This window comes from Pinus tabuliformis, chromosome 3_1, assembly GCF_031772625.1.
Source record: "Pinus tabuliformis cultivar Carrire ecotype Pingquan chromosome 3_1, CPIR1, whole genome shotgun sequence".
In the NCBI taxonomy this organism is placed as follows: domain Eukaryota; kingdom Viridiplantae; phylum Streptophyta; class Pinopsida; order Pinales; family Pinaceae; genus Pinus; species Pinus tabuliformis.
In genome coordinates, this window is record NC_142301.1 from 122,860,530 (window position 1) to 123,004,708 (window position 144,179).

Sequence of the window (144,179 nt, forward strand, 5' to 3'; positions counted from 1 at the left end):
TGGAAAAGCCTCGGACTGGTAGTACATGAACAAGTGGTAGATGTAAGATGAATACTTGAAAATGCCTTGCCTGTCTACTTTTAAAAGCTGCTCATGTATCTTGTTGGCTATTAATTTAGCAAAATTATATTTGTAGGCAGGAGGTTGGCCTGGGCTATAAGCAGCTAGTAGCACCAGCACTGTCTCATCAACAAACTCACTGGTTTTATAGCCCAACACATAAGCAATCATGTCCAGCAGAAGTTTGCCTACATCAGTAAAGTGGACATACAAGTAGGGAGGTGGCCTTGTGGGCTGGCAGTCAGGCCTCATAAATGTCTGGGTGATCTTCTGAATATCAGCAGTGGACATCTTGGCACCTGTATCCAGCAGATAGTTCATGGAGAAAGGAAACAACAGCTGAGTTTGTTTGAAGTTGAGCATTTGGTTGATGGACTCAGCATTAATGTGAAAGAGGATGCTCCCAAATGGAGACTTGACAGCTCTGTGATTTGCATCATAATTCTCAGCACATAGGCGGATAATCTCTGGAAAAATGTTGACAGATGGGAGGAAGTAATAAGGCAGTTTAGACTCCCATATCCCATATGTATCATTGTTGTTCAAATAGTCATCTCTCAATTCCCTGAAGGTTTGCAAATGGTTCCTATCACCCACAAAGTCTTGGATGAGGAAATCTCTGTCAGCAAGAGGCAGGGACTCCAGCTCCTTATTTGGTGGATTCATGGGGGCCACACTGAGAGCTGTGGGTGCAGGAGCAGCCATTATGTAATTTCTGAATGTTACAAGGTAAGTATAATAGCTTGCAAGGCTTTTCTAGAAGTCAATTGGCAGATTGAATGCAGGTGCTAGATATGTTCTTCAAAGAGGAATAGGCAGGCTAGGCAGGCTTGCCTCTGCTCTGCTTTGGAAAATTCACAGGAATTGTGAATAATGAAGATGAAATGCAGAGGGCGGGCAGGACTAAAATTGGTAAAATGCAGCTTTTTAAGCCTGCACCCGGCAAAAGGGAACAATGCCGGGTAGCTTGAGGATGAATTTGCAAATTAAGACCGCGAATTATTGTTTTAACATCAAATTTTGGAGCAGGGGACAATGCAGGTGTTCTAGTCCAGAATTGACTAAGAAACAATCTTTAATTTGGGAATTAGCAGGTGTTTTATGGACAATTTGCAGAGAAATGGCATAAATATGGTAAAACAGGTGAACTCTGGCAAATACCTGGATAAACGATGCCGAGGGTCTCCGGGTTGAACAGTGGATGAAGAACACACTTGATTTGGTGAGTGGCGGCGTCTGAAGCTATAAATTCGCGGCTTGGCGGAAATTTTTACAGTGAACAGATAAAACGACTCTTCTTTGTTTCCAACGAAAATGACATAAAACGGCCAAATAGCGCGTTTTTAACGATAAATTTGGAAAATATGGGTCATTGGCGCTTTTCTGCCGATGACGTCAGCATGACGTCATGGCGGGCCCAGGTACGGAAGGTGACGTGGGTGCTGAGCTGGAGGCCAGCATGTCAGGACATGGTGGCGGATGGTGTGGGGTGGCAAGGTGATGTGGAGGGCCACGAGGCGCGGGGGAGGGGGTCGGAGACATGACGTCAAGATGACGTGGGGATGATGCGACAGAGGAGGGGTAGTAAGCAGGAAGGCAGTAAGCGGTCTCCCGACACCGCTTTTGGGAGAAGGCAGTATCGGGGAGGGGGGCTCCGAACACCTCCGCCGGCTGCCATGCGTCCAGCGTACGGGGGCAAAACCACCCGCTCCCCGGACACTAAACCGCGGCACGTTCAAATCTCAAATCGCCCGCCCACCGTTGGATCAAGGGGGGCGGGAGATCAAGGGCTGGCGGGCGCCCCGACCCATCGTGCAAGTTAGGGGGCACCCGCCAGCCAATAAACTATTTATTTAATATTTCGGGGTTTCAAACTTTAGGTTATGGGGTTTTTTGTGGGTTTGGGGTATGCGGGTTAGACTGTCGGGTTTATAAAAACATATGAATTTTGGGTTTGAGAGGGGGAGAGGGGGTTTTTATGAATTTTTTCGGAAAAAAGGGAAAATGAGGGTTTAGTATAGGTTATTGCTCTAACCAGAGGTTAGAGTAATCCCAAAGCAGGGTTGACTATAGTCCCTGGTGGACTAATGTCTCCCTTAGAAGTGTTATTTAGCTATAATGCTAAAGGGGGGGATATTTATACATTGCTTGGGGTTTTATACACCATGGTGTTATAGTAATAGGGAAAGGGGAACATAGGGGATTTAGTGTAGATAGAGTTAGTAGTTAGTATTTGGAGGGGAATGTGAATGGGAAGTGATAGTTACTAAGCCCTTTTTTAGGAATCAAACTTAGCTAGGGAGTAGATCAAAATGAAAAGAATTTTTACACAAGAAATGTGGCTTCTCTTCAAAGAGAGAAGTCATTTCTGACATGAAATTTTTACAAATGTGGAGTATAAGGAGGACTGATCAGGCAGATCCTGCAGTGCTCATGGGGAGGTTAGTAAGAAACTTTTGAAGGGGATGGGGGGAAGTTAGTGATGGTTTAGTAGTTTGCCAAATAAGCCATTGCTCTCGCCTTTCTCCTGCTGGTGACATCATTGTGATTTTTTCCAAGTGATATGCTTAGATCTTTCTTTCGGCAACCTTCAACTGCCTACCCTGCCTAATATGCCTAACATTTTTTCTTCCTTTGGATGGGTGCACTTGGCCTTGCAAACCTTGATAATTCTCTTTTCTTTTTGCTGCCCTCCTATCTAAGTCTACCCTTATGACTTCCAAGGGCCCAGATTAAATAGTTGGGCTCCTTTCTTTCTCTATCTACCTAGTCATCTGTCAAGCTTGAACTGTTTGAACAGGTACTTCCTCTCTAGTCTACAACCTGCAATTTAAAACATGGTGAGGCCCAGCTTGAGCTGTTGGACCACCCATCAAAGTAGTAGTGGCAATTTGGACTAGTCACTTTCATGGTCTTTATTTGGGGTTCATTTCTTCTATTTTTTCTTTGACCAATTCATTTTCTTGCCCTTTGATTTTTCTTTTAAGGCATACCCTCTTTACATTTTTTAATTGTCTGCTTTCTTTCACAGAAATGGAACCTTAGTAGCATGGAAGGTGAGCATTTTTGGCACTTCCACTGTCAATCATGAGAGATGAATACCTATTGGTATAGGAGGCTAACATATTCCACAGGCATAACGGCCTCCTTACCATAGACTAACCGAAATGGTGTCTAGCCTGTCAACTTCTTGCACATGGTTCAGTATGCCCATAGTACAGTAGGGATGCGCAAGTCCCAGTCATTTCGCTACACATTACAGACCTTTTTTAATGCAGTCTCCAGAATTTTGTTGAATGCTTCAACGGTCCCATTCGCTTGTGGGTGATAAGGTGTACTCTATTGATGATATATCTGGAATTCCTCAGTGAGTGTTCTGATCGTTTCATTCAAAAAGTGCGTTCCCCAATCGCTCATGAGAATTTTGGGACATCTAAACCTTGTCAGCACGTTCTTGAACAAAAACTTCGCAGTTGTCGCAGCCGTACAGTCCTTGACCGGCTGTTCCTCTGCCCATCGAGTCAAATATTCTATCGCAGTGATGATATAGCGCACGCTCGTCTTCCCCTGTGGCGCGATAGGTCCCACGAATTTGATTTCCCACTTCTCGAATGGCTGTAGCATCATCTGTGGTTGGAGCAACATTTCATCCCTCCGCGATGGTTTCCCTGTCCGTTCACATACGTCGTAGGCTCAGCAGTATGCTTTTGAATCTTGATGCAGAGTGGGCCACCATAATCCTACATGAAGAATCTTCTGGGCTATGGCGTGACCCACATAATGTCCGCCAGCAACCCCCCCCATGTGCTTTGGCCAAGATCTGTCCTCGCTCGAACTCTAGGACATACCTATGTAATATTTCGTCATTGCCCATTTTGTAGAGGTTCCCTGCAATCACGGTAAAGTCTGCTGCACGTATCACTAATTCCTTCCTTTGCTGAACAGAAAATCCATGTGGCACGGTTCCTTTAGTTAAGAAATGGATTATATCCTCAAAGTGGCCATACACTATGCACACTGCATACAACTATGCATCCGGGAGTCCATCCTCTAAACTTGTGGGCTCTTCGCCGGTCTCAATTCAGGATAGGTGATCTGGGCCTATGTTTAGACGTCCCAGATTTATGAAGACCTTGCCAAGTCATATTCTTGGAATAACAGTAACCACCTAAAAATGAGCCCCCCCAGCATAGGCTTATTCACTAGGTACTTTAGCACCGAGTGATTAGTATACATCTTAAAGTGGCCTCCGAGCAGATAGTGGTGGTATTTTTGAAGTGTGTATACCATCGCTAATCCCTCTCTCTCAGTAGTGGAGTAATTCTTCTCTGATTTTGACAATTGGCGACTTGGGAATGCAATCGGGTGGTCAATTCCCTTCGCTCTTGGTTGAGTAAGTACTACCCCCAACGTGATACATGACACGTTGACATGCACATGAAATTCGATGTCCCATTTTGGAAAGACCAAAATAAGGGCAGATGCCATCTTTTCCTTCAGCATTTCCAGACTTTTGTTGCACTCCTCATTCCAGCAATAAGTAGCATCATTCTTCAACAACTTTTCCATTGGAGTTGTGATCTGGGAATAGCTTTTTATGAACTTCCGATAGTAGCTCGTGTGTCCCAATGTGGCGCGTAGTTTTTTGACACTCCGCGGCACTTGCAGATTGAGTATGACAATGATATTTGTCGGATCCACCATCAGACCTTGCTTATAAACCACATGGCCAAGCAGGTTCCTGAAAGGGATGAGGAAAGTACACTTCTTTAGGTTTAGCAGAATCTAGTGTCATTGGCAAGTATCCAGCATTAACCATAAGATTGCTACGTGTTTTTTCACCAGTCCGAAAATGGTCCAGTCATCAAGATAGACCTCTAAGAACTTGTGTGTAAATTACTTGAAGGTCATTACCACAATTCATGAGAATATTGTTGGCGCGTTCTTTAGTCCAAAGGGCATAACTGTATACTAAAAACAACCCCATTCAGTGGTGAACATTGTTTTACTCTTGTCCTCTAGCGTAATCTTGATCTGGTGGTATCCTGAGAACCCATCCATGAAGGAGTAGGCTTCTTGCCCACACACATTCTCCAGTACCTCATCTGTAAAGGGTGTTGGGAATGGATCGTTAACACAAGAATCATTAAGCTTCCTAAGATCCACGTAGATGTGAATCTCACCCTTTTGTTTCTTCTCCTGCACAACCATCGGACTTACCCAGTCAGATTCCTCGACTTGTTCAATGATTCCTGCTACCAACATCTTGTCCAGTTCTTCACGGACCTTTGCTTTGTATTTTGGATTTAATCGGTAGGGTCACTGCTTAATTGGCTTCGCATCTGGCTTCAACGTTATCTTCATCATCCCCAGCTCTCCTAGGATCCCTTTTAGCTCCGTGATTTTTGTTGGGAATAAATCTCGGTATTCCTGAAGCAATTTGATGACCTTTTACACTGTGGCATTGTCCCAGTAGTCTCCAAGCATTGCATACTTCGGCTCCTCTTCAGTTATGATATTTACTTGTTTCGTTTTCAACGACACCGTGATATCTGGATCTTTGACTTCGGGTCCATGCACCTCACGGCTCCCCTCTGATTCCAAAATATTGATGTTTCGCGGGTCGTCCTCATCATCTTCTACCTGGACATTGTAACATTTGAGGGCCTTGCTCAGCTATCGCGACCAGTCGAGCTGCACAGTTTCTTTTGGTTCCAGTGGCATTTTGAAAATGGTGGCTTTCACCAGCTGTAACGCATCGTCCATAAGATCCATCCATTGATCTTCAAAGAGGAATGTCAACAAAAACCCTTTGCGCAAGATATCCCACTCACCTGTGCCGTGTCGAAGCTCTGCTTCAATATACCAGTTTCTGGGAATGACATCCAGGGTGTGATAAAATAAGTTCACCCACTTTGGTTGGGTTTCCTCTCCGTAGGCTTTGATCCATCGAGTAAGGTGCATGCGCGGGTCATCACGACCATCGCATTTCTCCATTATTTGCAGTTCCATATTTCCAAATCTTATCTTCATCATGCACTTGCAGTCATGCCACTCTTCGAACATCCCTTCATGTGTGCCCCATCATCGTGTAGGTGTCGCGCACAACACCCATCTCAACGCATCAAACCGATGGTGCTTTGGTACCGCGATTTCAAATTTGGTCAATAATTCATCTATTATTGTTAGCCCATCGACAGTTCGCAATCTTGGGTCCTCACTTAGTACAGAGATTTGGTCACCATATTGCAGTGTAGCGTGGTTACTCCATTCAACCTATTATGCCACCGGTCATGTTCTTCATCTGAATCGGTGGTATAGGACTGTACATAGCCCCGTGATATTTTTTGATCCTCTGTTGACTTGACCCATCCTTACCTTTGTGCAGAAATTTTGTAGATACAATCTAATTCGTCATCACCTTCTTTGTTGCACACAGGTTCAATGTAGCATGGTCCTTCAGCGGGATCTAGTTGAACGACTACGTGGAGTGACTTCATTTCAAATATCATTGTCCACTTATTTAAATTAATAACCCCATTCATGTTGGTGGCCCAGACTATTCCTAACAATGCAGGATAAGGTGTACTTTCATGTTATGAAACCAACTCAAGAAAAGATAGAAAAGATAGATCAACGCCTTAGAATTCAGCCTCTTCGAGGGGGCAACCTCCTTTACATTACATAAATGAACAATTCTTGGATGATTCAAATGACAAAACCTCCTTTCTATATATAGGAGTCTAAGGAGTCACAATATAATCCAGCCGACCTAACAATAATAATATAAAGCCACAAAAATAACAATAGAGGGATTCTATGGGGCACAGTAAAAACAATATGGGGGCAATAGGGGCACAACAATATTAATAAGGGGTATAACTACAATAGTAATGGGGTAATCACTAGTATTATAGGGACCCAACATGCCCCTCTCCTTCAAAAAAGTGTTGTCCTCAACGCTTGAGTAGTTCTAGATACTTCCGCATAAAATTCTCATCCTCCCATGTGGAATCTTCAGCGGATAAGTTCTTCCACTTGATAAGATACTTTGAAATTGAACGATTTCGTAGCTGTCGAGTTCTTGTTTCTGTGACTGCTTTCGGTTCCAATATAATTTTTCCTTCCTCGTCAAGTTCTGGAAATATTGTTTGAACTGGGAGCTTGTCGCCTATAACCTTCTTTAAACATGAAACATGGAAAACTGGGTGCAATCGAGAAGTTGCAGGAAGATCCAATTTGTATGCCATAGTACCAATCTTTTGCAACACCTTGTACAGACCATAGTACTTTGGTGATAATTTATTATCCTTCTTAGCTTGCTTGAGGGACATTTGCTTATATGGTTGTAGCCGTAGGAATACCCAATCACCTACATCAAAACTTCTTTCACTGCGATGTTGATCTGCCTGTTGTTTCATTCTATTCTGTGCCAACACGAGGTTATCCTTTAAGAATTGGAGGACTTGTTGTTGATGTTCGATGTGATGTTCCACTGCCTGAACCTTAGAATTTTCTATTAATATGATGTCATGGATGGTGGTTAATACCCATAAAGTGCCATAAATGGGGTCATTTTTGTTGCTGTATGGAAGGAAGTGTTATACCACCATTCAGCCAGAGGCAACCATTTGAACCATTGTGTCTGTTTATCAGATACAAAGCAACGAAGATATCCTTCCAAACATTTGTTTACTATCTCAGTTTGCCCATGAAATTGAGGATGATAAGATGAGCTATGAGCTAACTGAGTAACAAGACAAGAAAATAATTCTGTCTTAAAATTTCCAGTGAAAATGGGATATCTGTCACTTACAATAATCTTTGGGTTTCCATGTAGCTTTTGAATTGTTTCCATAAATGCAGTAGAAACTGTACTGGCTTTAAATGGATGTGATAATGCACAAAAGTGTGCATACTTGGTAAGTCTGTCAACTACCACCATGATGACACTCTTTCCCTCAGACTTGGGTAAACCTGTGATAAAATCCATTGAAACCTCCTCCCAACGTTGGCTTGGAATGGATAAAGGTTGTAATAGACTCGATGTCTTAATTGCTTCAACTTTATTTTGTTGGCAAACCAAGCATTCAGCCACAAACTTTTGAATATCTGATTTAAGGCCATCCCAAAAAATTCCTTCTTAACCCTGTGGTAAGTTTTTAAAAATCCTGAGTGCCCTCCTAAGGGAGAAGTGTGCAATTCCATAAGAATCTTTTGTTTTAGCTGGGAATTCTTACAGAGGTATAAGTGATCTTTGTACCATAACGAATCATTTTTCCAGCTAAATGTACCAGACGTACTGGAATCTTGTTGTAACTTTCGAATAAGTGCCCACACTTCTTCGATATTCTTCCATTCCTCCCTTGCTTCATTTATCCAATTTGGTTGGATAATTGGCGCACAACAATGCTTCCACATCCTCATCCTTTCTTGAGAGTGCATCTGCCACCACATTTTGCTTCCCTTTTTTGTAGATGATTTCAAAGTCATAACCCAACATCTTTGTGACCCATTTTTGTTGCTCTTCAGAGGATAATCTTTGTTGTAAAAAGTATTTAAGGCTATCATGATCCATTTTTACCTTGAATTGTCTACCCATTAGGTAGGGTCGCCGTTTCTTAAGTGCATGGAGTATTGCCAACATTTCCTTCTCATAAATAGCTTTGCTTAAAAACTTTCCCTTAATTGGACGACTTTCAAAAGCAATGGGTCTTTCATCTTGCATTAGAATAGCATCAATTCCATTTCCTGAAGCATCACATTCCACAATAAAGGTTTTTGTGAAGTCCGGTGTAGCTAAGACCAGTGCTTGGCACATTGCCTCTTTAAGATGTTCAAAGGCCTTTGTTGCTTCCGGAGTCCATGAAAATGCATCTTTCTTCAATAATGTTGTTAGAGGTGCTGTTATTCTCGCATAATTCTTAACAAACTTGCGATAATACCCTGTCAACCCAAGAAATCCTCACATATGCTTTATGGATGTGGGGATTTTCCATTCCTTAATGGCTTTAATTTTGCTAGGGTCTACCTTAACTCCTTCATGAGATACAATATGACCCAAATATTCCACCTCCTGGACTCCAAAGAAACATTTGGATCTTTTTGCATATAATTGTTTCTCCTTCAATAGTTGTAGCACCTTGTCAACATGTTCAACATGATCCTTCCAAGACTTGCTGTAGATTAGTATATCATCAAAAAATACTAACACAAATTTTCTAAGGAATGGTTTGAAAATTGAATTCATCAAACCTTGAAATGTTGAAGGTGCATTGGTAAGGCCAAAAGGCATGACCAAAAATTCATAATGACCCTCATGAGTTCTAAATGCTATTTTCGGAATGCCTTCAGTCTTCATTCTGATTTGATGATATCCTGAACGAAGATCCAACTTGGAGAAGTAAATTGATCCATGCAATTCATCCAGTAATTCATCAATGATAGGAATGGGGAACTTATCTTTAATAGTGAGCTTGTTGAGCTCCCTATAATCCGGACACATGTGCCATGATCCATCCTTCTTGTGCACCAATACTATTGGAGCAGGGAAAGAAATTTGACTCGGTTGAATTATACCAGCCTCTAGCATTTCTGCAACCATACATTCAATTTCACTCTTTTGGACATAGGGATATCTATATGGCCTGATGTTTGGAGGAACACTTCCTGGAATCAGATGAATAGCATGATAATGATCACGCATAGGTGGGAGAACTTTGGGAGTCTCAAATACCTTGGAATGATTGTCCAGGACTTTTTGGAGATCTGGAGAAATAGATGATTCCGATGTGGAAACATCTAGCGAGCATAATTGTGCAATTACACCTCTTTGCTCCTTTTTAGAAGCTTTGTCATACTATTAGAGCTGATTATCTTTCCTGGTTTCCCTGCAATACCTCTTAATTCAACTTCCTTTCCTTCCATAGAAAATTTGATGAAAAGTTCTTGAAAATTAAAAGCTATCGTACCCAGGGATTGTAGCCATTGGACTCCTAGTACAACATCAGCACCTCCCATTGGAATGGAAAGCATTGGGCTAGTAAATACATATTCTCCCATGTATAGCTTGATATTATGGCACTTTCCAGAGCAATTTATTGTTCCTCCATTTGCAATCATCACTTGACACTCTGGTGCTGGATATAGGAAGCAATTCAATTATTTTCCTACCTTACAATGAATAAAATTGTGGGTGCTGCCTGAATCAATCAACACTATTACCTTTTTCTTATTGATTTGTCCTTCTATCTTGATGGTTTGAGGAGTGGTAATTCCCACCAATGCATTACAAGATATGGTCGGATTTATTTGTTCTTCATCTAGGCTTTGTTCTTGGAGTATATCCTCTTCTTTTGACCTTTCTTGCTCCTTTTCTTCTTCCTCTTCACAATCTATGTAGAATAATTTCTTCTCAGCACACTTATGACCTTTAGTGTATTTGCTATCACAACTGTAACAAAGCCCTTTTGCTATTTTTTCTTCCAATTATTGTGGTGTCAACCTTATAGGTTGTGGAAGACTAGGGGCAACAACACTTCTGTCTTTATAGTTGTGAGTGATATGCTTCCTGGTTGCCATAATTTTGCTTTCCATTTTTCTTGCTAACCTGAATGCCTTCTCTAATGAATCAGGTTCCCAAAGGCGAACATCATGTTGGATATTATCCTTTAAAGACCCTATGAACACATCAATGCTATGCTCCTCTGGAATATCTTTTACCCTTATGTTCAATTTTTGGAACTCCTCAATGTGCTCCATGATTGAACCCTTTTGTTTGAGACTTATCAATTGGCTAAAAAAAGTGTTGCTTTTTGTATCCTCATAATGTGCTATCATTTCTTCCGTAAAAATTGCCCAAGTGATAAATGGTTTACAAGAACAAAGCCATTGATACCATACAAACTGATTTGGTTCCAAATATAAAGTTTCCATACGTACCTTTTGTGTGTTTTGCACATTATTGAGATCAAAGAATTGCTCCATCTGTAATATCCATGTGGCAGGATCCTTGCCATCAAACTTCCTCATATCGATTTTTGGAATAAGGTGAGTCTTCGATCCAACATTAGCATCTATGGAATCATGATTAACATTTCTTTTGTTCTCATCATGAGTTTCCTTTAGTACCCTTTCACCCTTAGGGACCATTTCTTGTAGCAACTTATTCATATTTATCTTCAATTCGTCCATGTCTGTCTTCAAATCTATCTTCAAATCATCCATCTTAGCTTCCACGTCAATCATCTTAGCTTCTACGCCTTTCTTTAAACAGTCCATCTTAGCTTCTACATCTTTCTTTAAACCATCCATCTTAGCTTCTACATCTTTCTTTAAACCATCCATCTTAGATTCTGTTCCTTTTTGTGCAAGGGACAGTTGTTGCACTTGGTCTTGTAATTTTGATATATCATGTTGCATTTCTTCCTCTTCTTCATGAGTCATGCTAGAGCTTTCAGGTTTCTTACCAGGTGTTTGCATTTTCTTTCCTCGGGGCATCAGTTACTGATAATAATGCTCTACTATGCCCTTTGAATTCCTTCAAAATAAATTTTCAAACCAAGCTTAAGCAAAAATTTAAGAAAATCTACACACTTTTTTCACTTTGTAGGAGCTCGATATTGCCTTTGATGTATCTCTGTACTTTTCAATCATCTAGTTCTGAATTTGTGAGTTGTAGTAGCCCTCTGTGTCCTCTTTCCGATGCCACAAGTCTGACCCAAATTGGATTCTCCAAGGAAGAGTTATGTGAAATCTCCCACAGTGACTTGCTTATAGACTAGTTCAGTAGAGCGAACTTGTACGATGTGCCACGAGTCACTGTTTCGACCTTTGGATCTGAAACATGCATACAAGAAACTACATTCCGTCCCCTTTCTGTACCTTCTTACAAAATTTCAATCCGATCCCCAGAGAGAAATTTATGACGATTTTCCCCAGGTCACCTATTTTGAATGTAATTGAGGAGTCTGCAAAAAGACCAACTTCCTCAGATCATATCTCTGCACATATCATGCAAAAATATCTGAAATTCAGACTCAAGGTTCAGCGTGATTTCTTATCAAATGGGTTTGTTTTGCGACTTCTAAAACATCAGAGAAAAAAATTTATAGCGAAAATTCCACGATGACCTGTTTGGAGTAGCAAAACCCTAGAATCCAAAGCTCTGATACCAAATGTTATGAAACCAGCTCAAGAAAAGATAGAAAAGATAGATCAACGCCTTAGAATTTAGCCTCTTCAAGGGGGAAACCTCCTTTACATTACATAAATGAACAATTCTTGGATGATTCAAATGACAAAACCTCCTTTCTATATATAGGAGTCTAAGGAGTCACAATATAATCCAGCCGACCTAACAATAATAATATAAAGCCACAAAAATAACAATAGAGGGATTTTATGGGGCACAGTAAAAACAATATGGGGGCAATAGGGGCACAACAATATTAATAAGGGGTATAAATACAATAGTAATGGGGTAATCACTAGTATTATAGGGACCCAACATTTCATCCATGACTTCAATAACTTTAAATTCCGTCCGAGTACTTGCGCCGTCAATATCTACTGTAATTCCTTGCAACCTTCCCATGGGTAGGATCTTCTGCTGGTTTTCCATCTGCAATTGGATAGGGGACCATTGTAGTGTAGACTTACCCATGTGCTGCCAAGTCTGTTTAGGCAGAACGTTGGCATCTGAGCCCAGGTCCAGAATGAACTGATCCATCTCATAATCACCGATCTGTGCTGTTAATCGCATTTCCCGCCCGATCCGCAACACATGTCTTCCTAATTTCCGAACTACATGAGGTTCACTCCATCCTGCGCATCTATTAACCAATTCTTGTAATCCTTTAACTGCCCTGTTGTCACGTATCAATTTTATACATGTCTCTAAAAAGGTAGTTATGATCGAGGGATCCCTGTCTGGCTCAGGTTGATCCCTACTACTTGGGGTAGAGACCTTTTCGAAGCTCTCCCAAGCTTCTAGATATGTCTCCTTGCCAACCCCTACATCTTCCTTACTTAAGTTCCGTCTTTCTGCTCCTGTGGCCTTTCCACTTCTTAGTACCATGTTCACTTTGGGGTCTTCATCACGTGGTTCAGACCTCATCATCTGCATGTTCTAGGTCGTTGCTGGTTGCATTGCCCTTTTTTCCTGAATCTGGGCTATTAACATAGGGAAATCTATCAGCTCGTGATCGAATTTCTCACAGTAAGTGCATGAAATTCTAGTTGGGTTGGTACAATCCTACGCATAATGTCCTGGTCCTCCACAGTTGTAACAGATGAGCTGCCCGCGACCCCTTTCTGGCCCCATTCTGCCCCATCCTTGTCCACATCCCTAGAACCCACCGCGCACGATCACCATGGCTAGATCTTGACCTCGCACCTCAGTCTGCATTCTATAAGCAGGTGACTGGTACATTAATAATTAATAGCTACAATAGTCTCTTTCCTCATGGCTCACCGATCTGCAAAAGTTGCAAAATAACTGTTGGGGGGTCTGGTTGTATTTTGGTAGTAGATGATAGTTATTGGTGTTATGTTTTCCTCCCACCTGACAGATTGCGCACCAGAGCGGGGTTTTTGTGCTTGGCCCTACCTGTGCCTCTGGTCAGAATGGTGTGGGTCCCCCTGTTGCCACATAATTCACTGAGACTAGGTAGTGATATTTATCGTGCCCCTGGCTCCTGTACTTTATACACCATACTTCCTCCCGAACTTCTAGTCGCAGTGCCTATTCTTGTTTTAACTTCTTCATTTCCAAACACAAGTTTTGGATTTGTGCTTGGATTTGTTGAACTCCTAACCCCAGGTCTTGTAATAGAGTTTTGTGCAACATCATTGTTGTCTCCAATGCTTCAACTTGGGTTGAGATCTTCTGTTGCGACAAAGTCATCCTTAGATGTGGTGTTAAGGATTCCATAAACCAAGTTCAGTGCTATGCATTTGTCAATGTCATGTTAGCCTCGCGAATAGTACTTTTCAGTCTTTGGTCCAAATCCCATGGGGTTTCACCAGGCATCATCGCGATCTCCTTGAACCCTATGATCGACTGTGTTTGTGAATTTGGCTGGCTAAACTCTTTCTCTAGTTCGGTTTGGATTTCTTTCATCCCCACAGTTGAGTGATTGCTTGAGTACTTTATGTACCATGTCAGTGCCCGGTCCTGCAGCGTGCTAACTAAGGTAGCCTTTCTGATATTATCATCTACAATTTTATGTGCATTCCACACTAAGGTTAACATGAACCAAAATTGTTCTGGTTCTTCGCTTCCTACTCCTTTGAATATTGGTAGCTGGATCGCTCTTGTGGTTGTAAACTTTTCCACTGTACTATGTGCTACTACAGCTCCTGGTCCCTTTGATCCATCAATTCTTTTTCTATAGCATCCCCACATTCCACATCAGACACCCCTTAGGCAGATCTCGGTCCTGGCAACAGAACCATTTGTTGGCTTATATGGGCCTGACCCAGGTTCAGAATAATTAATTAGCCAAACAAATCCCGCAACTACCGGCCCTTTCAACAACAGCTCGCGGAGCGTGGACTGAGGTTTGACCCGAGGTAATAGGGAAGGGTGCTGGAACTAGGTTTTCACGGCCTTGGGATGTCTAGATATGTTCTAAAGGGTTCACGTGCTGTTCTACAACCTCATGCTGCTCTGCTTCCACGTAGATCTGGACCCGGGCTAATTTGTAATATTAATTGCTTGATGAGGTATTATAAATCACATCTACTTAAGAGAGTCTTTAAGCAAAAGTTTAATCAAGATAACCAGTGTGCACATTTTAATAGAGATATAGATTTGCATTAACCCAAAACATAAGCATGCACATAAAGAATCAATAAAAATACCAATCATAAATTAACCAAATCTGCAATAGCTTAGATTAACATAGAGTTTCCAAAATCAACTTATCTTTATTTCCATTTTATCACCGATGCATCCAAATCTACCCTGCACACTCAGTTGCGGACTCTACCAGGCCTCTGCGCATATAGCTACAGAGCCTATATCCACTACCCAATACCCTCAACTCAGACTTGCAGACGCTCGAAAAATCCTTAGCTCATGCACCCATTACAATTCAGATCATTCATCATCCAAAACCACTAACTGCCCCTAACCGTAGAGCCTCACTCTATTTATACCTTTCCATAGTCCGTGAACCATGGGTGGGCTGACTTAGTTTACATATCTTTACATTATTTTTGGGTGGACTACCCTTTGACTCAACTTATTACAAATCGCACTCCACGCATCCCATGGAGTCTTTACCCTATCTTTACCCAAAATTTCGGGCTTTGTACCCCATGACCATTACATGGGGCTTCTGCTACCCAATAGTCTAGCCTATGTGTTTTGGTTGGGTTATTCCTATGTTTTCCGATAAATTGAAGTTCCGGTTTAAAAAGGTAAGATTATGTATATTTCTATTAAAAGGGGGGTGTTATAGAAATAATGTGTGGAAAGGTTTTCGGGTTAAGGTTTATGCATAACCAAAGTTAAGGAAGTGTTTGTGGTTAGGTCCGATATTAACATTAATGAAGGTTATGAGGGATTTTAAAGTCCCGATAGGAAGAACTTAATGAAAGGCTTTAAGAAAGTCTTATGTGAAAGCTTAAGGGTTAATTGAGGTCCGATAAGTGAATATTACCTAAGGGTTAGACTATGTTGGTTAGTCTATGAATTATTACCATTGATGGTTGAATATTTGACTCCTTGGTGAGTTAAATTCCTAGGACAAATGTGCTTATGCATTTTACATGCATACTGTGGGTGTAAGTGGGGGTAATCCCCGACATCATTTGGTATTAGAGCAAAATTGTAATTGAAACAATTGGTGTCAAAACAGAACAAAGAAATTCTATGTGAAAGAATTGAGAACAAGTTATGAGTCAAAGATTTTTATGCATGCAAGTAAGGATCAAATTCTAATCTGACAAAAAGTAGGCACACAAAGGGGATGTGTAGCAGAACTTGTAGATGCGAGAAACGGAGGAAAATACATTCAAGGTATAGGTGTAATGGTGAAACAAGATCATGCTAAGATATTGAAGGTGAGGTGATATGTTCTGTTTTGATTTGAGAATGTGTGTTTGTACATTAATGCACAGATAAAGGTTAGAAGGTTGCAACAATCTAGAGTGAGGAGTGGAGGAAAGAACCAGAGAGATGCTAAAAGACTGAGCTTAAAGGAGAAACGCTTAGTGAAGCATATGTAACAAGAAGGAGACTTGTTACTGTAGAAGTATTGTTGCAGATCACAGAGGCAATTCCATAGAGGATGTGGGTAGAATTGCTAGGGGATGAAGGAAGCTGGTAAGACTTTCTAAGTGAAAGAAGAGGTAGTCAGAACCAAGTATTTCATTGTGATTGAAATACAAGAGGATAGTTATGTTCTTAAGAAGTGCAGATGAGTTGAATCCTATAAGGAGCAGAGAGAAGTGCTCAAAGGAGGTTCCAAAGATAGAGAACCAAGGGCTTGCCAAAAGATGAAGTACAAAGGAAAGCTTGATGAGGTAAGTTGCAACAAGGAGGACTTGTTGTTGTAGAGGCTCTAATGTAGCTCATAGTGAGTGAGTGAGGAGCTCATGAAGATAGAGAAGAAGAAGATGGCTACTGATAGTCATAGTAGAGGTTTTGAGGAAGACCACAACAGAAGAAAGATGAAGAAAGAGGATGCCAAGGCAAATGGCAAGAGGATGAGTCAAGAGGAAATTGACAAGGAGATTGCAGAGTTAAAAGAACAACTCAATGCATTAAGGAGAATACTTGAGGAAAGCCAAAGACTAGGTTGGGTCTTGAGGAAGAAGCCAGTGAAGTGGCATAAGTTGCAGAGAAGGCTACAACAGAGGCAAGTAAGGTGGCTGATGGAAGAACTCAAAGAAGCTGAGTTGGAAATGAAAATGGAAGTGTCCATTTGTGAAGCAGAACAAGGTGAAGTTCTGAGGGAAGATGAAGACTTGAAGGCTGAAACTTCAAGTGAGGCCAAAGGGTCACTTGGTTTTAAATCTAACAATTTGTGTATGTTTGCAGGTGAAACATGTAAAGAAGGACAATTTACTGATATTGTCATAAAGGAGGAAGAAGACAAGCAAAATCTAAATTTTGTTGTGGAATAAGATGAGATAGATAGGTCTCATATACAGTTGGGGAAAGATATCAAGAAACCAAGTGAAGGGCTTGAGGAGATTGAAGAGGAGACCATCGAAGAATTTCTGAGTCATAAAGAGAACTTGGAACAACAAGGAGATATGATGGCTGAAGCATCAAGTGAGACCACATGGTATTATGTTTTAAGAACTAATAGTTTGTGTATGATGGTAGGTATTGCAGGAGAAAAGCAACCTTTGAAGATATCTTCAGAGTAGATGAAGATCTAGAAGTAGAAGGTGACAAAGAAAACTTCTCAGAGGAAGAAGAATTTGACTGCATACAAAAGAAAAAGTCTATGGATGAGTATATAGAAGCCATCATAGAGATGAGGAATCAAAATCTTATTTTGATGAAGAATGATGGAATATTGTCTCAGAAAGGTAATCAAATGAGTTTGATTAATGTTATTGATGAAAAACAAATGCAGGAGAATATTAATGAAGATGATGAGACAAGGATAACTCTGGGAGAAGAGTTACAAAGGGACAGGAAGGAAAAATGTACTGAAGAAGAAGGACATCTACTAATAGATGTTAAGGAAAAATAAGTATATGCAAAAAACATAGCAAAGGGAAAAAGGACATCTAATGATCTATCAATAACAAAGGAAGGTATGGAAAATTGTGTGAAATTTCCAAATTCTACTCCAATTGAAATTATTGAGTTATATAGAAAATTAGACTTTCAAAGAAGGGAAATGGAAAAACAGAGGATAAATGTTCAAGATAGATTGCTAAAAAAGGAAGACAAAAAAATTGTCATGAATGACAATCATAAGAAAAAGGAGATGGTAATGAAAGTTTAGCAAATTGACACTGCAAAGGAAGGAGTTCATTACAGTGGACAAGAGTAGGAAGACATCATTAGAGCAGATGATGTGGGGGAGAGACTAGTTAACAATCTCATGAGTTCTTTTGAGAATTCAAAACAGCATACTGATGTGCTGACAGAGGAGAAAGAAACAGAGCAGCAAACTGAATTGTTGCCAAAGGAAGATAAGGCACAAAAGCCTTATGTTTTTTATTTTAACAAGTTTTTTGTGAGTACAAGTTTTGTTGCAGATGCTGAAGAAAATTTGGCATAGATGAGGAGCTAAGTAAAGATGAAAGAAGAAGATTCTGTGGAAAAATTCAATCCATGGAATAGAGATGCTCAATTGCTGGAGAGAATGTTGGAAAGTCATGATTCAGTATAGACAGAAATAATCATGAAAGAGGGTAAGGATGAAAGGGAGGCAGTAAGCATAGGAGACAAAACAAAAGTTGGAACAAGAGCAAAAGTAGAAGAAAAAGTAAACCAGCAACTACAAAGTAAAAGTAACCAACAACAGTTTGAAGAGTTAGTGGATAGCAACAACAACCTGAAACAAAGAGAAAGAGGTAGAAGTAAGAGGCAGAGTATGGACCAGTCCAAAGATGTGCTGGAAAAAGAAATTGAAGAATTGTGGCAGCTGATGATGAAACAGGCCATAGAGAGAAAGTTGATGACAGTAGGAAGGATGATCAATCAGAACTTGAACCTGATTGACAAGGAGAAGAAGATGGAGTAGAAGACAACAGAAGTACAACAGCAGCAAAAGAACAAAGCATTTGGGCAGCTACAAACTAAAGTTTGGGACCCTGGAGGTTTTTTCAATCAACTTATGAAGACACATGATCAAGAGATCATGAATATTTTCTACTTTGGGAGTCTGATGCAGGAGCATTCAACCCAAGGAAAATCATTGTATTTTAGTAGACATAGGGGGGTCATGTGTTTTAGGGAAATTGGTTTCCTAAGTGTTAAGTTAATGTAATATTTAGGATTTTAAGTGAGTAGGATAGGAATTAATTAGATGTGTGAGGATGTTTGTAAATTCTCTCAAATAAAGGAGAACATGAGTGGTTAATAATGACAAAAGCGTTAAAAGTCAATTATAACTCTTAAAGGTAGTTTCATGATTCAAGGGACTAGAGAGAGTTCTTGGGGATTAAATGAAGTTAGAAGTGAACATAGAAGACATTTAGGAGTTAGTTCAGTAGATCTAGGATTTGAACCAGAATTAGTTCAACATAACCTTTCTAGTATAAATGTAAGCCTACGGGCAGAGTGAAGAAGAGGAGGCCACTGATACTGAAGATCAGGCCTGTGAGAGACAGAGGGTCTCAATATGTAATCAATTGTTCATAATTATATATACAAAGGTTTATTCCATAGTTTTGTAAGTGTGTGGAACATATATTGAATGATTGAATTATATGTGAATTCGTAGCTTTTGTAATGGGGGTTGTAGGCAGAATTATATAGAATACATAGAGTAGAGAATGATTCAGAGGAATCATCATGGGTCTTTGAATCCAATTGGAAGATTAGAGTAAGCTCTGGAGATGTAGCGAAGTGAGAATTCGTAGAGGAAGTTAAGCTCAGAGGAAGCGGAAGAGCAAAAAACCCAAAACCCTGAAGAAAAACCCAAAACCATAAGGGAAAACACTGAAGGACGAAATAAAGTCAAAGGAAAGGAACGAGCGGAGAAGTGAAGAGGTGATGCATATGAATTTTTGGATCTCGAAGATCAATGGCGTAGGCATCAAAGAATGAGGACCATCGATCTCATAGATCAACAATCATTGCACGATAGAAAAGTGCAGGAAGTAACTATTGAAAAGGCAGGTTTATAAGAGAAATGGTATTTCGGGCAGCGAAGAAACCATAAGTGGTATCGAGCATTGAGCGCTTGATCCCATACATATCATGACACGTAGAAGTAAAGTGGAAAGAGGAAACTACTTTATCAGGTGGTTAAACCCCATGCTCGTTGTTTATCTAAAATAAATAACAATTTTCAGATACGATGGAGGAAGATCTACAGTGGAAAGTCATCATTCCATTCTGTTGATTGGGTGGAAATCCTACTGTCTGATTGAGTCTAGATCGATGGTCATAATTTGATCAGGGATCGATGAATGGAAAGTGACACACGATAATGTAAAGAGGTGATGAGCGGACCCGACGACAATTATGAATGTGGGTTTATAATGTTTGAAGTCTGGCCTATGTGTTTCAGTTGGGTTATTCCTGTGTTTTCCGATAAATCTAATTTCTTGATTAAAAAGGTAAGATTATGTATATTTCTTTTAAAAAGGGGATGTAATAGAAATAATGTGTGGAAAAGGTTTTTGGGTTAAGGTTTATGCATAACCAACATTAATGAAGGGTTTGTGGTTAGGTACGATATTAACATTAATGAAGGTTATGAGGGATTTTAAAGTTGCGAGGAAGAACTTAATGAAAGGCTTTAACAAAGTATTGTGTGAAAGCTTAAGGCTTAATTGAGGCCTGATAAATGAATATTACCTATGGGTTAGACTATGTTGGTTAGTCTATGAATTATTACCATTGATGGTTGAAGATTTGACTCCTTGGTGAGTTAAATTCCTGGGAAAAATATGATTATGAATTTTACATGCATACCGCGGGTGTAAGCAGGGGTAATCCCTAGCATCAGAGCATAATATTAATGATGTGCATATTTAAAATCAGAGCAGAGACTAAGCATGAAATAATTTTTTTTGGTATTTTTCGTTTTATTGTTAATTGCTCAACCTGTAATGGAACAAAGAAAAATAATCAAATATCCTATTCAAAAAATATATCAGAGCATCTAAATGCAATGACATTCAATCAGAAATGCAAAGCATAAAGAAATTAATTCAAAATGAAATACATCTAACTATTCTCACACATCTTCAGGGGACCCTCCTGACGAGTTCGAGTTATTGAAAACTCGGACCACATGAAGAAAATCACCAATAACAGTTATAGGAATGCCATAACAAAGATTTGTATTAACTGGAGTGTGCAAATAAATTTTTCTTCACAATAATAATTCCCTGTAACAACATCAAAATATGAACCGTGTTTTTCTTCCAAATGAAGTGTTTATATAGATTTTAAATTGTAACCACATTGACAATCATATGGTTGAGAATCAAAACTGAAATGATAGCTCATTGCCACAAATTTTTTGAAGCCTAACTCATTCCAACTTCGTTTTCTTGATTGGGCATTGATTGACACATTGGCTCACTGATTTCTCACGCAAGCGAGAAAATAGGGCTCCAAATAACCTATAAAATCTCCCAAATAGTAAATACTTTGAGGAAATTTCTCCTATGGAACCTAATTGGGCTTGTGCTAAATAAACCCATGTTTTCATTTTTCAAAATTCATTTCCATTGGATCCAAAAACTAGCTTGAAGTTGAATGGACAAAATTGCTGCAGTTTTCCTTTGATCTCTTGCTGCAAGTCCATACATGTGAGATGGGTGGAGTCTGACCAACAAAAATCCATATTGGAGCTTCTATAAACCACATCGAAGTGTCATATTTGCTTCTGGAGTGGTGCTACTACCTTAACCATGGATATAGCTACAAAAACATGATTGAGTTGCAAAAAGTTGTATTGGCAAAACTATCATTTGTAAACCATGCATAATTCTTCTTAATCTATTAAAAAATTAACCACTTAGGAATATAAAGTCACAACATGGTACTTTGTGAATAATTACAGTAAGAATGATGGTAAGTGAGTGGGATGGTGCATTGAATGGTTAGAAGTAATGGTTTAATGACTGAAAAAGATAGTGGGAATGATGACAAATCAGTGAGACAACACATGCCTCTTTTCTCCTTTCGTCATCTATAATTCCTTTAGTAGCTTCCTTCATTTATTGAGAGTGCTTCAATCATCTTTGACATGATGCATTCTTTTGTCATCTTACCATCATTATTTCAAATAATGAATCCCATCCAAAGTGTAATTCTCAACGAGACATTTGCTTCTCCCAAGAGATGAACCTTCCAATGAAGATTCTAGTTGAGGATATGGATTATCCTTACCGTGGATATTATCCTTCCCAATGATGTATGATGATTTCTATACTATATGGCTCACTTCTACCCATAAGTACTACTTATTCTTTTAATGAGGTTATCAAGAGATACTTCCTTCTAATAGTGACTGCCATAAACTTCAGTTATCTTTCAAGCTTCCCATGAGCTCTTACTTTTAATTATATATCATTATGATTCCATCTCGAAATTATGCATCTTATCATGCTTCTACCGCTTCCTACCATGATAGCTATATTTATACAAATTGAAAAGAACTAGGTGGAGAAGACTTATCTCAATCATAATAGAGATCTTTTACTTATTCCTTCATGGATTTCTTCTTTTCAACTTCTTCCACTTCTTCGGTGATATGGGATTTTTCCCTTCCTATTTTGTTGTCGTCCTTATTGAAATTAGGACAATCTCTCTTATAGTTCTCATATCCATAGCATTGAACCTTCTCCATATTCTTCTTCCTTTTTTCAGGACCAAATTTCCCAAGCTTTCCTTTCCTCTTCACCATGGAAGCATATGCTTGTGTTTGCTCATTTGATCCTACATCAATTTTTTCCTTCAACTTGGTTTCTTCACATTTTCGTAGTGACCACAACTCATTTAATGGAGTAGCTTCCTTCTTCCTATAAATTGTTCATGTAAAGTTACCCCATTCCTCTGGTACTACATTAATTACTATAATAGTTGTTTCCATGTCAGATGTTATCTCTCCCAACTGTTGCAGTTGGTTCCTTATTTCAGACACCCTCATAAAGTATCATTCCTTCTTCCTTTCATATCATCATCTTGTAGATCTTGGTTCTTAATGATATCACTTAACTTGCAGAACTTATGGAGAATAATTCCACCAATTTACCATAGATTTCTTTTCACCTTTCCAATTTTACTACATAAGGATTCTTTGATCCCTTATTTTCTTTTTCATGCATTCAACTAAAGCTTGAGCTTCTTCCTTTGTAGGTTTAGTGACATAACCTTAACATGCTTAGTGACTTCATTTTCTATGAGGATCAAATCTATCCTCTTCTTCCATGCAAGAAAGTTTGACAATCTAACCAATTTGTTTCTCTCCTTGCAAAAATAAGTCATTTTAATAGATTCAAATGTAGATATAAATATACTTATTTGTCAAGTGAAGATTCTCCTTGATGTTAATATATTCAACTTGATGCCTTCTTGATTTTGATGATAATATAATATGTCTTCTTGATGAATATGTATTCCTTCAATAGTGATCCTTCAACAAGAGGGAGATCACCTTGATTCCTTGATGATGATGATTACACTTCTTCCTACTTCTCTAGAATGTAGAGAATTTTATATGTTTCAATGTGTAGTTCTTCTATGGATGAGCTAGGGTTTTCAAGTCTTATTACAACTTCATATTTCAACCCTTCTTCATATTTTAGGCTTGTTGTTGCAGGGCTGCAATTTCAACTTCTCCTGTAAAACCCTAGGTTACACGTGTGACTGGAATATGGATAGACTTGCCTCCTTTTGAATTCACTTGACCTTGAATCCTTCTCTTGAAAATCCATAGTGCTAACCCAAACTTTGGCTCCTTTGAGTTACTGCAATTTTCAGCTTCTACTATTGTAGGATGATGCCTTAACCTTTACACGTGTGGAGGAGAATTAGCCCAAAACATAGCAGGAAATACTTTGCTCTTATTTATTCTTCCTTTTCTGGGTATAAGGTTTTTTTTTCATTATCAAACTCTTCTTGATTCTTCTTAGATGATTTTCTAGTGCTTCGTCCATTGAGTTTCCTTCTTTAAGCTGCCTTTCCTTGTCTTGAAACCTTACTTCTAATACCATTTTAAGAAATCTAGGGAATCTAGATTAGGTGATTTCTCTTACTTTCATAATTTGTTGTGATTCATTTTTAATTAACTTGATTAGCTTCTCTTATACTTTATTATTATTAGTGTTATTTATCATCAAACAACTACCAAACAATAAAATCAAAGAGACAATAGGATACAAGATGTAGGCGAACAATCAAGACCAAAACCTCTCTAACTGAAAGGAAAACCCACTAGAATTTTTTTCTTCTTATAAAAATTCAATTGATGAATTATAAAACCTATGAACCTTGGCCAAGACCCTCGAAGAGTAAGTCAAGCCTTGATTCCGGAAATTTCTGTAATTTTGACTTGTTGAATAGATTCTTCTGGAACTTCGACCTGCCCAACACATTCTTCTGCAACTTCAATATGCCTAGTAAACTCTTCTGCAATTTTGTCTTTCCGAGTGAATTCTTCTCTCCAGAAAATTCTTCTACCCAACAAATTCTTCTTCCTATTAAATTTAGAAACCATAACACGAGAGAGAGAGAGAGAGAGATAGTGATGATGGAGTAAAATTAAAATTTAATGATCATAAAAGAAGACGAAACATCAAAAAAGGAATTTTTTAGTCCAAGGAATATAATTATTGCGAAAGCAATGAAAGTATGTCTAATAATGAAAAAGGATAAATATTGTTCATAGCTATGAGTGATCCAATGTTGAAGAGAAATTGAAGCAGAGGTATACATTGAAGGAGAACATGTCAGTGCCATGGAAGAATTAAGACCTCTATGGAAGAAGATAGATAAACTAGAATAACAATTGAAAAAATACATGGATATAGACAACGATGAAGATTGTATCATCCTTCTAAAAATTGATAATAGAAAAAACAAAAAGGATAAAGGATATTTTGTTAAAGAAACTGAAAGAAAAATAAAAATATAGTGAAAATTTGAAAGAAGAGATTGTACTTTTAAGAGAAGAATTAGAGAAGGTATCAGATCAACTCAATTGAATTTTGAAGCTTATAAAAGGTTTCAAGTCACTAGGTCACATCCTTAGCCTTCATAGCTCTCCATTACTAAAGACATGTCTTGGGTATGAATAGAACCCAAAGAATAGCAAAGGGGATTCAAGTTCATTAATAACAGAAAAGGAAAGTAGGAAATCCCTCAACTATGTTGATTCCCTTAACAACAATGCAAGAAGGCAATAAAGCCATGACCCTTCCCTCATCAAATCAGGATTGAATCATCTAGAAAAGGCTAAGGAATATATAAACCAATCAACAAAATGAGGAAATGATAGCACAAATACAATTACGACTTAACAACATTTTGGCAAAGAAGGCAAGTAATATAGAATCAAAAAATAATTTTCTTACAATAGGAAATATTCATCCAAGTATCAATATTTCTTTTATGGATAGTGTTTCTCGTGCAATAATTTTGGTCATAAGGAAATTGACTACATATTCGATACAAGAAGGAACTTCGAAAAAATAAATTTTCTAAAGAACAACTATTTAACTAACAAATCAATTAGTATGTACAAAATAGTTCTAGAAGAGGCATTTCCTTTGCTCCTCCACGAAATTATGTTTATTAATGTGTGTGTGTGTGTGTGTGTGTGTGTGTGTATATATATATATATATATATATATATATATATATATATATATATATATATATATATATATATATATATATATATCTAGAGAGAGAGAGAGAGAGAGAGAGAGAGAGAGAGAGAGAGAGAGATCGTTGGAAACAATGTTAATACTGGGGGGTGAATCAGTATTAAGGCTAATTTAAAATGTTATTCCAATTTATCTGTACTTATTGAAACTTGGCATCCATTATATGAGAACAACCATTAAAAAACCATAAAATCATCCATATCAACCAATACAAGCATACACATAATGAGAAACAAACACATGAGACACAGAGGTTTAATGTGGAAACCATTCCGGGAAGAAACCACCAAATCTTGTTGTTATTTTTGATTTAAAAGTGAGAGAACCTACTTTAGTATATGAATTTGTTTGTGAGCCACCACTCATAGGAAGAACCAACTCCCTTTGATTTTTTTCTAGACCCCACTAGCAGGAAGCACCAACTCCCTCCTTTTGCAGACACTTGATCAACGTAACAAAAGAACCATCTGAAGCACCAACTTCATGGATTTGTTGCAAGTGCCAACTTGCAGCTCCTTGGATTTATCCAAGAACCAACTTGTAAGAGGCAGAAACCCCCAATCCTTCTTGGAAACTCACTAGAGATGGAAGCACAAACTTCTTGTATGCAAGCTCCAACCCACACTCAAAAGAAAACTTACTGCTCACTATAATTGGCAGCCTATCTACCTATTTTAAGCTAAGTTCTCCTTAGCAGCCTTTTGGCCAATGCATCACTCTATCCTCTGCACACTATGCTGCAACTTTTTGTTCTTCTCAACAACATTCACTAACACACAACCCACACAACGCTCTATTGTTCTCGGCCCTCTTCTATGAACAACATACATTCAACACTCAAACCCTTCTTTTCCACAGGCTCTCTCGAGGTCTCTTTCCTCTACATAGGCACTCTCAGTCTCTTCTTTTCAACACATGCTCACTTGGCCTCAAACAACAACACATACACATCCATTGAGCTCTCCACACGACTCACTATGAACATTGTTGCTTCCCCCCACATTGCTCAACTATAATCCTGGGTTTTGTTTCACTGAAACATAGTGATCGATGTTGTCTCTGCTAGCCATCATTCTTCCATTCACACTATCAGAGTGTACCTATGCATGGTTTCTCCATCCTATTCCTGTGTCTCATTTCTTTAATTATTTTGTTGTGATCAATGTTGTCTCTGTCAGCCATTACTCTGCCATTCACACTACTCGAGTGTACTCCTGCACTTGGCACTCCATCCTGTTGTTGTGCCTCTTACTTGAATTTTTCCATTGCGTTAAACATGAAAATGAGCACTTGAGTTTTCCCATGCTGAGGCATAAATACTTAGTCAACCTGTACACTCCAAAAAGGATCTTGTCCTTTCTTTAAATAAATCTCATGTACCTGAGGCTTTGATATTCATTCAATTTCTTGTAGCATAGAAGAAATATCAAGGATGGTTTGTCTTATCTCATGACAGACTCTTTTATATCATCCTATGAAATCATGGTCCTTGCTACCTTAACTCGATGATCTCTATAGTCACCATTACTCCTGCGACACCAACCTTACTATGCACATTTACTCAACTGTCGGCTCATACATCCTTGATACTCCTCTATGCTACAATTTTAGAGCCATACATCTCACAACATTATTACGGAGATGTTATGAAATCATGAGATTTCGAGATTGGCCTTTAGCCCCTTTTGCTCCGCCTCTTATTTTTTTCCCACCATAGGATTGGGTTCTATGATTGGTGACATAACACTTAGGTGTTAAACCCTTTAGGATATTGTCACAGGCCTATCTTCTTGTGTTATTTTATCTAAGCCATTCATTCTTTGGGCTTCCATGAACAAGCATCAACAACATTGGAGCTCCCTAGTATCGATAATTTCTTCAAATTAAAATTATAGAGGAGTAATGAAATTCGGACCTTTGAAATACTTCCCACGTGGCATCATCATAACATTTAGGTGTTAAGATATTCACTATTCCCTTGGTTATTTGGGCTTGCATGACCAAGTTCCAATCAACATTGGAGCTCCCTGTATCGGAAATTTCTCAAAAAACAATTACAACAAAGTTATGAAATCCCTGACCTCAGATATGCTTCTAGGATGACATCATGCTCTCATCATCAACCCAGTGTGGCATCTCCTTAGTGGTGATATGTGTCACCAAGATTTTCCCCATTAGACCACCCAATAATGTTGAAACTAATTTCCACATGTCCTCCATACAACTAGGTAATGTTGCTGTCATCTTCCACTGTTGTCTCTTGAGGATCAATAAAATCTTGCCATGTGCCCAGTCTGAGGAGAGAGAAAGGGTCCCCCGGTCCTTGATTTCACAAACTAATTCCTTTGTAAACCATATTCCCCACAACCCTTATAAGAAATTATGAAATCCCAAAATTCCGAGGTTCTGGTATTCCAAGGTTCTGAAATCCTGAAGTTCCAAAGTCTCAAAGTTCCGAAGTTTTGAGATCGGACCGCTTCCTTGGTTCCATGATATCTTAGGTTTCCTTTTAAATAAACCTCTAATATTCTAACCTTCTGACATTTTGGCCTTCCAATATTCTGACACTTCGGGGTCCTGAAATTCCGACCCTCCAATATTTCAACCTTTCGATATTTCGACTCTTTGACGTCCAAAAATTCCAACCCTCTGAAATTTGTCCTGCTTCTCTGGTTCTGAAATTAGGATTTCTCCTAAGATCTTCAAAACCCTTACATTAGCTATCAATAAATTTTGATCTTAAGATCCATTTATGGACTTCCTTATACCATTGGAAATATTTTTCAAAGAACTTTCTAGTGGAGAAGGTATGATGTAGTCCTTGAGCGCATTTTCTACCTGAAACTCTCTACCATTATTTTCACCTTGGCTCTTCTTCTTGTTCCTGGAATCCTAGGCTCCCCGACTAACACAATCATATTTTTATGGCTTTTCCAATAGGCATGCTACTATGGTGATTCTCTACCAAATACTGCAGCAACCATAAGACTCCCCCTGAGCTTGAAACATCAAGCATATGAATTCTATCATCTACTTCCATCAAAACTAGCCTAGTGGAAATCAATGCCAACACACTTACTGTCATTATCTAAACAGATAATGCCAATTTTCCAACACACACACACACACACACACACACACATGTATATAACAACTGTGGGCACAAGGAATGAGACTACAGGAGTAGACTAATCATACATAAAATCCAAGTCACAAAATAATTATCTCCTAGAAGTCCAACTATATGGAAGAAACAAAAAATTAGGAAGAGTGTGGTTTCATGTTGTATTACCAAAAACGGGAAAATAAATGGTATGCTAACAGTGGTTGTTCAGGACATATGATTGGAGATCAAAGTAATTGCATCAAAGTAAAGGAAGAGAACGGAGGAAAATTGCTTCTCGGTAACAATACATCTGCAAGAATTGTTGTAAAAGGGACAGTTAGCATTGATAATGGTAGAACTAAAGTTTAATTTTTTTTGTATGTGGAAGGATTAAAACAAAATCTCTTAAGTGTTAGTTAAATGAGTGATCAAGGGTATGATATTACATTTATTTCCAAGAGATGTGAAATTAGAAATGTTGGTACAGGAAAATTGGTGGAAAAGGCTAACAAAAATTCAAGTAATGTATACATTATTTATGGTACAAAAATAGAAAAATATTGTATGGGAAAGATATAAGAAAGTTGGTTGTGGAATAGAAGATTGGGACATATCATTTCCTACAATTTGGTAAAGGTTACAAAAGCACAAGCTATTAAGGACATGCTTAGAATATAAAAGCCTCACAATGTCGTATGCAAGGTATGTTAGTTCAGAAAACAAACCAAAGTCTTAAAAAAAAAAAGAATACTCCACTTCTAGGCCCTTGGAAATCATTCATACTAACATTTGTTGACTAGACAAAATCATAATTTGAAAGGTGAAAGGTATTTTATGTTGTTAATTAATGATTATATAAGGATGACTTAGGTTACTTTACTCAAAGAAAATATCTTTTGAAAATTTTAAAGCCTTTAAGGTTCTAATATAAAATTAAATAGATATAAATATCAAATTCTTGAGAACCGATAGAGGAGGACAGTTCACTTTGCATGAATTCAATGATTTATGTGAACATCATGGAATTAGAAGACAATTCACTATTGCAAAAAATCCACAATAAAATGGTGTGGCTAAAAGGAAAAATCAAATAGTATAAGAAATGGCCAATTCATGTTTTTTGAAGCTCAATTACTAAACCAATTTTGGGGAGAAGCAATGTATGCAACAACCTATATCTTGAATAGAGTTTAAATAAGAGTAAATGATACTAAAATTCCATATGAGCTATGGAAAGGTAGACTAGCCATAGTTAAACAATTCAGTGTTCTTGGAAGTAAATGCTACATCAAGGTAAATGAACATAATTTAGGGAAATTTGAATCGAGAGCTCATGAAGGAAATTTTCTTAGATATGCCTATAAAATCAAAGGATACAAATGTTGCAACAAAAGGACTCAAATTTTTATGAATTCATTGATGTAAAAATAGATGAAACGATGCCCCTATCCCAACCATAGCCAATTAACTTCTAATAATCACAATTATATGGGAATCAGAGTGAAGAGCATGATGAAGAATAGAAATAGAAAGATGAACCATTACATTCAAAATCACCATCTAGACATGCTCAAAAAAATCATCTAGACAATCAAATTTTGGGAGAGAGGGAGTTAGGAGTTCATACAAGAAGGAAATTTTCTAGCACATCAAACCAAGAGGACTTAGATCTATTATCCTATCAAGATGAACATTAGGTTAAAGCTATAAATGACAAACTAGATCAAATTGAGGAAAATAAGACATGAGAATATGTGCCAAGAACAAAAGATAAGAATGTGATTGGAACTAAGTGGGTCTATAGAAATAAAATTAAAGAGGATGGAAAGGTAGTAAGAAAAAATAAAAGACTAATATGTAAAGGATATACTAAAATTGAAGGGGTGGACTTCGAAGAGACCTTTTCTCTAGTAGCCAGACTTGAAGAAATCAAGATTTTCTTGGATTTTGCATGTTATTAAGGGTTCAAAGCTTCCCAAATGGATGTAAAATAAACATTTTTGAATGGATAATTCCAAGAAGAAGTTTATGTTGAGCAGGAAAAAGTATTTCAACTATCAAAAGACAACAATCATGTGTGCAGATTAAAAATGGCCATACAGGGTTTGAAATAGGTCCCTAGGGCTTGGCATTCTAGATTGGATAAGTATATTTAGTTGCAAGGTTTCAAAAGAGGTACAAAATATAGTAACCTTTACATCATGATAGAAAAATATAACATGCTAATTATTTTTTTCTATGTGGATGACATAATATTTGGAAGTGATGTTGATTCTATGGGAAAAAGATTTTGTAGTCAACATGCAAAAGGAGTATGAAATGTCTATGTTGGGGAATTTTTATTTCTTTCTTAGCTTGTAGGTTAATTAATAAAAAAAATATCTTCATCTCTCAAAGTAAGTACCTTAAGGATATATTGAATCAATTTGGTTATGGAAAATTATGCATGAGCGAGCACGCCTACGATAACAAGTTGAAAACTAAGGATGGTGAGTCTCCGGAAGTAAACCAAACCATGTATAGGTCTATGATCGGAAACTTATTTTAGTTAACAACATCAAGACTAGGTATCATGCAAACATTATGTTTTGTGGGCATATTTCAATCAAGCCCAAAAAACACTAATGTGAATGCAGTTAAAATAATATTCAAATATTTACAAGATACTATAGATTATGGTTTGTGGTACCCAAGAGAAACGAATATTACACTTAAATCATATAGAGATACAGATTGGGCTAGAAATGTTGATGATACAAGCAACACCATTGGAGGAGCTCTCTTTCTAGGAAGTTGTCTATTTTCCTAGCTTAAAAAGAAATAAACTTCAATTTCCCTATCCACTACTAAAGTAGAATATATAACACCAATAATTTGTTGTACCCAAGTTCTACGGATGAAGTAGAATCTGAAGGATATTCAAGAGAATGGTGATCATCGTGTTCATATTATGTGTGACAATATCAGTTCTATCAACATCTCAAAAAACCCTATTATGCACTCTATAATGAAGCACATTCCTATTGTGTATCATTTTCTTCGAGAACAAGTTGTTGATCAAACTATCATATTGGAATATATTATAACAAAAGAACAAATTGTAGATATATTTGCTAAACCTTTATCAAGATAAAGATTTAAACATATCAGATATAAAATGGAGGTAATTTCTTCCCCACTAGTAAGAATAGCTCACTATTCTCGATTGAGGAATATTTTTTTGAAAGGGGGAGCTAATATGCATATTACAAGAAAGAAACACTTTCTAAGGAGGAGAAATTCAGAGGAGGAGTTAGTTTGTAGAAAACATAGAAGGAAGCATCCACAGGGGGACTAGTTCAACAACTAGAAGTAGATTTAAAATGATAGTTGAGTAGTCTATCAAGGGAACAAAGTAGACATTTTTTCAGAAACCATCTACATTTGAATAGTGCCTAGTAATACTCTTTTCCATTCATTTAAAATGGAGATAGAAAGACAACATTGAATATCATCACGAAGCTTGATAGAGGGAGCCCATGTTATCAATGACCACAAATGTTTCGAGGTGTTGCCATCAATTCCAAAGGGTGAGATTGTTGAGAAAGTGTTTTTGTTGATGTCAAAAGTTAGTCGTTGATGTCATACCAAGGGATTTTTAAGTATGTTATTAGTTGTAGTTAGTTATGTTAAGTTCAAGGGGATCCTGGTAAGTTTTCTGATGTGTGTAGTTTCCTAGCGAAGGTCAAGGATACATGTAATATATTTGAGGGAATTCTATTGTATTCCTTAGCCCCAATGAGGAAACTACATTTTTAGTTGGATATCCCTCATCAAGACCTTTCCAATGGTATGTGGCGCTTCTCCTAACTCCCCACAATCAAGAAAAAAATGAATTTAAAGTAATGCAAGGTTCCAAAACTAGGAACATTTCCTCCCTCAAATAACATATCTAGTTCTCTTTAATATTTTATGTTTAGACCTCTCCAAGGTATTTTTGTCCTCAACAAATCTATTTGTTTTTCTAAGATATTTTTCCTTTACAACATGTTCAGGAATTTAGGTACTTTTCTGCAAATATTTATCCACTAAATACAAAATTTGCTTCTCCACATTTGGGCATCTAGGACTTTGGAGATGTGCAAAAGAACCACCTAACAAAATCACATGATTTTTAGATTTCTCCATTATCCAGTAAATGGAACCTATATTAGATGGAAGTATAGGTAGAATTACAAAAAGTGTAAGGTGGAAAAATATGGTGATATGGATCTATGAGTTTTGTACATGTGGCAAGAAGATTTGGACTTTTTTGGTGGCCAAGTGGCACAATTTTGGTTAACATGTGGTGGTGAAATGGAAAAATGTCACACATGGAAAGTTTTAATTGGTTCTTAAATATTCAACATGGTAGTCTAGGAACTCGCCAAGGACTATTTTGGGAAAGTTTTTTAGTGTATTTAGCTCTCGACCAAATTAGAGAAAAGCAAGGAAATTTTCCTCAAAATAGCCAAAGGCCTAAGTTGTAACACCCTCCTCCCACATCTACCAAAGAAACTGATCATCCAGGGTAAACATGCGACGAGAGGCCACTATGATATGATTCAACCTCCTAAGTCATGTTAAGGAAGTGGAATCGACAAAAACACACCATACAGAAATTAATCATCAACTACAAGATCCTCAAGAACCAATGTAATACTTTAGACAACTTGAATTGGGGTCCCACTAATATTTTGGACAATTTAAGGCTCAGTCGCTCCCATGCTATAGGCATAAGTGCAACTAGCAACCCAAAGTTGCTTTGACAGGCTTGCTTGCTAGCAACCAGAGACCAAAACTGTTAGTGCTATGCCAACGGCTTCGGGATTTGAGCCACTTTTTTGGGCTCTTGAGCCTAGGTCACTTCCTAGAATTGAACCATCTCTTTAGATCAGTAAAATAATAGGGAAAGGAAAATACAAAAGAAAATGATTGTTCAAGACCTTGACTGGACCCCTACTAGCCATGACAGGCATTTTGTCAAACATATTGCAAATGTGTAGTCTACATGTGTAATTAATAGTTATGAGCATAGGGGTCTCATAATTAGTTCAGAGTCGCTAATAACCATTGATGCCTCAACACATAAACTACCATTCCATCCATTCGGTCATAGATACATTGATCACTCAATTCACAAGTAAAAACATGATGAGAGCCACACATGGCTACTGTCATAAAATACATACATAACCAACATAATAGCAACATAAATGCTCATGAAAGTACACCCATATAGACCACATATAATCCATAAAAATTCTCATAGAAATACAAGGAGAAATACCCTTTCTTTAATGATGAAAAATACAAACCCGAGATGGGATTTCCATGTTCCACCCGACCATAGAATGGCAGAGCCAAATCTCTCTTCAGCCATTTACCCCTGTGCCATATTCTAAGAATGAATGTGGGATCTCATAGAACACATGAATAAAAAACTATCTAGGGCTTTGAGAGGCCATCCACCTCAACCCATCGAACAGTGATTACACCTCACGGTCAGACATCACAAAACCATCATCAGATCCGTGTCTATCCAAGCCTTCTAGCGCTCTAGAGAATTTTTCCAACCAAGGCTCCAGGACTAGTAACTCAACCCACATATTTTACCAGGTTCTAGAGCGTTTGTCCAACCAAGGATCAAGGACTAGTAATTCAACCCACCAAGGGCTCCAGAGTGTTTTTCCAACCAAGGCTCTAGGACTAGTAACTTAACTAAAGCTAAGGAAACATGAGAACCAACAAAAACACAACAATGAAAATAAACCCAAAATAACCATGGTTATCCAAGAAATGGCAAGGCTAGGAAATCTACTGTCAATCCCAACCATCCTCCATGCCAATGATAGATCAAAACCAAAGATCCACATGCATATGCCATGCATGCCAAAACTAGTGAAGGAAACATACATGCAACTTGATACCTGCAAGAAAATCTGATGTAGTTGTTGATCCCGACGCCTTCTTGCACTTTCTTGCTCTTCTTTTGCCTCCTTGCTCCAAGAATCCAAGTATGCCACACCCTCCAAGAATGCTCCAAGAATACACTAAGTATCCAAGAGTATGAGAGAGAGAGTAATGAGAGAGCTCCAAAAACTGAATTGGAAAAAGGTTACCAATTGATCCTCATAAGAATTTTATGAATCAGGCCTTTATTTTCTTCATTTTCCATTATTTTCCTTCAATTTCCTCCTCATATGCAACCTATGACCTTCACCTCGCTTTTCTCCTAATTTACATTATTTTCATAAATAAATGTGCCAAAAATGAAATTTTGCCTTTCCAAAGCCTTAACCATTGACTTTGCGAATTTCCTTAGCCATAACCAATCACAAGTGATCCCCATCACTAGGATTCTACCCAAAATTTAGCATGGAATAAGTGTCCCATTGACTGTGGTTATTGTTTTTAACTCTTATTAGATGGAATTTTCACTAGGGCTGTTACTTAAGTTTATGGCCATCCAACCATTTGGTAGTCTAGGGGTGCAAGCATCTTACACATATGCTTGATACCCAGATCCAAATATAATTATAAAATGTTGCTTGGTCAAAGTTCAAATAGTCATGGTTCCATATGTTGGTCATCCAAATATCCAACTATCTGGGAGTATTGAAGTTTACTGATGAATTTGGATCCATGATACAATATCAAGATTTTTAGACTATGGTTCCAACTCCTAGTCCTATGGGGTAAATAATTATTTTTCGTGCCAAAGTTTGTTATCTGGGTGTTTCGTTATTTTACACAAGGTCTCAGATCCAAATTTTCTAGAATAAATTCATATCATATTTTTTTGAGTCTAAGCCCCAAATATCCATTTACTGAAGTTATATTAAGGTCACACAGACCAAATAACCAAATAGGAAAAATAAAATAATAATATAGATTAGTTGGATGATTGTCAACCCTATCATGTTTGGTTAATCTAATAGAGTATAAATAAGTGAAAATAATTTGGATTTGTTGGGGTGGTTGTTGTTGATAATGCAACAAGATGATGGAGCTCACTGGAACGGAGTCGCCTTCACTAAGTGGGCCTGCAAGCAAATTATGGCGCAAAGTCTATTTTTAGACATATGGATCATGGTCTATGAGTTGCAGTATGTTGTTTATGGATGATTGGTCATGTTGGAAAAAATAGATGGACTTCTATTTCTGGTTCACAGCAGAGTGATCAAAGTCTATTTTTAGACTGCCAGGCTAAAAATAGAAAAGTCAAATATTATTGTCTCATAATAATATTTAGACTATAAACATTATCTTATCCTCTTGGAGAACTTCAGTTTGAGCTACAGATGTGGCACATGTAGATGTCAGAAGGAAATATGCTTTCTTTGTGGGTCAGTTGAGCTATTGCATGCAGGACATCAGTTAGAACTCATGTGGTTGAGTTCTGTGGAATTGGATGTGGAGTTGATGGAGTTGTGTTCAGTTTGTTAAACTAGTTGTAATTAGTCTAATTGCAAATAGACTAGTGATGAGTGATGTGAATTAATTGATTAAATTAATTCATTGATTATTAACTCATAATGCAACTGAAGAATACATCAGTTAACTTAGTGCATGTACAGTGCAGTGGAGACAGGTGTTAGAGGTTGAGATTGCTATCAGTTGTGACTATAGTTGTGCATGAGATATTGCAAAATCAATGGAATGAGTATGCCCATGAGGATTTCCCAGTATATGCCCAGTGAAATAGCCTGTGCTCATGTGATTTTCACTTGGTATTGTGCAATAGAGGCAAGCAAAGCAGCGGAGGAGATTTGAACCTGTGACTTGTTCGGATCTGAGCTAGTTTTGTGTGTAACAGGTGGAGATAGTGCTGGATACTTGACAGGAGTATTGTACTATGTATTGTTACATGTTATCAATCATTAATATACAGATAGTGTGGGGTTTTCAGCTGTAAGCTTTCCCCGGGTTACATACTGTGTTAATGTTTGCATGCGATTGATGTTACATTGTTTTTTGATGCTGCTAAATTGATGATCAACGTAGAGGAGATTATGTATTGTGCATGTATTCCAAAATAGTGTATAATCAGGATAATCTCTGTGAATAAGTTTTTATTATTCAAAATTTCTACATGGTATCAGAGTTGTTGATCATCAGATCTACTATTCAGGGAGTGTTTACATCTTATTTCTTCAGGCAGAGTCTGTAATCGGGCCAGGTAGCCTCTGGATTCATCCTTTCTTTGGAAGGTGAGATAGCTGGTAAAAGATCATACAGTCAATATCTATACGAGAAATACTTTGTTCTCGCAAATCTTAGATCAGATGCAGTTGAGTTTGGAGCTGGTGGAATTTGAATTTGCAGCAGTGTTTTCTTGGTATCAACGTGGCAACGTCTTTCAACGGATTGCGATTGGAGTATGCTCTTGAGGGCAGTGTAGAAATTTTTAATAATTTAACACATATTCAACAGAGATTATCTTGATCATGTACTATTGCAGAATACATACACAATACATAAGATCCTCTACGTTCATCATCAATATAGCAGCATCAATAACAATAAAACATCAAGAGCATTCACACATTAACACAGTATGTAACCCGGGGAAAGCATCTCGCTAAAAACCCCACACTATCTGTATATTAATGATTGAGAACATGTAACATTACAAAGTACAATGCTTATCACAAGCAATCCAGTACCAGCTCCACCTGTTACACATAATAAAACTCAAATCTGATCTCCAAATCTATTCCACTACTTGCTTGCCTCTCCAGCTCAATACCTGCTCAAGAACTGATGAGAATCGTTTACCAAACTCGTATTTCACCTGCAAAGAATCACTCACACTGTTTTGGACGTGAGCACAAGCTACAATTCTTGATATTGGCCAATTCACTGGCATACTCAATCCCTCTGATTGCAAATCATCATGCACAACTATAGTCACAACTGATAGCAATCTGATCCTCTAACACCTATCCCTGCTAAACTGAACATGCACTGACATGCAACTGAGTTAACTGATGTATTCTATAGTTGCATTATGAGTTAATAACTTGTGAATTAATTAATAACTAATTCACCCAACTCATCTCTAGTCTATTTGCCAGTTAGACTAAATACAACCAGTTTAACAAAGCTAAACTGAACACAACTCCATCAACTACACCTCCAGTCCACTAAACTCAACTCACTTGAGTTCTAACTGAAGTCCTGCATGAAAATATTAGTCATCCCATAAGTAACCACATATTTCCCTCTGGGATCTGCATGTACCACATCCATAGCTCATCCTGAAGTGCTCCAAGAGAATAAGATCATGTTTATAGTCCAAATATTATTATGAGACAATAATATTTGACTTTTCTATTTTTGACAGCCAGTCTAAAAATATACTTTGATCACTCACACTGTGAACACTCACACTGTGGTCACCCACACTGTGGTCACCCACACTGTGATCATCCCTGCTGGGATCAAAAATAGAACTTGCGCCATAATTTGCCTGCGGGCCCACTTAGTGAAGGCGACTCTTTTCACTAAGCTCCATCATCTTGTTGCAATCTCAACATTCCCTCTCGACAAGATATGGATTATCAGCAAACCCTATCCTACCTCGGTGGTACTCGAATTTGCTCCTGGTGAGAGCCTTCGTCAGAATATCAGCATCCTGATCCTCCATTGGAATGTATGAAAGCAACATGATCCTCCGCTGCACACAATCTCTGATATGATGGCACCTGATGTCAATATGCTTAGATCTATCATGAAATACAAGATTAGCCGAGAGTTTAATGCAACTCTGGTTATCACAGTAAATCATAGTAGGATCCAAATGAGAACCGAACAAACCAACCAGGATCTTCCTCATCCATATAGCCTCGCATGCAGCCAAACTTGCTGCCATATACTCGGCCTTCGCTGAACTGAGTGCCACGGATCTCTGCTTCCTATTGTACCAAGAAACTGCTGTCGATCCAATACTGAAGACTCCTCCCGATGTGCTCTTTCTGTCTGTTGGGCTCCCTGCCCAATCTGCATCCGTGAAGCCACATAGCTTCACCTCATCCTCCTGTCTATGCCATAAACCATATCCCGATGTGCCTCTCAAGTAGCGCAATACATGCTTGCTCGCCTTCTAGAAGAGCTTGGTAGGCTTAACCATATCTTGTGAAAGCTGGTTAACTGCATAGGATATATCAGGTCGTGTATTGACCAAATACATCAGCGACCCCACCAACCATCGATAAATAGTGAAATCCACTTCTTCTCCCGAAGTGGCATCCTCCTTCCTCCAACCTCCAGGAAGAGGAGTATCAATAGGCTTGCAGCCATGCATGTTGAACTTCTCCAGTATCTCCCGAACATACTTGCCCTGAGAAACAAACAGTCCACCACTGCGCTGCCATATTTCCAATCCTAGGAAATAGTGAAGGAGGCCCAAATCCTTCATCTTAAACTCTGTAGCAAGATCCTTCTTGCATGACAGTGTCAACAGCTCATCACCCGTTAGAATCATATCATCAACATACAGTACAATGATAAGCAACTTATCCTCCACCACAATCTGGTATAGGTTAGGATCCGCCTCGCTCTTGGAGAATCCAAGTCCTGTGAAATAGCTATCTATCCGTGTGTACCAAGCACGTGGTGCTTGCTTCAACCCATACAGCGCTCTCTTGAGCCTACACAAATGCGACTCGCAGCTGAAGACCTCAAAGCCTTCGGGTTGCTCAATGTACACCTCCTCCTCAATGACTCCGTTGAGGAACGCAGTCTTCACATCCATCTGATGAATGTGCCATCCCATCTGCGCTGAGAGAGCAAGAATCGTCCGTATGGAAGAATACCTTGCGACAGGTGCAAAGGTCTCCTCATAATCGATCCCCTCTATCTGTGAAAATCCTCGAGCAACAAATCTTGCCTTGTACTTCTCCACACTCCCGTCAGCTACCTGCTTAACTTTGTAGATCCATCTCGAACCCACCATTTATTTCCCTTCCGACGTAAGAACAATCTCCCATGCACTGTTTCTGACAATAGAATCATACTCTTCCACCATGGAGTCTACCCACGTGGGATCCTCCACAGCTTCCTCGAAAGAGGATGGCTCAGTCACAACACACTTGCTCATAAGAGCCATGTATCCAGTGTACCGATCAGGTGACTATCTCTGCCTGCGTTGGGCTGTAGGTGGTCCTACAACTTTCTCTGGATCTTGAGCCAGTCGCTCAGCTTCTGTCAAGCGCTTTCACCCTCTGATGGTTGGCGCTGCATGAGTGGTCTCTTCCACTCCATGAACGTCATCCTGTGGTTGATCCACGTCTTGAAGCTCATCCTTAGGAACTAATAACTCCTCATCTGCATGCAAGTGTAGCTCCCTCTCAAGCGAACACTTCATGGCTTTCTCCTCCTGAAATTTTATATCTCGTCGCACGACAGTTTTACCACTGTCTGGAAAATACACACGATAGTTGTGGGGCGTATCAGTGTACCCCACAAATATCCCAACCTCTGCGGTCGGCTCCAACTTCTTCCTGGCATCCTTCGTCACATGCATGTAAACATTACCACCAAAAATCCTCAAATGAGAAAGATCAGGCTTCTTACCAGAATAAGCCTCCTTGGGTGTACTCATGCCAAGTATCCTATGAGGACAACGGTTCTGCACATAAACTGATGTATTGCATGCTTCCGCCCACAAGTGAAGGGGTAGGCCCTGATCATGCAACATTGCCCATGCAGCACCCACAATCGTTCTGTTCTTCCGCTCAGCTACCCCGTTCTGCTGTGGGTTATGGGGAGCTATGAGCTTTCTACGAATCCCTTCTGCCTTGCAGAAATCCTTGAACTCGTCCGAGATGTATTCACCACCATTATCGCTCCTAAGAGCCTTCACCTTCTTCCCCGACTCCTTCTCGACCAGTGCTTTGAATTCACAGAACTTTGAATATGTCTCGCTCTTCTTCTGCATGAAGACTATCCAGCACTTACGAGAGAAATCACCAACAAAAATCACATAATACCTGTGTCTTGCTGTCGAATCAACTGAGAAAGATCCACACACGTCTGTGTGAATTCTCTCAAGGATCGTCGTGGCGCAACTATCCTTCTCGTGAAAGGTGGCTTTCACAAACTTCCCCAAAGTACACCCCTTGCACTGATCTGACTGCGCAAGTGTGCCTTTAGGAAGCCCTGTAGTGATCTACTGCAGTATCTTCAAGGCTCCATGGTGAAGGTGACCCAATCTCCTGTGCCACAACTCGCCATCATCCCGGCTCACCAATCCTTCTGCCTTGCCCACCATTGCTGCGCATCCATCTACATGCAACTGATAAAGGTTCCTCACTCGAACCCCTATCTTCCGGGTCTCACCAGTTGTCTTGCTACGCAGGAAAGCCTTTCCCTCGCTGAAAACAACATCATACCCCTTGTCTTCTAACATCGCCACTGAGATAAGATTCTTCTTCAATCCTGGAATATGCATGACTTCCTTCAATACGAAGGGTTTACCAGACTCCCTCTCAAAGGAAATGGTACCGATACCGGTCGCACTGTATCTACCATCATCGTGCATCTCGATGTGCACTCCAAGATCTTTGTCCTCCAAATCAGAGAACAAATCTCTATCTCCCGTCATGTGAAAATACACACCACTGTCCAAGAACCACACTGATCCCATCACACTTGAAACCAAGCATGCGATCAATGAAAAATAAAGCTCAAACTGTGAGGCTAGAGCCTCTCCTGCTAAAGATCCAGCAGCCTGCTTGTTCTTCTTCTTCTGCAGACAATTAGTGGCATAGTGTCTGTGCTGGTGACAGTGAAAACACTTCACCTTGGACATATCCTGCTTCTTGCCTTTCACACCAGACTGAGAAGCTTTCTTGCTCTTCCCTTTCTTTTCTTTGGTAGCCAAAGCACAATTCTCTTCATTAGCTCCCTTTCACGAAGATCCGTCCCTGGTACTCCGCCTGATCTCCTCCTGCACAAGATCTGACCATAGTCTTTCCCATCCTGGCAATTGCTCCCGACCATTGACAGAGTCCTGATAGGAATCCCAAATCTTTGGAATACCAAGGAGAGCCAAGCTCACCAAGTCCTCATCATCGACAGTAACCCCCACACTTCCCAGCTCATCTCAACACTGAGTGAACTTCATGAGATACTTGGGAATACTGTCACCCTTCTCACATTTGATGTTTTTGAGTTTATCTTTGAGCGCCAGCTTCCTCCAATCGCTCTTGCTTTGGAATAATTCTGTTAATGATTTCCACATCAAAATGGAGTAGCCTTTCCATTGAGGCTGGACACAATGTGATCCTTTAAGCCCTCCAACAGAATCCTTCGACATTTTGCGGTCTTCTTTTGCCAAACTTCCGCCTCAGCAGCATTAGTAGGTGTCATGCGGAAAGAGTCAATTTTGCGGACAAAACCGACCTCCCTAGAAGCTAAGGCTTTCTAGTGACAAACAAGACAATTAAACACTATCTTTCCCTAAATATGCATTTAGAATACAAGCAATCAGGTGTTTATAACATACCTTTAGTCCAACGCTTTGTAGCAATCCAGCCTCGCCGATCCAGATGAGCTCCTCCTTCTCTTCGAAACCTGCATTCACTAACAAGAAAACGATTACATAGCACCTGAATAACTCATAAAATAAAACATATTCATCATAAAGACCAAGGAGTATATGAAACAAATTATGTATAACAACTTCTTGAGAAAAATGAGCTTAATTGTATTAAGTGGAAACAAAAGAAACCATTACAACCATTGCCTTGGTGTTGTGCAAGTCCCTCCCAGGGTCCAACAAGAGTTCTCCTTTACTTTGATCAGCTCACCCACTTCCAAATGAACCTAAGAAAGGATGGGAATCTCTCCTCTCAAGCTCTATAAGGGAGTCCTAATTCCAGCAGCATCTACCCTTAGGAATGTTCGGCTTTCAACCTCCCCTCCCTCTGGCCCAATGCCTGTATTTATAGTGCTTTAGAGGAAGTTAATCAGGTCCACCATCAATGGGATAAGCCCCTCTTTCAATGGGATAGCTCCCCTCTTGATGGGATAAGTTCCTCTTTCATAGGGATACATGAACCATCTGGAGGCGCTCAATACACGTCAAACAAACTTCTAGAATGCTCTAGAATTGACCACAAGTAACATTTTTGAAGTAAAACTCGCGCCTTTTGACCTTTACAGGGGTACGCACCCACCCCTTTACAGACAGAGCGTACAAGTACGCATGGAATGTGAACTTGAGGTGCGTACACGCAGGTAAGGCTAAGAGAAACTGCGTACCCAGAGTTATATAGATTTTTAAAGACTTTCTCTCTTTCTTGGAGTTTGACATGAAGAGCAAAGGTATAAGACTTGCCAAGGAGGATAGTATGACAGTTGATGGAGCCATACTAACTGCAAATAGTCATGGTGACAAATTTTAGTGTAACAGATTGCCCCCTAAAGTGCAAAGCCTGTAATAGATTAGGGTTTCATATCATCTAGGAAGGGTGAAGTACTTTATCATTTCAAGGATTATCTTGTAGAGCCCAGTCAGAACCTGCAAATATTCAACACAAAATACATATATAAGATCATATCATCGCTGAGGTAGGCATTCCCATACTCAGATTGAAAACTTTAACTAACAAACTAACTACTGCTCTAATATAGGAATGATTTCACAGTACATCATAATCATAGACTCTTGTAGACACAGTATGGACGCAGCCATCTATTTATGATTAGTCTACTATATAATGAATACAAAACTCCTCGCAGCCTAGATGGTGGAAACTAGATCCAGGGTCTTCATTTCTATTTCCCGAAATGGTACGATTCTATCCATGCGAATTAATGAGTTGATGTCGAACATGGTAGAAACCACTTGATTACCAGTCGATGATGTAAACTGTTAACAAGTGTGAGAGAGACCACCAGTGATGTCAATGGTTCTCAAAGTACCCAGTACAATCCATGAGATGTGAATGAATGAGTTGATGTCGAACATTTCACGGAATCCTTCGATCGAAAGTCAATGATGTAAACCGTCATCAAAGGCGAGAAACCTTCCATTGATGCATGCAGATTTCAAGGTACTGACGATTTCTAGGTCATCTTTCTAGATAATGTGCTGATGTCGATAGAAAGCGACCCGTTGCAGGCAAGCCCACAACACGAAATCATAGATCAAGTTGAAGAAATGTAGCTGTAAGGACTGACTCAGGGATGGTCAAGATGGATGACAAGTATTTTGCAGATGAATGGTTTATTTGCAGTGACCTCTTGAACACATAACGACACAACAGATGGCTTGGTGACAATTGACCCAAATTTAATACCCAGAAACCGGCTGAAGATTTTCAATGTGGTTTGATCAACTGTTAGACAAAGGATTTCCCAACCCAGGTGAATGAAAAGTGTCGTGTTCAAGAGTGGTGATAAGGTTTTTCTAAGACAAAGGATAACAAATAGGCTCATTTTTCTCTCTTTTCCCCCACCATTTCTGGCAAGTACCTCTTTATTCTTTACAAGCTTGAGGAGGATAACATATGCTTGATTATAAGCTCATCCTTCGGATGAGTCCAACTTAGTTTAGATTCGAACCCTAAGAAGGAGTGGTCCGTTCCTGTTTGTAATCAAACAGGTCCTTTACTGTGAAATTTTAACGAGTCCAATATAGGAGAAACTCGGCGTTTTTCAATTTTAGAGAGTCTGAAAAAACTTAAGAAGACTCCAGGGTTGACCTTTTTTGTAAATTTGTGTCTCCCAAGCCTGAAAAAGTATAAAATAATACTTGAGAGAACCGCTTGATCTTTACGACCAAGGAGTACTTTCATGATTAGTGTCTCTGACCTGAAAAGTAAAAAGCGATCAAGGACACGTCATTTTATTTCCAATATCGAATTTGAAACGACAAAAATCCGGCAATCTTTTCATGTTTTTACGGTCAGAAAAGGGCTGTAAGAGGACTGTCTTTTAATTCCATTTTAACGAGTGTAAAAGAAATGCTCGGCAATCTTTTCATGTTTTAGGAGTCTGAAAAGGGCTTAAAAGAGAACTCCAAGGTTTCACTTTTTCGTAAGTTTTAACGCGTTCGAAAAAATGATAAAAATGTACTCATGGTTTTCATTTTTTCGTAAATTTTAATGAGTTCGAAAAAATGATAAAAATGTACTCATGGTTTTCATTTTTTCGTAAGTTTTAATGAGTTCGAAAAAATGATAAAAAATGTACTCATATGGCCGACTTTCAATTTAATTTACGAGTGGGAAAAGACGGAAAGAACTCGGCATTTTCATTTGTTTTACGAGAATTAAAAATAGCAAAATAATCTCGGGATTTTCATGGGTTTAACAAGTCTTGAAAATAACCGAAATTGACTCGAGATAGGTTTCATTTTTACAAAAGCTTGAAACAGAGAAAAACTATGCTTCAAAGTAGTTTCATTTTTTCACAAGCTTGAAACAGAGAGAAAATTGTGCTTGATGCCCCCTAAGCATAACTGCTAGAGCGCGTGCCCCCCAGCTTCATTTCATTCAATCAGTTGGATGAAATGAAGGTTCAGTTACGAGATCATTTGAAAGACCCGACCTAAAACTATAAGAAAATTACGCAAAAAACTGAAATAACTAACCTAAATATACAACTTAACATTTATGAGATCTAGTCAAACTCTCGACTCAATTAGAGGAGGATTTGTTTCATTTTTTAACGAGCTTGACACTGGAAAAGAACTATGATCGGATTCGGTTTCATGTTTACGCAAGCTTGAAATGAAAAACTATGCTTGTTATAGTTCACATGCCCCCAACATAATGATGCAAAACGAGGTACATGCCCCCCAAGCTTCATTGCATTCAATGAGGTGGATGGAATGAAGCTTTACTTTCAAGATCTTGTAAAGACTTGTGGGAGTTGTTTCATTTTTTAGTGAGGTTGACACAGGAAAAGAACCATCCTCAAAACCCTTGTTTCATTTTTTAAACGAGCTTGACACAAGATAAGGAACTATGCTCATAACTACTCTCTACAATCTACCTACTTAACCTACCCTTGTTTCATTTTTTAACGAGCTTGACACAAGACAAGGAACTATGCTCAAGACTCCTTGTTTCATTTTTTAACGAGCTTGACACAAGACAAGGAACTATGCTAAAAAATCCTTGATTCATTTTTTAACGAGCTTGACACAAGACAAGGAACTATGCTCATAAAATCCTTGATTCATTTTTTAATGAGCTTGACACAAGACAAGGAACTATGCTCATGACTACTCTCTACAATCTACCTACTTAACCTACCCTTGTTTCATTTTTTAACGAGCTTGACACAAGACAAGGAACTATGCTCAAACCTGATTCATTTTTTAACGAGGTTGACTCAGTAACAGGAACTTTCCTCTAACCAACTGATTCATTTTTTAACGAGGTCGACACAGTAAAAGGAACTATCCTCATGGCAGTCTATTTCATTTTTTAACGAGGTTGATACAGGAAAAAAATATCCTCGCACCTGATTCATTTTTTAACGAGGTTGACTCAGTAACAGGAACTATCCTCAAAACCCTTCTTTCTACAATCTACCTACATATCCTAAAATCTACCTGATTCATTTTTTAATGAGGTTGACTCAGTAAAAGAACTATCCTCATGCTAGCCTGTTTCATTTTTTAACGAGGTTGATACAGGAAAAAACTATCCTCGTACTCACTGATTCATTTTTTAACGAGGTTGACACAGTAAAAGGAACTATCCTCGCAACAACTGATTCATTTTTTAATGAGGTTGACACAGGAAAAGAACTGTCCTCATACTCACTGATTCATTTTTTAACGAGGTCGACACAGTAAAAGGAACTTTCCTCGTAGCAGCCTATTTCATTTTTTAACGAGGTTGATACAGGAAAAAACTATCCTCAAATCTACTGATCATGGCTTCCAACTGGAAGAAAAACATGTCAATGGACACACCTTGATCATGGCTTCCAAGAGGTCTTCATCAGAAGGAAGAATACTTCTCTAGAAGGAACACATATCAAGGGACTCAAAAGGGATAAGGACATCGTGTTCAAGTAATCCCATAGAGTTTTCCATGTCAATTACCGGATCTAAATCAAAGGAAGATGAGCAAACAGTGAGAGTCTCACTTACATCGGTAACTGAAAACATGGGACCAGTTGCCACATAATTAACCCGTGGCAGGGTAGATACCACTTTAGAATCAGGAACATTTAGGGGTGTCATATTATTGGTAGTTGAGACAATACTAGGGAACGAAAGCTAGTCTACAGTCACAATACTTCCATTGTGAGGGAAAGACATCACGCGAAAGAGTGTCGATACGACAGCTTTCATTGCATAAACATAGTCTCGCCCAAGGAGTAAATTGAAATCCAAGGGACCTCGAACTACCATAAGATCAATACAGACAGTTTTACCTTCCAAGGTAATAGAAAACTTAGGAAGGATCCCTAAAGGTTCACTAATGGTTCTGTTTAAAGCTTTCAGACTCTGCGCAATAGGCGCAAGCTGAGGGGAACCCAAAGCTTTCCAAACAGTTGAGGATAAAATACTAACAGAAGCACCTTCATCTACCTGAGTACGATGTATGTCCCTACCACCAGCCTTGACAATGATTTGGAAAGGGATGGAAGAAGGAAGACGAGGTTCTGTCAGTCTATTCCAATCAAAGGAAAAGACCTCAGTACTTGGAGGGGGTTCTGTAGAAACAGGTGAAATACCCCCCGGCGTAGAAGAATCTGATGTAACAAAAAGAACCTCAGCGGTATGAAATTCACTCTCTAAAGGGAAAGTAGGATTGACCGAATGTGAAATTGAATCGACCACTTGATCAACTAATGGATCATCAACCTGAGTGACATGAGTTTCACTCTCCAATGGAAGAGTGTGATCGACTGTACTTGAAATTAGATCAATCACTCCGTCAGTTGACGGTAGGTTGGGAGAAAGTTTACGGTAACCAGTTGGAAATTCTTGCTGTGGAACAGTAAGGTTTTCCAACAATGTTGAGGCTTCATCCATGTGAGGGCAAATGTGAGTTTAATGACTCGCTTTGCATAACTTACAAGGAAACCTAACTTTACCCTTTTTCCCAGGAACCTGACTATCACTGGTTGATGGATCAATGGAAAGTTGATGAGATTTTTCTGACCATACTTCCAAGACCTTTGGAATACCAGGACAATTAACAAGGAAGTGGTCACCCTTACATAGCCTGCAAGGGTATTTGGGTTTACGATGCATGTCGGAGTTTTCCTCAACACAACTAACACTTACAGTCATCATTGGTTGGTTGACTTCTTTCTTATCTTGCTTCTTCTTCTTCTTCTTCTTCTTCCCTTTCTTCTTCTTCTTAGCCTCCTGGTTACTAGCATCAAGGCTTTTACCAGGCGAAGAGGAAGAAATGGAGGAAGAAAAATTAGGCGAAGAAGGTAAAGGGTCAACAGAAGGTTAGTGATGTTGAGATGGTGAACTCCGTTGAGGTGAAGCATCCGGTTGAGGTGGAACAATTGGAGTACTTTGGGCCAACGAAGTTGAAAATAACCATATCGGTAATCCTATTATAAATCCAGGTAATGACAAAGTAGCCATATAAGGAGGACCAACATTTCCAAAGTAAGTAAAAGTACTAGGATTCTCATTAGGAGGGGTTCCTAGGTTGGTAAATTCCGGAACGTTTGCCATTATATTCAACTTCAGTGAATTTTATTAACAATTTATAACTAAAATTAACAATTCACAATTCACACCTAACAATTAAAATTCACAATTCACACCTATGGTCTCTAAAAGTAAAAACAAACAAATTAACACGCGCTATCAAATCTAGGAGTCAAACCATACACAAACAGTAACCTTCCGGACCGAAAACACTAGTTGGGGATGAAATCCAACATCGCAGAATTCAGTACAGAAGTGGCGGGTGGAACAGTTACCCTGGCAACCTGCTTAATGAATAGACTGGACCAAGTTCCTCCACTTTAATCATCTCGAGTGAAGTGAACCCCCCAGAAAATCCAAGTGAGTCTAGCCGACGTCTGCTCCAGGTACAGTGGGATCTTCCCTCCACCGTCACCTTGGGTAGAACCCTAAAGATAATAGTCACTAAGGTTACCAACAACAACAAATATACCTGGGGGAACAGTCTACGATCCAATAGCACGCAAGGGCAGAGTAACAAGCTCAATCCCCTTGCGGGCTCCTTGACAATAATCCAAGGTTTACAGACAAGTGACCCCAGGCTCCTCGATAATGGTTAATCCGAGGTTTACCGTTTGTAGTACGTGCATATCTGGCGTTGTTCCCAATGAAGGAGGATTGATCCCCTCACTGGTTCGGACATGATCTTGTGCTTCTCCTTTAAGAGGAGCTTTCCCAGAGTATAAATGTAACAGTTGGATTTATCCTACCGCAAGATGAGCTACTTGTTTGGTTTTACTGTCTTGGAGAGTTAATTACTCTCCTACTCCAAGACACTAGCCTAAGCTATGTTGGTGTATCAGAGCCCTAGAAATGTAAAAATTACTAGATGAATTTTAATTAAGCGCTGTGTTATAAAGGCTGTTATTACTCAAATGGGTAAATGGATACGAAACCAATGGTGTTATGACCCGACTCAACTGAATGCAATCGAATATGATAATGTAATCTTTTCAATTCGATGAATCCTAACTAAAGTAAGGAGAGAGTTTCCATTCACTTCCAACAATGCAAAAAATTGATCACTAAGAGAAAATATAACAAATTCTCTAATGCACTAATTTCATCAAGAAAAACTAATGCAAATCAATTCCAAAATAGTTTTTTTTTTTATTTTGTGTAAATTCAAATCAAAGAAAACTGATCTAAATCTACGATTTCTTTTTCAGAATGTAAACTATGCAATTGTAATCTATGCACAATTCACTTGAAAAGTATGCAAATGTAATCTATGCACATTTTTCATTCATATTCTGAAAATGAGAATTCTAATTATGCAAATGTGATCTATGCAAGAAAATTCTCAAACACAAGATGATTCTAATGTGATCTAAGAACCAATCAAGTGCAAGTCGAGAAAATTGGATGAGAGTTCCAAAGATCAAAAAATAAAAACACTCGAAGGTGATTAACACTCATACCCAATTTAGCCCCACCATCAATGGGATAAGCCCCTCTTTCAATGGGATAGCTCCCCTCTTGATGGGATAAGTTCCTCTTTCATAGGGATACATGAACCATCTGGAGGCGCTCAATACACGTCAAAAAAACTTCTAGAATGCTCTAGAATCGACCACAAGTAACTTTTTTGAAGTAAAACTCGCGCCTTTTGACCTTTACAGGGGTACGCACCCAGCCCTTTACAGACAGAGCGTACAAGTACGCATGGAATGTGAACTTGAGGTGCGTACACGCAGGTAAGGCTAAGAGAAACTGCGTACCCAGAGTTATATAGATTTTTAAAGACTTTCTCTCTTTCTTGGAGTTTGACATGAAGAGCAAAGGTATAAGACTTGCCAAGGAGGATAGTATGACAGTTGATGGAGCCATACTAACTGCAAATAGTCATGGTGACAAATTTTAGTGTAACAGTAGGCTTTGGGATATCCGTATCTATGAACTCCTTCAGCCCGTTATCATCCAATACTGCCTCCATCCTGTCCTTCCATGCAATATAGTTTGAGCTGCCCTCAAGAGCATACTCCAATCACAATCCGTTGAAAGACATTGTTGCGTTGTCACCAAGAAAACACTGCTGCAAATTCGAATTCCACCAGCAATGTTGTTGGGAAAAGTATCCAATACGGAATGACCCTATCCCACTCTAAGGGTGATAGTTCCTTAGCAACAATCAAAGCAAAGGTATCTAAGATTACTTCTTTATGAGATGTAAAAGAGGGGAGAAAGAGATCCACTAACCGATGTCTTTCGCTAATGGTTGATCCAATCTTCTCTCCTTGCTGCTTGCCCCCATCTCCTTGCTCCTTCACTGGCCCAGCTACACCAAGATCCTGCAAAAAGACAAGAGAGGGAAACTACAAGAAGCATACATTCATAATTGATTCAAGGATTAGAATAAATCAAATACACAAGTATAACAATACATCATTGAGACACATGTATATAGAAGAACCTCAAATGCTTTATTAATGGAAGAAGTAAGTTTCAGGAAGTGATACAACCATAAGAGGCCCAATCCAGCATCACCTTCCCAGCAGAAAGAAATCTCCTCTTCACCTCCTTCAAAGCAAATCACCCAATAGTTCTAAACTCAAACCAACAACAATTCTTTACCTTCACAAGATTCCAGCCTCCCTAGACCTCATGAGAGAGATCTATATATAGGAGTTTTGGAGAAAGGATGAGTTAGCTTGAGGCTGGCATGAAGCTGACTAGTGTCCTCTCCCACTTCAGTTCTTAAGTCCACTTGGAGGTTCTTGCTTCCACTTGGAGATTTAGAACCTCTTACTCATCACCAGTCGAATTCCCTGATCCAAGTGTCATTTTGGAAGCTTCCTGGGCATTGACACCTTGAGGAATGACTGTGCCACATGTCCAAACTCGCCCAGCGCAGGTAGCCTTCTTTGCAGTTGACATTCAACGCAGGTAGACAGTGGAGCAGTTGACATTCAGCGCAGATGCCTAGTGGAGCAGTTGACATGATCCAGAATTGCCTTGTTTTTGAGTGTTTTCAGGTGGAGAACTTTTGTTGAGTGCTGTGGTTTGCTGGCCTTGTTCCTCTAGGGGTAGGAACAACATGTTTAGGGACTTTGGATCCCTTAGATTATGGACATTTTATGCTTCATGCTGCAAGGCACAAAAATGTCTATAACAGTTGCCCCCTAAAGTATGAGGTCGTTTATCGGGTGAAATGCTTTATCAGGAGGATCCGAAGTTCATTCAATCGCTGAGAGGTGACCTGTAATAAGATACAATACAATACATTATTTTTCATACTACTTTCATGATCTAGCTGAGGCGGTCATTCCCATGCTCAGCTTTATAAATACATTTTTCTGTACATAGAACAGACAATCATCTGATGATAGACTGATAATTATCTGCTGAAATTATCATCATTTGAGTAGGATGATCATCTGCTGCACATGTCAATGTCTTTATTTCCTGAATATATATCGCAGCCCGGATGGATGAAACTAGATCCGGGGTCTTCAAACTCGTTCGATCTTCACTCTAAGTACAAGTTGATCCATGTGAGAATTTCTTGGAGTCGAACATGGAAAGACATCGCTTGATTACCAGTCAATGATGTAAACTGTTAACAAGCGCGAGAGGAATCACCGATAATGATGATGACCCTCAAGGTACGGCAATACAATTCACGTGGTGTGAATAAAGGACTTGGCGTCGAACACCACGCAAAATCTTTCGGTCGAAGGTCATTGATGTATACCTGTTGCCGGAAGTGAGAAACTTGCCATTGAGGCATGCAAGCTTCAAAGTACTGAGGGGGGTGTTCCTAGATCAACTTCTTGGATAATGAGCTGAAGTCGACAAGAAGAGATCCGTCAAAGGAGGGACTTAATGAATCCCACATCAGTGACACGGAACGGAGCTAATGATTGTGATGAAGGTGAAAACGATCTGTGAAATATGATTCAGGGTGGCGGTCATGAAAGGATGAAAGATGATGTATGGTAGTGGATGGGACACGGTTGACTCTTTCTGAACAACATCTCTTGAACATATAACGACACTGATGCGATGGATCGGTAGCATTACCCCAAATGTGGATGGTTTGGCGAGACCATGGTGATGAGACCGGTGAATGAAACAACCCAACCCGATGTGGTACGAAGGAAAAGTGTCATGTTCAGGAGCGACTTGCTACCATTAAAGCTTTGAGGTTCTCCCAATTTTTCCCCAGTCATTTCTGACCAGTACCTCTTTATTTTTGTCAAGCTTGAGGAGGATAACATATGCTTGTTCTATAACCTGCCCTTCGGGCAAGCCCATCACTATGTTTTAATGAGCCTAGCGATAGGGAAACTCGTTCTCGTCTAAAGATTTTAACGAGTCTAATGACAAGGAAAACTCGACCCTTTTCATTTTTAGAGAGTCTGAAAAGGTACATAAAGTCAACTCCAAAGGTCCTTTTTCGTCATCTAATCCCTTAAGTCCGAAAAAGTATAAAACAATACATAAGGGATGAATGTTCGATAGTTTTATCGAGCCGAACCAGACAAGCGCTCGATATTTTTGTGCAATAATCCCTCAGGTCCAAAAAGATTAAAATCTAGAGGAGGGATAGCTCTTCCGGTCATTTTAATGAGCTGGAAGGCCAAAACTTGGCAAACTTTTCATATTTTACGAGTCAGAAGAAAAGAGCTCAAAGAAGACTCGTATTTTGAGGAACGAGTGATAAACAGGGATAGCAGCAGATTCCAGGTACAGGTTGGAATTTTCCAATCACGGCAGTGTCACAAGGATGGCTAGGTGAAATCACTCTTCGCAGCTGTTCCTCAAAATAGGTAAACAATCAAGTGGATGTGAATGATCGGCCAAATGAAAAGTGGAGGTGACGGTGCAAACACGACCAAGGCTTTTATGGCTGATGAATTTACGGTCTCAAATGGTTATTTACCGGTACTGGGTTCATTTTTTAAAGAGCTTGAATGCGCCAAAACACTGCTCAATCTTATGTTTATTTTTTAACGAGCATGAACTATGTGCTAAAACTGCTTGGATCTTCGCTTTTCTATTTTTTAACGAGCATAAATTCCGCGGTAAAACTGCTCGAAATACCAGTCATATGATAAGAGTGTCTCATTGGAGATCACTATTTTTTATGGAGCTTCATCTCACCACACTTTGCTCCATATCCTTTCTTTATGCAAGCTTGGAAATGACTAATCCTACGAGTTTAAAGGGTTAGACCTACAGGTTTAAAGGGAAGGACCTAAAAATTTAAAAAAATAGTCGCCCCTTGCTTGCACTCCGAAAGGTTGCATGCCCCCAGGTATAAAATAAGATTTCAAGGTTGCCCCTCCTCCTTCTCACCTCTGCTTTTCTTTGGGTGTTCACAGCTACTTGTCGTCTTGCTAGTCCAATTTTAACGATACTTGTCTTCTCGTTAATTTTAAAGGGTCTATACGATACTTGTCTTCTCGTCAGCCCAACTTTTAACAGATTTTTCGCAAGATCGCAAGAGAACAGCTACTTGCGACAAGAGAGCAGCTACTTGCGACAAGAGAAGAACACTACTCAAAGACAAAACATTTGTGTTACTGAGGGAGGCTTACCTCTTTCTGGTTACCCAAAGATTGTCTCGTTAGCAGTTTAAACAAAACACTTCCTCGGCAATGCCTACTGAAATAGACAAAGGTGAATGACCCTGTTCCGTCAAACACATAACTTTGACAAAAAAATCTTATTCCAGAACAACCCCTCTTCCTAGAAGGACGGGGTACGGACTAGTCATATTCTCCCGCGGAAACCTACCCTATACCTGAGGTTTTCTCTGCCCGAAGCAGACCAGGACGCATGCCCCCTGGGTTCCAGTCCCATCTTTCCGAATCACTCGCACTCATCGGGAAGAAGGACTGGGGGTGGAGACATTCTTTGATTGAATAGACCATTCAGGGTTGGTATGTGACTATTTGCGATGCGTGATCCCGGAAATGAAAGTTGGTCTACGAGCTTGACCATTCTTCCTTTGTGGGGAAAACACATTACTCTAAAGAGTGAGGAGACTATTGCTCCCATGCAATATATATAGTCTCGTCCAAGGAGTAGGTTATAATCCAAGGGTCCTTGAACGACCATCACGTTCATTTGAACGGCCTTCCCTTTCAATGTAATGGGCACATTGGGGAGGATCCCTAATGGTCGACTGGTTCCTTTATCGAAACCCGAGAGATTTCTTATCTCAGGTAAAAGCGCTGGGGAACCCAGTGCTTTCCAAGCAACAGAGGAAAGGATACTCACAGATGCCCCTTCATCAATGATAGTGCCAGCCATTACCATTCTGTATATTTGGACTATGATTCTGAATGGTATACTGGCTGGCAACCGGGGTCTGCCTAGTTGGTTCCAATCAAAGGACACAACCAGGTTGCTTGGTGGTGGGACCGAATACACGGCTGGATATGACCCTGACGATGTTCCTTCCTGCGATAAAGGAATGGGCGCATTGCCCTGACGCTCGTCAGAGTCTGTGTTGATGAAAAGAATCTGGATGGTGTCATCCTTATTCTCTTCAGTGAGGGTGTCATTTGAAGATGAAACTTCTGAAGGGAGAACCGGGTCAACTACCGTTTCGACCTTTGGACTTTCGTCCGGTCTGGATTCAGTAGGTTCATTTTCAGTGACTGACGCTTCATCTGACCACTTGAGCGGGCCAGCTGTATTCTCAACCAACGAAGGACTTGGCACGAGTTTTTTATATCCAGGAGGAAGTCTCAACGGTGAAACCAGACGATCTTCCAAAACTCTCTTCGCTTCGTCTAAGAAGGGACAACGGTGGATGGCGTGATCGCCTTCACACAGTCTGCAGGGGGATCTTGCTCCCCCTCTTTGTCTTGAACCTTCACTTTCGCTGGTTGACGGTAAGCATTCAACATGGCTATCAGAGGTTGATGCTCCCGAACTGTGCAAACGAGGGGACCAGTCCCTTAGTATCCGGGGAATACAAGGACAATCCCTATGGAAGTGGTCTCCTCTACATATGACACATGGAGATTTAGGCCCGGCCTGTGCTGTGTGTGGATTTTTGTCAGATGTCTTTTGCTTGCCCCCAGTCGCCTTAGGCTCCTTCTTCTTCTTCTCTCTCTTCTTCTTCTCCTTCTTCTCCATGGGAGCTTGGCTTTTGCCAGCTCTACCTTGCGAAGATGAAGGATTGGAGGAAGAGTTATAGGAAGTAGAAGGCTGGTGGGCAGCTCTAGATTGATCCAACTGTTGACTCGACTGTTTAGGAACCATGGTGTTCTGAACTACATTGGTTGAGAATAGCCAGATTGGCAGGCCAATTGTCAGTCCTGGAAGCGACAATGTGGCCATGTGGGGCGCACCAACTTCTCCCCAAGAGGAGAAAGGACTAGGATTTCCATCATGGGGAATTCCTTGGTTGGTGTGTTCCATGTTCTCAACCTACAGATCAACGCAGGAATAGGAGGTGATTATGTTCCGTTTTAAAATAAATTTTATAACGACGCTTTAGACACAACTTGCTTTTTCACTTTTTAAGAGTCGAGAAAAAGCTAAAGATGACTCTAGTCTCCTTCGATGTTTTAACGAGCCCGAAGTGACAAATGCTCGGATGGACTTTTTCAGTTATAGAGTTTGAAAAAGGCCAAAAGAAACTACTCTGGAGTTCTAGGCAGAGGGTGTGCCAAACTTTTCGCAAAACCACAGAATACGTTTTACGGTACGGGTGGTCAATCTTCGTGAATGTTGTGTTCACTGCATTGCGATCAGTAGGGCGGCCGACACGGCTTCCTATGGATAAAGGCTTTGTTCCTATAGGGGTCTCCCAATATATACGCGACGGTACGTGGGAGCACAAGTCCGTATTGATACTTATCGCTTCACCATGGAGGAATCACCGAACCACTCAACGCTAAGATATCACGTTTAACGACGCTGAAACACGTCTCTAGCTTAGACCTCTATGTGTTTGCGTTATGTTTCAAAGCGTTGTTATGTAAATTCAATTTATTTTAGGTTGATCTTGTTTAGCAGTTTGCCTTTATGGATCACCACGATATGTATGGTACAACTCCTAAATGCAGTCTAAAGATGAGAAGCAAGCTTTTTCAATCTTTTCAACTTATGAAAATCTTAACTACTGAGGGAAAAGAAAGACATCATCTTTTCACACAGATCATAGAGCACACACTAATGCACTTTTTCCTAAATCAACATGCAAGCTGTCAAAATGCACATGCACAATGCAGGTATTTCTTTTCTCTTTCTTAATGTTGATGTACTACAAAAAGAAAGTTGTTGTATAACTTTGAATTCAATTTCAAGTGAAAGCAAACAAGCTTTTGTCCAAAATCAAAAGACACCTTAAGATTTACTTGTTTCAACACTAGAAATACATAAATTCAAACCATATGACGAAAGCAAAAGCTCAATCAGCTATGAACAGCAAACAAACTAACTCTTAAGATCAGAACGACACTTAACACAGGTCTAGATCTAAGAGGCCACAGCAAGACTAGTTCACTTTCGTTATGGGAAATTGCAAATGATGTAAGAAATACACAAAGAACAAATACAGTTTCTTTATACAACCAAGGCAGAATAGTGGCAAAGAAAGGTGGTTTCAGATAGGTACATTGACTGATAACAGGCTGCAAAAACAAGGATGAAAACAGGGCAACAGAAAGCAAGGAACCCCAGTTGCACAAGGCCTAACTAGTTCAGCGCAGGTAGAACACTGTCAGTTTGACATTCAGCGCAGGTAGCCCCTTCGGGACCTGCGATGAAATGCAGACTACCTTCACAGTGCCTGCAATGAAGAGAGAAACTCTCGTTTCTCTTGTTTTCCGGGTTACAGATTGCTCAAAAATCAACAGTTTTTGGCCAAATCAAAGCTATCAATCTAGTACACACTAAAGGATGATTCAAAGGAGGATGAAAAGCTATCACTAAGAGCTGTTCAGAGTCCTTGTGGATCAGCTCTTCAAATCATAAACATGCCCAGAAACTGAGCTAGAGTAGCTGCCCTCTACTTTGCATTTGAAAGATCCAAATGCAGTTCGATTCGGTACTCCCTGTGTTTAGGAAATGAATAGAAAAAACACAAACAACCAACAAGATACGATCCCCAGTATGGTCGCCAATTTGTTGTTGGGAAAAGTATCCAATACGGAATGATCCTATCCCACTCTAAGGGTGATAGTTCCTTAGCAACAATCAAAGCAAAGCTATCTAAGATTACTTCTTTATGAGATGTAAAAGAGGGGAGAAAGAGATCCACTAACCGATGTCTTTCGCTAATGGTTGATCCAATCTTCCCTCCTTGCTTCTTGCCCCCAGCTCCTTGCTCCTTCACTGGCCCAGCTACACCAAGATCCTGCAAAAAGACAAGAGAGGGAAACTACAAGAAGCATACATTCATAATTGATTCAAGGATTAGAATAAATCAAATACACAAGTATAACAATACATCATTGAGACACATGTATATAGAAGAACCTCAAATGCTTTATTAATGGAAGAAGTAAGGTTCAGGAAGTGATACAACCATAAGAGGCCCAATCCAGCATCACCTTCCCAGCAGAAAGAAATCTCCTCTTCACCTCCTTCAAAGCAAATCACCCAATAGTTCTAAACTCAAACCAACAGCAATTCTTTACCTTCACAAGATTCCAGCCTCCCTAGACCTCATGAGAGAGATCTATATATAGGAGTTTTGGAGAAAGGATGAGTCAGCTTGAGGCTGGCATGAAGCTGACTAGTTTCCTCTCCCACTTCAGTTCTTAAGTCCACTTGGAGGTTCTTGCTTCCACTTGGAGATTTAGAACCTCTTACTCATCACCAGTCAAATTCCCTGATCCAAGTGTCATTTTGGAAGCTTCCTGGGCATTGACACCTTGAGGAATGACTGTGCCACATGTCCAAACTCACCCAGTGCAGGTAGCCTTATTTGCAGTTGACATTCAACGCAGGTAGACAGTGGAGCAGTTGACATTCAGCGCAGATGCTCAGTGGAGCAGTTGACATGATCCAGAATTGCCTTGTTTTTGAGTGTTTTCAGGTGGAGAACTTTTGTTGAGTGCTGTGGTTTGCTGGCCTTGTTCCTCTAGGGGTAGGAACAACATGTTTAGGGACTTTGGATCCCTTAGATTATGGACATTTTATGCTTCATGCTGCAAGGCACAAAAATGTCTATAACAAGCAACCAACTCAACCGCCTCGGATCTAAGATTCGTGAGAACACAATATTTCTCATACAGAGATTGACTGTATGGGCATTCACCGGATATCTCACCTTCCAAAGGAAGGATGAATCCAGAGGCTACCTGGCCCGATTACAGACTCTGCCTGAAGAAATAGAATGTAAACACTTCCTGAATAGTAGATCTGATGATCAACAGCTCCGATACCATGTAGAAATTTTTAATAATTTAACACATATTCAACAGAGATTATCCTGATAATGTACTATTGCGGAATACATACACAATACATAAGCTCCTCTACGTTGATCATCAATATAGCAGCATCAATAACAATAAAACATCAAGAGCATTCACACATTAACACAGTATGTAACTCGGGGAAAGCATCTCGCTAAAAACCCCACACTATCTGTATATTAATGATTGAGAACATGTAACATTACAAAGTACAATGCTTATCACAAGCAATCCAGTACCAGATCCACCTGTTACACACAATACAGCTCAGATCTGATCTCCAAATCTATTCCACTACTTGCCTGCCTCTCCAGCTCAATACCTGTTCAAGGACTGATGAGAATGGTTTACCAAACTCGTATTTCACCTGCAAAGAATCACTCACGCTAAGTTGGACGTGAGCATAAGCTACAATTCTTGATATTGGCCAATTCATTGGCATACTCAATCCCTCTGATTGTGCAAATCATCATGCACAACTATAGTCACAACTGATAGCAATCTGATCCTCTAACACCTGTCCCTGCTGAACTGAACATGCACTGACATGCAACTGAGTTAACTGATGTATTCTATAGTTGCAATATGAGTTAATTACTTGTGAATTAATTAATAACTAATTCACCCAACTCATATCTAGTCTATTTTCCAGTTAGACTAAATACAACCAGTTTAACAAAGCTAAACTGAACACAACTCCATCAACTGCACCTCCAGTCCACTAAACTCAACTCACTTGAGTTCTAACTGAAGTCCTGCATGCAAATATTAGTCATCCCATAGGTAACCATGTATTTCCCTCTAGGATCTACATGTACCACATCCGTAGCTCATCCTGAAGTGCTCCAAGAGAATAAGATCAAGTTTATAGTCCAAATATTATTATGAGACAATAATATTTGACTTTTCCATTTTTGACAGCCAGTCTAAAAATAGACTTTGATCACTCACACTGTGATCACTCACACTATGGTCACCCACACTGTGGCCACCCACACTGTGGTCACCCACACTGTGATCATCCCTGTTGGGATCAAAAATATAACTTGCGCCATAATTTGCCTGCGGGCCGACTTAGTGAAGGCGACTCTTTTCACTAAGCTCCATCATCTTGTTGCAATCTCAATAGGCAGCTCGAACTATATTGCATGGAAGGACAGGATGGAGGCAGTGTTAGATGATAATGGGCTGAAGGAGTTCATAGAGGCTGAGGTCCCAAAGCCTACTGATGCTGCCAAAGTTGAGGTTTGGCAAAAGAAGACAACAAAGTGTCGAAGGATTCTGTTGGAGGTCGTGAAGGATCACATTGTGTCCAACCTAAATGGAAAGGCTTCTCCATACTTGATGTGGAAAGTGTTGACAGATCTATTCCAAAGCAAGAGTGATTAGAGGAAGCTGGCAGTCAAGGATAAACTCAAAAACATCAAATGTGAGAAGGGAGACAGTATGCCCAAGTATCTCCCAAAGTTCACTCAGTGCAGAGATGAGCTGGGAAGTGTGGGGGTGATTGTCGATGATGAGGACTTTGTGAGCTTGGCTCTCCTTGGTCTTCCGAAGAGTTGGAATTCCTATCAGGACTCTATCAATGGTCGAGAGAAATTGCCAGGATGGGGGAGACTTTGGTCAGATCTTGTGCAGGAGGAGATCAGGCAGAATACCAGCTATGGATCTTCATTAAAGGGACCTGATGAAGAAAATTGTGCTTTGGCTACTGTTAACACCCAGGTTGTTCCCTATGACTCCCAAGGGAATACGGCCGGGGTAACCACTAACCAATCTTTGGGTTACAGTTCCTAGCCTAACTGCAACCAGAGAGGGCTCTCTCTTTATGATTTGTCTCTGTTATGATGGTGTTTTAGGCTAGCTATTATGCTCAGGTTTTGGTTTATGTTTTGGTTGAAGGATTTCTTTTAGGTCTTATGATGCAGTGTTTAGACAGTATACTACCATTGGGCAATGGAGTCTGAAGTTGTGAAGTGGTCTGATACGCTGGTTTGGTGGTGCTCAAACTGCAGGGCCTATTGTGTATTTTAAACAGACAAACTAGATCAAATGGTGATGTATGTAGATCAACAGAAAGCAATTAAGAATTTTCTATTGAGCTGGTGGATGGAGGTGAACTGCACAGGAGCAAAACTTGAATTCCTGTGACAAAGGTCACTGTGATAGATGTATTCTGAAAGTGCAGCATTTAAGAATTACACTTAACTAGATTACAGCTGAAGAAAACATTGATAAACAACGCAGATTGAACTCAGGTTACTCAATGAATAAATCCTGAAAGCTATTCTTTTTCCTTGTTGCTTAGTATTGAAAAACAGATAACATATATGGATTTTAACAAAACAACAAATTAACAGAGAGAGATACAGAGACTTATTGTATGATGAAATACACAGGGATCCAGTAGTTATCAACAGACACCAGAACGCATCCAACACCTCAGAAATCCGAGAAATTCCATTGCTTTGCTCTATTAACTTCTGAAAAGGATTACAGCATAAGAACTTCTTCAGGAAAAATCAACAACAACCCTTGCAATCTTATGCGAAGGGGACTTTATAGAAATGCGTATACAAAATATCTCAGGCATTGAGTCATCTGAGAGAGAAAATATCTTCATTATTACGTTCAGAAAGTAGGCAAGGAGTTATTACAATTTTAAATGCAGCGTAAATGCCCTTTATATCTGTCAGAGGATTGTTTTGACTTTTGAGAGTCACTGAGTCGGTTGCATTACTCTGTTTTAATTCTGGAAACACGCATTTACTTTTGGCTGCGCAGTGCATTCTCGGGTTTGCCAGCTGTGGTTTTCTTTTTCTGCTTTGTTGGCCGCTACATCCGCTGAGTTGGCTCAGCTTTGATTTATGCTGCATGCTGACTTTGCTGAACTGCGCTTTTATAAAAAATTTGTAATAAAAACAGAAATTTGGTGAATGCCTTAGTGATTACAAAATTCTGTGTATTGCATCTGTCCACCATTCCTGTGTAGGGAGCTGATGCTTGAGGATGGCCTCCATTGTCTCTTCAGCTTCTGTATATTTGAAAAAATTTGGGGCCACATCAAACAAGTGATTAATTTCATTCATTATAAAAAGTAGATTTTCTATCTTACTATAGAAAATCTGTCCTGTAATAGGCCCTGTGTCTTCTGAAGTGCTGGCCTTCTCATTGACCTGTGCTGAGGCAAAAACATTTACTCTTTTAGCATACTGTTCATGGGTGAATAATTTCCCTCCGCTGTTCAGTAAGCTAGGGAGTCCTCTACTCTGCAACACCTGAAATTTCTCCATGAACCTATTTACCTCTGTCTGCATATCCTGGGTTCTTCTGTCCAATGTCTGCACCAGATTTCTAAGAGTAAGAACCCTCTTGATCATTTGAATGGTCTCAGTTCTATTTGTGATTCCAATGGTGGCTAACTGAGAACTTGTTTTGTGGTTAAGCACATTGATCATTCTTGTAGCAACTTCAGGCATATTTCCTAATAAGGCCCTTGATGTTCGGATTTCCTTCTGTGCCTTTGGGATGAGCTCTAGTTGCTCATGGATTGTCTCGATATATGGCCATTGGTTGTTGATGGATTGACCAATATTGGACCATATCATTGCTCTGATCTCAGATATGATTTTATCTAGCTTGAGCTCATTCTCAAGCTCCTTGATCCTGTCTTTAAGGGCTTTGATTTCCCTGGCCTTTTCTCCCACCTCTCTTTTCGTCTTATCATGCCTTTCATTTACCTTGGCCAGCTTTTCCTTAGTTTCATTCAGCTCTGTCATCTGGGCTTCCAAAATTTGTATTTCATTCTTTAGCTTCTGCATATCTAGGCTCTGATCTGTGCTGATGGGTGCTGCTGAAGTAGATGTGGCTGTTTGTTCAGCCTGCTGAGGTGGAGGCACCGTAGTAGGAGCAGTCTCCTCAAGATTGATGACTTGAGGAGGGGGCTGAGATGTCTGCCCTTCTTGTGCTTGTTTTAATGATGCTTGTAGAGCTGCTTGTGTAGCTTCATATTGCCCCAATTTTTCTTGTGCCTTCACAAGCTCTTTGTAAATGGAGACTAGCAGGGTAGTAGAATCCTGCTCATGCCTTTGCTTTGCTATCTCATCAGTCTGTGGATGGATAGTGGCTGGAATTTTGATCTTCTTTCTTAGTGCAGCCATGTCAGCATCTCTAAGTTTCAGGATCTCTTGTATCCCTTTGATGTCATTGGGATTGTGCCCAATTTCTACAATGATTTCCTCCAGGGATTTTATCCTGTTGTCTTTGGCCTGAGAAGAGGCCCTCTCCAGTTCTAGCTGGGAAGCTGTGGCATTCAGATTGCTTGTTAATTTATAATTCTCCAAAGTCTTGTCAGCCAATGAAGCATACACCATTTCGCTAGTTTGCTTATGCAGCTCAATTTTGTCCATAGGGTGTATGTCCTTGGCGAGGACCTCTAGGTTAGTCCTAAGATAGTCAGCAGTGGATTGTGGTTGGAGCGCCGTAGGCATAAAGTGACTCATAGTCAGTTTGCCTTCTTCTAGATCAAAAGCAAACATCAACCTTTGTTGATTAGAGGGAGCCAATTTCAGCAAATGGTTGTATAATTTTATCTTCATAGGTTCACCTCGCCTCTTCATATCTATAAATTGCTGCTTTATGCCTACCTCTGCTTCCCTCTGCTGGCTGGAGGAAGTGACTTCTCCTCTAATGGTCCTGTCTTGATCATGGTGGAAGGAGCTGACCGAGGCCTCCCTACTGGGCGGGCCCATACCCATTGCCTGTCTAATTGTTTCATCTTCCTCGGGGAAATCATTCAATCTTTGTCTCTTTTCCCCTTGATTGATGGATGAGGTCATGGGGGTTTCTCTATCCCTCTTTCTGCTTAGGTCCTCCTTCTGTGGGGTTTGGAGGACTGAAGCATCTGTGATGATTTCAGGCCTTGAGAGTTCCTCATTTTGGGCCTGTTGCTCAGTAATATTTGGGGTATCTATCACATTCTCTTGCTGTAAAGGCTGCTGAGTTTGAGTTTGCCCTTCTCCTTGCTGCTGTTGTTTTTGTTGCTGTTCCTGCTGTTCCTGCTCCATCTCTTTACCTTTGCCTTTTTTTGAGATGTTTTCACCAGTTCTTGTAGCTTGATGTTGGGCAGTTGAGGAGGACGCTGCTGCTCCAATTTGTGTGCTTGGCAGTGAGGTGACCTGTGAATAAAACTCAAGGTCAGCCATCTTCTTAAGGTTTCTTAGAGCTCTTTGATTAAGCTCTTCTTGGGTCACATTTTCTTCTAAAGTTCCTCTTCTCCACTTGCTTTGGTTGGCATATTTTTCTAAGTGAGGAAGGCTATAATGACCATAAGCAGATAATTTGTATTTGAGCCTCCTCATTGTAATGAAGTTGTTGGGGTCATAAGGTTTCCATATGAAGCTGTATTTGAGACCAAGGCCCCCAAGTATTCTATCTGCCTCTCTCCACCCTTCATCCCTTTCATTGAGAAGGAAATGGCCAAGTTGATTTCTGACTTTTAACTGTGCCTTCTTACCTTTTCCTGAAAAGTGGAGCATATCCACATAACCAAACTGCCTGAAGTATTCCAAGGCAAGTAGCCTCATAGGCACAAATCTAGGTAGTTTAAATGGGGGCAACTCACACCCATATAGTCTGATAACGGTGTGGTGTTGGTAGAAATACCAATCCCCAATACTGTATGCTTTTGATAAATGCAGGAGTCTTTGCATTTCGTCTGTCAATCTGGGAGGAGGTGAACCCAACAGTAGAGTCAAGGCTGGATGGATGAAAAGATCAATAAATTCGCAGTAGGTGTATGGAGAACAGCTTACTATGTGAAAAACGGATGTCCAATACACTACTGATCTCAGATTGCCCTGTGCATCTTCTCTCTTCTTTGGGAAGGAGAACTTATCATGCTGGAAGTATAGGAGCAGATGATATAGGTAAGAGGTGTATTTAAATACCCTTTCTCTTGACAGATTCATCAACTGCTCATGCATCTTATCTGATATGTATGTGGCATAATCATAGTAGATTGGTTTCTTTCCTGGGGAAAACATAAGCATCATTTGTAGAACAGTTTCCTCCACATACTCCACTGAATCATATCCCAAGATGGGACTGATCATGTCAACAAGGTCTAAGCCCAACTGGTTGAGGTAGACAAAATGGATGGGAGGAGTTTGCACAGTATCAGCTTTGATGAAAATCTGATTAAGCTTTGTGATTTGTGCCTCTGTTATCCTGGCTCCCTGTACTATTAAATCAGCTAATGATAGAGGGACCAACTTTTGATCTGTCTTGAACTGCAACATCTCCCTGATGGCTTCAGGGGTAATGAGGAACAGAATTGAGCCTGAAGAGTCCAGCACTGCCCTCTGGGATGCATCATAGTAGTCAGCAACTAAGTGGATAAGCTCAGGGAATTGATTAACCTGAGGAAGCTTGAATATTGGGAGAAATGAATCCCAAATTCCCAGGATGTCTGTCCCCCTCTCATGTTTGATCTTTATTTCATTTAGGATTTGTAAATGGAACCTTCTTTTGCTCAACATTTCCTCTGATATCTTGTAGTCCAGGTCTGCTAATGCTCTTGTGTCCAATGTTCTATTAGGGGCATTCAGGGGAGCTACATTTAGGGCTATAGGAGCTACAGGGGGATCCATGACTCTTCTTGGGATGTGGTTCTCTTTGAAGACTGCTGTTACTATGCAGAGTAACACCGACAAAGTTTCTTTGCAGACAATGATGGTTTTATGAGTGAAGGGTGAAGGTAAAGGCTGCAGCAGTTGAAATACTGCCTTTGAGTGATTAGGTGGGTGGCAGAAATGCTCAGAGTATGCTTTTTTTTTTTTGGTGGATTTGTTTCCTGCAGGTGACGGGTTCACGATTGCGCGAACCAGCGACAGTTTTCTTTCAAATTACCCACAGTGGTTCGACAGAAGTGTAGTGACGGCTCTGGTTCAGTCTAAATGTCAATTCAGTGGCATTTAACGGTGAATTTCGGGTCTTAAGGTCTGTTACTTATTGATACGCGAAATGCAGTGAAAATGGAGTTTCAGAGCTCAAATGAGGAATACCTGTAGAGTTGGACTGGTTAGAGCTTGCTGGCGCTGAATAAATGGACGTTCTGGCGGTCAGGAAACACTTTTCCGCGGCTGGTGCAGGTTTGGTCGTAATTATGCATGCAGGATAAACAACGATGAATGCGCTCAAAATGGCAAAAAACACGAATTTTCGGCCAAAATAGACTTTTTGGTGATTTTGGCGCGAATTCGTGCTGACGTCATCATGACGTCATGAGTGGGGTCGGGGCCGGATGACGTCAGCAGGACGTCATCGGGCCAGGTGGCGGGGTCTGGTTGGTCCACTGGGGCAGTGAGATGGCAGGACAGGTGGACCAATGGCTGGGCAAGGAAATGACAAGACGGCGTACCTGGGGTGACGGAGCGATGACGGGTTGCTGAGGTCACGTAGGCGGGAACGGCAAAACCAGAAACCGCGGCGGTTTGATATCGCACCGCCTACGGTACGATGGCGGTTTGCAGCAGTAGTACCTCCGACGGATTGTGGAGCCGACGCGTGGATACAGCGTGACGTAACCTTTATACGGCCGTCGGGAGGTAACCTTCGGGCATCGGATGAGCTCCGACGCTATGGTGGCCGTCAGATCTGGAGGGGCCAAATCAGACGGTGATCGGAACACTGACGTGACAGGGAGATAGCGCGCTTAATTCTGGGACGTCGGAAGGACTCCGACACGATCAGGGCCGTTGGAACAGGAGGTATTTGATCGGACGGTTGTCGGGACAAGTAAAGTGACAACCAAGTACGGGGAAGGGGAGGGTTAAAATAATGTTTTTTCTGGGAATTTGCGCGATGGCGGAGACTATGTAAAAGTGGGTTTTCACGTTTTGTTTGAAAATAGCTCCGCCCTTTAGACTTAGCATAAAGAGAACATGTCAGTTTTTCATGATTTTTGGCCATTTGAAGCGGGTGAGGGTAGAAATTAGGCTTTTTAGGGGTTTTTATGTGCAAAAGGGGGTCAAAATGAAGGAATTAGCTCATGAAGGGGAAGAGGTACTTGGCCTAGGTTCATCAACATGACCAGGTGTCATTCGATCCCTGACTCAAGACTTATTGGCTATAATGCCAAGGGGATGGGTATTTATATAATGCTTGGGGTTTATACACCATGGTGTTAGTACTAATAGGGGAAAGGTAATATAGGGGATTTACATAGTAGAATTAGAGTTAGTATGGATGAGAGGGTAAGTGGAGGGGAAACCATTTAAGTTTATGTGAAACAAACTTGGTTTTGAGAGTAGATCAAAATGAAAAGATTTTTAGACAAGAAATGTGGCTTCTAAAGATTAAGAACCACCATGAAACCTTAGTCTTTTCCATGAATCTTAGCTAATGGGGGAATGTTAGAAATGAAATTGGAGGGGAATGAGGGAAATTAGTCATGCTTCCTGCTGCAATTCGATGAAGAAGAACACCTTTGTCAATTAATTGACTTTGCTTTGATACCCACAGTTACCATCTCTGCAATGGTAGGGATAACCTTTCTGCAACCCCAACTACTTACCCAGCTACTTGCCTAGCATTTTTATTTCTTCTTGGAGGGTGCACTTGGACTTGCAGACCCTTACTTGCCTTTTCTTTTCTTTGGCTTTTTTCTTTTGCTTTTTCTATCTACCTCTACCCTTATCTCTTCCAAGGTCCCAGATTAAGCTGTTGGGAGCCTTTTCTTCTCTACCTGAACTAGTTGTCTGCCAAGATTAAGCAGTTTGGACAGACTTCTTTCTCTATTCTATAACTGAAAATTGAAAACATGGCATGATCCAGGTTAAACTGTTGGATCATCCACCAAAATTGAAATAAGGTCATCCACATTGAAACACTTTACACACCTCTTGTTCTCTAGGAAATATGGGATCTTTGTGATATCAAAGCAGAGCATATTTGGACTTTCCCTTGCCAATCATGAAATATGAAACCTATTGGTATAGGTATCCAACAGTGGCTCCACATGGGGATGGTTTTTCTTTTGAAAGACCAAGAACAGCAGGTCAGATTGCCTTGCTCTTTGACTGCCCATATCAATCTTGAAATCTGCTGCTTTGATGTGTCAAAATTGTGTGCTTCTTTCTTGGAAGACCTCTGATTCTATTTGCCTTTTGCTGGTTGGTGAATCACTTAGAAAACTGCATTTTTACAATCTAAATAGAAAATAATATGTACATCTGCATATATACAAGGGAACCTCAGGTTGCACTCATGGGAAATAGTCAAAATAATGCTTCAGCATCCTGCCATTGACAGGACCTTCATCCAAGTCAGTTTCAGTTAGACTTTTGAGGAAGTAAGTGTTGTTACCTTGCACTGCTTGGACAGCAAATGGTCCTCTCCAAAGGGAATCAAATTTCCCATGTTTTCCTTTTTCTTCTCTCCTTACATCCCACTTGAGGACTTTATCACCGATGCTGAAATCTTCTGCCTTAGTTCTTCTATCAAAGGCCCTTTTTATTTTTTCTTGTAATATCTGCACTCTGCTGAAAACTTGTTCTCTAGTTTGCTGTAAACAGATTATCTGATTGATCCTCCTTTGCATATCATTTGGCTCTGCTTGACTCTCTTGCAGAAGCTTCATAACCGGCACTCCTAGTGATGAAGGAAATTTGGCTTCTAATCCATAGACTAACTCATATGGGCTGGTCCCAATTGATCTTTTTGTTGTTAGTCTATCTGCCCATAAAGCATTGACTAGTTTCTTATGCCAGTTCTTTTTGTTCTCTTCCAGCACCTTCTTTATGATATTTATTAAGCTTTTGTTTGATGATTCAGCAAGGCCATTTCCTTGGGGATAGTATGCAGTAGAATGGCCCAGAGTAATGTGAAATTTATGGCAGAAGTTCACCATTTTCTTGGATCTGAACGCAGCAGCATTGTCTGTTATTATTTTGTCTGGACAGCCAAATCTAGCCAGTATGTTGTTTTCCAAAAACTGAATGATTACTGAGTCATTTGCTTGTCTGCATGGGGCAGCTTCAATCCATTTGGTGAAGTAGTTTGTGGCTGTTAAAATCCATTTGTGTTGGCCTGAAGATGAAGGATGAATTTCCCCAATGAAATCCAAGCCCCATTGTTGGAAAGGTCTCTCTGTTGCAATAGGTCTTAAGGGGAGTGGCAGCAACTGTCTTTTGCCCTCAAATACTTGACATTGATGACATGAGGTGGTGAATCTCTTAACATCTAAGAACATGGTGGGCCAGTAATACCCTGCCCTTAGTATTTTATCCAAAGTGGACTTCCAGTACAAGTGTCCACCACAGTGTCCTGCATGAAACTCCTGCATGATATTGTTAGTTTCATTTTCCATTAAACAGTGCAGCAATATTCCTTCATGGTTTTTCCAAAGCAGATTTCCATCCATCACACAAAATCTTGATGTTTTCATTTTTAAGAATCTACACTTAGTTCTGGACAGTCCTGGGGGAGCACACAGGTTTTGTAACACATAACAGATATCAGAGTACCAAGGAGATTGTTCAAAGGCTACATTGATCTTTGGAGTCGCCAGCTCTGTTTCACTGTCCAGCTGATTGATATCTAGGGCTTGGAAATTTGATTCTGTCATTAATTTGGCCAAGCCTTGCCCTTTTATTAGCTTTGTAGGTTTTATTTCAATGTCAAATTCTAGTATGTTGGCAATCCATTTTCCTCTTCTGCCCTCTAAGTTTTCTTGGGTGAGAATGTCTTTGACAATAGGATTTGGTACATAAGCCACAACATGGGAATAAAGGATGTAAATCCTAAAGTCTTTAATGGTTTTGACCAAAGCATAGGCTTGTTTCTCCATAATTTGATATTTTAGAGGGGCATCTCTAAGAGCCCTGCTGAAGAAGGCAATAGGCTTCTCATTCCCTTGGTCATCTTTCTGCAATAAAACAGCAGCAATAGTGTGCTGGGAGGCGAAAGAGAAAATGATAAAGTCTCTGTCAAACTGAGGATTGGTTAACACTGGGGTTTGAGTCAAGGCCAATTTTATACCTTCAAAGGCTTGTTTTGCTTCAACAGTCCACTTTACTTTTGAATCCTTTTTTAGCATGTTGTTTAATAATCTGATTAGTTCTGCTAAGTTTGGGATAAACCTTCTCAAAAAATTGATTTTTCCTAAGAATCCCTGCAACTCTTTGACATTCCTTGGGTGGGGCATTTGTAGGATAGCTTGTATCCTATCTGGATCAATTCTTATGCCATCTTTTGAAATAATGTGTCCTAAGAGTTTACCTTCTTCTAAGCCAAACAATGACTTCTTGGGATTTAAGGAAATACCATATTTCCTGCATGTTAGGAAAATCTGTCTCAAATGTTTCAGATGTTCTTGGTCAGATTTTGAAAAGGGTGTAAGATCATCTAAGTAAATGACTAGGAAGTCATGAATCTCTTTTGCAAAAGCAATATCCATTGCTCTTTGAAATGTTGCCCCTGCATTTTTCAATCCAAAGGGCATTTTTACATATTTGAAAGTTCCCCATGGGGTTGTAAATGCAGTTTTGTCTTGATCATCAGGGTGTACTAGGATTTGATTAAAGCCTGAGAATCCATCAAGCAATGACATCCTTGAAGCCCCCACCACTCTTTGGAGAATGTGATCCATTTTGGGTAAAGGGTAGTTATCTTTGAGTGATACTTGATTTAGATTCCTTAAGTCTACACAAAGTCTAATCTCACCAGTCTTTTTTCTTGTAGGGACTAAGTTGGAAATCCATTCAGAGAATCTGATTGGTGCTATGATGCCAGCTTTGAACATTTTTTGCAATTCCTTTTCAATGGAAGGAAGGAGTATAGGATTGATCCTTCTCAACTTCTGTTTGAATGGTTTTTGATTAGGCTTGAGGGGAATGGTATGCTGAATGACAGAAGTATCATAGGACTTTAGGTCCTCATAGCCCCATGCAAAGACATCTTGGAACTCTTTAAAGAGGTCAATGTACTTGGGTTTTTGATCAGGGGGCAAAGAAGCAGACAGTTTTATTATTTTGGGCTTGTGAATGGTACCAATATTGCATTCTTCAATGGCTGCATCTAATGGCTGCATTTTTGGCTTCCTAGGGATGTCATTTGAATCAAAAATGTCCTCTAGCGGGGTAAGGCCTGTTGGAAGGAAATTATCTTTGAGTTGTATGATTTCAGCTTCAGCGCTGGTCACCTCTTCACAGTCAATTTGGTGAATTTGCTGAATGTTTTCGTTGTTGAAGATGGTTGGATTCAGTAGTTGTTTTGCTGTTCTAGGTGATATTGGATGAACCATTTGTTGAAACAGTATTTGTGATTGACTTGCTGACTCAAGTATTTGTGATTGACTTGCTGACTCAGTGTCAATATTTAATCCTGCAAACTCTTGTTGTAAGGTTAGAAAATTGTTTATTTGCATATCATCCTCAAATACTTGCCATTCTTTAACATTGTTTGGAATGGAGGGTCTGTACTTGGCCTCGGCTGTGAAGCAGTTGTTGGTTTCCAGTGGAAATTTGAACGTGCTGGCAAATGTTGCCAAACTGTGTGCATGGAGATTGTGGCCCCTTGAAATTTTTGTGATAAGGAACTCAGAGAAAGTGTCCAATATTTCAATTACAGCAGACCTGTAAGACCTCAACCTTTTGTCATTGGTGACAAAACTTCCTTTCACTTGTTGAATCACTAGATCTGAGTCTCCCATGATCGAAACCGTAGGAGCTTGTAATGCCTTTACGAGCTTGAGACCTAGTAACAGAGCTTCATACTCTGCCATGTTATTAGTGCATCTAAAGTTTAACCTACAAGCTCTGCCTTCTGCATGGGTTTTCTCTTTGTTATGTATCCAAACTCCAGCTCCTGCCCCTAACTTGTTGACTGAGCCATCAAATTCTAAGACCCACAGGATATCTTGCTTGACAGGAGATTTAAAGATCTGTTCATGGGATGGCAATGTAAGCAGGAGTTGGGGTTTCTTCTTTGGCTTGTGTTCTAGGACAGTTTCATCACTGGATTGAAAATCTTTGACAACTAGAGGAGGGGTCGTGTCCAGTGCTTGACTGATCGATATTTTATGGGTGGTACTTCCTTGATTAATGTTTTGTTCTTGCATGAGTGTTTTGGTCCTAATGTCATTGTTTGAGAGGCTTGCGCTGTCATTAAAGAGAATGAACGAATCTATGTCTGAATGGACAGCATATACAGGAAAGTTTTGAGGCTTTTCCTCACTGCTGACCATGTATTTCATGAGTGTTTCTCTGTAGAGTCTCTTTGGTTGCCCAAAGACAGAGATGGTGGCATATGACATATCTAATTGCAGGGAGCCTTGGAGTTTGGCTCCCCATGATCTTGATAACAGCATCCCATATTTAGGTGGGATATCAGCGACTACAACATCCATTAGAATGGTTTTGTTGGGGTATTGAACCAGAGACACACATAAATCTTTTATTAGACCTAAACACTTGACTTGGCTGGAGTCAAAGGAAAACAGGTCCTTGTATGGTCTTGTTATATCCAAATTCAATCTTTCCATGACTGCTTTTGGCATGAGGTTATGAGAGGCACCTGAGTCAAACATCGCGTTATGCAGTATTTTGTCATGAATATGCAAGCTGACATAAAAAGGTAATATCCCTGTAACTGCTGTTTTTCCATCTACCTCTGGGCCAAACAGTAATTCCGGAGTGTCATCTAACACATTTACATCATCTTTGCTATTAGTGAGTTGAAGGGATTTCTTAATCTGTTGTTTATAGATGTCATGCTTAGCTAGTTCTGAGAGGGGAATTGCTATCTTTAGCTTGCCAATCTCTGTGCCTAGGTCAAAAGGTTTATCAGCTTGGGTTTTGGAGTTATGGATAGCAGCCCTTTCTTTCCTCATTAAATCTTCTTGTTGGTTTTCATCTTGACTTTGAGACCTGCCCCTTTTACTCATGTCTTGAGGGGTAATATCTAAATCAGGGTGAGAGGACGACGTTGCCATAGGCTGATGTAGTGGTGACAAAAGTGTGGTGACCTCTTCAACCACTACTTCTTCTGTAGGCAAGTTTGTTTTGTCATTAGGTTCTGTGACTATGGTTCCTTTAGACTGCTGTTTATCTTTTATCTTTTCAGGCTGATTTACATTTACAGTCCTACTCCTTAGCTTGTACTGTTTATGAACTTCATAGACAGCACTATCATACCCTTGTTTAAAATCAAAGGATTCTCCAGATTTAGTTTGGAATATTTTGATTTCATCATCCTCATGATCCTCTTGTGTTAAGAAAACTTGGCTTTTACCATCTAGACCCATTAGATTAATCTCAGGGTCTTCATTAGGTTCAGTTGATGTTGAAGTTTCTGCATAATTTTCTTGGAAAGGGGGTCTAATGTCTTGGTCAGCACTTGTCCTACCAATGTTTTGGTTTTGGGTTCTCCTAAAATTCGGATTCCTAGGAGGGTTGTTTTGTGGTGCTTCCCATGATGACTTTCTTTCAACCGATTCCACTCTTTCACCCAATCTCTTCATGCTATTTAGTATTGCATCCAGCTTTTGATCAAAGCCCGAGGGTTCTTCTTTGAAGGCAGTCCTTTTCTCCAACTTTGCCCTGTTTCTTTTGGCAATTAGATTAGCTTCCACTGTGACAGCAACCCTTTGAGATTCTTCAAGGGTTGGAGGGTCTCTTTCCTTCAACTGATAGGCCATATCAGGGTCAAAACCATCAGGGAATTTATACAGGGCTAAATCAGGAGGAGGCCTTAAGTTCTGTGGGATAGCATTATATACATTGTTAAACCTAGCACAATATTCCAAAACTGTCTCCTGGGGACCTCTCTTAATAGTGTCATATTCACCAAGTACGTGGAGAGGGTCTTTCTTCTTCTCCCATCTGTCAGTAAAAGCTTCGTAAAGCTGATCAGGAGTTGTAATGGAGTTTGCATTGAGGGATCTGAACCAAGTTCTAACATCCCCAGTTAAGCTTTGAACAAAAATTCTCATTCTGACAGTGTCATCATCTATTTCATAGGTCTCAAAGTGGTCTTGCATCTTCTTGGCATGCTGGATAGCTGTTAGAGAGCCATTTGAGTCAAAATATGAGATTTTGCTTTGATAATCTTGAGGTAAAGCCGGAGCATTAGCTGGTATCTGCAGAGGTGCATACCTGTTAGCCATATTTATGAGGTTTTGAGGGTTAATAGGAACAAACGGGACAGCAGGGATCACTGGTATAACAGGGTTAATGGGATGAGTAGCTAGTGGGAGACTGGTTAAAGAAGTATGTGCAGTGGATGAAGATGTGAGAGGAGGACTTTGCGATGTTGATGGTGAACTAGGGGAACTAGGGGTGGACCGGAAAAGAACTTTGCAAGGAGTGGGAATGAGGCTGGGATGATCCGAACTTATATTTGCATCAGCAGGCTCCTCCTGCTTTTGCTGTCTCCAGATGTTTCTTTGGATGGTATTTGGATTATCAACAATGATGGGTGGATTAGGGTCAGGATTTGCCCTAGTATGCCGTGGATTTTTCTTAGGAGCCAGCTTCCAACCTGTTTTTTGGGATTTTGTAGGAAGTTTTTATATTTGCAAGGACCGGATGAAGATTTTGGACTGGCTATATATTCTCAAAGCTGAGACGAAGATTTCCCAAACAAGCTCCTCCTTAAAGCTGTTAATGTGATGCAGAAACAGTTCTAAGGCCTCTTGGCTGGTTTCAGGTTTTATGGTAGCCTTGGAAAACAGATAGTAATTGAAAAATCCTAAGAAGTCCCCAGTGGAGTCGCCAATTATGTTAACACCCAGGTTGTTCCCTATGACTCCCAAGGGAATACGGCCGGGGTAACCACTAACCAATCTTTGGGTTACAGTTCCTAGCCTAACTGCAACCAGAGAGGGCTCTCTCTTTATGATTTGTCTCTGTTATGATGGTGTTTTAGGCTAGCTATTATGCTCAGGTTTTGGTTTATGTTTTGGTTGAAGGATTTCTTTCAGGTCTTATGATGCAGTGTTTAGACAGTATACTACCATTGGGCAATGGAGTCTGAAGTTGTGAAGTGGTCTGATACGCTGGTTTGGTGGTGCTCAAACTGCAGGGCCTATTGTGTATTTTAAACAGACAAACTAGATCAAATGGTGATGTATGTAGATCAACAGAAAGCAATTAAGAATTTTCTATTGAGCTGGTGGATGGAGGTGAACTGCACAGGAGCAAAACTTGAATTCCTGTGACAAAGGTCACTGTGATAGATGTATTCTGAAAGTGCAGCATTTAAGAATTACACTTAACTAGATTACAGCTGAAGAAAACATTGATAAACAACGCAGATTGAACTCAGGTTACTCAATGAATAAATCCTGAAAGCTATTCTTTTTCCTTGTTGCTTAGTATTGAAAAACAGATAACATATATGGATTTTAACAAAACAACAAATTAACAGAGAGAGATACAGAGACTTATTGTATGATGAAATACACAGGGATCCAGTAGTTATCAACAGACACCAGAACGCATCCAACACCTCAGAAATCCGAGAAATTCCATTGCTTTGCTCTATTAACTTCTGAAAAGGATTACAGCATAAGAACTTCTTCAGGAAAAATCAACAACAACCCTTGCAATCTTATGCGAAGGGGACTTTATAGAAATGCGTATACAAAATATCTCAGGCATTGAGTCATCTGAGAGAGAAAATATCTTCATTATTACGTTCAGAAAGTAGGCAAGGAGTTATTACAATTTTAAATGCAGCGTAAATGCCCTTTATATCTGTCAGAGGATTGTTTTGACTTTTGAGAGTCACTGAGTCGGTTGCATTACTCTGTTTTAATTCTGGAAACACGCATTTACTTTTGGTTGCGCAGTGCATTCTCGGGTTTGCCAGCTGTGGTTTTCTTTTTCTGCTTTGTTGGCCGCTACATCCGCTGAGTTGGCTCAGCTTTGATTTATGCTGCATGCTGACTTTGCTGAACTGCGCTTTTATAAAAAATTTGTAATAAAAACAGAAATTTGGTGAATGCCTTAGTGATTACAAAATTCTGTGTATTGCATCTGTCCACCATTCCTGTGTAGGGAGCTGATGCTTGAGGATGGCCTCCATTGTCTCTTCAGCTTCTGTATATTTGAAAAAATTTGGGGCCACATCAAACAAGTGATTAATTTCATTCATTATAAAAAGTAGATTTTCTATCTTACTATAGAAAATCTGTCCTGTAATAGGCCCTGTGTCTTCTGAAGTGCTGGCCTTCTCATTGACCTATGCTGAGGCAAAAACATTTACTCTTTTAGCATACTGTTCATGGGTGAATAATTTCCCTCCACTGTTCAGTAAGCTAGGGAGTCCTCTACTCTGCAACACCTAAAATTTCTCCATGAACCTATTTACCTCTGTCTGTATATCCTGGGTTCTTCTGTCCAATGTCTGCACCAGATTTCTAAGAGTAAGAACCCTCTTGATCATTTGAATGGTCTCAGTTCTATTTGTGATTCCAATGGTGGCTAACTGAGAACTTGTTTTGTGGTTAAGCACATTGATCATTCTTGTAGCAACTTCAGGCATATTTCCTAATAAGGCCCTTGATGTTCGGATTTCCTTCTGTGCCTTTGGGATGAGCTCTAGTTGCTCATGGATTGTCTCGATATATGGCCATTGGTTGTTGATGGATTGACCAATATTGGACCATATCATTTCTCTGATCTCAGATATGATTTTATCTAGCTTGAGCTCATTCTCAAGCTCCTTGATCCTGTCTTTAAGGGCTTTGATTTCCCTGGCCTTTTCTCCCACCTCTCTTTTCATCTTATCATGCCTTTCATTTACCTTGGCCAGCTTTTCCTTAGTTTCATTCAGCTCTGTCATCTGGGCTTCCAAAATTTGTATTTCATTCTTTAGCTTCTGCATATCTAGGCTCTGATCTGTGCTGATGGGTGCTGCTGAAGTAGATGTGGCTGTTTGTTCAGCCTGCTGAGGTGGAGGCACCGTAGTAGGAGCAGTCTCCTCAAGATTGATGACTTGAGGAGGGGGCTGAGATGTCTGCCCTTCTTGTGCTTGTTTTAATGATGCTTGTAGAGCTGCTTGTGTAGCTTCATATTGCCCCAATTTTTCTTGTGCCTTCACAAGCTCTTTGTAAATGGAGACTAGCAGGGTAGTAGAATCCTGCTCATGCCTTTGCTTTGCTATCTCATCAGTATGTGGATGGATAGTGGCTGGAATTTTGATCTTCTTTCTTAGTGCAGCCATGTCAGCATCTCTAAGTTTCAGGATCTCTTGTATCCCTTTGATGTCATTGGGATTGTGCCCAATTTCTACAATGATTTCCTCCAGGGATTTTATCCTGTTGTCTTTGGCCTGAGAAGAGGCCCTCTCCAGTTCTAGCTGGGAAGCTGTGGCATTCAGATTGCTTGTTAATTTATAATTCTCCAAAGTCTTGTCAGCCAATGAAGCATACACCATTTCGCTAGTTTGCTTATGCAGCTCAATTTTGTCCATAGGGTGTATGTCCTTGGCGAGGACCTCTAGGTTAGTCCTAAGATAGTCAGCAGTGGATTGTGGTTGGAGCGCCGTAGGCATAAAGTGACTCATAGTCAGTTTTCCTTCTTCTAGATCAAAAGCAAACATCAACCTTTGTTGATTAGAGGGAGCCAATTTCAGCAAATGGTTGTATAATTTTATCTTCATAGGTTCACCTCGCCTCTTCATATCTATAAATTGCTGCTTTATGCCTACCTCTGCTTCCCTCTGCTGGCTGGAGGAAGTGACTTCTCCTCTAATGGTCCTGTCTTGATCATGGTGGAAGGAGCTGACCGAGGCCTCCCTACTGGGTGGGCCCATACCCATTGCCTGTCTAATTGTTTCATCTTCCTCGGGGAAATCATTCAATCTTTGTCTCTTTTCCCCTTGATTGATGGATGAGGTCATGGGGGTTTCTCTATCCCTCTTTCTGCTTAGGTCCTCCTTCTGTGGGGTTTGGAGGACTGAAGCATCTGTGATGATTTCAGGCCTTGAGAGTTCCTCATTTTGGGCCTGTTGCTCAGTAATATTTGGGGTATCTATCACATTCTCTTGCTGTAAAGGCTGCTGAGTTTGAGTTTGCCCTTCTCCTTGCTGCTGTTGTTTTTGTTGCTGTTCCTGCTGTTCCTACTCCATCTCTTTACCTTTGCCTTTTTCTGAGATGTTTTCACCAGTTCTTGTAGCTTGATGTTGGGCAGTTGAGGAGGACGCTGCTGCTCCAATTTGTGTGCTTGGCAGTGAGGTGACCTGTGAATAAAACTCAAGGTCAGCCATCTTCTTAAGGTTTCTTAGAGCTATTTGATTAAGCTCTTCTTGGGTCACATTTTCTTCTAAAGTTCCTCTTCTCCACTTGCTTTGGTTGGCATATTTTTCTAAGTGAGGAAGGCTATAATGACCATAAGCAGATAATTTGTATTTGAGCCTCCTCATTGTAATGAAGTTGTTGGGGTCATAAGGTTTCCATATGAAGCTGTATTTGAGAACAAGGCCCCCAAGTATTCTATCTGCCTCTCTCCACCCTTCATCCCTTTCATTGAGAAGGAAATGGCCAAGTTGATTTCTGACTTTTAACTGTGCCTTCTTACCTTTTCCTGAAAAGTGGAGCATATCCACATAACCAAACTGCCTGAAGTATTCCAAGGCAAGTAGCCTCATAGGCACAAATCTAGGTAGTTTAAATGGGGGCAACTCACACCCATATAGTCTGATAACGGTGTGGTGTTGGTAGAAATACCAATCCCCAATACTGTATGCTTTTGATAAATGCAGGAGTCTTTGCATTTCGTCTGTCAATCTGGGAGGAGGTGAACCCAACAGTAGAGTCAAGGTTGGATGGATGAAAAGATCAATAAATTCGCAGTAGGTGTATGGAGAACAACTTACTATGTGAAAAACGGATGTCCAATACACTACTGATCTCAGATTGCCTTGTGCATCTTCTCTCTTCTTTGGGAAGGAGAACTTATCATGCTGGAAGTATAGGAGCAGATGATATAGGTAAGAGGTGTATTTAAATACCCTTTCTCTTGACAGATTCATCAACTGCTCATGCATCTTATCTGATATGTATGTGGCATAATCATAGTAGATTGGTTTCTTTCCTGGGGAAAACATAAGCATCATTTGTAGAACAGTTTCCTCCACATACTCCACTGAATCATATCCCAAGATGGGACTGATCATGTCAACAAGGTCTAAGCCCAACTGGTTGAGGTAGACAAAATGGATGGGAGGAGTTTGCACAGTATCAGCTTTGATGAAAATCTGATTAAGCTTTGTGATTTGTGCCTCTGTTATCCTGGCTCCCTGTACTATTAAATCAGCTAATGATAGAGGGACCAACTTTTGATCTGTCTTGAACTGCAACATCTCCCTGATGGCTTCAGGGGTAATGAGGAACAGAATTGAGCCTGAAGAGTCCAGCACTGCCCTCTGGGATGCATCATAGTAGTCAGCAACTAAGTGGATAAGCTCAGGGAATTGATTAACCTGAGGAAGCTTGAATATTGGGAGAAATGAATCCCAAATTCCCAGGATGTCTGTCCCCCTCTCATGTTTGATATTTATTTCATTTAGGATTTGTAAATGGAACCTGCTTTTGCTCAACATTTCCTCTGATATCTTGTAGTCCAGGTCTGCTAATGCTCTTGTGTCCAATGTTCTATTAGGGGCATTCAGGGGAGCTACATTTAGGGCTATAGGAGCTACAGGGGGATCCATGACTCTTCTTGGGATGTGGTTCTCTTTGAAGACTGCTGTTACTATGCAGAGTAACACCGACAAAGTTTCTTTGCAGACAATGATGGTTTTATGAGTGAAGGGTGAAGGTAAAGGCTGCAGCAGTTGAAATACTGCCTTTGAGTGATTAGGTGGGTGGCAGAAATGCTCAGAGTATGCTTTTTTTTTTTTTTGGTGGATTTGTTTCCTGCAGGTGACGGGTTCACGATTGCGCGAACCAGCGACAGTTTTCTTTCAAATTACCCACAGTGGTTCGACAGAAGTGTAGTGACGGCTCTGGTTCAGTCTAAATGTCAATTCAGTGGAATTTAACGGTGAATTTCGGGTCTTAAGGTCTGTTACTTATTGATACGCGAAATGCAGTGAAAATGGAGTTTCAGAGCTCAAATGAGGAATACCTGTAGAGTTGGACTGGTTAGAGCTTGCTGGCGCTGAAGAAATGGACGTTCTGGCGGTCAGGAAACACTTTTCCGCGGCTGGTGCAGGTTTGGTCGTAATTATGCATGCAGGATAAACAACGATGAATGCGCTCAAAATGGCAAAAAACACGAATTTTCGGCCAAAATAGACTTTTTGGTGATTTTGGCGCGAATTCGTGCTGACGTCATCATGACGTCATGAGTGGGGTCGGGGCCGGATAACGTCAGCAGGACGTCATCGGGCCAGGTGGCGGGGTCTGGTTGGTCCACTGGGGCAGTGAGATGGCAGGACAGGTGGACCAATGGCTGGGCAAGGAAATGACAAGACGACGTACCTGGGGTGACGGAGCGATGACGGGTTGCTGAGGTCACGTAGGCAGGAACGGCAAAACCAGAAACCGCGGCGGTTTGATATCGCACCGCCTACGGTACGATGGCGGTTTGCAGCAGTAGTACCTCCGACGGATTGTGGAGCCGACGCGTGGATACAGCGTGACGTAACCTTTATACGGCCGTCGGGAGGTAACCTTCGGGCATCGGATGAGCTCCGACGCTATGGTGGCCGTCAGATCTGGAGGGGCCAAATCGGACGGTGATCGGAACACTGACGTGACAGGGAGATAGCGCGCTTAATTCTGGGACGTCGGAAGGACTCCGACGCGATCAGGGCCGTTGGAACGGGAGGTATTTGATCGGACGGTTGTCGGGACAAGCAAAGTGACAACCAAGTACGGGGAAGGGGAGGGTTAAAATAATGTTTTTTCTGGGAATTTGCGCGATGGCGGAGACTATGTAAAAGTGGGTTTTCACGTTTTGTTTGAAAATAGCTCCGCCCTTTAGACTTAGCATAAAGAGAACATGTCGGTTTTTCATGATTTTTGGCCATTTGAAGCGGGTGAGGGTAGAAATTAGGCTTTTTAGGGGTTTTTATGTGCAAAAGGGGGTCAAAATGAAGGAATTAGCTCATGAAGGGGAAGAGGTACTTGGCCTAGGTTCATCAACATGACCAGGTGTCATTCGATCCCTGACTCAAGACTTATTGGCTATAATGCCAAGGGGATGGGTATTTATATAATGCTTGGGGTTTATACACCATGGTGTTAGTACTAATAGGGGAAAGGTAATATAGGGGATTTACATAGTAGAATTAGAGTTAGTATGGATGAGAGGGTAAGTGGAGGGGAAACCATTTAAGTTTATGTGAAACAAACTTGGTTTTGAGAGTAGATCAAAATGAAAAGATTTTTAGACAAGAAATGTGGCTTCTAAAGATTAAGAACCACCATGAAACCTTAGTCTTTTCCATGAATCTTAGCTAATGGGGGAATGTTAGAAATGAAATTGGAGGGGAATGAGGGAAATTAGTCATGCTTCCTACTGCAATTCGATGAAGAAGAACACCTTTGTCAATTAATTGACTTTGCTTTGATACCCACAGTTACCATCTCTGCAATGGTAGGGATAACCTTTCTGCAACCCCAACTACTTACCCAGCTACTTGCCTAGCATTTTTATTTCTTCTTGGAGGGTGCACTTGGACTTGCAGACCCTTACTTGCCTTTTCTTTTCTTTGGCTTTTTTCTTTTGCTTTTTCTATCTACCTCTACCCTTATCTCTTCCAAGGTCCCAGATTAAGCTGTTGGGAGCCTTTTCTTCTCTACCTGAACTAGTTGTCTGCCAAGATTAGGCAGTTTGGACAGACTTCTTTCTCTATTCTATAACTGAAAATTGAAAACATGGCATGATCCAGGTTAAACTGTTGGATCATCCACCAAAATTGAAATAAGGTCATCCACATTGAAACACTTTACACACCTCTTGTTCTCTAGGAAATATGGGATCTTTGTGATATCAAAGTAGAGCATATTTGGACTTTCCCTTGCCAATCATGAAATATGAAACCTATTGGTATAGGTATCCAACAGCTACCAAAGAAAAGAAGGGGAAGAGCAAGAAAGCTTCTCAGTTTGGTGCAAAAGGCAAGAAGCAGGACATGTCCAAGGTGAAGTGCTTTCACTGGCACCAGCACGGACACTATGCCACTAATTGTCCGCAGAAGAAGAAGAACAAGCAAGCTGCTAGATCAGCAGCAGGAGAGGCTCTAGCTTCGCATTTTGAGCTTGAATTTTAATTGATCGCATGCTTGGTTTCAACTGTGATGGGATCGGTGTGGCTCTTGGATAGTGGTGTGTCTTTTCACATGACAGGAGATCGAGATTTGTTTTCTGATCTAGAGGACAAAGATCTTGGAGTGCACATCGAGATGGGCGATGATGGTAGATACAGTGCAACCGGTATCGGTACCATTTCCTTTGAGAGGGAGTCTGGTAAACCCTTCGTATTGAAGGAAGTGATGCATGTTCCAGGATTGAAGAAGAATCTTATCTCTGTGGCGATGTTAGAAGATAAGGGATGTGATGTTGTTTTTAGCGAGGGAAAGGCTTTCTTGCTCAGCAAGACAACTGGAGAAACCCGGAAGATAGGGTTCAAGTGAGGAACCTTTATCAGTTGCATGTAGATGGATGCGTAGCAATGGCATGCAAGGCAGAAGGATTGGTGAGCTAGGATGATGGCGAGTTGTGGCACAGGAGATTGGGTCACCTTCACCATGGAGCCTTGAAGATACTGCAGCAGATCACTACAGGGCTTCCTAAAGGCACTCTTGCACAGTCAGATCAGTGCAACGGGTGTACTTTAGGAAAGTTTGTGAAAGCCACCTTTCATGAGAAGGATAGTCGCACCACGATGATCCTTGAGAGAATTCACACAAACGTGTGTGGACCTTTCTCAGTAGCTTCGACAGCAAAACACAGGTATTATGTGATTTCTGTTGATGATTTCTCTCGCAAGTGTTGGATCTTCTTCATGCAGAAGAAGAGTGAGACATACTCAAAGTTGTATGAGTTCAAAGCATTGGTTGAGAAGGATTCAGGGAAGAAGGTGAAGGCTCTTATGAGTGACAATGGTGGTGAATACATCTCTGGCGAGTTCAAGGACTTTTGTAGTGTAGAAGGGATTCAAAGAGAGCTCATAGCTTCCCATAACCCACAACAGAATGGGGTTGCTGAGCGGAAGAACAAAATAATCATGGGTGCTTCAAGGGTGATGTTGCATGATCAGGGCCTATCCCTTCACTTGTGGGTGGAAGCATGCAATACTGCAGTATATGTGCAGAATCGTTGTCCTCACAGGATACTTGGCATGAGTACACCCGAGGAGGCTTATTCTGGTAAGAAGCTTGATCTTTCTCATTTGAGGATTTTTGGTGCTAACTTTTACATGCATGTGATGAAGGATGCCAGGAAGAAGTTGGAGCTGACTACAGAGGTTGGGATATTTGTGGGGTACACTGATACGCCCCACAACTATCATGTGTATTTGCCAGACAGTGGTAAGACTGTTGTGCGACGGGATATAAAATTTCAGGAGGAGAAAGCCATGAAGTGTTCGCTTGAGAGGGAGCCACATTTGCATGCAGATGAGGAGCTATTAGTTCCTAAGGATGAGCTTCACGATGTGGATCAGCCATAGGACAAGGTTCATGGAGTGGAAGAGACCACTCATGCAGCGCAACCATCAGAGGAAGAAAGCACTTGACAGAAGCTGAGCGACTGGCTCGAAATGCAGAGAAAGTTGTAGGACCACCTATAGCCCAACGCAGGCAAAGACAATCACCTGATCGATACACTGGATACATGGCTCTTATGAGAAAATGTGTTGTGACTGAGCCATCCTCTTTTGAGGAAGTTGTGGAGGATCCCGCATGGGTAGATGCCATGGTGGAAGAGTATGATTCAATTGTCAAAACAGTGCATGGGAGATTGTTCCTAGACCAGAAGGGAAATCAGTGGTGGGTTCGAGATGGATCTACAAATTTAAGCAAGCAACTGACGGGAGTGTGGAGAAGTACAAGGCAATATTGTTACCTGAGGCTTTTCATAGATAGAGGGGATCGATTATGAGGAGACCTTTGCACCTATTGCAAGGTATTCTTCCATACGGACGATTCTTGCTCTCTCAGTGCAGATGGGATGGCACATTCATCAGATGGATATGAAGACTGCGTTCCTCAATGGAGTCATTGAGGAGGAGGTGTACATTGAGCAACCCGAAGGCTTTGAGGTCTTCAACAGCAAGTCGCATGTGTGCAGGCTTAAGAGAGCTTTGTATGGGTTGAAACAAGCACCATGTGCTTGGTACACAGGGATAGACAGTTATTTCACCGGACTTGGATTCTCCAAGAGTGAGGTAGATCCTAACCTATACCAGATTTTGGTGGGGGGTAAGTTTCTTATCATTGTAATTTATGTAGATGATTTGATTCTAACGGGTGATGAGCTATTGATACTTTCATGCAAGGATGATCTTGCTAAGGAGTTTGAGATGAAGGACTTGGGCCTCCTTCATTATTTCCTAGGATTGGAAATTTGGCAGTGCAATGATGGATTATTTGTTTCTCAGGGTAAGTATGCTCGGGAGATACTGGAGAAGTTCAACATGCATGGCTGCAAGCCTGTTGATACTCCTCTTCCTGGAGGTTGGAGGAAGGAGGATGCCACTTCGACAGAAGAAGTGGATGCCACTGTTTATCGATAGTTGGTGGGGTCGCTTATGTATCTGGTCAATACACGACCCGATATATGCTATGCTGTTAGCCAGCTTTCACAAGCTATGGTTAAGGCAACCAAGTTCTTTTGGAAGGCAGGCAAGCATGTATTGCGTTATTTGAGAGGCACATCGGGATATGGATTGTTGTATAGACATGAGGATGAGGTGAAGCTATGTGGCTTCACGGATGTAGATTGGGTAGGGAGCTCAATGGACAGAAAGAGCACATCAGGAGGGGTCTTCAGTATCAGGTCGACAACAGTTTCTTGGTACAACAGGAAGTAGAGATCCGTGGCACTCAGTTCAGCAGAGGCTGAGTATATGGTATCAAGTTTGGCTGCATGCGAGGCTATATGGATGAGGAAGATCCTGGTCGGTTTGTTCGGTTCTTACTTGGAGCCTATTGTGATTTACTGTGATAACTATAGTTGCATTAAACTCTCAAGCAATCCTGTATTTCATGATAGATCTAAGCACATTGACATCAGGTACCATCATATCAGAGATTGTGTGCAGCAGAGAATCATGTTACTTTCATACATTTCAACGGAGGATCAGGATGCTGATATGTTGACGAAGGCGCTCACCAGGAGCAAATTTGAATACCACCGAGGTAGGATAGGGGTTGTTGATAACCCATATCTTGTTGATAGGGAGTGTTGAGAATGCAACAAGATGATGGAGCTTAGTGGAAAGGAGTTGCCTTCACTAAGTGGGCCCGCAGGCAAATTATGGCGCAAAGTCTATTTTTAGACTATGTCTATTTTTAGACATATGGATCATGGTCTATGAGTTGCAGTATGATGTTTATGGATGATTTGTCATGTTGGGAAAAATAGATGGACTTCTATTTCTGGTTCACAACGGAGTGATCAAAGTCTATTTTTAGACTGCCAGGCTAAAAATAGAAAAGTCAAATATTATTGTCTCATAATAATATTTAGACTATAAACATTATCTTATCCTCTTGGAGCACTTCAGTTTGAGCTACAAATGTGGCACATGCAGCTATCAGAAGGAAATACGCTTTCTTTGTGGGTCAGTTGAGCTATTGCATGTAGGAAATCAGTTAGAACTCATGTGTTTGAGTTTTGTGGAGTTGATGGAGTTGTGTTCAGTTTGACTTTGTTAAACTAGTTGTAATTAGTCTAACTACAAATAGACTAGTGATGAGTGATGTGAATTAATTGATTAAATTAATTCACTGATTATTAACTTATAATGCAACTGAAGAATACATCAGTTAACTCAGTGCATGTACAGTTCAGTGGAGACAGGTGTTGGAGGTTGAGATTGCTATCAGTTGTGACTATAGTTGTGCATGAGATCTTGAAAAATCAATGGATTGAGTATGCCCATGAGGATTTCCCAGTATATGCCCAGTGAAATAGCCTGTGCTCACATGATTTTCACTTGGTATTGTGCAATAGAGGCGGGCAAATCAGCGGAGGATATTTGAACCTGTGACTTGTTCGAATCTAAGCTAGTTTGGTGTGTAACAGGTGGAGATAGTGCTGGATACTTCAGAGGAGTATTGTACTATGTATTGCTATATGTTTTCAATCATTAATATACAGATAGTGGGGGGTTTTCAGCTGTAAGCTTTCCCTGGGTTACATACTGTGTTAATGTGTGCATGCGATTGATGTTTCATTGTTTTTTGATGCTGCTAAATTGATGATCAACGTAGAGGAGATTATGTATTGTGCATGTATTCCACAATAGTGTATTATCGGGATAATCTCTGTGAATAAGTGTTTATTATTCAAAATTTCTACAGTTGTGTGGAAAAATTGTTTGGGTGTTTACACAGTATCGTAGAGCAGCACAATGTCATTTGAGATGAGGAGTGAAGTAATTGATAATAGATAAGCCACAAGGTCGAAAGCATGCTTTGTTTATATTTGTTTTATCTATTTTAGATTGAAGGAACAAATTTATTTGTTGTCAACTTGGCCAAGGTTATTTTTTTGAAGAATATAAACTCACTGAATAGAACCAAGTATGAGCTTACTCAATTTGATTATGGAAGACCGAGTATTTTAGATGAGTCTAATTTCAAGAATGAATTGAAGGTTATGGATCTAGCTTGAAATATTGTGAAAAGGGTGGTTCATTGTAATATTATGAGCTTAATGCCTCAATCAGATTGTTGTCTACTACAAGTGGGATTTTGCATATTTCATAGATAGGTTCCTCAATCAAGTGTTAGACTAAAGATAGTTGATGCTTTCATATTTCTGAGGTTGGTTCCTCAATCAAGTTGCAGGCTAAAGCTAGTTGATGCTAGTAGATTATTGTAATCAAATATTGAAGAAAAAAATAAGAATATTTGTGGTTTTCTCCTGCAAGGGTTTCCACATGTATTTGGTTCCCTTTTTTATTCATGTGATGATTGCTATATTGTTATGCTTTTATTTATGATGAATTGTTAATTTTGGTTAAACTAGCCATTGCACATATTCATCACCCCTCCCCCTCTTAGTGTAACCATAATACTAACATATGGAATAGGGAACCTTCATTACAAATGGAGTAATAGATGTGAATAGGAAAATAGATTCCATGTGCATCCATCTCCTTAATGGTATAGATTTTTGGAACAAAATCCTAAAAGTGGGGACATGTGATCCAAATTATATACTCACAAAATTGTGTTATAATCTCTTTGTTTTTGTACTCCTTGTAACTTTTGTAATAAGTGTGCCATTGTTTTATTTGTATTTTTTTCTTGGAAAAGTTGGAAGTGAGAATTATTGGAAGCATAATCGTCTTGGATTATGCAAACTTGGCCCATTCATTTGAATGGAAAGAAAAAGCCTCAAGTGAAGGCCAACAATCACAGAAGTCAAAGAGACCTATTGGAATATGAAACTAAGGGTCAAGACAATGTGTATTAATATGTACATTTATTTCATGAAATGTATCTCGCAATGATCCTAATTTGCAATACTTTATTTTTGTGAGTGATTAACACTAGTATCAAAGCATGTGCCTTCCTAGCCTGCTCAATTGTGTGAGAGACACAAGTGGCCATTTATTCCTAATTTATTCATCAAGTTTCTAACCTACACAAAACCATTCATGGCTCGCTCAAAGATACCTCCTCTACCATCCATGTCAATGTTGCAGTTGGGTGCTCTGCCATTCTGAACTTTTGGAATATCTTCAACATTTTTCTAGTTGTCTCTTTATGGTCTGAGAAGATGGCTACTGACACTATGTCTACTTTTTCCACAAAAGAATATCTAACTATATTTATTCTTTCATAACTTGAATGCTTATTGACATGCTACAGGTTTTTTCTAGCTAGGCTTTATCCATCATTGTTTCAACCTAATTATTTCCAATGATATTTGTGGTAACAATTTCTAGGGTCTTTGGACTCCACACATAGATCTTTTATTTCTCTTGGAGAAGATATCAATGGGGGAAATACTTGGACATGATATTCCTTTGAAAAACATTGATGGTCATATGGTCCACTGTCGCACCCATATTAGAAGTTGATCCATTCAAATTTCTAAAAATTAGGTTCCAACAAAAGCAATTTCTTCTCCCAGTGATTACATGAGAAGAAAATTTGGGTTTCTAAGGAATAGTGTGAGAGAAACTTTTATTGAATGAATGAGAGACTGCTTTGGTTGAACAAACCACAATATCAATTCTGAGGGCAACACTAATTATCTAGATATATCATTATAAATAGGGTTTGGAACTAAAAGCAGCCACAAAAATATCACCAACACGATAATTTTAGACTCGTTCTACTAACTCCAACACTAAAAAAAGTAGGAGGGAGAGGGGTGTGCCATAAGATGTTTTCAACACTCAATGACTTGAGTAGAACATTGCAAGCTGGAAGCTCAGGTAATTTTGGTGGCTTATCAAGTTTGACTACCTCTCTCCAAAACTAAAGCTCACATCGATGCCATTTACATTTTACTGTATTTACCATCCTAAAACCTATGTTAGAATATGCTCAAGTATTTTCCAATAGAAGAGTAGAAGGTAGAGCTATCCTAAATCAATGAACTTAGTCCTTTCTATCCTCCTCACAAGTTTTATTATCCTCACCCTCCTTTAATTCAGCCTCCAATGGAAAGCAAATCAATACCATTATTTATAATTTCTTGACCACCGTAAAACTATGTAGATTTGTTGATATCATGTTGTGCTAGAAACAAATCTGTCTACATAAAAGAAAACATCAGAATTTGGGGTTCAAAGTGATTTTTTTGGAAATAACTATGATTGGAGGATTGATGTTTGGAATCAACAATTCACTATTGCAAAAGGAGCACATAATTTCATAGTTCCATGTGGATGTGCATTTATCCTTTCTTCTCAATGTGCATCAAAGGCATGATAATAATAGTATTGCATAGTAATTAAGTTTGAATTCTAACTCCCTGGAACCACAATTTCTATCTATTTTACCACTCTCCAATTGGATAGTGTACCCATCAGGGATAATTTTGAAGTACCAAAAACCACTACTTGTAAATTTCAATGTGAATAGCATGTCGAGGGACCAAGTTTTTTTATGCAACCAACTCACAAAATAGAAGAAAAGATAGATCAACGATTTGATAAATAGCCTCTTCGAGGGGGAAACCTCCTTTACATCGACACATGAATGAAAATTTCTTGTATGATACAAATGACAATACCTCTGTATATCTAGGAGTCTAATGGGTCACAATATAATCAGAGTCTACATAACAATAATAATGTAAGGGCATAACAATAACAATAATGGGCTTATATGGGGAACAAAATAATAATATGGGGGCTACATGGGCACAACAATAACAATAAGGGGGCTACACTAAAAATAATAATAAAGGGGATACACTAGTATTATAGGGACCTAGCATGCCCCTCTCCTTCAAAAAAGTGTTTTCCTCAATGCTTGAGTAGTTCTAGATGCTTCTATATAAAATTCTCAATCCTCCCATGTGGAATATTCAGTGGGTAAGTTATTCCACTTAATGAGATACTCTAAAGTTGATTGATTTCGTAGTTATCGGGTTCTTGTTTCCATGAATTCTTCAAGATCCAATATGATTTTTCCTTCCTCGTCAAGTTATGGAAATATTTTTTGAGTTGGGAGCTTGTCACTGATAACCTTCTTTAAACATGAAACATGAAAAACTGGGTGTACTTGGGAAAATGTAGGAAGCTCCAATTTGTATGCCATAATACCAATATTTTGTAACACATTGTAAGGACCATAATACTAATTGAGTGATAATTTATTATCCTTCTTAGCTTTCCTGAGGGACATTTGTGATAACCAATCACCTGCATAAAAACTTCTTTCATTGTGATGCTGATCTGCCTATTGTTTCATTCGATTTTGCACCAAAGTGAGGTTATCATTTAAGAGTTGGAGTGCTTATTTTTTACGAATGATGTGATATTCCACCACTTGAACCTTAGAATTTTCTCTTAAGTATGATGTAATGGATAGTGGATGATATCCATAAAGTGCCATAAATGGGTTCATTTTTTTTGCAAGTTGGAAGGAAGTGTTATACCACCATTTAGCCAAAGGTAACCATCTGATCCATTGTGTTTTTTTTATCAAATACAAAGAAACGAAGATATACTTCCAAACATTTGTTCACTATCTCAGTTTCCCATCAGATTAAGGATGATAAGATGAGCTATGAGCTAATTTAGTACCAAGACGAGAAAATAATTCCATCCAAAAATTTCCAGTGAAAATGGGATATATGTCACTTACAATAATCTTTGGGTTTCCATGTAGCTTTTGAATTGTTTCCATAAATTCAGTAGCAACTATACAAGATTTAAAAGGATGGGATAATGCACAAAAGTGTGCATACTTGGTAAGTCCATCAACTATCACCATGATGACACTCTTTCCTTCAAACTTGGGTAAAATTTTGATAAAATCAATTTAGACTTCCTTCCAATGCTGACCTAGAATGGCTAAAGGTTGTAAAAGATCGAGGTACTTAATTGTTTCAACTTTATTTTGTTGGAAAACCAAACATTCTGCCACAAACTTTTGAATATCAAATTTAAGGCCATCCCAAAAAAATTCCTTATTGACCCTAAGGTATGTTTTTAAAAATATTCAGTGCCCTCCTAAAGGAGAGGTGTGCAATTCAAAAGTAATATTTTATTTGAGTTGGGAATTCTTACATAGATATAAGCGATCTTTGTACCATAATGAGTCATTTTTCCAAATAGATGAATAGGATGTATTGGAATCTTGTTGAAACTTTTGAATGAGTGTCCACATCTCTTGATCATTCTTCCATTCCTCCCTTGCTTTAATCAAGTTGGATAATCGACATGGCATAGAGTAATGCTTCCATGTTAGGTCCCTATAATACTAGTAATGCCCCCATTAATATTGTAATTGTATCCCTTATTAATATTTTTGTGCCCCTATTGTCCCCATATTTTTATTACTATGCCCCATAGAATCCCTCTATTGTTATTTTTGTGCCCTTATATTATTATTGTTAGGTTGGGTTGGTCATATTGTGACCCCTTAGACTCCTATATATAGAAAGGAGGTTTTGTCATTTGAATCATCCAAGAATTGTTCATTTATGTAATGTAAAGGAGGCTGCCCCCTCGAAGAGGCTGAATTCTAAGGCGTTGATCTATCTTTTCTATACCTTTTTGTGAGCTAGTTTCATAACATTTGTTATCAAAGCTTTGGATTCTAGGGTTTCGTTGCTCCAATTAGGTCATCGTGGCATTTTCGCTATAACATTTTTCTACGACGTTTCAGAAGCGAAAAAAAAAAACCATTTGAGATGAATTCGCACTGAACCTCAGGTCTGAATTTCAGAGCCTCTCGCTCTGTATTTGCGGAGATATGATCTGAGGAAGTTGGTCTTTTTGCAGACTCCTGAATTACATTCCAAATAGGTGACCTAGGGAAAATCGTCATAACTTTCTCTCTAAGCATTAGATTGAAATTTTGTAAGAAGGTACAGAAAGAGAATGGACTGTAGCTTCTTGTATATATTTTTCAGAGCCTAAGGTCAAAATAGTGACATGTGGCACTTCATACAAGTTCGCTCTTCTGGAAAGGTCTATAATCAGGTCATCTTGGGAGATTGTGCATAACTCTTCCTTGGAGAATCCAATTTGGATCAGAATATTGGAATTGGAAAGAGCACACGGAGGGCTACTACAAATCTCAATTTTAGAACTGGATGATCCAAAATTACAGAGATACATCAGATTCAATATCAAGCTCCTACAAAGTGAAAAAATGTGTGTAGTTTTTTTAAAATTTTTGCATATGCTTGGTTTGAAAAATTAGTTTGAAGGAATTCAAAGGGCATAGTAAAGAATTATTATTGGTAATTGATGTCTCGAGGAAAGAAAATGAAAACACCTAGTAAGAAACCTAAAAGCTATAGCATGACTCATGAAGAAGAGGAAGAAATGAAACATGATATATCAAAATTACGAGACCAAGTGCAACAAGTGTCACTTGCACAAAAAGTAACATAATCTAAGATGGATGGTTTAAAGAAAGATGTAGAAGCTAAGATGGATGGTTCAAAGAAAGGTGTAGAAGCTAAGATGTATTGTTTAAAGAAAGGAGTATAAGCTAAGATGGATGGCATGGAAGATAAGATGAATGACATGGATGCTAAAATAGATGGCATGGATGATAAGACAAAAGAATTGAAGATAAATATGAATAAGTTGCTACAAGAAATGGTCACTAATGGTGAAAGGGTAGTAAAGGAAACTCACGATGAAAACAAAAGAAATGTTAATCATGATTTCATAGACTCTAATGTCGGATCAAAGACCCACCATATTCCAAAAATCGATATGAGGAAGTTTGATGGCAAGGATCCCTCAACATGGATATTACAGATGGAGCAATTTTTCAATCTCAATAATGTGCAAAACACACAAAAGATATGTATTGCAACTTTATATTTGGAACCAAATCAGATTGTATGGTATCAATGGCTTTGCTCTCGTAAACAAATTATCACTTGGGCAATTTTTAAGAAAGAATTGACAGCACATTATGAGGATACAAAAAGCAACACTTTTTTAGCCAATTGATAAGTCTCAAACAAAAGGGTTCAATAATGGGGCACATTGAGGAGTTCCAAAAATTGAACATAAGGGTAAAAAATATTCTAGAGGAGCATAGGATTGATGTTTTCATAGGGACTCTAAAGGATAATATCCAACATGATGTTTGCCTTTGGGAACCTGATTCATTAGAGAAGGCATTTAGGTTAGCAAGAAAAATGGAAAGCAAAATTATGGCAACAAGGAAGCATAGCACTCACAACTATACAGATGTAAGTGTTGTTGCCCCTAGCCTTCCACAACCTATAAGGTTGACACCACAACAATTGGAAGAAAAAATAGCAAAAGGGCTTTGTTACAGCTGTGATAGAAACTACACTAAAGGTCATAAGTGTGCTCAGGAGAAATTATTCTACATAGATTGTGAAGAGGAAGAAGAAAAGGAGCAAGAAAGGTCAAAAGAAGAGGATATACTCTAAGAACAAAGCCTAGATAAAGAAGAAATGAATCCGACCATATCTTGTAATGCATTGGCTGGAATTACCACTCCTCAAACCATCAAGATAGAAGGACAAATCAAGAAGAAAAAGGTAATAGTGTTGATTGATTCAGGAAGTACCACAATTTTATTCATTGTAAGATAGAAAAAGAATTGAATTTCTTCCTATATCCAGCACCAGAGTGTCAAGTGATGGTTGCAAATGGAGGAACAATAAATTGCTCTAGAAAGTGCCATAATATCAAGCTATCCATGGGAGAATATGTATTGAAAAGCCCAATGCATTCCATTCCAATGGGAGGTGTTGATGTTGTACTAGGAGTCCAATAGCTACAATCCTTGGGTACAATAGCTTTTAACTTTCAAGAACTTTTCATGAAATTTTATGCAGAAGGAAAGGAAGTTGAATTAAGGGGTATTGCAAGGAAACCGGGAAAATATAATAAGCTCTAACGGTATGACAAAGCTTCTAAAAAAGGAACAATGATGTGTAATTGCACAATTATGTTCGCTAGATGTTTCCACATCGAATTCATCTATTGCTCCAAATCTCCAAAAAGTCTTGGACAATCATTCCAAGGTGTTTTAGACTCCCAAAGGTCTTCCACCTATTCGTGATCATGATCATGGTATTCATTTGATTCCAGGAAGTGTTCCTCCAAACATCAGGCCGTACAGATATCCCTATGCCCAAAAGAGTGAAATTGAACGTATGGTTGAAGAAATGCTTGAGGCTGGTATAATTCAACCTAGCCAAAGTTCTTTCTGTGCTCCAGTAGTATTGGTGCACAAGAAGGATGGATCATGGCGCATGTGTCCAGATTATAGGGAGCTCAACAAGCTCACTATTAAAGATAAGTTTCCCATTCCTTTCATTGATGAATTATTGGATGAATTGCATGGATCAATTTACTTCACCAAGTTAGATCTTTGTTCAGGATATCATCAAATCAGAATGAAGACTCAAGACATTCCGAAAACAACATTTAGAACTCATGAGGGTCACTATGAGTTTTTGGTCATGCCTTTTGGCCTTACCAATGCACCTTCTACATTTCAAGGTTTGATGAATTCCATTTTCAAACCCTTCCTTAGAAAATTTGTGTTAGTATTTTTTGATGATATACTAATCTACAACAAGTCTTGAAAGGATCATGTTGAACAGATTGACAGGGTGCTACAACTATTGGAGGAGAAACAATTATATGCAAAAAGATCCAAATGTTTCTTTGGAGTACAAGAGGTGGAATATCTTGGTCATATTGTATCTCATGAAGGAGTTAAGGTAGACCCTAGCAAAATTTGAGCCATTAAGGAATGGGAAATCCCCACATCCATAAAGCATTTGCGAGGATTTTTTGGGTTGACAAGGGTATTATCACAAGTTTGTTAAGAATTATGGGAAAATAGCAGCACCTCTAAAAACATTGTTAAAGAAAGATGCATTTTCATGGACTCCAGAAGCAACAAAGGCCTTTGAAGATCTTAAAGAGGCAATGTGCCAAGCACTGGTCTTAGCAACACCAGACTTCACAAAAACCTTTATTGTGGAATGTGATGCTTCTGGAAATGGAATTGGTGCTGTTTTAATGCAAGATGAAATACCCATTGCTTTCAAAAGTCGTCCAATCAAGGGAAAGTATTTGCACAAATCTATTTATGAGAAGGAAATGTTGGCAATACTACATGCACTTAAGAAATGGCAACCCTACCTAATGGGAAGACACTTCAAGGTAAAAACAGATCATGATAGCGTTAAATACTTTTTAGAACAAAGATTATCCTCTGAAGAACAACAAAAATGGGTCACAAAGATGTTGGGTTATGACTTTGAAATCATATACAAGAAAGGGAAGCAAAATGTTGTGGCAGATGTACTCTCAAGAAAGGATGAGGATGTGGAAGCATTGTTGTGCGCCATTTCTATTATCCAACCAGATTGGATAAATGAAGCAAGGGAGGAATGGAATGAAGAAGTGTGGGAACCTATTCGAAAGTTACAACAATATTCCAATACATCTGATACATTTAGCTAGAAAAATTATTCGTTATGGTACAAAGATCGCTTATACCTCTGTAAGAATTCCCAACTCAAACAAAAGATTCTTCTTGAATTGCACGCTTCTGCCTTAGGAGGGCACTCAGGATTTTAAAAAACTTACCACAGGGCTAAGAAGGAATTTTTTTGGGATGGCCTTAAATTAGATATTCAAAAATTTGTGGCGAAATTTTTGGTATGCCAACTAAATAAAGCTAAAACAATTAAGACACCAGGTCTATTACAACCTTTATCCATTCCAAGCCAATGTTGGGAGGAGGTTTCAATGGATTTTATCACAGGTTTACCCAAGTCTGAGGGAAAGAGTGTCATCATGTTGGTAGTTGACAGACTTACCAAGTATGCACACTTTTGTGCATTATCACATCCATTTAAAGCCAATACAATTTATATGAAATTTATGGAAACATTTCAAAAGCTACACGGAAACCCAAAAATTATTGTAAGTGACAAAGATCCCATTTTTACAGGAAATTTTTGGACAAAATTATTTTCTTATCTTGGTACTCAGTTAGCTCATAGCTCATCTTATCATCCTCAATCTAATGGGAAAATGGAGATAGTAAACAAATGTTTGGAAGGATATCTTTGTTGCTTTGTATCTGATAAATAGACACAATGGGTCAAATGGTCGCCTCTGGCTGAATGGTGATATAACACTTCCTTCCATACTCCAACAAAAATGACCCTATTTATGGCACTTTATGGATATCACCCACCATCCATCCCATCATATTTAAGAGAAAATTATAAGGTTCAAGCAGTGGAACATCACATCGGGCATCAACAACAAGTTCTCCAACTCTTAAAGGATAACCTCATGTTGGCGCAGAATAGAATGAAACAACAGGTAGATCAACATCATAGTGAAAGAAGTTTTGATGTAGGTGATTGAGTATTCCTACGGCTACAACCATATAAACAAATCTCCCTCAAGCAAGCTAAGAAGGATAAAAAATTGTCACCAAAGTATTATGGTCCGTGCAAGGTGTTACAAAAGATTGGTACTATGGCATACAGATTGGAGCTTCCTGCAGCTTCTTGAGTGCACCCAGTTTTCCATGTTTCATGATTAAAGAAGGTTATAGGCGACAAGCTCCCAGTTCAAACAATATTGCCAGAACTTAACGAGGAAGGAAAAATTATATTGGAACCAGAAGCAGTCATAGAAACAAGAACTCAACAACTACGAAATTAATCCATTTCAGAGTATCTCATCAAGTGGAAGAACTTATCTGCTGAAGATTCCACATGGGAGGATGAGAATTTTATACAGAAGCATTCAGAATTACTCAAGCATTGAGGACAACACTTTTTTGAAGGAGAGGGGCATGTTAGGTCCCTATAATACTAGTAATGCCCCCATTAATATTGTATTTGTATCCCTTATTAATATTGTTGTGCCCCTATTGTCCCCATATTGTTATTACTGTGCCCCATAGAATCCCTCTATTGTTATTTTTGTGCCCTTATATTATTATTGTTAGGTCGGCTTGGTTATATTGTGACCCCTTAGACTCCTATATATAGAAAGGAGGTTTTTCCATTTGAATCATCCAAGAATTGTTCATTTATGTAATGTAAAGGAGGTTTCCCCCTCGAAGAGGCTGAATTCTAAGGCATTGATCTATCTTTTCTATCTTTTTGTGAGTTGGTTTCATAACATTCCACATCCTCAACCATTCTTGAAAATGCATTCGCAACAAAAATTTTCTTCCCTTTTTTGTAGATGATTTCAAATTCATAACCCAACATCTTAGTGGTCCATTTTTGCTACTCTTCCAACGATAATATTTATTCCAAAAGGTATTTAATATTATCATGATCCCTTTTTCCCTAGAAGTGTCTTCCCATTAGGTGAGGGTGCCATTGCTTCAAAGCATGTTGTATTGGCAACATTTCTTTTCATAAATAGGTTTGTGTAAATAATTTCCCTTGATCGGATGACTTTCAAAAGCAATAGATCTTCCTTCTTGCATTAAAACAACACCAACTCCATTTCCTATGGCATCACATTTCACCATAAAGGTTTTTGTGAAGTCTGGAGTAGCTAAAATTGGTGCTTGGCTCATTGCCTTTTAATATGTTCAAAGGAATTAATTGCTTCTAAAGTCCAAAAAATTGCATCTTTCTTGAGTAATGTTGTTAGAGGTGCTACTATTTTCCCACAATTCTTAAAATATTTGTGATAATACCCTATCAAATCGAGAAATCCTCAAAGATGATTTATGGTTGTGGGAATTTGACATTCCTTGATGGATTTAATTTTGTTAGGATCTACCTTAACACCCTAATGAGATACAATATAACCCAAATATTCCACCTCTTGTACCCTAAAGAAACATTTTGAGGTTTTTGGATACAATTGTTTCTCCTCCAATAGTTTGAGCATATTATCAACATGTTGAACATGATCCTTCTAAGACTTGCTGTAGATTGATATGCCATAAAAGAATACTACCACAATTTTTTAAGGAAGGGTTTGAAAATGGAATTCATAAAACCCTGAAATGTAGAGGGTGCATTAGTAAGGTCAAAAGTCATAACCAAAAATTCATAATGAACTTCAAGAGTTCTGAATGTTGCTTTTGGAATATATTTAGTCTTACTTCTAATTTGATGATATCCTGAATGAAGATACAACTTGGTGAAGTCAATTAATCCATGTAATTCATCCAACAATTCATCAATGATAGGAATGGGAAATTTATCTTTAATAATGATCTTTTTGAGCTCCCTATAATATGGACACACATGCCATGATCCATCCATTTCATGTACCAATACTACTGAGCAGAGAAAGAGCTTTGGCTAGGTTGAATTATACCTTCCTCTAGCATTTCTGCAACCATATCTTCAATTTCACTCTTTTGGGCATATAGATATCTATAAGATTTGGTGTTTGGAGGAACGCTTCCTGGAATCAAGTGAATAACTTGATCATGATCATGAAAGGTGGGAGGCATTTGGGAGTGTCAAATACTTTGGAATGATTGTTTGGGATTCTTTGGATATCTGGAGAAATAGATTATTTCAATGTTTGAACATCTAGTGAGCATAATTGTGCAATTATGCCATGTTTTTCTTTCTTCAAAATCTTTTTTGTGCCATTAGAGTTGATTATATTCCTTGGTTTTCCTATGATGACCCTTAATTCCATTTCCTTTCCTTCCCATGAAAATTTCAAGAAAAGTTCCTGAAAATTAAAAGCTATCATCCCCAAAGATTGTAACCATTGGAGTCCTAATACAACATCAACACCAACCATTGGAATGGAAATCATTGGACTATTCAATACATATTCTCCCATGGTCAGATTGATATTACAGAACTTCATTAAGCAATTTATAGTTCCTCCATTTGGAGCCATTAGTTGAAACTCTAGCGCTAGATATAGAAAGAAATTCAATTCCTTGGCTATCTTACAATGAATAAAATTGTGGGTACTACGAGAACCAAATAGCACTATTACCATTTTCTTCTTGGTAAATCCTTTTATATTGAGAGTTTGAGGAGTGGTAATTCTTTCCAATGCATTACAAGATATCGTTAGATTCATTTCTTCTTTCTCTGGTGCTGATTCCTGGTGTATATCCTCCTTTTAATGTTTCTTGTTCCTTTTCTTCCTCCTCTTCACAATCTATGTAAAATAATTTCTTATCAACACACTTATGACTCTTAGTGTATTTTCTATCACAACTGTAACAAATCCCTTTTGATCCTTTTTCCTCTAGTTATTGTGGTGTTAACCTTGTAGGTTGTGGGAGGCTAGGAGCAACAACACTTCCATATCTATAGTTGTGAGTGGCAGACTTCCTTGTTTCCATAATTTTTCTTTCAACGTGTCTTGCCACCTTGAATTCCTTTTCCAATGAATTAGGTTCCCAAAGGCAAACCTCATGCTGGATGTTATCCTTTAAATTCCTTATGAAGACATAAATACTATGCTCCTTTGGAATATCATTTACCTTGATATTTAATGTTTGTAAGTCCTCAATGTGCTCCACCATTGAACCCTTTTGTTTGAGATTTATAAATTGGATAAGGAACGTATTACTCTTTGTATCCTCATAATGTGACACTGATTCTTCCTAAAAATGGTGCAAGTTAAAATTAGTTTATGATAACAAATCCATCTATACCACAGAAACTTATTTTTTTCTAAATAGAAATATGCAATACATACCTTTTTTGTGTGTGGTACATCATCTAGATTAAAGAATTGCTCCATCTATAATATCCATGTTACCAGATCCTTTCCATAAAACTTCCTCATATCTACCTTTGGAATGTGGTGGGTCTTAAACCCAATGTTGGAGTCTCTAAAATCATGTTTCATATTCTTTTTTTCCTCATCCTGATTTTCATAGAATACCTTGTCATTGTTATGAAGCATTTCTTGTAAAAAGTTTGTCAAACCTTCCTTCAAACCTTCCATGTCTGCTTTTAAATGATTCTTCAAATCTTCCATGTTTCCTTTCATTTTTTCTTATATATCATCGATCTTAGCTTCTAGTTCATTTTTTGTTACTCTTTGAAATTTGTTGCACAAGGTCTCGTAATTTTGATATATCATGTTGCGTTTCTTCCTCTTCTTCATGTGTCATAGTAGAGATTTCTTGTTTCTTACTAGATGTGTCCATTTTTATTTTCGAGGCATTTCATAATAAAAAAATGATATGTATGCCTCACTATTCCCTTTGAATCACTTCAAACTAATTTTTCAAACAAAACATATGCTATTTTTTTTTTAAATGCACACCTTTTTCTTGTTTTTAAGGAGCTCAATATTTAAATTGTTGTATTTCTGTAATTTCAGATCTCTAAGGTATAAATTTCTATATTTTGGTAGCTCTCTGATTATTATTTCCAATTCCAAAAGTCTGACCAATATTTAATTCTTCAAACAAAAGTTACGCCCAATATCCCACAATGACCTAATTATAGACTAGTTCAGTAGAGAAACTTGTACGTTATTCCACGTGTCACTATTTCAACCTTCAGCCCTGAAGATGATATAAGAAAAACTACAGGCTATGCAATTTTAGTTACTTTTATGAAATTGAAATCTTATGCTTGGAAAGAAAGTTATGACAATTTTCCCTAGATCACCTGTTTGAGAATGAATTCTAGAGCCTACAAAAGCCCTAACTTCCTCGGACTATATCTCAGAAAATATATCGAACCAAGATCTAAAAAAAATGTTCAAAGTTCACCAAGATTTTGAATCAACGTACTCGCAATTTTAGCTTCTAAATCCTTGTAGAAAAAAGGTTATAGCGAAAATACCAAGATGACCTGTTTGAAGTAGTGAAACCCTAGAATCCAAAGCTTTGATACCAAATGTTATGCAACCAACTCACAAAATAGAATCAAAGATAGATCAATGACTTGATAAATAGCCTCTTTGAGGGGAAACCTCCTTTACATCACATAAATGAAAAATTATCAGATGATCCAAATGACAAGACCTACTTTGTATATATAGGAGTCTAGTGGGTCACAATATACTTAGAACCTACATAAGAATAATAATGTAAGGGCACATAAATAACAATAGTGGAATTCTATGGGACACAACAATAACAATATGGGGGCTACATGGACACAACAATAACAATAAGGGGGCTACACTAACAATAACAATAAAGGGGCTACACTAGTATTAGAGGGACCTAACAAAAATGTTTGAAGTCTAACATTGTGGATATCACCTAAACATTGTCAAGGAAGGGGTTAAGATTCAATTCATGGACACATTATTGGAAGTTGCATGTGATCTCTAGTATGCATGATTTTCAAAACCATGATTAGTTTATATTCTCCATTATTATATTTTCATCAACCAGTTAATGTTATTTACTCTCTATGTGGAAGCTAAGGCTTTGTTGAGACATTCCTCCTCAAGTAATTTAAGGAATCAAAGCATTGGTGAAAATTTGTAGATTATAATCCTTTGTAAATTCAGCTATACTCTTTTAAAATTAATTTTAATTGTATTATAAATGAGTTTATTTTCCATTAAATCCAATACTCTATATTTGTTGAAAAAATGGCTAGAATTCATGATTTATTAGACATACTAACAACTCTAATAGACTCTATATTAATGGTACATTCAAAATCTAAAAGACCACTCACACTAATGTTTGAACTTGTTTACAAGATGCACATGAGAAGATCAAGTTTTTGTAGCTCGAATCACAACTTATATAAGATGAACTAAAGCAAATGAGTTAATATGCTAAGCTATTTCTTGTTCATAACTATTCATTGTTTGAGGTTGTTTCCCATCAGTAGCAAGAACTTGATTAGATCAGTGAGGTCATTTCAGAAGTAGATTTTCATGAATACGTAGTGGTGTAGATTGCACTTCGTAAGCCAATCATCAAACCCTAGGAAGAATTTATTAGCAACAGGCACATAACAAGTCTTGGAAATAAAAAGAAAGTATCATTTCACATTCTAGACTATTCTAAACCAATCAAGTTTCAAAATGTTGAGTTTCTTCAAGAAAATTCATCTTCTCTTGCTCCTCTTCCAGAACCATGTTAAATTGTCCAATGCCAATATTGTGATGGGGTTGACCATGTGGAAGATCAAATTTTTGTTATTCATTCTTGTGAGCATTATTGAAAACATACGCATCATTCAAACAAATGTTCTAGACATAAGACTCTTGCAAGAGTAAAGATTCACCTTAGATGTATCACTTCTTGACAATGGTCTTTAGTAGATAAGAAGGTATATTGGTCATACCTCAAAGTTCTTTCTCATATATTGAAATGTCTTGCAATAGAGATATTTTCATGTTCTCACCTTATATATAACAAGGTGGGAATTGATGGTTAGCTACTAGCATCAAAGAAATATAAAGTGAGCTTGATCCATAACCTGAACCAAAACCAACTACCACAACCTAGAGCTTATAGAAATATGGTGATAGAATAGGGAGTTTAATCTAAAATCAAGAGACACAATTCTAATCTATTGATATGTGAAATTTAATTCACAATTTAGAACAAAATTAGTAAACATGCAATAATAAAAACAACACATGCACATTATTTTTCTAGGGGAACCCAATTGGGAAAACCCCTCAAGCCTCTTTGCATTAATCAGATGAATAGAGAATGTATTACAATTTCCTTCTAACTTTGAGAACAACCTGTAAGTGAATAACCTATCTGTCTGCTCAATGGAAGCTCTAAGCCAAACTTAGTCAATTTATTCCTCTAATTGTGCCCTTATTTCTTTGCACAAATCCTAGGGAATTAGCCCCTACTTTTTAGGAATTCTCCTCCAATTTATTTGCACAATTCCCAAGGATTTATCATCTAACTGAATGCAACACCAATACACTCAAGCTAGCTTACAACTTCTTGTTACATTACCTTGGAATCTCCACCACAACTAAGGAACTTGAATTCCTTGCATGCAATAGCTATTTTGAGGTACTTGATTAGTTAATTGGATGATCATTGATTAAGACTATTGTACCACTACACAAATGACCTTCCACTAGTTCCATTAATTGTTAGAAGTATCTTAAATAAACACAACTAGAAATAATAGATCTCGATTAATAAAATTTAGCATTCACATATGTTGGAAATAATCCTGAGAGGGGGGGTGAATCAGTATTATCAAGTTCTTTTAATAAATCTTCCTTATTTATTCTTTGAATTATTTTTGCATGTCAGCACCATAAAATAATGAGCATGAACAAAGAAAACAGATAGTCACACCAAAGAACACAAGATGTAAGGTGGAAACCCAATGTGGGTGAAAACCACCTGCTGCAATATGTCTCTATCTTCTTTCAAATTAGAAACTCCTTTTACAATGGTTTTGTACTGGTGCAGTCCTTTACCAGTACGCAGGCTGCAACCTGCAGAGAGCTACAACTCTCCCCCGTTTTCCAGTCTCTTCTGGAAGGGAGCTACAACCCCCTACTTCTTTTCTTTCAAGGACCACTTTTCATAAATTTTCAAACTGCGCCTTCTATGGCACCGCGACCACCGCACCTGCGCCTTCTGTGGCGCCTCCGCACTGCGTCTTCTGTTGTGCCTCTGCACTGCGCCTTCTGTGGCACCTCCGCACTGCGCCTTCTGTGGCGTCTCCGCACTGCGCCTTCTGTGGCGTCTCCGCACTGCGCCTTCTGTGGCGTCTCCGCACTGCGCCATCTGTGGCGCCTCCGCACTGCGCCTCTGTGGCGTCTCTGCACTGCGCCTTCTGTGGCGCCTCTGTGGCGTCTCCACACTGCGCCTTCTGTGGCGCCTCCGCACTGCACCTTCTGTGGCGCCTCTGTGGCGTCTCCGTACTGCGCCTTCTGTGGCGCCTCTATGGCGTCTCCGTACTGCGCCTTCTGTGGCGCCTCCGCACTGTGCCTTCTGTGGCGCCTCCGCACTTCTGCAGCTGCAGCGCTCAAGAGATCACCCTTCACAGATTCGCTTTCAACTTCCCTTTCATAGATCAAACTTTTAAAACAATAACCCAATATTTCAGATCTTAAGATATTTGATTTGCAAGAATGAATTAGCCAAGTGATCTCCTTTGCTTTATATAGGCTTAGGCCTTTCACAATACCACGGGCCAAAACCATAGGATCAAAAAACTGTTGGACTAATACCATGAACCAATCATGAAAGTACGTGAGATCAACACTTTTGACGAAGTACCATGGTCCAACACCATAGGTTCAAATACCAAGGACTAACTACCATGGACCAAAGGTAAGTTCTCCAACATATATGCGCTTTTCCTCATAGGTTCAAATACCAAGGACTAACTACCATGGACCAAAGGTAAGTTCTCCAACATATACGCGCTTTTCCTCATAGGTTCAAATACCAAGGACTAACTACCATGTACCAAAGGTAAGTTCTCCAACATATACGCGCTTTTCCTTGCATGAAAGTGCGTGAACTTTTCTCTACATGAAATAAACTTTTCTCTGCATATAAGTGCGTGAACTTTTCTCTACACTATAATTTATTATCTGAAATGAGTGGGTTGCCATCAAGTACAACATATGTATCATAATGCCAACAATCTCCCCCTTTGGACTTGATGGCAACAACAACCAATCACTCTCCCCCTTTGACATCAAGGGTAAAGGGTTATGCTCCCCCTAAGAACATGCTCCCCCTGACTATAAACCAGATCTGCAAAGAAGAACCATAATCCATGACCATGAAAGAGATAGAGACGTATTGCAGCAATATTCAGACCAGCATCCATGATCTCATTCTGTACTTCCTCCATAATGCCAACAATGCATGATATGCTCTCCCTGAACCTGTGCCATTCGATCTTTGACCAATCCGCAACCCAGCACATGTACGCATATACTTCAGATGAACCTTTCGTACGACCAACAATCAGAAGAGATTCAATAACAAGATGATGCATCAACAACCCCCATCTTTTGCCTGAGGTATTCAAAGGTCTCCCTAGGCAATGGTTTGGTGAGTATATCACCAACCTGTTCCTTAGAAGGAACATACTCCAACTTGACCTTTTGTTCAAGCACTTGTTCCCGGAGAAAGTGATACTTAATTGGTATGTGCTTGGTTTTTGAATGCATGACTGGGTTCTTTGAAATTCTGATTGCACTTGTATTATCACATAAGATGGAGATGGGTGGTGTACAAGTGATTTGAAAATCCTGCAAGGTCTGCATCATCCAAAGGAGTTGAGTGAAACAAGATGCAGCAGCAACATATTCTGCTTCAGCTGTAGACAAGGCAATCGAACTCTGTTTCTTGCTGAACCAAGATACTAATCTGGAACCCATAAAGAATGCACCACCACTTGTGCTTTTCCTGTCATCCACGCTTCCGGCCCAATCTGCATCTGTATAAGCATGAAGTGTGAGATCTGTATCTCTAGGATACCATAAGCCATAGTTTTGAGTCCCTTGAAGATATTTGAAGATTCTCTTTACTGCCTGAAGATGAGTTTCCTTTGGATTTGCCTGAAATCTTCCAACTATTCCCACTGCATGCATGATGTTTGGTCGGGTACCTGTCAAATAAAGTAGAATTCCAATCATAGATCTGTAAGTTGGTTGATGCACTGCTGCTGATTCATCATTTGCACTGAGGTTACATCCTGTGACCATGGGTGTACATACTGGTTTTTCTTCTTCCATACCATATTTCTTCAAAATCTGCTTGAGATACTTGGTTTGAGACAAGAAGATCCCTCCTTCATTTTGTTGGATTTGAAAACCAAGAAGATATGTCAGTTCTCCCAATAAGGACATTTCGAATTCTTTCTACATCACCAAGGCAAAGCTTTGACTCATAGCTTCTTCATTGCTGCCAAAGATAATGTCATCTACATACACAACAAGTATCAACAATTTGTCATTTTCAACTTTTATATAAAGATTGTTGTCTGCTGATCCTTTTGAAAAACCTTGTTGATGAAGATATTTGTCCAAACGATAGTACCAAGCCCTTGGAGCTTGTTTGAGACCATAGAGAGCCTTTTTCAATCTGCATACAAGATTTGGATCATTTCCAAGAATGAAACCATCTAGCTACTCAATGTATACTTCTTCTTCCAAGTCTCCATTCAGAAAGGCTGATTTCACATCCATTTGAAATACTTTGAAGTTTTGAAAGCTTGAGAGAGCAAGGAACATTCGGATGGCCTCAAGTCTTGCAACAGGAGCAAAAGTTTCTTCAAAATCTATTCCTTCTTGTTGCGCATACCCTTTACAAACAAGTCTGGCCTTGTTTCTAATTACTTCTCCATTTTCATTCAATTTATTTTTGAAGACCCATTTTGTTCCTATAACATTCTTATCCTTTGGTCTAGGAACCAGCTCCCAAGTGTTGTTCTTTTCGATCTGCTCAAGTTCTTCATCCATTGCTTTGAACCAACATTCATCTTTGCATGCCTCTTTCACATTTTGTGGTTCAGTGGAAGAGAGTAATGCCAAATAGCTTGAAGCTTCTGCAATTGTTCTTCTTGTTTGTACACCTGCTTCTTTCTGTCCCAAAATTTGAGATTCTGGATGATTCTTTTGAACATATCTGGATGGAGTCTTCTCTTCTATCCTTATCTGCTCCTCTAGTTCTTCTTGAGGTTCTTCTTCTTCATCATTCTGTCCTTGAGGGTAGCCTTCATCTTCTTCGATGTCTTCATGATGTACTTGCTTAGGAATGTATCCCTTCTCATCAACCACTACATCAATGCTGTCAACAATTCTTCCAAGTCTTTTATTGTAGCACTTGTATGCTTTGCTATGTGGAGAATAACCAAGAAGAATGCCTTCATCTGCTCTAGGTTCAAGTTTGCCAAGTTGCTCATCAGTATTCTTAATATAACATTTGCTCCCAAAGATTTTGAAATGCTTTACCGAAGGAGTCTCACCACACCAGAGCTCATGAGGGGTTTGAGTGCTGTTCACCCGGACATTTGTTTTGTTGAGAATAACAACCGCAGCATGTGCAGCTTCACCCCAGAAGGTTGCGGGAGTTCCTGACTCATCAAGCATAGCACGAGCCATTTGTTGGACTGTTCTGTTCATTCTTTCCACAACTCCATTTTTCTAAGGAGTTCTAGCTGTAGAGAATTCTCTTCTTATCCCATGTTCTTCACAGAAATCGAAAAATTCATTTGAGGTAAACTCCCCACCTCTGTCGGATCTGAGGCACTTAATTTTGTGTCCTGATTCATTTTCAACCAAGGCTTTGAAGGATTTGAATTTTTCGAATGCTTCATCTTTGTGCTTCATAAGTCCTAACCAGACAAACCTGGAGAAATCGTCAATGAATAATATCAAGTATTCTTCTCCTCGAGGTGTTCTTTTTCTGAATGGACCACATGTATCTGTATGTACTAGCTCAAGAGGCATGCTAGCTGATCCTTCCTTCTCTGGAAAGTTAGTTCTAGTTTGCTTTCCAAACTGACATGATTTGCATATGGTATTGTCTGGAATTTTGATATCTGGAAGATCGCGAACTGCCTGATATTTGCATGCTTTCCTTATTTGTGAAAAGCTTAGATGCCCCAACCTCCGATGCCATAACCAGTGCTCATCGTCCTTGCTCAGATAGCATTGTTGTTGTCCTTCTTCAAATATGTATAGATTATTTGGAGTTCTTTTACCTTTGATCACTATTTTACCTGTATCAAGATCACGAACAAGACATCCATTTGATCTGAATATCACCTCGGTTCTTTGATCACACATCTGGCTGACACTTAGAAGATTATGCTTCAATCCATCGACATACAAAACATTTCCAACCTTGACCTTTTCTTTCAACTGAGCAATGCCTTTCCCTTTTATAGTTGCAGGAGTATCATTTCCAAAAGAAACTTTCTTTCCTTTTTCTAGAGCAGAATATGACTCAAGTTTGTCTTTATCACCTGTCATATGCTTCGAACATCCACTGTCAATGTACCATAGATTTTCTTTTCCTTCTGCATAAAAAGCTATCCCACATCTTTCTGTTTGTGGTTCCTTGATTCTCCATGTTTTGGTGCTTGAGGCTTGTTCCTTTGTCTGCTGAAACCTGCTCCTGCATTCAGAATCTTTATGACCAAAGTTATTGCAAATAGAACATCCAACTTCATTTTCAAGAGCCGAAAAGTTGTTATAGGTCCTTTTTGTAATCTCGGTGATACTTCTTTGTTTTTGAGCTTCTCTAGTCATGATTGTTCTATATGCAACACATTGAGTTGCTTTGTGACCAAAGTTATGGCAAGAGAAACATTGTCCATTGAAGTAACTTCTGCGGTTATCAAATCTACCAGCCAAATGATTGTAATTTCTATTGTCATCCATTCTTGAACCAAATTGAGAAGATTTTACATGTGGCTGGTTGTAGCTTTTGTTTACCCTTAAGGCGGATTGCCCTTGATAGTCTCTGTTTGCAAATTCGTCCCTGCTTTACCTGATGGTCTCCATTGTGCTTTTGTTCATTCCTTCTTGCTGCATCAAGATAACTTTTTGAGGTGGATGCTTGAGAAGTTTCTCCATTATAGCCCAGACCTGTCTTGTTTAGTGGAGAACGTTGTACATTGATAATCTCATCCAAAGTTTCAGATCCTTTGACAAACTTAAGATTAATAGCTTTTGCTTTCTCAATCTCTTTTCTAAGACCAACAATTTCACCTTCTAATTTTTCAAGACGTTTTTCCTTTTCATCAATTTGAAATTGTAGAGTACCAATGATCATATTCTTGTCTTCTATACATCTCTTGAGTTTAGTAATTTCTTCATAAAGGTTATCCACATCTATAGCATCCATATAATCATCATCTTCAAATGCCATTAACAGTTTATAGTCATTACCTCGTTCATCTTCTTCGTAGCTCAAGATAATCTTGTCCCATATTTCTTTTGCGGATTTATATTGCATAACCTTTACAAATTCTGTTTTCGATACGCATCCCAGTAAAGTATTGACTGCTTTAGCATTTGTTTCATATTTCTTCTTTTCGGCAGCATCTGTAGGAGTAGCTGAAGGAAAAGTGTAGCTTGTATCTATGATATCCCAAACTTCCGTACCAAGAGATTGAAGATATGCAGTAACTCTTACCTTCCAATAATTGAAGTTTGTCGCATCAAAAATTGGTGGCCTGATTGATGCTTCCCTCTCGTAGTTGCTCATGATGAATGATCTTCCTTCAAGCGATCAAGCTTCTCCGAAGGACCTACTCTGATACCAATTGTTGGAAATAATACTGAGAAGGGGGGTGAATCAGTATTATCAATTTCTTTTAATAAATCTTCCTTATTTATTCTTTGAATTATTTTTGCATGTCAGTACCATAAAATAATGAGCATGAACAAAGAAAACAGATAGTCACACCAAAGAACACAAGATATAAGGTGGAAACCCAATGTGGGTGAAAACCACCTGCTGCAATATGTCTCTATCTTCTTTCAAATTAGAAACTCCTTTTACAATGGTTTTGTACTGGTGCAGTCCTTTACCAGTACGCAGGTTGCAACCTGCAGAGAGCTACAACTCTCTCTCGTTTTCCAGTCTCTTCTGGAAGGGAGCTACAACCCCCTACTTCTTTTCTTTCAAGGACCACTTTTCATAAATTTTCAAACTGCGCCTTCTGTGGCGCCGCGACCACTGCACCTGCGCCTTCTATGGCGCCTCCGCACTGCGTCTTTTATTGCGCCTCTGCACTGCACCTTCTGTGGCACCTCCGCACTGCGCCTTCTGTGGCGCCTCCGCACTGCGCCTTCTGTGGCGTCTCCGCACTGCGCCTTCTGTGGCGCCTCCGCACTGCGCCTTCTGTGGCGCCTCTGTGGCGTCTCCGCACTGTGCCTTCTATGGCGCCTCTGTGGCGTCTCCACACTGCGCCTTCTGTTGCGCCTCCGCACTGTGCCTCTGTGGCATCTCCGCACTGCGCCTTCTGTGGCGCCTCTGTGGCGTCTCCGCACTGCGCCTTCTGTGGCGCCTCTGTGGCATCTCCGCACTGCGCCTTCTGTGGCGCCTCTGTGACATCTCCGTACTGCGCCTTCTATGGCGCCTCCGCACTGCGCCTTCTGTGGCGCCTCCGCACTTCCGCAGCTGTAGCGCTCGAGAGATCACCCTTCATAGATTCGCTTTCAACTTCCCTTTCATAGATCAAACTTTTAAAACAATAACCCAATATTTCAGATCTTAAGATACTCGATTTGCAAGAATGAATTAGCCAAGTGATCTTCTTTGCTTTATATAGGCTTAGGCCTTTCACAATACCACGGGCCAAAACCATAGGATCAAAAAACTATTGGACTAATACCATGAACCAACCATGAAAGTACGTGAGATCAACACTTTTGACGAAGTACCATGGTCCAAAACCATAGGTTCAAATACCAAGGACTAACTACCATGGACCAAAGGTAAGTTCTCCAACATATACGCGCTTTTCCTCATAGGTTCAAATACCAAGGACTAACTACCATGGACCAAAGGTAAGTTCTCCAACATATACGTGCTTTTCCTTGCATGAAAGTGCGTGAACTTTTCTCTACATGAAATAAACTTTTCTCTGCATATAAGTGCGCGAACTTTTCTCTACACTATAATTTATTATCTGAAATGAGTGGGTTGCCATCAAGTACAACATATGTATCATAATGCCAACAACATATTCTTAACTAAAATCCAATTCCTCTAGCTTAAATCTACTTAGCTAACTGAGTGACAAGAGCCATTTCACACAAGTTAACTTCCTCCAAGTTTTCTACTAATGTGGAATTTCAAATTTTCTCAATTTGACCAAGGCAAAGTCAAATTGAGACTTTCTTGCTACACTTCTCAACACTCCCTCTCAACAAGAAAGTGATTATCAACCACCCCTATCTTGCACCTATGGAATTCAAACTTCCCTCTTGACAAATCCTTTGTCAAGATGTCAACATCTTGTTCCTCTGTCAGAATGTATTGTAGCAACATCATCCCCCTTTCCACACAATCCTGTAAATGATGACACTGGATATCTATATGCTTGGATCAATAATGAAATACCAGATTCCTAGAGAGATTAATGAAACTATAATTATCACAATAGATCATAATTGGATCCATCCTATGACCAAACAATCCCACAAGTATCTTTCTCATCGAGATTGCCTCACATGTCGGTTGACTTGCAACCATGTTTTCTACTTCTACCTAGCTAAGTGCCACAAATATTTGCTTCCTGCTATACTAGGAAACCATTATAGAGCTAACACTAAAAATTCCACTTGATGTACTCTTTTGATCGAATGGACTCCTTGTCAAATCTGCATCTATGAAGCCACACAATTTCACTCCCTATGTTTGTATGTATGATAATCCATACTAGGTAGTTCCTCTAAGCTACCGTGAGTCATGCTTCACTTCCTTCCAATACAATTTGGTTAGCCTAGCCATAGATTGGCTCAACTGGTTGATTTTGTAATGCATATCTATTCATGTGTTCACAACATACATCATTGAACCCACTAGTTGTCGTTAAATGGTAGCATCAACCTCTTCACTTGAAGTGGCAGTCTCCTTCCTCTAGTTGGTTGCTAGAGGTGTTTCCATCGACTTATAACTCTCCATGTGAAATATCTACAGTATCTCATTGGCATACTTTCCTTCAGACACAAAATATTCCATACTTCCATCCCAAGGAAGTAGTGCATGCGGCCCATGTCCTTCATCTCAAATTCCCTTGGAAGGTCCTCCTTGCAAGAGCTGATTAGTTTCTCATCACATGTTAACATTAAATCATCAACATATAAAATAATGATAAGAAATTTACCTTCTACCAAGACATGATAGAGGTTTGCATGTGCTTCACTTTTAGTGAATCCCATTCCAATGAGATAACTATCAATATGAGTGTACCAAGCTCTAGGTGTCTGTTTGACACTGTACAATGCTTGCTTGCGTCTACACACATGAGACTCCTGATCAAATCTCTCAAAACCTCTTGGTTGCTCGATGTACACTTCCTCCTTAATAACATCATTGATAAATTCTATTTTTACATTCATTTGGTGGATCTTACACCCCATCTATGCAACCAATGGAAGAATTGATCTAATGGATGAATACATTGCTACAGGAGCAAAGGTTTCCTCATAGTCAATTCCCTCAACTTGAGAAGATACTTTGGCCACAAATCTAGCCTTATACTACTCTATGCTTCCATCTACTGCATTCTTAACCTTAATGATCCATCTTAAACCCACAAATGATTTATCTTTCGGTCTTGGGATCACTTCCCAAACATTGTTCTTCATGATATATTCGTATTCATCCACCATTGCATCAACCCAAACAGGTTTCTCTACTATTTCTTCAAAGGAGGATAGCTCAGTTTCTACAAGCTCTGTCATCACAGCCATGTAGTAAGTGTACCTCTCAAGTGACCTTCTTTCATTGCGCAAATTTGAAGGAGCTCTCATATTCTCCCTCACATCCTACACCAATATATCAGCTCTATTGGTTCGTTTCTACCTTCTTTGAATGGTTTTTCTTGTATGGATGTCTCCACTTTTCCTCCTCTCTAATCCTCCATTTGTGGTTACTCCACAACTTCCTAAGACTCCTCCTGAGGCTCATCCTTTGGAGATAAAAGGTCCTCTTCTGGTGGGATCTGAAGCTCCCTCTCAAGAGAGCACCACATCACTTTATCCTCATCAAAATTTACATCCCTTCAGACAATTGTCATTTCTAGGGAAGGTAAATACGCATGGTAATTGTGTGGAGTTTTGGTGTAATCCACAAAACCTCCCAACTTTGTTGTCAGCTCAAGATTCTTCCTCAAATATTTGGAGACATGTCAGTAAAAATAGGCTCCAAAAATTTTCAAGTGAGGCACATCCAAATTTCTCCCCAAGAAAGCCTCCTCTATTGTAATCATACCAAGAATCTAATGAGAAATCTAGTTAAGTAAGTAGACTTTTATGTTACCTGCCTCTGCCCAAAAATGTAGTGGCATGCCTTTGTCATGTAGCATAGCTCTCATAGCTCCAAAAATTCTCTAGTTCTTTCTCTCAGCTACCCAATTCTATTCAGGGTTGTGGGTTGTTCTCAACTATCTTCGAATGCCTTCTTTCACACAGAAATCCTTGAAGTTATTCAAAATATAGTTACCTCCATTTTCACTCTTGAGAGCCTTCAACTTATTTCTAGTCTCCTTCTCAACTAGAGCCTTGAATTCTACAAACATTGATAATGTCTCATCCTCCTTCTACATAAAGTAGATCCAACACTTCCTTGAGAAATCATCAATAAGAATAACATAGTACTTATGCCTGATAGTGGAGGCTGTCGAGAAAGGTCCACAAACATCATAGTGGACTCTTTGTAAGACTACATGTGCTTTGATGTCTAGGTCATGGAATGTGGATTTTACATACTTCCCCAAGGTACAACCCTTGCAAACATCCTTCTACTCAAGTTCTCCTTTAGGTAGGCTAGTGGTTATTTGCTACATAATTTTCAAGGCACCATGGTGCAAATGGCCTAATCTCCTGTGCCAGAGCTCACTAACATCAAGACTCTGAACTTTCTCTACCATACTAATTAATGCAACATAATATTCCACATCAAGTTTATACAAGTTATTCACATGAACCCCAATTTTTTTCACCTGTCTAGTGGCTATATGTCTTAGGAATTCTTTCCCTTTACCAAAGATCACATCATAACCATAGTCTTCCAAAACTGCTATAAAGAGGAGGTTTTTCTTTAGGCCTGGTACAAACATGACATCTTTGAGGTGAAGAGGGGATCCCAACTCCTTCTTAAAGGTCACTATACCAATCCCAGTATCATTGTATCTTCCGTTGTCCCCAAGATCAATATGCATTTGGAGATCTTTCTCCTCCATGTCACTAAAAAACTCTCTACACCCTGTCATGTTGAACGAGGCACTTGACTCCAATTACCACACGTTCCCTATCACAAAGTATGCCATGCATGTGATAAAGGTGAAGTCAAGCTCAAACTATGAAGTGAACGCTTCACTTGTTTCTCCTCCATGAGTTCTTCCTGCCAGAATTTGTTTGTGGACACTTTGTAGCATAATACCCAAATTCATGACAATTGAATTATTTTATTTTGGAAAAGTATTTATTCTTGCCCCCTTCGCTAGATTCTGGTTTCATTTGAGATTTTTTCACTTTTCCCTTCTTTCCCTTTCCAACCAATGCAATATTTTCTTCATCCTCTCCATCACATGAGGTTCCATCTTTAGTATTTTTCTTGATCTCTTCTTGTACCAAGTTAGATTACAAGCATTCCCAATTTGATAGTTTCTCCCTCTCGTTCACCAAGTCGTGGTAGTTATGCCATATTTTGGGAAGGCCTAGAATAGCTAGGCTCACCATGTCATCTTCTGTGCCATTCACACCAACCCCTCCAAGGTCATCCCGAACTTGTGTAAATCCCGTGAGATACTGCAGAATAGTGTTATTTTTCTACATCTTAATATTCGAAGTTATTATTTGAGGGCTAATTTTCTATGATCACTTATATTTTTAAATAGCTCTGCCAATGCCTTCCACATTGTGATATAAGTTTCTTTCCCATTGATATTTTAGACAACATGGTCTTGCACTCTCTCCAATATTATTCTCCTTTCCTTGGCTACGTGTTTCATCCATTGGGCTAGGTTTTGGGAATCAGTTGATCCTCATTTTGGAATTTTTTTCTTCACTATTCCATCAATCTGTTGTCATCAAGCACCACCTCCATGTGATCCTTCCATGCAATTAAATTTGATTTTCCTTCTAGGGAATATGCTAATCATAGCTCGTTGAAGGTTATTCTCCCAAATCTAAAGAGATCCTACAAATTCAAACCTCCTGAGGAAAAACTTTGAAACATGTTCTAATGTGAATCCAACTTTGATACCATGTAGAAATATGGTGATATAATTGCACCTAGTCAATAAGTTTAATCTAAAATCAAGAGACACAATTCTACTCTACTGATATGCGAAATTTAATTCACAATTTAGAACAACACTCACAAACATGCAATAAGAAAAACCACACAAACATAATATTTTTATAGGGGAACCCAACTGGCAAAAACTCCTCAAGCCTCTTTACATTAATAAGATGAATAGATAATGTATTACAATTGCTTTCCCGCTCTAAGGAGAACCTGAAAGTGAATAGCCTATCTCTCTGCTGAATGAGAAGCTATGACATAGACTTAGTCAATTTCTTCCTCTACTTAAGCCCCTATTTTCTTGCACAAATCTTGAGTAATTAGCCCATAGTTTCTACGAATTTTCCTCCAGTTGATTGTGCAATTACCAAGGATTTTTCATCTAACTACATGCGACATCTGTACACTCAAAGTAGTTTACAACTTCTTGTTACGCTACCTTGGAATCTCCACCATAAATGAGGAACTCGAATTCCTCTCATGCACTAGCTATTTTGAGCTGATTAATGAGTTAACTGGATGATCACTGTGTTAGACTATTGTCCCACTTCACACTTGACCTTCCACTAGTTCCATTAACTATTAGAACTACTTTAATTGAACACAACAGGAAATAATTGGTCTGGATTAGTAAAATTTAGTATTCACACGTGCTTAACTAAACTCCAATCCCTCAAACTCAAATTTACTGATCTAACTGAGTAACAAGAGCCATGTTACACAAGTTAATCATCTCCAAGTTCTCTCCTGATGTGGAAATTCAAATTTTCTCAATTTGACCAAGGGAAAGTTAAATTGAGACTTTCTTATTACACTTATCAACACTCCCTCTTAGGAAGAAAGGGATTATCAACCATCCCTATCCTGCACTTTTGGAACTCAAACTTCCCTCTTGATAAACCCTTTTTCAAGTTGTTAGCATCATGTTGCTTTATTAGAGTGTATTGTAGCAACATTATCCACCTCTACACATAGTCCCATAAATGATGATATTGGATATTTATTTACTTGGATCGATCATGAAATACTAGATTCTCAAAGATCTTAATGAAACTTTGATTATCACAATAGATCAAATTTGGATCCATCGTCTAACCAAATAGTCCCACAAGTATCTTATCATCCAGATGGCCTCACGTGCTTCTTGAATTGTAGCCATGTATTATGATTCTATAGAGCTTAGTGCAACAAGTCTATGCTTCCTACTGTACCAGGAAATCGTTGCAAACACAACATTGAAAATTACATGAGATTTACTCTTTCGGTCGAATGGACTCCCTGCCCAATCTGCATTTTTGAAGCTCCATAGCTTCACTCCCTCTGTCCATTTGTACCATAATCCATATTGGGCAGTGCCTCTAAGGTATCATAAGACATTCTTAGCTACCTTCCATTATAGTTTGGTCAGCTTTACCATAGCTTGTCTTAGTTGGTTGACTGCATAGCACATATTTGGCCATGTGTTCACAAGATACATCAGTGAACCCATTGGCTCTCGGTAAATGGTAGCATCAACCACTTCACCTGAAGTGGTATTCTCCTTCCTCCAGTTGGTAGTATCTCATTGGTACTCTCCATGCGAAATATTTGTAGTATCTCATTGGCATGCTTTCCTGGAGACACAAAAAATTCCCCATCGCCTTTCCATACTTATAGTCAGAGGAAGTAGTGCATGAGACCCATGTCCTTCATCTCAAATTCCCTTGCAAGGTCTTCCTTGCAAGATCTGATCAACTGCTCATCACCTGTTAATATTAAATAATCAACATGTGAAACTATGATAAGATTTAAATTTTACCAAAATGTGATACAGGTTCTCATCCACTTCACTTTTGGTGAAGCCCAATCGAGTTTACCAAGCTCGAGGTGTCTGTTTGAGACTGTGCAATGCTCGCTTGAGTCTGCACATATGAGACTCCCGATAAAATGTCTCAAAACCTTTTGGTTGCTCAATGTACACTTCCTCCTCAATAACACCATTTAGAAATGTTGTTTTTACATCCATAAGGTGGATCTCCCAACCCATCTACGCAGCTAGTGCAAGAATTTATCTAATAGATGAATACCTTGCTACAAGAGAAATTTTTTTCCTCATATTCAATTCCCTCAACTTGAGAGAACCCTTTGGCTATAAATATGACCTTATGCTTCTCTATGCTTTCGTCTGTTGCATGCTTAACCTCAAAGGTCCATCTTGAACCAACAATTGATTTATCTGTCAGTCTTGGGACCACTTCCCATACACTATTCTTCATGATGTATTTGTATTCTTCCACCATTGCGTAAAACCAAATAGGTTGATCTATTGCTTCCTCAAAAGAGGATGGTTCAGTCACTACAATATCAGTCATTAGAGACATGTAACTAGTGTACCTCTTAGGTGACATCCTTTTCCTACGCAACTTTAAGGAGCTCTAACATTTTCCCTTGCATCCTAAACCAATCTATCATCTTCAATTGTTCTTTTTCTAATTTCTCTAGATGGGTATGCTCAATGATTGGATGCCTCCACTCTACCTCCTCTCCGATCTTCCATTTGTGGCTACTCCAAAACTTCCCCAAACTCCTCATAAGGTTCCTCCTTTGGAGCTAAAAGCTCCTCTTATGGTGGGATCTGAAGCTTCCTCTCAAGAGAGCTTCACATCATGTTTTTCTCCTAAAACTTTACATCCCTTTACACAACTGTCATTCTGAGGGTAGTAAGTACACATGATAATTGTGTGGAGTTTCAGTATAACCCACAAAAACTTCCAACTTAGTTTTCAGCTCAAGCTTCTTTCTCGAATCTTTAGAGACATGGCAGTAAATAGAGGCTCTGAAAATTTTGAAGTGAGACACATCTTGCTTTCTCCCTGAGAAAGCCTCCTATGATGTAATCATACCAAGAATCCAATGAGGACTCTGGTTCTGCAAGTACACTATTGTGGTACATGCCTTTTCCCACAAATACAGTGGTAGGCCTTGGTCATGTAGCATATCTCTCGCAACTCCAAAAATGCTCTGGTTCTTCCTCTTAGCTACCCAATTCTATTGACAGTTGTGGGGTGTTTCCATCTCTCTTTGAATGCCTTATTTCAAACAGAAATTCTTGAATTCATTTGAGACATACTCACCTCCATTTTTTCTCCCAAGAGACTTCACCTTCTTTCTAGTCTCTTTCTCAACTAGTGCCTTGAATTCTACAAAATTTGAGAATGTCTCATCCTTTTTTTGCATGAAGAAGATCCAACACTTCCTTGTGAAATTATCAATAAAAATTACATATTACTTATGTTTGGCAATGGAGGCTGTTGAGAAAGGTCCAAAAACATCAAAGTGGACTCTTTCCAAAACTGTATGTGCTTTACTGTCTCGATCATGGAATTTGGATTTTACATACTTCCCCATGGTAGAACCTTTGCAGACATCCTGCTACTTAAGTGATCCTTTAGGTAGGCCAGTGGTTATTTGATACATAGTTTTTAGGGCAACATGGTGCAAGTGGTGTAATCTTCTGTGTCAGAGCTCACCAAAATCACAACTATGCACTTTCTTTACCTTAATACTTAATGAAGCACAATCTTCCACATCAAGTTTATACAAATTCTTCACACGAACCTCCATATTCTTCACCTATCCAATGGCTATGTGTTTTAAGAATGCTTCCCCTTTGCTGAATATCAAATCATAACCACGGTCTTCCAAAAATGTTGCAAAGATGAGGTTCTTCTCTAGGCCTGGTAGAAACATGCCATATTTGAGGCAAAGAGAGGATCCCAACTCCCTCTTAAAGGTTATTATACCAATCTCAATAGCACTATACCTTCCGTCATCCCCAAGCTCAATATTCATATGGAGATATTTCTTCTCCAGGACACTAAAAAATTCTCTACACCCAGTCATGTTGAATGAGGCACCTGATTCCAAGTACCACACACTCCCAATCATAGTGTTGACCATGTATGTGATAAGGGAGAATTCAATGTCAAACAGTGAAGCCAAATCTTCTCCTGCCGCTCATCTTGAGTTCTTCTTGCCAAATTTTTTGTGTGGACACTTTGAAGCATAGTGCTTGAATTCATGACAATTGAAGCATTTTATTTTGGACAAGTATTTCTTCTTGCCCCATTGGCTGGATTCTGGTTTGGTTTTATATTTCTTCCCTTTTCACTTCTTTCATTTTCTAGATAATGAAAAATGTTCTTCATCCTCTCCCTTGGATGAGGTTCCATCTCGGGTATTCTTCCTAATCTCTTCTTGTACCAAATTGGACTACAAGCATTCCCAATTTGGTAGTTTCTCCCTCTTATTCAGTGAGTCTTGGTAGCTATGCCAAATTTTGGGAATACCTAGAAGATCTAGGATCATCAAGTCATCTTCTGCAACATTCACACCAACCCTTCTAAGCACATCCCGATATTGTGTAAATCTAGTGAGATACTACAGAATAGTGTCATTCTTTTGTGTCTTTATATTTCGAAGTTTGTATTTGAGGTCCAATTTTCTATGGTCACTATTATTCCTGAATATCTATGTCAATGCCTTCCACATTTTGAAAGGATATTCTTTCCGATGGAGATTTGATATGGTCTCACATGCCTCTAATATTATTCTCATTGCATTGGATACATATTTCATCCATTGGGATAGGTTTTTGGCATCAACTAATCCTGGTTTTGGATGTTTGTATTGACATAGTAGATCAATCTATTATCATTAATCACCACCTCCATGTGATCCTTCCATGAAATAAAATTTGAGCTACCTTCCAATGCATACTATAATCTTATCCGTTTGAAGGTTATTCTCCCAACTCTAAAGAGATCCTGCTACGTTGAAGCTGCAAATACAAACCTCCTAAGGAACAACTTCGAAATTCATGTTCTAATGTGAATGGAGCTCTCATACCATGTAGAAATATGGTGATAGAATTGCAACTACTCAAGAAGTTTAATCTAAAATCAAGAAACACAATTCTACTCTACTAATATGCAAAATGTAATTCACAATTTAGAACAACATTCATAAACATGCAATAAGAAAAACCTCACATGCACAATATTTTTCTAGGGAACTCAACTGGGAAAAACCCCTCAAGCCTCTTTGAATTAATCAAATGAATAGAGAGTGTATTACAGTTTCTTGCCCACTCTGAGCACAACCTACAAGTGAATAACCTATTTATTTGCTCAATCCGAAGCTACAACCTAGACTTAGTCAATTTTTACCTCTTCTTGATCCCCTATTTCCCTACTCAAATACTGAGGAATTAGCCCTTATTTTCTAGGAATTTTCCTTCAGTTGATTGTGCAATTCCCAAGGATTGATTATCTGACTTCATGCAACACCTATACACTCAAACTACTTTACAACTACTTGTTACACTACCTTGGAATCTCCACCACAACTGAGGAACTCGAATTCCTTGAATGAATTAGCTATTTTGAGCTGATTTCTCAGTCAACTAGATGATCACTGAATTAGACTATTGTCCCACTACAAAACCAACCTTCCACTAGTTCCATTAACTATTAGACCTATTTTAACTAAACACAACTGAAAATAACTGGTCTGGATTACTAAAATTTAGCAATCACACAAGTTTAATTAAACTCCAGTCCTTCTAACTTGAATTTTCTAAGCTAACTAAGTGACAAGAGCCATGTCACACAAGTTAATCACCTCCAAGTTGTTTGCTGATGTGAAAATTCAAATTTTCTCAATTTGACCAAGGCAAAATCAAATTGAGACTTTCTTGCTACACTTCTCAACACTCCTCTTGTCTAGGTAATCCTCTCTATAGACAAAGACAATCCCTCTAGCCCAATGAGTGGGACTAGCAACCTACATGAAAATATACTAGACACTTTCCTAAGTTACAATTGAAATAGGAGAAGAGGAAGATGACCTACCTCATTCTGATGCTATAATGTCCTCCTATTTTGAAGACCTCGAATCAATTGTGCTACGGGCTCGGTCCTACTGCTCACAATGTTTAAATTCTTGCACAAGAGATCAAGACACAACAAATCATACAAGTACAAATAGAATAATCGAAAGTAACCTTCTTAACAGATCACGGAGAATTAAGATAAATGATGCATTAACATACACATTTATGGAAAATGAACCAGCAGTTGTATATATTAATAGAATAAAGGAGGAAGAATACAACCAATCCTTGATGTCACTAAGCTTTCCTTGAGCGAGTTTCCAAATCCAAGCTCAAGCTCTCCAAGCACTCCTTCTCCAAGCTAAATGAGTAGCATGTAGGCAAAATCTCAGCATAAGGGTGAAAATAGCCAAAGACCAACCATTTGGGAATGGGAGAGGATGAATATATAGGTAGGGAAAGGGAGTCAGGATCTATCCAAAGATATGAGAATTCCCTCATCTCAAGGAGGTAGCTCATAGGGATAAGACCAAAGGGCCAAGTTGGGGTAACTCAACCTCATCCACATCGAACAACCTCCAGCTCATCGTTCTCGAAGCCTCTAGATCACAAAGCTTCTTTTCCTCTTTGGGAAAATTTCCTTTTAGAGATCATCATTGGTATCCAAGCCCAAAGCATGCTAGCATTGTGGGACTAGTATAGTGCAACTAGTGACCATCGCGAGTTTCAGTGTCAAGGGAGTGATGATCCTGAAATTAGGGTTTTAGAGAATTTTTCTTCAAGAGAAGCTTAAGGAATTTCTCCATCAGTGTTTTAGAGAGGATCTAAGTTGCATATCTAGATGAGTATACTGCATGATGGTCATGTTTCGGGCACTTCAGGGTATGTCACAAGGAAGTGCGAAAGATGTGACAAAATAATGTGTAATAGATGCCCCCTAAAGCATGAAGGCAGAACAGGGAGTGATGGCTGAGATATTTTACGATCTTTTGCAAGGACAAGAAAAAACACTGTAAGGAGACCTAAAAATCAAGGTCGCATATACATATACATATCTGATATCAAAACATGAATCCACGATATGGATGCAGCCATCCAGATAGTAAGGACTACATGAAAAGATCCATGGTATGGGCACAACCATCCAAATGAAAAGGATCATCTGTAAATATAAGATCCAAGATATGGACACAGTCATCTGACATAGAGGGATCATCATAAATGTAAAGTCCCACGGTATGGTCACAACCATCTGTATAGTAGAAACATGTGTACAATCATGACTAATACATAACTCCACATAGCCTGAGTCATATTAGACAAGAATCAGGGTCTTGCACTCCATCCCAACTTGATCAAAGTACGAATTCTAACATGCGAATAAATGTGTCAAAGTAGAACATGCTAGAAAACCACCTGATTACTAGTCAATGATGTGGACCGTTAACAAGTATGAGAGAAACCACCAATAATGACAATGGCCCTCAAGGTATGACATTACAATCCATGAATGTGAAAATGAAGATGATGTTGAACACTCATGGAATCATCCGAACGAAGGCCAATGATGAAAACCTCTCGTTGGATGTGAAGAAATTACCATTAAGGCATGCAAGCTCTAAGGTACTGACAGGGAGTTTCTAAGTCATCTTCCTAGATAATGAGCCGAAGTCAAAAGGAAGCGACTTGTCAAAGTAAGGCCATGATGATTCCCCCATCATCGACACGAGACAACGAATAAAGTGGAATGATATGAATAGGATTCAAGACTATAGCAAAGGGTCAGACAATGTATAGGTAATAGACTGAAAATATGACTTCTCTTGAACATCGGCGACACGACTTCGGAGTGTGGCAACATTTGACTCAACACAAGACCAAGGGTCATTATGATGAAATGTAAAAGTCAAATGAGAGGAAAAATGGATCACCCAAACCCAGAAGGACAAGTGACTGAGCGAGGATATCCCAAACCCAACACGAGAAAGAGATGAGTGTCATGTTCAATAGTGACATGCTACCTATACAAAGGATGTTTCACTTTAATTTTACCCACTATTTCTAGCGAGTGCCCCAATTATTTTTTATCACAAGCTTGAAGGGGATAGCATATGATTGTCATATAAGTTCATTCTTTGAATGAATCCATCCTAGAAAGTTTTACGAGTCCTAGGAAAGAGGAACTCAGCCTCATCATGGTGACGAGTCTTTCATCGTAAAAATTTTAACGAGCCCGACGAAAGGATAACTCAGTATCTTTTTCATATTTAGAGAGTTTGAAAAAGAGACAAAAAAGAAAACTCCATCATGTCCCCTTTTGTAATTTGTGCCTCGAACCTGAAAAGGTAGAAAACGATATTCGAGAGAACCTCTTTACCATGTCAACCAAGGTGTACCTTTTTTGTAAATAGTCAATATTAGCCCCAAAAATGGGTAAACGTATGCTGCAACAACTTCAATTAATTTAATTTAACGAGTTTGAAAAGACAAGTACTTGGAGATCTTTTCATGTTTCGAGAGTTAGAAAAGAGCTTAAAGATGACTCCAAGGGGGTTCCTTTTTCATTTATTTTTAATGAGTCTGAAAAAAGGATAAAATAAAACTCGTTGAATCAGTAAAATATGATCACTGAATCCACCAAAAAGGACCTATAACTACACAAGGATAGCCACACATCACTGATATCGAGAAAAATAATAAAATATTGGCAAAAAATGAGTTTAAAACTCATAAATAGACCAAAAGTAAAACATTTTTACCATTTCACTTAGAGTAAATTGGAGAGTGCATTTTTACCCCATTTTCTTCGATTTTCTAGGCAAGTAGTGTTGGATATCTAGGGCATCATTTCATGAACTATCAGCTATAGGTAAGAGCTCTGCCTTTTCTCATGTATTTCATTGTGTTTTCATGCTTTTCATTGAGTTTTTTATTGCCACAAGGAAGGATTTTAATTTTTTATAGCGGGGGCGATCATCACGGTTTTCCTCATCAGACGCACGATGGTCACCCCTGAACCAAAAGGCCCTCATGATGACATCAAGGGTTCAATAAAAACAGATGTGATGGTTGTGAGGCAGAAGTTTTGAAGAAAATATTCCTCATAGGTCGAAATTTTTGAGTTTTTATCCATGCAAAAGCATTTAATTAATGTTTAATGGTTGTTTTGCAGGACCTTTTGACAACATGGTCACTGAATGGAAGGAAAGATGCCATGAGGTAGAATATCACTAGGCTGTACAAGATCCAGAATGTGTGAATTCTTTGAGGAACTATGGGTTACTGAAATTATTCCAAACCATAAGACTCAGAGCCCAAAACGAGCTGCTACAATACTTGATTAATATATGGGACATTGATCGAGAAATCTTCATTATTGGAGACCAAGAATTGGAGCTGGAAGAAACATAAATCTATTTTATGAGTAGATTGTCTAGAATAGGGGAAAGAGTTCATCTCTTCAGATCTCATCCTGGAGGTGAGAGTACTAGTACCCTGATCAGGAGACATTGCCCAAGTGCAGAAATGAGTGTGAGTTGGAAGGTGAAAATAATGACTGTCAACAATCTTCCCTTGAGGACAATCCTACACACCATGGCTCGTATGGCTGGGTCATAGGCTTTACATGAGATTTCAAAGTCTCAATTCTAGTATGCAGTAGACTGCCTTACTCCAATAGTATTCAAATGGTGTGATGTGTTGTTGTCCAATATGAAGAGGCAACTCACCAAAGGTAAGCGGGGAAACCTAAAGAAATTCGGATTCAATTCGATCTTAGTCACTTTCTTTCTAGAGCGAGTGCCCCTATTTTGGTATCAATGGATAGAGGTACCGGATCCTACTCCATAAGATCTGAGGCTGGTAAGATGGAGTGAACTCATGCCTCATGGAAGAGGAGGCCAGTAGATGCATTTCCCTTCATAGTTTTTAGTTGGTTGCATGGCCAACTAATCGTTGTGGATGACTATGCCTATGTAGTCATAGATTTTATATGGGATCTGGATCTACCTCTGTCACCAGGTGAACAATGGACTGATGCACGTAAAACTTGTTTTTGGATTTTTCAAGTTTTATGATTTTTATATATTAAAGTGTATCTAAGATTTAACTTGTGTGCAGATGTTGACTGGAAATGTCTCCTGGAATGTTGCCAATAGCATGGTGAGTAGCATGGAAGATTGAAGATGATCCATATGAGGAAGGAGTAGATCCCATGGTGGAGATGGAATGCAATCTGGAAGTGATCACTCGAGGGATTCCAGAATACGTGACTATAGATGATGTGCCATTGTAATACCAGAGGCATATATTCAGAGTGTCTGCGAGAGTGCATTAGTTATTAGGCCAAGTGATTAGAGCAGTCTCGTGTTAGCATGAGCATCATATGGGCGAATAGCCTTTCTAGTCATTTTTTGCACTGTTGTAGGCTTTGAAAGCCATGTGTCTCGGAACACTTTATTTTTTGAGATTTTGATGGAAAAAGTCTGATAGACACGCTATATATATACATATGCATGTTTTATTTTCTACTTATGTGTCCATGTACCATGATGATATGACCAGTTTTATAAATGATGCAAATGTCTATCAAGAACATAATTTGCTAATGCATCTGTTAATGTATTCAAGTTACATGGAATGTGTTGATATGTGATAAAATCAAAATTTCTTTCTAGTAATCGAACACGTAGATACATACACAAAATTTGTGGATTTCTTACTGAGTAATGATTATTCAACTATAACACAATGAGTTGAATCTAACTAAAAAACTAAATCTCTAATGCCAAGAGCAACTACTTCTCATAATAGTTCAATGCTTGCACTATATTCGACAATATTATTAGTTTTCCGTCCCAGGAAAATACCTTGTAAATAGATCAACTCCCCATCAGGGGAAAAGAGTTCCCAAGGTGTAGAAGATAAGTTTTGTGTGCTACAACAAGCACCTCACCAAAACCAACATAACAGTTTGATTATATCTGCAAACCGAGTGGAACACAAGGTACGCAAAAAAAACATGTATGTAAAGCAAACAATCACAACAAACAATCAAAATTTCACACCAATGAATTCACACACTAATGTACAAAAGTATATTTACAGGGATAACAATGCGTAAAAAGCTTATATGGAGCCCATTTTTGGACTTGAGTAATCTATCAACAGAGAATGAAACTAAAGTTTCACCATTGGCATGATGTGTAAGCATCAACGCGGCCAAATAATGGAGTAAAACTCATAAAAGGCTATGCTCCCATGCCCCCCGGGCAAGTGAGGGTTACGAGTCATAGGATGAAAACCCCATTGCGATAATGGGCAAAGGGTACAGACTTGGTGAAAAAAATCTCATGAAAGGAAAGAAAAACTTAATCTCATGATGAGGAAAAGGTTCTCCCAGTTGAAATATTTTGATGATTTTAGGTTGGATTGAAATGGCAATGGGCAAGGTTGCAGTAATATTTCCCATCTCACCTTCAAACAAGGCTTCATGCACCAAAATAGGTGTTTGAAGTGGATGCATCTAGTTATGAGAAACGAAAGCTTCAAGACATAAAGGAATATCAATTAGGCTTGGAAGAAATGAAGAACGATGATGAATAGAGTTCCAAGGAGTTTCGTCAAGAGAAATAACCTCAACAGTACTCTCGTCGGTGGGGAATTTCTCATTCAAAGGATCCAAGGAATACCAAGAACATAGCCAAGGAGATTGTGTATAGGTATCTAGGTTCATACTAAAAACAACATGACTTTTTGAAGCATCCGCTGAAGCCGAGACAATTTCATGATAAGCTTGTTCCAATGGACTTAGTGGCATGGAATCACCAAATGAATCAATCTGATCCGGAGAAGGAATAATCCATGGGTATGTAGAGACATAGATCATATTGATCAAGGTGGCATGTAGAGGAGGGAGAGAAAAAGTTCCCATTAAAGAATAATATTTAAAAAGACCTGACCCCATGCTCTCATATATGGAATTTCTATATTTCCCATATCAGACACTGATGTTCAATGCACCAGAAGAGAAAAAAGACAATTGGTCAATGATCTAGGTGGGCTAGAATTCGGTGGCTGGAAAAATTCCAAATTGTGGCCTCCTTAAGCCTGCCCAGTGATCAAAAAGTCAAACCAACTTTGATTGCTTCTAACTTTCGCATACAGACTCGAATTGATGAATCGTTTGCACCACTGGAATCAGAACGATGAGGTCTACGCTTTGGTCCTAGTTCAAAAGCATTATGATCACTTTGATTTTTGAGCTTCCCTGAGTCCTCCTTGTCCTCTGTGTGTCTCTAGAACCAAAAGAGAAAAAAGACAATTGATCAATGATCCAAGTGGCTCTAGAGACACACAGAGGATAAGGAGGACTTAGGGAAGCTCAAAAATCAAAGTGATTAGAATTTTTTCGAACCAGGACCAAAGCGTAGACCTCATCGTTCTGATCGCATCAGTGTGAATGGTTTGTCTATCGGAGTCCATATGCGAAAGTTAGAAGCAGTCAAAGTTGGGTTGACTTTTTTTATGACTGGGCAGGCTTAAGGAGGCCACAATTTGGACTTTTTCCGGCCACCGGATTCTGGCCAACCTAGGCTGGATTCAAAGTGAAATTGTGGGGTCATTAAATTTTAGCCTACGGCTAAAAATCTGAATTTCAAAAAGGTGGGCATTATTTGTTATAAAAACAAAAAATATATATAATAAAAGGGGATGGGGGCCACCAACCCCACCAGCCCCATGTAACCTCCCGCACATCTCATGGAATTATGTAACCAAAACCAGGGTGGGTGGCCATGACCCCGCCACCCCACACCACGGCTCGCACGAAACCCCATTCCACGAGCTACCATAACTAAGCACCGGGAGTTAAGGCGGTGGGCCAGCCCTTGGGGCACAGACCTGACCTACCATCTCCCGGCCATTAATGAAGAAATCAGCGCACAAGTGAATAGACAGGTGAGGTGGGTGGGCCGCCCAAGGTGAGCCCAGCCCGACCTCCCTTCCCACTTTAAAATTTTGTTATGAAAAAAAGGGAGGAGGCGGGGTTTGATCGCCCGACCTCCTCCCCAACATTTGCATCTCAAACCAACTCGGTCAATGGGTTTCTTGTGAAATCCATTAAGACATTTTCTATTTAACATGCAATTTATCATTTCTCCCTAGGAGTAGAGGAGGCAGTGCACGCAGTTCGAGGCAGAATTTTGCAGGAGGGCCGAATTTTCACTTTGTCAAAGTTTGAAAAATTTTATATGGTTTCAGCACCTCTCGACACCACGAATGGAATGGAACTGTCCATTTCTCCATCAGAGTTCTGAAATTTTCAGCCATTTTCAGTATGAGGATGGAACCATGATTGCTACAAAACAAGGAGCGGAACCATGATCCTTGAAATTTTCCCGTGGAGGTAATTTTTCTCCATGTCGGAATATAGTCAAGTTTATACTTGTTTTTCACGGTTTTTAGTGGGGATCGCAATGGCGAGGTAAAATTTGCCATTTGAGTTGTAGATTTCTAGTCCACCCATGGAGCATAATCTTTGAGGAATCTAAGGGGAATCTAAAATATTCCTTGAGCCCCAGATTCTCAACTTCTCAGAATTCAAAAATTGGATAGTTGATTTTGCACTATTTGACATCACAAATCTGATGGTACATTTAGATTTCTCATTCTCTCATTCTATTCTTCAGCCACTTTTATAAGTGGAATGCAGGTGTTAACATCCATGTGCGAGCAGTCATGTGATTGATGCCGTGAGATCGATGGTCCAAACAACTTCAATAGTTTGACATCCGCTTCTTTAGATGGTCCTTCGTTGTGAGATATATGCAGTTTTCATGTACTTCTTTTGCTATGCATTGTGCTGCACAGGTCCTTGATTGATGTTTGATGTGGGATCCTATTTCTTACTCACTTTTATGATTCCTGCTTGATGTGACATGGAATCGCCTATGTGATGTACTTGTTGTCATGATTCATTATGCTGTGTTTTGAGATCCCTTTGTTGTATGTTGATGGGATACTCATGTGTCACCATGCATGTTTGCTTTGATATCCCTTTTATGCCATGTTGGCGGGATGCTCATCGTGCATGAGTTTTGTGTCATACTAATAGGAGTCTTTTGACTGAGAGTTCCTGTAGTGGAACATCTCTTGGAGCCACTCCCACATGAGGGAATTTTCCTTGTATGATAACGACATCACCACTATGTACATCATCACTATTGACAACACTTAATGCAATAGCCTACACCATCTTGACACTGGGGCCCGGAGATGTAGTCCCTCTTGATGAACTCCATTATCAATGGATTATGTTTTTATGTTGCCGATGATTGACATGTTCCTCTTCTTTACAGCATGCACATGTATTCATTTATGTTCTTTTAAAAATGCAATTTAACACATCAAAAAATTAAAAGGTCTTGGAAGGGTCCTTCTTCACACTTGGACTTGGATCAGTCAACGATGAAAATTTTTCCTTCATGAGGAAAACAGAGCACCCAGAACAAAGAGGAAACCACACAAAACATGGCATGGGTCCAAATTTTCCCAAGTAGAAGTTTGTAATTAATATTTGCATCTACAAATTCCACTTCTAGCTCGACAGTCTTCCCTTCCAAAGTGATAGGAAAACTTGTGAGAATTTCATGAGGACGAGAGCCTCTGCCATCAAAATGTTGGCATTATGATGCATGTGTTGTACTTGATGGAAACCCACTCATAGAAGAACAACTCACTTATATATAACTAGATGAATCTACGAAAGAGATATTAGATGTGACAGAATACATGGGATGCAGGACAACTCAAAGGAATCAGATAACAGTTCTTAGTACGACAAGTTAGCTTTGCCATCAAGTCCAAAGGGGGAGATTGTTGGCATTATGATACAAGTGTTGTCCTTGATGGCAACTCACACAGATGATAGATCATGGTGCAGTAGGTCAATAGCAAAGAGTTGATGATCAGACTACAAAGAATGAAGAAAGAAGAGTATATATGTAGGTTCACTATATAACAAGTCACGTACATATGCAAGTTATATGCAGATTCAATATGTACCAAGTCGCGTATATATGCAGGTTAGCTATATACCAAGTAGGGTATACATGCAGGTTCACTATATACAAAGGCACGTATACACGCGGGATTGTTGATCCAAAGTCGTGTATGCATATGCACACACTTTCATGCACGGAAAAGCGCGTACATGAGGGAAAGCTTATTTTTGGGTCCGTGTTATTTAGACCTATGGTTTTGGTCCTTGGTATTGCGTCCAAAGTGTTGAACCCAGGTATTGGGTTCCTAGTATTGGTTCTCAATGGTTTTGGACCATGGTATTGAGTAAGGCCTAAGACTATAAAAGGAGAAGAAGATCATTAGGCAAAGGCATTGAGAAAGTCTTGAATATCTGATAAAGTATGAGATCTAGTATGCAGGTTATGGGTTCATGATGCTTTGCTTGATCTGAGCTAAGGAGGAATCTCAGCGGTTGATGGAGAACAAGATCTAAGGATAGATCAGGATCTAATGGCTTGGAATGAATCATCTCTATATGGTTTGATCATGTTTATTCTAGATCTGTATAGCATGTAATGTTCTGATCTGGGTATAACTTAAGTTTGAAATAGCTGCAACTCATGAATGAATATTTATAGATGTATACGCTGGTTGACTATGATAGAAGCACGTACATACATAGGTTAGATATATCTAAGTAGTGTATACCATATGAGCTATGATGTTTGAAGTTACAGGTGTTTCTGGTTGTTGATGAGTTCTGATGACTGTTTACTGGTGTCATTATTCTGCATATTCAGATTGGTTGATTATGTTTAGCTTCAGTATTGATGGATGAGATCTATAATGGATCGGGATCAGAATGACTTATCTTCATGTGATCTGATGAACTAGATCTGGTTGCTAACATACATATTATCTTCATATATGTAATGATATGGGTATGTCTGAAGTCAGGAAGTGCAGCGAAGTTATGAATAAGTAATTAATGACATATACGCTGGTTCAATTTGGTGAAGTTGTGTATACACGCTGGTTCGGCACTTCTAAGTAACGTATGCACTCTGATGCATGATTTTTGATGATACAGTTGGTTTTGAATATTGTTGCAGGAGAAGCGGGGGAGTGTGAGATCTTGATCTTCCTCCAATTAAGGTGATGTCATTTGGATCAATCTTAATGATCGCATTAGTTGGAGGTCTTCCCATGTTATGGGAAGCTTGAGAAAGCACAGCAGCGGGCAAAGGTGCAACTGGCATGGCATGTAATTCTTTCATCATTATCTTCTGTTGATGTTTCAACTTGCTCAGTTCGTAAAGGGTGATATTAGCCCTAGTCTTCTTCATGTCATCAATAATATTGTACTCCATTTCATCTGACACTATCAGTGTTTTCGATGGAGTCGTTTCATCTGCTTAGATTGGGCTAGTTTGAGTCGCTTTAGATATCGTTTTCTTTGTTGCGACTTTATCCTTTGTGGCAGAGCTTGCGCTCTTCGGCTTAGGGGTAATTTGCGGAGGATCAAGCTGATTTTTGCTTCGTGTGCTAACTAGAAATACTTCTTGATCTTCTTCTTGTGGGAGGATGAAATCCCACATTCCTTGTAATTCCACAACTTCTTCATCATCGGTCTACCCTTCAGTGGCAATTTCCTCTTCCTCTTCCTGAGATTCAACATTTGAAATGGCATTGGGTGGATTTGCATCCGTTGAAGGACCTCTTTTAAAAGCTCTGTAGGGATTTTTCGAAGAATTTTCTGCTACTTGCTTTTTTATGTCGACCATCTCATTGGACATGGTCTTTAGAACTTTCTGCAATCCTTCCAAATCAAAAGGATCTTTTGCTTGTTTCTTCTTGGAATCTTCCTTGAAGGTGACTTTTTTGGACTTACATTCCTCTATCGCAGATCTCTTTTCCAGGGCTATTATTCATTTCTCTACTGCTATTGCTTCTTTCATGTTATCAGCTAAGGTTATTTTATTTGCCCTGTCGACGAAGATTGCTATGTTCGATGGTAGAGCAGTAATATACCATTCACATCGTACTTCTTCGCTGGGCTAGGAAGCAGTAGGAATTTTTTTGAAAATTTTGTTGAACCGTAAATTGAAATCCTTGATAAGCTCTCTAGTTTCAGCTTTAAGATTGGATAGGTCAATGATTAACATTGTCGTCGACCTATCATCACCAAAATCGGTTAGGAATTGGTCCTGGAAGATGTCCCAACTTGTGATGGATCCGGAGGGTAATGAAAAGTACCATGACCCAGCTATTCCTTGCAGTGTATAGGGAAAAATCCGAACAACAACATCTTCATTAGTAACTCCATTGAGATTAATGGAAAGAATGAAGTTGTTTATGTGCTCTTCTGCTAGCATGTCTGCCTCGGGATTGAATTTGGGTAGCCATTTCTCAGGATGGGCCGGTATTTGACTCAAGGGTGCAGGCATTAAGACTGCCCCAGGGTTATTCCGTGGAGACTAGGCCATTGTTGAACTGCTAACAGAGGAAAGTGCAGAATATGATCCCTGTAACTGGGAGGATGAGGATACTACGATCGTAGATGATTGAAGAGCGGTTGTGGGGGTTCCAATGGACGGATGGACGATGATCTAGAGTGGAGGTGTGGATGGTTGACATCACGGTGAAGTAGTTGAGATGGATGATGCAAACGAAAGAGTCTCACTGTCAGACTCTTGCGGTGATTTCCTTGCTCTTTTCCTGGTGGGAAGAGGTAATTTGGCTGGCTGGACGCCAAACTTTTCACTCTTTAGCCTGGTCAGGTGATGATCAGGGTTGTATTGTGAAGTCACGCTGCCTTGAGATTTATCAGACCTCTAAGGAGAAATGGAAAATCGCTGAAGTTTGTGAATCAGGGTTTCGACTTCAGGAAGTTCAACGGTAGATTGTTCTGAAATATCAGGGTGTGTAGAAATGGTTGATACTCGAGCGACTTCTGACTCTGGATTTAAATGTAATGGGGAAGTCGGGGGAGATGATGAGGGTGATTTACTCTCAGAATGGTATTCAGATTTAGATTTACTTGCCATTCATATTTCATGCCCTCCTTCTAGCGCCAAATATGTTGAGGCCCCGAAAATCGGGTCGACAACAAGGGGGATACCCTCCCGGTCCAGACCTTGGTCGGTAGCTCCTTATCCGTTTGGTATAGCGGGTCCGACTGGGGATAATGGGACCAGTTTACCAATCTATGGGTGTGTGTGTGTAGAATTGGATGTTGTTGATCTAACTGTTCCTATCTAAGCTATTCTAATTCAAACTTTAATCTAATTCTAAGCTATTGTAATCTAAAAAACATCACATCTAATCTATGCCAACCCGGGATGTAATTCTTCTATTATGCGATCTAAAGAGATTTCAAATAACAACTGGTAATAAATATCATTCATCAATTATAAGAAAGGAAATCAATTAAGATGAACTATTTCGCATAAAAAGTTAGACGAAACAGTTTTGAACAACATATCGCATAATGAGCTATTCATACATTAAACATAAATAAATAGATACCACCATACAAAAGTGCCAAATGATAACTCAAGCATTCATGCGATAACATATAAACAACTAAAAACTGTATATCACTTTAACATATAAGCATAAATGGTCAAGAGATAAAAGTACCATTTATGACTGGTCCTACTCATAAGCTTCAAGCAACAATGATTTATTGGTCCTTGCTCTAACATCTACTAAGAGTACAAAAAGTGAAACATCAGTAGCAGATATCAAATGCAAACATTAACAAATCTCGATCCATTCATTCACCAAAACCTCCTCTGAGGGTGCAAAAGTGCATGTTCTGAGGACAAGTTTTTGATAAATTTTTGGAACCTTCTCTAAATGCATGAGAAGGGTTTAAATACTACTAACTAAATAACTTAATTACACAGATTCAGGATACGGTTTAAATGACCGCCCTTTTTCTAAGCAAAACTATTTCTAAAAATTAAATCTAATATCTAACTATTTCTGCATTTGCTCCTTAATGTTGCGAGCATTCAATATTTGTCTGGGTAGAGTCGGCTGACTGTCTTCCGCTTTTGGTTGATCTAAGCAAACACAAATGGCAAGAGCTGGCACCATATTTTCAGCAAAATAGAAGATATACTTGAGAATCATCCTCTGGTTATGTAGATTTACTGTGTATGCTTAGTAATAATCCAAATTCCACTTGGTTAATCCTCGAATTGCCTCTGCCTTTGCTTTCTTGCGTTTTCCGGGCTTATGAGTGACTGAGCAGTTAGGGACTTTTCTTTTTGAGCAATTTTCTCGCATCAGAAACTGCCTCCGTTCTTTGATCCGGGCCTTTCTAGTGCGTTTTTCACCTTTAGCGCCTTTTCCTTCACGAGGTATAAGCTTCAAAATTTTGTAAACATACTGCTTTTGTGAGATTCTGACCTTGGGCGTTAAATCGCCTGTTGATATCAGCATTGTTAGACTACTCATTCAACCATGGCTCTGACTGAAAGATCTCTAATGGATAGCTCTGCAGCGCTCTGGAATTTGCGGCTCTGTTGCATGCGGTATCCATTCGTGAGGGCATCTCTTCTTTGTTTTCTAAGCATTTGGGGCTTTACCCTTTTCCTTAATTGCTTCCTGCACATTGCTTCATGTTGTTTATGTTTTTCGTTCCTGCAGTTCACACATGAGGAGAGAGTAATGATAATAAAAATCGGCAAGAAAGCTCTGAGCTCTACGGATGTACAAAAACATGCCACCTAACGTGAACTAACTCTTCGAAAAACACAAAACTATCTTTCATTAACACTTGGCGTATCATTCATTAATTTTCATTAAAGCGCGTATCCAATTTTTTGTTTTATGGACAGCTTTTCTTGAATGTTGAGCCGGGGAAAATCTGTGATGGACAGTGTCTGCGATTCGCATCGCAGCATTGCATCATCGTAGTATCGCATTATCGCCTTTTTCATTAAGATGTGTTATCGCAAAGTTGCCTGATCGCGCTTAGCGCAGAATCACAGATCGCAATATCGTGCGATCACAAAATCGAGGATCGCACTATCGCGCTATCGCAAGATTGTTATAATCGTTAAATGGTTGTGTGTGTTTTTTATGCGATATTGCGATATGCGATATCGCATAGCGGCCATCGGCGATTTTTAAGGTTATTCCAATATGACTGTTTCTTAATGTATGCGATGCAATGGAATTTGTGTCGCACTTTCGCACTTTATCATTTTACTTATAAGGAAATATCCTATCATCTTCGCGTGATGTGATGTTTCCTTAAGGAGTAAAATACATGAGTTTTAATTGAATTTTTTGAATTTTCCTAAGGGTCCCCACTTACATAGTATTATTGCTAATACTAAATAAGGAGGGGGGTTGTTGGTGGCCACAACACCTTCATATCACTCCACATTCGAATAGAAGCAGAGCCTAACCCCATGAGCCATCTCAAGGCTACTCCTTTTAAAGTGGCCGAAATTAATTTCAGTTTCTAAGCATCGAGATATAGTCATATCTCCTACATAAGACATCAAATTCAAATAAGAAGGTGTCCGGGTCTTCAACAGTCATCCCTTGAAAGGATGGCAAGGATGATAGAGGAATATTTTTCATGGGAGCTTCGCCTCTGATATCCCCAATTTGAAACTCAAAGGTGGTGACAGTAGCATCTGTTTTAGCATTGTTGTCATTGTTTTCTCCCATTACTAACCCTTCTAACCCTTGCTATAATAGACATTCTTCAAACTTCTCTGGTGATTGTCTTGCAGGTGGATTTGATGGCTTAGGTAACTCCAAGGCTAGTTGTTTCACTGCACTACCTGAATCCGGATATTGATAAACCAATAGGTGCTCTCCTGTCTTAGGTTTTTGATGTCCCCCCTTACCCTTGTCCCTCGGTCCTAAAGTTTTGGCTACTAGCTTCCCCCTGATGTTCCTGAATTGGATGCTTAATCTTGGGAGTGTGGTTGCTAGCTTTAGAGTGGTATGGCCCTGAGATAGAGGAATTAGAGGTTTCTATCCTTGTTATGGGAGTAAAAACTTTTTTTGGATGTGTTTTCCTTATATCCCTTTGAGAACTTGATTTTTATTTTTCTACCTTGGAGATTAGTTCCTCGATAAATGTTTTCCTTCCCAAATCTACACTATTCCCCTCCTTTTCGTGGCCCATTTTTCCTGTGACTAATTAGAGTGGGAGTAGTTTTGGTATTTCTATAATTCCTACAGTTGCACACATGGACCCTATGTGTATTAATTCGCACCCTAAGTGTCTCAGTCTTCGACAATGGTGAGCCCTCTTAGGTATGTTAGAGCGATGTGAAGGTTCTTACCTCTCGTCTTGCCACCCAACAACTAAAGAGCTGAAGACATGCTAAAAAAAACAGAAAAATTACACGCCCTAAGTGCCCTAGTGATCACAATGGTGAGCCCACCCAGGTGTGTTAGATTGATGCCTAGGTTCTTACCACTTGTCTTACCTCCCAGTGATTGTGGACTAGGAACACTCTATCATCAAACAAACAACTTGGTTGACTGTATCATCAACTGTCGTCCCCAACAATGCCACCAAAATGTAGTGATGTTTTAATCAATCCTAATTGACCGATACTGCAACATGTAATTTTCAACCCAAGGTAGGTCTTGCTATTTCAATGGAGTTCACACTATCTGTGTTGATACACTACAACCAAGAATGAAAAAATAGAAAGAACAGTAAAAATTGTCAATGAATTAATTGCATAAATTAAATCATTCATGTAGAAATTAAAACACTCCATAGAATTGAAATCACACTTCACAATTACGAGAGTATGGGAGCACCACATAGTAAACTAATGACTACACCAACTGGTCATTGTTATTTTGTTTAATCAAACCAGTGTAACAACATAATATAATCTAGAATAGAAGCGGATGTATTTCACAATTTATACAACGTAAGAAAATTGTATGATAATAAAACGAAAAATAATGTACACTACTCCTACTGCTGCAGTCCTTGCTAAATAGGAGGGCCCTTCCTCCCTAGCAGGGGCACATGAATAACACAATATTGGTTAATGAGTCAGATGAAGAGCAGTAACAACATCACCATAGTGACTTTAATATTAAAAATAATTCAGAGTTACAAGATCCGAGTAATAGTGCTTTTCTATATGTTGTCCTTGTACATGGGAAATCGAGTTTCCTTTATAATTATTACATGCCCAAAATTAGGAATAGATCAGTCATGAGAATCTCATGATTCTCATACTAATCGTAAAATAGAAGTAGTTACAATATATTTCTAAATATAAATACTTCTCAGATATATTGGTTAAGATTGCAACCACTTGGGTCTGTTGCTTCTAAAATAAACAATTCATAACACCCGACAAATGTTGTGTGGAATAATACCCACAACTTTTCCAGCTCTAGTGCAATGGCATCCTGTGGTTGAATAGCGGTTTGGGATCAAAAATCACTGGCGACAGAACCCTTGGTGTAATAGCGGTCCTTTGTATCAGCACGTGGTGTAACACCTCTAACAACATTCAATGTGTATCAGCAACCTGTAACATTGTATAGGGTGTAACAACAAACTGCTCAACCCTGCTCTGAAACCGATCAGTGCAACCTGTTCACTCTGTAGCCTTGTTCCCGCAAGCAACACATGAAAAAGAGAATAGCTTCCAAAATACTCCTCCAATGATCACCCCAGTTAGCCACAAAATGGAATATAGTATTGTATTATTCAACAAAACATTCTAAAATAACATGACAGTGGAATAGGTTGTATATATGAGAAGAAGGTTAATTAACATGTGAAATTTCATGGGAAGGAGGAAAAGAGGATAAAAACTGGGGAAAGAAAGTGTAGAAAACAGGTATAAAAGTCACACCCAACACAGTGTTGGAAGATGGACAGTTGAAGCTGGAAAAGATACACACTAGCCATAATCCCACAGATATGTTAACAAAAGTTGTAACCAGGGAGAAACTAAGATTCTTCTTGGTTTGAATTGGTCTTCAAGTATGATAATGAAGCTGAGAAAAAACCAGGTCCAAAGTGGAGTCGTTTTCCAACAAATTAAGTAGTTGTCGAGTTTCTATAATCAGTCTCCAAGTGGGAGATTGTTGGGTATGGAGCCTGATTATCTTCTTTATTCATAGGTATCGCTGCATTGGACCCCATTTCGTAATGTGATAGCAATGATGCCAATTTATGTGTGCCACTAGGGGGGTCCAAGGGGGGTGACGACGATTCTTTAGAGCCCCCCTAGTGGGGGATCGGGAGCAGCTCCCTGAAGCTAAAAATAGATGTAAAATTGCCTTGTAAAATGTTGTGATTTCGTAGTCAATCTGGGTCGTTCATTAGGTGGAAATATGACGATAGAAGTTATGTTTAATTTAGGGTTTTTTTTCCTTATAAGGAAACCCCTCTCTATATATGAGGGAATTATATTGCGGCTATGCAAATGTGTATTCTGAGCGAGAAAGAGAGAGGATATTTTGTGAGAGAAAAGAGGGAATTACAGCGGATCTGTTGTATGATGTATCTCTTCATTTTGCTGGATAATATAAAAGGAAGGAATGATTGTTTCTTCGTAGATGTAGCCCAAATTGGGTGAACCGCGTATATCTATGTCTCTCTTGTTTTATGTGTTTTCTGCATTTATATTTCTGTAATATATTTTATGTATTCCATTGCTCTGTAATATATAATTTTCTAACAACATCAACCTCATCATCTAAAGTGGCATTCTCCTTTCTCTAGTTGGTCACTAAAGCTATTTCCATGGGCTTATAACTCTCCATGTGAAATTTTTGTAGTATCTCATTGGCATACTTTCATTCAGACACAAGAAATTCCCCATCACCTTGCCATACTTCTAGCTTGATGAAGTAGTCCATGAGACCCACGTCCTTCATCTCAAATTCCTTGCAAGGTCATCCTTGAAAGAGCTGATCAACTTCTCATCACCTATTAATATTAAATAATCAACATATAAAACAATGATAAGCAATTTTCCTTATACCAAAATATTATAGAGGTTCTCATCTGCTTCAATTTTGGTGAAGCCCAATCTAGTGAGGTAACTATCAATCTAAGTATACCAAGCTTGGGGTGCATGTTTGAGACTGTATAATGCTTGCTTGAGTCTATACACGTGATACTCATGATCAAATGTCTCAAAACCTTCTTCTTTCTCGATGTACTCTTCCTCCTCAACAAAAACCATTGAGAAATGTTGTTTTTACTTCCATCTGGTGGATCTTCTACCCCAACTACGCAACAAGTGCAAGAACTGATCTAATAGATGAATACATTTCTACATGAGAATCCTTTGGATAAAAATATGGTCTTATACTTCTCTATGCTTCCGTATATTGCATGATTAACATCAAAGATCCATCTTGAACCCACAACTAATTTATTTTCTGGTTTGGGCACCACTTCCCATACATTGTTCTTCATGATGGATTTGTATTTTCCACCATTGCATCAACACAAATAGGTTTCTCTACTACTTTATAAAAATAGGATGGCTCAGTCTCTATAAGCTCAATCATTAGATCCATGTAGCTAGCGTACCTCTCAAGTGACCTCCTTTCCAGCACAAATTTGAAGGATCTTCAACATTCTCCCTTGCATCCTTCACCAATCTATCAGCTTCTTTAGTTCCTTTTCTACCTTCTTTGTATGGTTATGCTTGAGTGGATTCCTCTACTCTTCCTCCTCTCTAATCCTCCATTTTTGGCTACTCCAAAACATCCTAAGACTCCTCTTGAGGATACTCCTTTGGAGCTAGAAGCTCCTCTTCTGGTTGGATCTGAAGCTCCCTCTCAAGAGAGTTCCACATCACTTTTTCCTCATCAAACTTTACATTCCTTCACACAATTTTAATTCTAAGGGTATGTAAGTACACATGGTAATTTTTGGAGTTTTTGTATAACCCACAAAAACTCCCAACTCTGTTGTCGGCTCAAGCTTCTTCCATGAATCTCTGAAGACATGATAATAAATATAGGCTCCAAAAATTATGAAATGAGACATGTATGACTTTCTCCTTGAGAAATCCTCCTCACGTGTAACCAATGAGTACTCTAGCTCTGCAAGTAGACTATTGTGTTACATGACTCTACCGATAAATGAAATGGTAGGCCTTGTTCATGTAGCATAGCTCTTGCAACTCCAACAATGCTTCAGTTCTTTCTCTTATCTACCCCATTATGTTGAGGGTTATGGGGTGATGTTAACTCTCTTTGAATGCCTTCTTTTTCATAGAAATCCTTGAATTCATTCGAAACATACTCAACTCCATTGTCGCTCTTGATAGCCTTCACCTTTGTGTTGGTCTTTTTCTCAACTAGGCCTTGAATTCTACAATATTTAATATTGTCTCATCCTTCTCTCACATGAAGAATCTCCAACACTTCCTTGAGAAATCATCAATAAAAATAACATAGTACTTATTTCTAGCAATGTAGGTTATCGAGAAAGGTCCACAAACATCAAAGTGGACTCTTTCCAAGACTACATGTTATTTGTTGTCTCGATCATGGAATGTGGATTTTACAAACTTCCCCAAGGTAAAACCCTTGCAGACATCTTGTTGCTCAAGTGATCCTTTATGTAGGCCAGTGGTTATTTGTTGCATAATGTTCAGGGCACCATGGTGCAAATGGCCCAATCTCCCGTGCTAAAGCTCACCGACATTGCGACTGTGCACTTTCTCTACCTTACTACTTAATTCAGCACAATATTGCACATCAATTTTATACATGTTCTTCACACATACCCTAATTTGCTTCACCTGTCTAGTGGCTACATGTCTCACGAATGCTTTCCCTTTTCTGAAGATCACATCATAACCATGATCTTCCAAAACTACTACAGAGATGAGGTTCTACTTTAGGCCTCGTAAAAACATGAGATCTTTGTGGTGAATAGGAGATCCAAACTCCTTCTTAATGGTTACTGTACCAATCCCGACAACACTATACCTTTTGGCATCCCCAATCTCAAATGTATCTAGAGATATTTTCCTCTAGGTCATTGAAAAACTATCCACACCACGTCATGTGGAACAAGGCACCTGAGTCCAAGTACCACACACTCCCCATCATAGTGTTAGCCATCCATGTGATTAGGGTGAAGTCAAGCTCAAATTGTGAAGACAAGGCTTCACTTGCTACTCCCCTCGAGTTATTCTTGCCAGATTTTTTGTGTGGACACTTTGTAACATAGTGCTTGAATTCATGACAATTAAAGCATTTTATTTTTGACAAGTCTTTCTTCTTGCCCCCTTTGGCTGGATTCTATTTTGGTTTGATTTTTCTTCCCTTTTCCATTATTTACCTTTAAAACTAATGACAAATTTTATTCATCATCTCCCTTGGATGAGGTTCCATCTCCAGTATTCTTCTTGATCTGTTCTTATACCAAAATGGACCACAATTATTCCCAATTTGGTAGTTTCTCCCTTCCGTTCACCAAGTCTTAGTAGTTATACCAACTTTTGGGAAGACCTAGAAAAGTTAGGCTCACCAGGTCATCTTCTACAACATTCACATAAACCCCTCCAAGCACATCCCTAACTTGTGTAAATTTGGAAAGATACTGTGGAATAGTGTCATCCTTCTATGTCTTGATATTTCAAAGTTTGCCTTTGGGGTCCAGTTTTCTATGGTCACTTTTATTCTCGAATAAATTTTTTAGGGCCTTCCACATTGTGAAAGGAGTTTCTTTCCCATGGATATTTGAGACAATATGGTCTTGCACTCCCTCCAAGATTATTCTCCTCACCTTGCCTACATATTTCTTTGATTGGGATAGGTTATAGGCATCAGTTGATCCGAGCTTTCATACACAGTACAAATGATCAGCAAGATAAGGCATTCACATGTACATACAATCCATCACATGAGCAACATACACATATTGACACATGTATTTTTATGTGGAAACCCAAAGGGAAAAAACCACCAATATGTTCATTATTTTGATGTAAAATAAGAACATACTTTATTACCTAAATTTATTTGTGAACACCCAGTCATAGGAGGCACCAAACCCCTTAAGATAGAAAGCACCTACTTTCCAAGAGGACCCAACCTCTTATGAATGCAGGGCACTACCTTCTCTAGCCACTTTTCTGCCTTTCATACAATTTTCAAACTAAAAATAGGGTAAATTACATATATAGAGAAATACAAGTATGATTCATTATAGTATCATGATTCTTCTCTCAGCCCTCTGTTCTTCCACAAGAACTCTCATCCTCACAGAATAACACTAGCCCACTCTACCCCTTTTCTCTAAAATGTGCTCCTTATTTCTCCTTCAATTCCTAATCACAACTCTTTGCATCACTCTTCCTCAATTCAACACTTGGGCCATTTTCTCAACTTTCGCATACTCCACTCCACTCTCTTAACTCATGCAAAAATAGTGTATCCCATCGTTTTCTCAATTGTTCTCCTCTACTTTGTTCATCTCCAGTGCTAGGAATGATTCTCTTTCTCTGTTGACCATTACCCTGCCATTCACACTGCCCAGGAGTACTCTTTCATGGTTTTCCATGTTGTTGTTGCAATAAATAGTCTTGTTAGCACTACATAATTTCCTTTGGTTGTAGGAAGGAAACCTAGGGGTAACCACAAACCACTTGCAAAATTGGAAACTAGCCCTTCCAAACCTAGAGAGGGCTCTCTCTTTTAACTCGGTCACTAAAGACTGGTTTCAAAGAATAAAAATGGATATATCTTTGGAAAATAGAAAAGTTTATAGGTGTGGTGGTAGGGCAGAGAAAAACCCATTGGGCATGGAGTTAGTAAAAATTGGGATCAACGATGTGGTGGATGCTCGATGAATTGGGAAAAGATGTTCAGAGGCAAGATAGAAACACTTCCTTATGCCAATTAATAATTGCAGATGTGAGAAGAATAAAGAAAGTAGACAACCATCTAAAAGCATCAAACAATAGATGAATCTTAAATTATTATGGCAGAAAAAACATATGGAATGTCTAAATGACCATAATATAGCACCATTAAATAGATGAATTTTGAAACAAGTTTTTATTTAAACATCATAGGAATAAATATAACACACACAAAATAGGAAATACTCACATAAGAGAGATGAATCACATGAATCTCTGAAGATATTTAACCAGGTACTTATGATCCACCAATTTCATTAAAACTCAGAAAAATTACAATATGCACAGTGTTCTTTCCTCTCTAATCTGACCAACCAACACTATTTTCCATGTCTTTACATCACTATATACAATGAGGAATTTGAATTACCACTCTAGGTGGTCGAATTCACTTCATAAAATTTGAATTCTCTAGATTAAATGCATCTTGACTTGTTATGTAGAAAAAAATAGAAATTGTTATTACAATTTAGAAACATCAACTCGAATAATGCATCTTTGTTTAAAAACTCAAATTACATGGACATGATTTTAAACTTATCGAAACTTATGCAACAACTAAAATTACTTATAAAAGTTTCAACATTCAAAATTTTCCAAAATAACATTGACCGATATGTTTGCGCAGTAATTTCACTACAGGTCTACTACAAAACATGGACTGAATTTCTAGAAAAATAGGGCTCAAATACGAGCTCATATATCTTGAATCTTGATACATGTTACAAAAATGAGAGAGGTTGTTGTATATTATAATTTCCTTGAGAGAAACCTCTCTCTGTTTCCAAACATTCCTCTCCAACTCCTCAAAATATGCACCCAAACATCATAACTAAAATAGGAAATGCCAAGACCTAAAAAATATACTATAAAGATGCATTTGAATCTTCCAATATATGACACCTGTGTATAAAGGGAAGGATTTTTTTGTTATTTGGTCCGTTCTTGCAAAAAAATCCTTTTTTTTTCCCAAAATTCAGCTCCATTTGGTCGGAAAAAACTTTTGACAATGATGAAAAAAATAGTCAATTTCACAGCAAATTCGTAGCAAGTCCAAGTATCTCTCCATGCTCTATATGTTTTCACACCTCCTCTAGAAAAATGGATCAAATGGGTAGTCTTTAAATATCTGTGTGATGGTCGAACTCTTGAAGTATTCTCTCCAACTCTTGCAGACCGCCTAGATGAATTGTAAGAGGCAAACACACTTTGATTCCTAGATTATAGGATCCTAACAAATATGATCTCTTCAACCACATTAAACATTGGGAATGGGCTCCTAAGAGTTTTAGTGCTAAGAAATAAATCCTTAGTCAACTTGTGCACTCCAACGAGGCTCTCCATTCTTATTAATCACCCACAAATCTTGACAGGTACTTCGACATGGCTTCTCTATTCTTTCTTTAAATCAATGAGGCATGCACATGAGATCAAAGGTAGCTTATTTCAACTTCAAGATAGGCCTAACACTATTATCTAGCGATCTTGACAGTCACCATTTATTCCAGTCACCAATTATCCCGAACACATTTACTCCTTAGTTGCCGACTCATACACATTTCATACTCCTCGCTACTACAATATCGAAGCTCCCACATATCATAAATTTTTATTAATATGATCTTATGATGTTACAAGACCTGTTTGGCCTTTAGCCCCTTTTTTTTCCTCCATGGGACTAAGAGTTGTGACCGATGGAACAAAACTTAGATTTTATGCCCTTCAAGACCTACTAGAGGCCTATCTCCTTGTGTTATCACTCTTTTCC